The following is a 144179-nucleotide window of genomic DNA, read 5'->3' on the forward strand; positions in this document are numbered from 1 at the left end:
GCTGTGGCTCCGGTGCCTAGAACAGTGCCTAACACATGGTACATGCTCAATAAGTATGTGTTGAGTGAGTGAATGAAGAGTAGCTTCCCATAGGTATATAGGAGTCTTAGAAGCTCATTGAGGTGCTCCTTCACAACTTCTTGTGAGGGTAGATGAATGAAGATGGAAGAAGGGCAGTCAGAACCACATGGGGAAATTATTTCCAAAGTAGAAGTAGCTCCTCCAACCCACTCCGTTAAAATAGTTTATCCTTCCCGAAAGGCCTGAAACGTGTTCCTGAAAAATATGTTCCTTCCTTTTAGTTAAATGTTTCACTTGATAAAGTTAGTGTATTTTTGCATGAAAAGGAGGTCTTTGGTGTTCAGAATTCAGGCAAACCTGAAAACAGTGGTGATTGTGGCTACATTTAAAAAGAAACAGGCTTCTCATTAATCAGCAATTAAAGGTAGGCCTTTGAGGTGATTTTTCTTGGCAGTTTTTAAAAATGCTATTTATTAAGAGCTCTATACAAAATTTAAGCATATGTTCTCTCTGCCTGCCAATTTTTAATTTATTTTTTTAATTCCAGTGTAGTTAGCATACAGTGTTATATTCGTTTCAGGTGTACAATATAGTGATTCAACAGTTCTGTATATTCCTCAGTGCTCATCATGGTAAGTGTACTCTTAATCCCCATCACCTATTTCACCCATCCCCCACCCGCCTCCCCTCTGGTAACCATTTGTTCTCTGTAGTTGAGGGTCTGTTTTTTGATTTGTCTTTGTTTTACCCCCCACTTTGTTTTATTTTTTTAAATTCCACATATGAGTGAAATCATATGGTATTTGTCTTTCTCTGAGTGACTTATTTCACTTAGGATTATACTCTAGATCCATCCATGTTGTTGCAAATGGCAAGATTTCATTCTTTTTTATGGCTGAGTAGTATTCCACTCCATATATGTACCACATCTTTATCCACTGATCTATTGATGGACACTTGGGCTGCTTCCATAATTTGGCTATTGTAAATAATGCTGCAGTAAACTTTAGGGTGCATGTATCCCTTTGAATTAGTGTTTTTGTATTCTTTGGGCAAATACCAGTAGTGAGATTACTGGATCATAGGGCAGTTCTGTTCTCAGCTTTTTGAGGAACCTCCACACTGTCTTCCATGATGGCTGCACCAATTTGCATTCTCACCAACAGTGCATGAGAGTTCCTTTTTCTCCACATCTTCACCAACACATGTTGTTTCTTGTGGTTTTGATTTTAGTCATTCTGACTAAAGGTGTGAGGTGATGTCTCATTGTGATTTTGATTTGCATTTCCCTCACGGGGTGATGTTGAGCATCTTTTCATGTGCCTCTTGGTCATCTGTATGTCTTCTTTGGAAAAATGTCTGTTCAGGTCTTCTGCCCATTTTTTAATTGGATTATTTTTTTTTTGGTGTTCTTTATGTATTTTGGATGCAAACCCTTTGTCTGCCTCCCATTTTTTTATAGACAAACCAAACAATCTTATATACATGTAGTGACAATTCGCTGTACAATAAATCTAATATGAACCAAACTATTTTTTAAAAAGAAAAAGTAATACTTAAAGTTTTTATTAAAAAGGATTCTTTAATAAATATGTTACAGAAGAAATAAAAACCGTGGATTAACTTGCTTGTATATACAGTATTTTCTGTTCATAGACCATTTTTACATAACTTGTTGAGATATAATTCACATATTATAAAATTCACTCTGAAAGTATATAATGTAGTGACTTTACGAATAGTCTGGGTTGAATATATTAAATCACTACCCAATTTTAGAATATTTTTATCATCACAAAAAGAAACCCCACACTCACTAGGAGTCGCTCTTTGTTCTCCCTTCTCCCCAGCCCCTGGCAACTACTAATCTATTTTCTGTCTATGGATTTGCTTCTTCTGGACATTTTCTGTAAATGGAATCATATATGTGGCCTCTTGTGTCTGGCCTCTTTCACTTAGCATAATGTTTTCAAGGTTCATTCATGTTGTAATATGTATCAGGACTCCTTATGACTGAGTAATATTCTGTTGTGTGTATTGTATGCCATATTTTGTTTATTCATCATCCGATGAATACTTCTGTTTCCTCTTTTTGGCTATTGTGAATAAATGCTGCTTGGCTAGACCGTATCTCTAAAAGGTATAAAAGACCTGTTAACAGTGACCCCTGGGAAGTGTGAGAGGGAAACTTATCTTTACCTTTATGTACGAGGTGGTTTTTTTTTTTTTTAACCAAGTTCATATATTACTTTTTCCTAGTGTGTATATTACTTCTTAATACAAACAAGCGTAAAAACTTAATCATTAATAGCATGACATTGGGTAAGTAGTTATACTTCCTAGGTCTCAGTTTTTTCATTGTAAATAAAATTGGACTAAATATTTGTCATGGTCTTTTTCAGTTCTCAAATTTTATGTTTATATGATAAAATGAGTTACAGTATTATAGGACTTTTTTTTTCTTCATGAATGAGAGTTGTATTCTGTATAACTGCAGTGTAACTTTCAATTTGTTTTCATCATAGGACCTAGAGTGTTTATTACAATGGAAGAAATCAGTAATTTCAAGACACCAAGCAAATTATCTGAAAAAAAGAAATCTGGTAAGATATAAAATATTTTTTCATTGTTATTGCTATAAAAATGTCTTAGCATTATTAGAGTTTGATCCTTTAACTATTATTTATCATACACAAGCAATTTTAGCACAAGTCCTCTTTGTAATGTTGATTTTAACAAATAAGACTTATTTTGTAGGCCAGGTTTGGCCATCTGTTAGCTAATTTTATTGACATTCTAACAGATTTGGAGGTTCTCCCTGGTAAAGATTCAGTTTGAACCATGAGGTACTTTACCTTTCCCCTTCTGGTACATGCAGTGCTCTTGTGAGGGAAAGAGTTTCCCAGGCAATTCAGTGAATAAAGGATAATCTTTTCAACAAATAAAAGCATTTGGATATTTATATGCAGATTGCTCTCAGCTCACATCACATACAAAAATGATTAAAACTACTAAATTTCTGGAAGATAACATAGGAGAAAATCTTATCTTGTTCATTTCTAGTATATAGATATTTGTATATTGACCTTGTGTCCTGCAACCATGCTAAAGCCACTCATTCTATTAGCTTTTTATGGGTTCCTTAGGCTATTTCATACATAGTTGGTACTGTTGTAGATGAATATATGAAGATAGTGTTACTTGTTTTTACCTGTATTAGTTTATTTCTTTTTCCTTTCCCTGTGTCACTGTATTAGTTTATTTCTTTTTCCTTTCCCTATGTCACTGGCTCTAGTATATTTTTGAATAGAAGAGGTGTGATTGGACATACTGGCCTTGTTCTCAGTGAAGTTTTATGCTAGATGGAGGTTTTTTACAGTTATCCTTTATCAGGGTGAAGGATTTCCTTTTATTGTCCTTCATCAGGTTGAAGGTTATTACGAATGGATGTTGAACTTTGTCAAGAGCGTTTTCAGAATCTATCAAGATAGTTTGCTTTTTTAGTCTTTAAATGTGGTAATTTGTGTTAATTTTCAAATGTTAAACTAAACTTTCATTCCTGGGGTAAAGCCACTTTGGTCTTGATGTATTTTATATATTGCTTGATTGAGTTTGCTAATATTTTCTGTGTTCATAAGGGATATTGGACTGTAGTTGTCTTTTCTTTTTGGAATGTCTTTCTGGTTTCGATATCAGCATATTCTATATTCATAAAGTAAGAGGGGAAGTGTTTCCTTCTCTTCCCTTGGAAAGTATATGTAGAATTGATGGGTGTTTTTTTTTTCCTTAACTGGCTTTTCTTCCTTTACTGATAGGAAAGACATGTGGCCTGAAGTTTTCTTAGGAGGAAGATTTTAACTGTGACATCACAGTTAATAAGTATAGGGCTCTTCAAATTATCTGTTTCTTCTTGTGTAAACTTTGTTAGTGTTTTTCAGGGAAGTTTTTCACTTTCCAGTTATCAAATATAGTGGCAAAATGTTATTTGTGTTATACTCTTATTACCTTATTACCCTTCTAATGTCATTAGGATCTGTGGTGGTATCTCCTTTTTCATGTCTGACACTGGTATTTTACTTGTTCTTTCTTGACTTGAGGTTTATTTATTTTGGCGAATGTTTCAGGCACTTGAAAAGATCATACTTTCTGCTGTTTTGGGGTACGGTGTTCCATGAGTATCATTTAGGTCAAGCTGGTTGACTTATGTTGTTTTGTCCAGGTCTTTTGTATCTCTACGAATTTTATTTATTCTACTATTGAGAGAGGTGTCTCCAACTACAATTGTGGATTTATCTGTTTTTTTTCCTTTGAGTTCTACAGTGATTGCTTTATGTATTTTGAAGCTTGTTACTAGATACTTTTACATTTAGGATGGTTATTTCTTTTGATGATTTACCCCTTTACTATTATGAAATGTCTTCTTTATCCAGTCTTGAACTGTTTGAGGTTCACTTTATGTGATGTGTGTTTACTTTTATGTGATAAAACCAGTCCAGTTTTAATTTGATTACTGTTTGAATAGGATGTTTTCCAACATTTTACTTTTAACCCATCTGTGTTTTTGTATTTAAAATGAGTTTATTATAGAGTGCATGTAGTTATGTCTTATTTTGTTTTTATCCATTCTGACAATTTCTGCCTTTAATTGGACTGTTCATTCGTTAGCCACATCTAGTGATTTAAATTTAGGTTCAAATGAATTAAAATTAAATAAAATTACAAATTTAGTTCCTCAGTTGTATTAGCTACTTTTCTAGTGCTCAATAACCACATGTGGCTAGTGGCTACCATACTGGACAACACAGATATAGAACATTTCCATCATGACAGAAAGTTTTATTGGACAACACTGCTTAGACGACCTTTAATGTAATTCTCTGTGTGGTTGGATCAAATCTACTCTTTTGCTATTGTCCCAAAGCTCGCTGATGATTTCTTTGTATTTTTTCTAATCTTTTTTTTCTGTGCTTCATTTTTGGTAGTTTTTGTTGCTTTGTCTTAAAACTTAGTTACCTTCTTCTCTAGATGCTTCTCTAACAGCATCTCTAGATGATCTTATTCTTATCCATTGTCTTTTTTATTCCCTCAAGTTCCATTAGGAGTTTTTTTTACATCTTTTTTTTTTTTTGATTGTTATGCTCACATTTTCCTTTACATTATTGAGCATGTTTTTAAGATTTCTATTTTAAGGGTCTTACCTCCTAATTCTACATCACTGTCATTTTATGGTACATTTCTGTCGGTTTATTTTTCTCCTGGTGTGGGTCATATTTCTTCTTTCATACCTGGTAGTTCTTTTATTGGCTGCTGGACATTTTACATTGTCAAGTGCTAGATTTCATCATTCTTTGGAGGGCAGTGTGATTTTGTGATGGTCCAGTTACGTTACCTGCATGTTAGCTTATTTCTTTTGAGGTTTGCTTTTGAGCTTTACTGTAAACCTTTTCCTTGGGCTAAAATAGAGCCGTGACTGTTTAGAGGACTTTACTCAATGCCCTGTGTGTTACTAAGTTGCCGCGCCCTGGCTGATGGTAATTGAACCATTCCTAGACCGTTGTGCTCTCTGTGGGCTGTTTAGTCACGCCCGTGCATGGTGCTTTCCCTGACTTTGGGGAGTTCTGTCTGTTGGATGTGCAGATAACTCAACACTCGAAGGGAGACCTCTTTTCGGGTGTCTGGAGCTTTCTCTCTCATTTTGTGGCTCCCTGTGGTTCTCTGCTCCACAAATTCTAGCTAGCTACTTAGGTCTCTTGGACTTCTGATCTCTGTCTCCTGATTTTGACAAGACTTCTGGGCTGTGTTTCTTCGTGCTGCTGCCCAGAGACTGCCTTAAAGCAGTAAAGTTAGGGCAGTGATAGGGCTCCCATCATTTGTTTGTTTTCTCTCAGAGTTCACAACCCTGCTCTGCCTGTTGTCGAATGTCTGAAAACTTCTATTTTGTCAGGTGTTTTAGTTATTCACGGCAAGAAGGCTGTTCAATTGTTCATGAACAAAAGTAGGACTCCTCTATCTCATCTTTTTTAACGACTACATAATGCTCTGTAATACAGATATGGTATAATTATCACCCTAATGATGACTAGTTGGGTTTTTTGTTTGTTTGTTTGTTTGCAGTCACAAAAATCCCAATTTTCAAAGAGAAATGTGTGCATGTTGTCTGCACACGTGCTGTAGTACACAGTTGGCAAACAACATATAGTAATAGTTTACGCTTTGTGGGCCACATAGGGACTCTGTTGCATATTCTTCTTTATTTTTTAACAACACTTTTATAATCTAAGAACAAATCTTAGCTTGTGAGTCAAACAAAAATAGGCTGTTTGCTGACGCCTGCTTCGGTGTTCCTGTGAGATAGGGCTCCAGAAGTGGATTTGGTCAAAGGGTTTCCATGTACAGTTAGGGTAGATAGTATCAAATTGCTCTCCAGAAGACTATGCCAATTAATACTCAGATGTTGAAAATACTTGGATGCTTTTGTAGAGGTCTTTTCAAATACTAATTTTATATTTTTTATTTGTCTTTCTGACATTTAGCACTATGTTCAACTCCATGTATAAATATTCCTGCTTCTCCATTTATGCAGAAGCTTGGCTTTGGCACTGGGGTAAATGTCTACCTTATGAAAAGGTGAGTGTAACATTCCAAATTAACCTTTTCACATGGAACCATGGTTGCTGTGTACCTGAAGACAAAAAAGAATATGAAAATTCAAATATTTTGATGTCAGATATGTTCCTGATCTTATCCGACTGCTATATTCCAGTCCTAGAACTTTTTATAACTTTGCCAGAATTTTGCCTGGTATACTTTTCTCCTACCTTCCTACTGATGGATTATTAAAGGAGAAGGAATTTATCTTATAATTTTTCCTTGGCTTGTGTGGGAAGGGAAAGAGACAGAGGGAAGGTGGTTCCTGTGTGGTAACAACACAGGATTCTCAATAGGAAAACCTCCGAGAAGATGCTGATGTTGGGGGATGTCAGTGACTGTTAACCTCTTGTATCTGGAGAATGGCATCCTCAAGATACTCTCCTTTAAAAAAGGACATTTTTTTAATTTCTTATGTCATCACTGTTCAGTAAGAGGGGTATATACATGATATTAAAGTAGGAAAATTGTATTAAAAGAAAAATGAAATTATAGGTGTCAACAAGCATTTTTTTAAAAGTCGTTTCTCTGTACCTTTATTTATTAAGTGGCAAATAACTTAAGTCAATTTATATTCCTTAATGCATTGTTGGAATCAGCCTACCTACCAGTATATTGTTAGCTTTATCTAGGTTTATATTGTTTCCAAATAGAAATACTTTCTGTTACGTAGCATGGCAATTATATGTGGCTATTCTTGAAGAATTTTTGTGGTTTAAACACCCCCTTCGTGTGTTTCTGTGCTATTTTTTTTATAGACATTCATTTTTTAGGGTCTAAAAACTCTTAAGTTATTTTGAAAGAAAAAATTCTCACACGTTTATGGCTAGTCTCATTTTTTCCCCCTTTTAAAAAAATGTCCTTACCGGGCACCTGGGTGGCTCAGTCATTAAGCGTCTGCCTTTGGCTCAGGTCATGATCCCAGGGTCCTGGGATTGAGCCCCGCATCGGGCTCCCTGCTCAGCGGGAAGCGCTTCTCCCTCTCCCACTCCCCCTGCTTGTGTTCCCTCTCTTGCTGTCTCTCTCTCTGTCAAATAAATAAATAAAATCTTAAAAAAATAAAATAAAATAAAATAAAAAATGTCCTTACATGTAAAGTGTGTTACCAACAAAGTTCTCTCTGTGAGACTTAATTAGAAGGCTTCATATCGCTGTTACTGAAAAACAGTAGTCAGTGACTGACCATACCACTCCTCCTAATGTAGCCGTGTCAACCTGGGGTTTTCTTTTACTGGTAACCTGGAGATTTCCTTCATTTCTCTGGTGAATTGGATCCTCTGTTTTTCTGTATCTTACATCTTACTATTTCTTGGTTTACATTTCATTTTGACTGAGGGCATGTAGTAGCTCCCCATTGAAAGATGCACAGGAAATAACATTTTTGAAAATCTGCATTTATGAAATGTTTTCATTTTACTCTCATTCTCGAATGGCCCGTTTTGATTTTCTGAGTCAGAATCCTCGTTTGGAAATAATTTTCTTCTAGAATTTTGAGGTCATTGTTCCATTGTTTATTAGCCTGTAGTGTTGCTGTTGAGATTTCTGAAGCCTTTCTGATTGCTGCTGCTTTTTATGTAATCTGGTTTAGGTTATTTGTCCCTCCCACTCTCCTGGAACTTTGTATGATCTTCTGTTTGTCACCAGTGTTCTGGAATTTCACAATGACATACATGGGTGTGGGCCTTCTGGAATCTGAAAATTCCTACTCTTAAATCTTGGGAAATTATTTTTTAAATTACTTTGTTGATAATTTTCACCCCCATTATGCTCTTCTCTATCTGGAAATCCTATTGTTTACCGTTGGCGGGGCGTGGGGGGCTGGTTTTTTTTTTTTTGCTCTGTTTTCTGGGAGATTTCTCCAACTTCATCTTCTGATATTTCTATTTTTTCATTTTTGTCTCTCTTGTTTTTAATAATTATCTTAATGTTTTCCATGTTCAGATGGCATCCTAAGTCTTTTGAGGGTGCTATAAGGGCTCTGTATCCTGGTCTGGGTGTTAATAAACAGGAATATACACATGTGAAAACACATTCAGCATTTAGTACGCGTATGGTCATTTACTCTTCCCCTGTGCTTCACGGGTTCTCAACTATGCCAGTAAACCTCAGGCTAAAGACCCTCCGCTTTAACCCCTTCCAAAGCCAGTCTCCGGTCTGCAGAAGCTGGAGGAATAGGAGGTGGACAGAATTGGGGAGGGTGTCTAGAAATTCACCTGTTTTTTGTTTTTAAAGATTTTATTTATTTGAGAGAGAGAGAGCATGAGAGGGGTTTGGGTCAGAGGGAGAAGCAGATTCCCTGCTGAGCCGGGAGCCCGATGCGGGACTCGATCCCAGGACTCCAGGATCACGACCTGAGCCGAAGGTAGTTGCTTAACCAACTGAGCCACCCAGGCGCCCGAAATTCACCTGTTTTTTAAGTGACTTTCAGGAAGTTCACTAGGCTTGTTAAGTCTGTTACTTTCATCTGCTTTCCAAGCTTCCAAAAGTGTATTTTCTCCTTTTCATTATTTCCATCCTTCTCATTGGGTGTAGGTCTTAAAATACCCATTTGCTTTTATTTTAGTGGGGTTTGGAAGGGATCAAAATTATATGTGTATGTTCAAGCTAGAAGTCTATATTTTTTAACCTAGAAGTCTATATTTTTTTTCATGTTCAATCAAATTCTCATTCCCAGATTAACTTAGTTGTGATACATTATTATTTTTTTAATAAAACTGATGGATTCATTTTGCTATTTAGGGTTCTTATGTCTATGATTTAAGTGAAATTGGCTTGTGATTTGCCTTTTTCTGCTGTCCCTATTTGATTTGTCTATTAAGGTTATACTAGGCTCATAGTCCCTTTTCTTTCTAGTCCCTGGAACAGTTTGTGTAAGATGGAATGATAGGTTCCTTGAAAGTTTAGTAAACTCACCTGTAAAATTATTTAGCCTTCGTATTTTTTATGTGAATATTTTAAACTCTTGATTACATTTTCTCTTTTGTCAGGTTTCTTAGATTTTTCTAAGAATTTGTCCATTTTGTCTTTTAAATTTATTGGGATAAAAGTTTTATTTTTCTATTCACTTATATTTTTTATCTCTGATGAATCTGTGGTTATGTCTCTGTTTTTGTTGGCAATATTATTTGGGTCTCATTTTTTCCCTTGTGCAGTCTCATTAAAAAAATTTGCCTGTTTTATTTGTCTTTTCAATGAACCAACTTTTAGCTTGGTAAAATATTTTATTCAGATTTTGTAAGTATGTTCTTGGCATTCTGTAGATTGAGATATGAAAAAGGTGAAGATGGATTTGTTCACTGAATTCTAAATCCTTGGGAGCTGAGGGGTACCCTTTGAAACTTGAAAAATATATTTTCCATAATAAAATGACGTGGAAGAGGCATCCCCAACTGCTGTTGTGATCTAAAATTGGAGGTTTAAGAATACTTTGGATAAACTTATGTATGATAGATGTATCTGAATTAAGAAATCTAATGATCCTTCGAGTGCATGTTTTTTGATTTAAAAATGAGAAGGTCCTGCAAGCATAGAGCCATGTTCATGAGTTAGTAAAAAACTAAGTGGATTCTTGATTCTTGGTTCAGTCTATTTTATCTTCTTATGGTAAAATTTTTTATCTCTAACTTTCAAGGCTCTTTTCATTTGCTTTCTTGCCTATATGCTGCATGCACTTTGTCCTCCTTAATTTGCTGTACCCATGAATAACTACTTTATCGGGTAAACTTGTCCCTGACTTTGTTTTACCTGTTTATTTAGACCTCAGAATGTTTACACCTTAAATATTCTTAAAATGACTGACTCTTCCCAGAAAATAGACAGTTTACGTTTTTTCTCATTTGTACGTTTATTATCTCCTTACACGTGAGTCTTTGAGTATATGGTGAAAGGTATAGGATGGATTGGTTACTATAGAGGGACAATATTTGTTGGTGAAGAGCAGTGTTATTCTTTGCACAATCATATATGGGCCAAATGTTTTTTGTGCATCTGTTCTTTAAGCTTCTTGGACGTCAGTGTTTATTACTTAGCATTCTGTAACTTACCTCTGGTACATATAGTTAAATGTTTGATAAGTAGTTGGTAGTCTGACATGCTGAAATGGAAAAATTAGAAAATAGTAATTTTGAAGTTAAAATTTATAACGTCCCATCTTTTTCCTTTTAGTTGTCTCTTTTTTTCTCTCTTTTTTTTCTAGTTGTCTCTTTTTAACCCCTACCTTTCAGCAATAGATATCAGGCTTGTAATTAATAGCTATATCAGCTATATATCTTCCAATTAAAAAGGATATGTAGCAGAGGTGTTGATAGTCAAAAATACTTTATTTTTAAATTTTTTTAAGATTTATTTATTTATGAGAGAGAGAACATGCATGGAGTGGGGAGAGGGGCAGAGGGAGAGAGAGTCCTGAGTAGACGGTGCGCTGAGTGCAGAGCCCGATGCAGGGCTTGATCCCATGACCTGACCGAAACCAAGAGTTGGATGCTTAAGTGACTGAGCCACCCAGGTGCCCCAATAGTCGAAAATATTTGTAAAAAAATTTTAAATTATTACTGAACTCTTTTCAAAATTTGAAAGTTCTTGTTAGTCATTTGAAATGCATTATGGTTATTATTCTTTCTATACTTCGTTTGATTATTTTTTTAAGATCTCCAAGAGGTTTGTCTTATTCTCCTTGGGCTGTGAAAAAGATTAACCCAAGATGTAATGATCATTATCAAAGTATGTATCAAAAGAGACTAATAGATGAAGCTAAGATTTTGAAAAACCTCCATCATCCAAACATTGTAGGTAAGTTTAAATTTACCTTGTAGCAGTACATGTGTTTATTCAGAAACAGTTTATATAATCTCTCGACCAGTGTCACTAATAAAAATGAAGATGGTGGTGGAGTTTGGCAAGAACAAGATTATTGTGAATGTTCTCAAATAAGAATTATGTAATATTTTTAGATGCTTCTGTATTTTTAAAATTTAATGGGAATAGATATACTCATTATGATGCTGGTGCTGTAGAGAATTCAGGAATATAAAATGACCTTCATTTAGATAATTTCCTTATTTTCATTTTCAATGTAAATAAGACTAGTGAAACCATTATATTTAGGAAGGCATAGAGCATTTAAAAATATTTTAATTTGTGATCCTATTGGCAAACACAAGTCATTTTAACTTATATCTACTGAGTTAGCTTTATAAATAATTGTTTCATTGTATTTTGTCAGTTTCCAATCACATCACTGTAAAAAAACTTAAATACTGTTATTCTTCCCTATTCTAGTAAGAAAATGTCCTGTTTTCTTTAAGGTTATCGTGCTTTCACTGAAGCCAGTGATGGTAGTCTGTGTCTCGCTATGGAATATGGAGGGGAAAAGTCTCTAAATGACTTAATAGAAGAACGATATAAAGACAGACAAGCTCCTTTTCCAGCAGCCATAATTTTAAAAGTTGCTTTGAACATGGCGAGAGGGTTAAAGGTAACCGTGCCATTATATTTTAAATGATTTTTGTGGAACAAGAAAGAACTACTTTATATACCTAATTACAAGGTGGGATTTTTTTTTTCCTGCAGAAGAAGTAGTTGCCCCAAGTTAAAGTCTTTATAGACTCTCTCGTATTGCAGAATGCACTATTTCCTTATCTTGATCAGCAGAGTATTCTTTGAGGTCTTTACATAGCCTGAAATAATCCAAGTCAGGTAGTTTTGTTTATACAGATCATATGTTAGATTTAGTTAAAAGGATTAATCAATTTAACACAAATTTAGTAATTATTCCTGGGGGTGTAGCCTAATCCTCTGTTGATGTAAACAGACCTCTTGAAGATTGCTTTGTGAGATGTTAAGTTTTGGATGTCAATATACGTCTATAGGTCAAATGAAGAAAAAAGCTCTTTTAATATTGTCAAATAAATTGTTGTGCCTTTGAATAGGTACAGTGTAAGGAAGAAAAAGGATTCGTTATCCTAGGTAACCAAGCCGGAGAAATGGTGGCTCCGGAACACTGTTGGATGACTCAAGAGTGGATCATGTATTGATGCTGATATCAAAGTTGCATGTTAAGAGTTGATATAAAATTGACTTATGAAATATAAAACTACATAAAAGCAATATTCCTAAATATATATTTTAATATCTATGTAGAAAAACTGATTTTAAATGGATAGGATAAGCTAAATTAAAAATTTGAATTATTTAATAAATAATGACTTTAAATATATATGATAGTGGAATTAATAAATTTCACTATGAACATATTTGAGCATACTCAATTTATGATCAACATTTAAATGAAGCACAGTAAGTGTTCGAAAGTATATACCAAAAATCGTCTCTGCACTATTTTCAAGCAGCTCACAGAGTAGATGCTGATGAATGAAAAAATAACAGTTTTTCAGGATTGTTTTTGATTATGGATGAGTATCATTACTAAGAGTTAATGTATAAAATAAAGTATTAGTCTTAGATGACATTTCTGCTTCCTCTTCTTGTGTAACTTTTGCCCTTAATTATCTGTTGTTCTGCGTTATCTCAACAACTTGTTTGTGAAAAGTGTGCCTCACTGTGAAGGTTCCAGATTTATTTCTAAAACCTACTAGTCTCAAGTAAAATTGTGATATATTTTTAAAGCTGCAGTATCCTCTTTTGCTGTAAAAGTATGAGATGAGTTTGAAAAGTTAGCTTATCTATAAATAGACATTGATTTCCAAAGACTCTTTATGTCTGCTCAGTATGGCAGACTGGAGTAATATGGGATGTTCCCTTGTCTGACTTCAAATAATCTGAAATGATGGACAGATATCATCCTGCATGTAGTTCAGGAAGGGAGTTCAAGTTGTTTTTTCTGTGTTTGGAGGTTATCATATATTTTTATCAGTTTATGTATTTGCTCAGATGTGTTAAATTTTCCACTATTTTAGTATCTACACCAAGAAAAGAAACTGCTTCATGGAGACATAAAGTCTTCAAATGTTGTAATTAAAGGTGATTTTGAAACAGTTAAAATCTGTGATGTAGGAGTCTCTCTACCACTGGATGAAAATATGACTGGTAAGTAGTAGTCAAATTTTTATTATATTTTAAGATTGTATTTATTTGAGAGAGAGAGCACGAGGTGGGGAGAGGGAGAAGCAGACTCCCTGGGGGCTGGATCCCAGGACCCTGGGATCATGACCTGAGCTGAAGGCAGACGCTTAACTGACTGAGCCACCCAGGTGCCCCAGTAGTATTCGAATTTTTTAAAACTCTATTTTTATGCAATTTTTAAATTTCTAATTTTTATGTATTTAAATAGATAATAAGTTTATATACTTCAAAAATCAAAAACTGTATCAAAAGTATACAATAATATCCTTCCTTTCCTCTCTTTGACTCAGCCTCCAGCCCTCTCCTTTGCCATACCCACAATATAACTTATTGCATTTTTATTAATATCTGCTTTAATTGAAGATAATTTTAGGAACTATTTCTAACCTGGATTGGGATTTTTATGTGGTAAAAGATCTGGGACTAGAAAACAAAGTTTTAATAAGGTTTTATAAAGGAATTCATTTAGTGACGAGATTGGGGAAACTGGTAGAAGAAGAAACTGGGGTAGAAGTAGGAAAATAGGGTGCTAATAAAAGCCTTCTGCTTCTTGCCCCTTGGCCTGCCCCAACTCATTCTTTTCACTCTAATATAAATACTGACATCCTCAGGGAATTTAAGATCTTGGTGAGAACCCAGAGCCAGCCTTGTAAAGAAAGCCTCTGCTTTCAACATGTTATTTAATAACACTTAAATTTGCTTCTTTATACGAATAGAAGGTAAAAGAAAGATTAATGAATGCTGTTTAGAACTTTTTCGCACTGTAATTTCTAGCTAAGGTAAAGTCTATAAGTTAGGTCGAAGGCAAAAGCCAGGTTGAATAGAGGGACTACACAAAGATGTCTATAATCATTCATGAGCCTTTAGGCTACATAACTGCTACAAAGTTGAAACTTTGAAAAATGAAAGGAGAAATTGTGAGACAATAAGAATAAGATTTTTTAAGCAAAATTTTCTCAATCCTTAATAGATCAAATAGACAAAATTAAGATGTAGAAGGTCTGAGTAGTATAAGGTCAATCTCTGTATGTCCAAGTATTTATTAAAATTGGACATATATTAAGTTATATGAGAAAACCTCATTACAAAAAGTGAAAGTGATCTAATGGTTGACGTTCATCATCTAGATCATCATAAATCTAGAAATTAGTGACACAATTGGAAACAACAACACCCACATTTTTTAGGAATTCAAAATATTTGTAAATAATTCTTAGCTGAAATCAAATTTCACCTACACAAATATTTAGAAAATAATGAGAATGTAATAACAAATCAAAACCTATTTGATATGGTCAACACTACACAGAGGAAAACATTTTCATTATTTAACCTTTATGAAATTAAGTTTGCGTATTTAACTCTCATCAGAGAAAAAATGAAGCCCTTTTAAAAATAGAAAGCAGAAAGTGAATGAATTAAAAAATCCATGAATTGTGCATTATCCCAAAATGATCTACTTTATTTTAGACCGTGTCAAAGTTCATAGTTTATAAACCTGTAAAACAGTTCATAAACAGTTCATCCTTCTTATATGTTCAAACTTAGCCAGGAGAATTCTGTGAAAGAATGACGAGTAGGAATTTCCCTGAGGAGATGTTAAGAAGTATTACAAAGCCACAGTAATTAAAGCAGTGATACTCATGAGAAAATAGGCAGAAAAATATAAGGAAGTCAGGTATTCCCAAATATATCGAGTTTTTCTAATAAAAGTGACATGTTAGTATTAGTGAAAAAGAGGTAGTTGAGTCAATAAATGATGATGCCCTGGATATTTTAGAAAAAATAAAGCTGTTTTCCATCCTCACACTCATCCTTGTAGATTGAGGATGTAAAAAAAAAAAATGGAAAAAATTGTAGGTAAATATTTCCTTAATATTGGGCTTAAGAAGGACACCAAAGCCAGAAACGATTAAAAAAAAAAAAAAAAAAAGCCGTGACCATGAAAAATCCTTTGAAAAATTTCTCTATGCTACTGTGAGTAATAGGATAGCTTCTCATACGCGAAGTAAAGTTGCGATTGGTGTATCATTCAGGTTAGGCTAAGTTGTGCTGTGGTAGCATAGGCCCTCAAAAACTTCAGCGGCTTCAAACCTTAGCCAGGCTATAGGTCCATAATGGCTGTCCCATGCCATTCTCACTTTAGGACCTAAGCTGCTGGAACATCCACTATATGGAATATTGCTATTGTATGTATGGAGGGTAAAAAAGGCTCTAGAGCTGTGCACTACAGAGCTACTAGCTACATATGGCTATTTAAATTAGTTAATATTTTAACATTTTAAACTCTCATTTCCCCAGCCACTTTTCAAGCACTCAGTAGATACATATGCTTAGTGGCTACCATGTTGGACAGTGCAGATATGGAACATTTCTATTGTCACAGAAAGTTCTTTTGGAAGGTGCTGTCCTAGAAAGTCTTGCATTAACACATGCTCGAGATTAGAAATGACACAAGTCCCTTCTTTCACAACTCACTGGTCAGAACTAGGCAGATGGCTCCATCCAAGCTTGACAGGCCAGAAAGTGCAATCTTTCTATGTGTCCTGAAGGGAGAGAGTATGAACTACTTGATGAACAGCACTGATAACTACTACAGTGGGCAATTTGGAAATATGTATTTTTTAAAAAACCAAAAACCTTTCAAAACGCCCTTTGATCCTGTAATTCATTCCCAAGAACATATTCCAAAAACTAATTGGGCAGTGTGGGCATTTTTTATAATAACCTGATATATTAATTTCTACAAAACCAAAAGAGACGTAAGCTTATAGAAGAAATAGAGTTGAGACAGAAGAATCAAACCCCATGTAGCTTTGAAAACAAAGCAGTAACAAAAGCAATAATGATCCTGATAAAAATATGAACACATGGAATTTTGGCTGGCACCCAGCATCAGTTCATCCTGTGTGGCCATAAACCCTGGGTTTGCACTTCCTTGAGGGCATTTATTTTCAATAGGTACTTTTAATTAAAACTAAAAATTTGATCTGGCTTTCTTAATTAAAAAAATATTTGTAAGCATGGGGGCGGGGGAGTGCTTCCCCAGCCCCTTTGCTGACACTCTCAGCTTCACGAGACAATTTAAGGTTAATAGTCAGCATTAGCAGTTCTTTTTTTTTTTTTTTAAAGATTTTATTTATTTATTTGAGAGAGAGAGAATGAGAGAGAGCACGAGAGGGAAGAGGGTCAGAGGGAGAAGCAGACTCCCTGTTGAGCAGGAAGCCCGATGTGGGACTCGATCCCAGGACTCTAGGATCATGACCTGAGCTGAAGGCAGTCGCTTAACCAACTGAGCCACCCAGGCGCCCCAGCATTAGCAGTTCTTAAAGCTGCTAAACCAACCATGCATTAAGAGAAAGCATTTTTGTTCCCTTGGGATAAGGCTTTCTCTTTATGAGGACGTTTACTTCTGATCATTTAAAAATAACAGGTAATGGGAAAAAAAATGGATCTTTTTATACCTAATTGTGTCTGCACTAATTTGTGTTACAAAATATTTATTGTAGCAGAACAGACTGCAAAACTTTAGAGGAACCTCCATACTATTTTCCACAGTGGCTGCACCAGTTTGCATTCCCACCAGTAGTGCATGAGGGTTCCTTTTCTCTACATCCTCACCAGCACTTGCCATTTCTTGTTTTTTTGATACCAGCTATTCTGACTGGTGTGAGGTGATACCTTGTGATTTTGATTTGCAATTTCCCCATGATGAGTGATGAAGAGCATCTTTTCATGTGCCTGTTGGCCATCTCTGTGTCATTTTTGGAGAAATGTCTGTTCAGATTCTCTGGCCATTTTTTTAATCAATAGTTTGGTTTTTTTATGTTGAGTTTTATGAGTCTTTATGTATTTTGGATACTCACCCCTTATCAGATATATCATTTGCAAATATCGTCTCCCATTCAGTAGGTTGTCTTTCGTTTTGTTGATGGTTTCCATCACTGTACAAAAGTGTGTTGTTTTGGTGTAGTCCCAATAGTTTATTTTTGCTTTTATTTCCCTCGCCTGAGGAGACATATCTAGAAAAATGTTGCTAAGGCCACTGTCAAAGATACTACTGCCTATGTGTTCTTTTAGGAGTTTTACGATTTCAGGTCTCACATGTAGGTCTTTAAGCCATTTTGAGTTTATTTTTGTGTAACGTATAAGAAAGTGGTCCAGTTTCATTCTTCTGCATGTAGGTGTCCAGTTTTCCTAGCACCATTTATTGATTGCCTCCTTTGTCATAGATTAATTGACCATATAAGCATGGGTTTCTTTCTGGGCTCTCTTCTGTTCCTCTGTGTGTCTATTTTTGTGCCAGTACCATACTGTTTTGGTTACTAGAGCTTTGTAGTGTATCTTGAAGTCTGTAATTGTGATACCTTCAGCTTTTTTTCCCCTCAAGATTGCTTTGGCTATTTGAGGTCTTTTGTGGTATCTATATTCCTGCCTCTCTTTTTTCTTTTTTTTTTTTAAGAGAGGGAAAGAGAGGTGAGGGGAGGGGCAGAGGGAGAGGGAGAATCTGAAGCAGCCTCCCCGCTGAGCAGGGAGCCCAAACTCGGGGCTTGATCCCAGGGCCCTGAGATCATGACTTGAGCCGAAGTCAAGAATCAGACCCTTAACTGACCAAGGCGCCCAGGTGCCCTCATTCCTGCTACCTTCTTTTTTTTTTTTTTTTTTTTTTAAAGATTTTATTTATTTATTCATGAGACAGAGAGAGAGAGAGAGAGAGAGAGAGGCAGAGGGAGAAGCAGGCTCCCAAGGAGCAGGGAGCCCGATGCGGGACTCGATCCCAGGACCCTGGGATCATGACCCGAGCTGAAGGCAGACGCTTAACCATCTGAGCCACCCAGGCGCCCATTCCTGCTACCTTCTAAGAGAAGTGCTGTTTCTCTACACCCTTGCCAACTGGCCAGATTTTTGAATATTTTACAACCTGATAAGGAAAAAGTAATTCTTATTAATGAGATTGAGTATATTTTCATGTTTATTACCTACACGTATTAACCTTTAAACTACCTGTTAAATCACTTACCCAGTTTTCTTTGGGTTGCTTGCTTTTCTTAGTGATTTCTAGTGCTTGCCCTAAGGACCAGCTTCCTTGTATTTTGTTTCAGTGACTGACCCCGAGGCCTGTTACATTGGCACCGAGCCTTGGAAACCCAAGGAAGCTTTGGAAGAGAATGGTATTATTACTGACAAGGCTGACATATTTGCCTTTGGCCTGACTCTGTGGGAAATGATGACTTTGTCTATTCCACACATTAATCTTCCAGATGATGATGATGAAGGTATAACTAACTATTTTTAACATAAACCCCAATCTCCTCAGTTTGAACTAAAGATTAGCTGGTAAAATTTTATTTCATCTTTAAAATTTAAAAGAGGAAGTTGTTTGATCTAGTGCATGAGATATGGATTATATTAATACTAATTTGGTGCAATCTCAGTTTAATCTCCTACAAATGAGAGTAGGTTAATTGACAATAGGGAGATAAATTGAGAAGCAGAGCAGAAAGTTTCCTTGGAAACTCCCCTCGCCTGAGGAAAAGATTAGAGAGCTATCTTAGTAAGAGGGGCGGGGTTCATGACCTGTAAACCATGACAATAGCTGATCTCCACCATGGCAGACCGCAGTGTATCATGAAAAGCATCCCAGATGATGAGTTCTTGTTTCAGGAGGGTGAGTTCGAGCAGTTGCTAAACTTTTCCCTGACTTAGTGTTAATTCTGTTTGTGTCAACTCCTTCTTGAGCAGATAAAACTTTTGATGAAAGTGACTTTGACGATGAAGCATACTATGCAGCTCTGGGGACGAGGCCACCTGTTAATATGGAAGAACTGGATGAAACATACCAGAAAGTGATTGAACTCTTTTCTGTATGCACTAATGAAGATCCTAAAGATCGTCCTTCTGCCGCACACATCGTGGAAGCTTTGGAAATAGATGTCCAGTGACCCCCCTCATATTCATGACTACTGACCTTTACGTTGGCTCATGTATATAACTGTTCTGTTTACTGTCATACATTATATAGTTACTATGATAAGCTGTAATTATTGGGCTTTTTGAAGTGACCCGCTTTAGGACCATAGTACCTAGTTAACATTTAAACAATTATTTATAATATTTCTTAACATGTTTACAATGATAAGCATTTGAGATTGTAGAAGGTTTTCTATTAAGTTTAAGAAACTAGCTACTCAAGTATTTGAATTTGTTTATACAGATTTAAAACACTAGCATAATACAATGCTGTAAACTCTATGTCTAACAATTTGGATTGAGCAACCATCACTTTTATTAGTTTCTCAAAAATTCTTTATTTTAATGGATCTATTGAAATTAGCACTTTGTGCAATACAAAATAAGTCTCCGTTTGCTTATTTTTTAAACCATTAAACTTTTTCCTGGCCTTTTTTGGCTGATGTGCTTATTACTAAATATGGTCACCAGAAGCTGAGAGAACGTGGCTCAAAACACTAGCTCCTTGGGTACTCACAGGTTTTTTTTGGTTAAGGCTTGTCTTGCTCTCTTGGATCTCCCCAGGTCTTTGCTTTTGCTTTAATTTATATTTTATGCATTGAGATCCCTATTTTATTTTTTATTTAGTAATCTGTCTTAAGCATTTCATAGTTCTGGTGTAAAAATAATAAAATTCTAATAGGATGATCTAGAATAAAGGAGACTTCAGTTACCAGAAGGTGTCTTATTTTATACGTCATTAATTTGAGTGTCATCATTAAATGTATTGAATGAATGTGAGTGAATGTGTTTCTCGTGGCCTATAAAATGAGGGTGATTTGGATCAGCAGTTTCTCTGTGCCACAGCCACCTGGGCATTTTTCTTTTTTTGAGATTGATTGATTGATTGATTTGCGAGAGAGAGTAGTGGGGTGGGGAGAGGGAGAGAGAATCTCCAGCAGACTCCCTGCTGAGCATGGAGCCCGATGCAGACTCATGGGGCTCGATCCCAGAACTCTGAGATCATGACCAGAGACGAAATCAAGCATTGGACACTTAACCAACTGAGCCACCCAGGTGCCCCCTGCCTGGGCATTTTTAGTTAATGAGTTGTGGTTGTGACTCCATACAGCAAGACTTGACTATAGAAAGAGTTTTAAAAGTTACTGTCACTTCTGGGACAGATGAGGAACCATTACACGCTGAACTTTAAACAATTCTAGAATTCACTGGAGTTCCTTTTAGAATAAGATTATACCAAGCAATAGTACACAGATTATTAATGGGCATATCTTCTTTCAACACACCAGTAAAGTGACATTAAAGCAAACTGAAAGCTGTCATAGAAAAATCTTGTATACAATTTTGCACGCTGACATGTAGTTACCCTCACTTTGACTTTTATATGATCTCATTACGTTTGCCAAGTTGACAAGACAGTGTGTCTCTTGGTCCGTTCTCGTGAATTGCAGCTTTCTTTTTAATACATAATCCAATACTTTTTTTTCCTTGAGAAATTTGTTTCCAGTTGTTATAGTTGGGATATCTAAATGGGAACAAACTAATGCCCAAGAACTGGGTCAGCAAATTCACAGCACCTGTCAATGGCAGACACTGCAAAATGTTCCCGGCGTGCTTTCCAGTTTGTGTCTGGATGGGGCTCAACACAAAGTTGCAGACAATCTGCTGCCAATGCCAAGAAAGTTTTCTATCCTTGTTCCGGAACTTGCTCTTTTAAGTCTCAGATGTTATCCTGTTTTTGGCCATCTGCCTCATTCTCAGAAAGGTAATGTGACTGGGTGGATACAGCAGGGCTAATCTTTCTGCTGAATTAATTTTAATTGGCAAATCCAAACAGGATTCTCCCAAATCATTTTCTCACCTCCCAGAAAATCTCCCTTTGCTATCAGGGTAAGGCCGTCAAGAGCCTGTTTGCACCTCTAGAAAATAGAGATCAGTAGCTGCTCAAGAAACATTGTGGATTATTTATTGCCTCCTGGTTCCTACTTAATCCACAATTCGTTGATTAAAATAAAATTAGATTTTTATTTTTTTAAAATTTTATTTTAATTGAGAGAGAGAGAATGAGATAGAGCATGAGAGGGGCAAGGGTCAGAGGGAGAAGCAGACTGCCCACCGAGCAGGGGGCCGGATGCGGGACTGGATCCCAGGACTCCAGGATCATGACCTGAGCCGAAGGCAGTTGCTCAACCAACTGAGCCACCATTAAGATTTACTTATTTGAGAGAGAGACGGGGTAAGGACAGAGGGAAAGAAAGAATCCTCAAGCAGACTCCCTACTGAGCGCAGAGCCAGACTCGGGGCTTGATCCTACAACCCTGAGATCACGACTTGAGCTGAAACCAAGAGTCAGACACTTAACTGACCAAGCCACCCAGACGCCCCTAGCAAATTTTTCTTTTTAAAATTTTTCTTTTTTAAAGATTTTATTTATTTGACAGCACAAGCAGGGGGAGCAGCAGAAGGAGAGGGAGAGGGAGAAGCAGGCTCTCCGCTGAGCAGGGAGCTTGATGCGGGGCTCCATCCCAGGACCCTGGGATCAAGACCCGAGCGGAAGGGAGAGGCTTAACGACTGAGCCACCCAGGCGCCCCTAGAAGAGATTTTTAAATAATCATATACTATATATAAAAACTTGAGGGTGCAGCTAAAGTTGTGCTTTATAGAGATTTATAATCTTAAATGCTATTAAAACCCTGAAAAATTGGCAAGCTAAGTATATAGGAAAAACAAAACTCCCAATAAAAGGAAAGAAATGAGCATATATTTAAAAACAAAATCTACCATAGAAAACAGAAAACAAACCTATAATAGGATCAATGCCAAAAGTTGTCTTTGAAAATACAAATAAAATTCATAAGCTAATAAGCCTTAGCAAGAATCATTGAGTAAAAAAGGCATCATAAGTGAGAAAAGGAAACAGCACATATCCTGATACCCAATCTCGTTCATGAACAGCTGAAAACAATCCCAAGTATTAGTAAACCAAAACCAATAACCTAAAAACTTCAAGGCCAGGTTGAGATTATTTCGGCAACTAGGTTGACTTAACATTCAAAGAACAATGTAATCCTCATATTTGCCCAATGAAGAAAATTCAGTGATCTCCAGAGAAGAAAAATTTTGATAAAATCCAGTTAAAGACGTTTGAAAGCTTGGAAAATAAAAACAAAACCTCTTAGAAACCTAGGAACAGAGAGTAGGAGCTTCCTTAACATAAGTGTGTTCACATCTAAAGCTATAGTTAACATTTTATTGTTATAGAAAGTTTATGTCCCACTAAAATTCATGTTGAAGCCTAACCAATCCCTGATGTGATGGTATCTGGAAGTGATTAGGTCATGAAGGTGGAGCCCTCAGGAGTGGACTTAATTGTTCTTGACGGAGAGATGAACTCTGCCCCGAGAGGACGCAGCAAGGCTGCAAGGCAGGAAGTGGGCTCTCCCCAGGCCCTGGATCTGCCAGTGCCTTGATCTTGAACTTACCAGCCTTGGGAACTGTTGAGAAATAAATTGTTTAAGCCACCCAGGCTATAGTATTTTTGTTATAGCGGCCCAACTAAGACAATAGTGAAATGTTGAAAGCTTTTCCTATGAAAAATGGAATGAGACATTAATTCAAAACTGAAAATCCAAAAGAATCTACAGATGAACCTTTAGAATTAAATAAGTTTAGGAAGGCTGCTGAATGCAAGGTCAAATATAGAAAAGTCAGTCGTATTTTATCAGCAAACAAATGAAACTTTAACAACTTTACTTCCAGTGGCTTCAAAGTATCAAATGCTTAAGAATAAATCTAAATAAACTACATAAGACCTCCAACAGTGAAAACCCCAAATTACTGAGAAACTAAATAAATGGAGAAATATACCATGTGTACAGACAAGATAAAATAGCTTTTACATCAATCTTTCCCAAATTGGCCTATACATTTGATGCGATTCCAGTAAAATCCCAACAGTTGTTTTTTGAATTGGTGATGGCTTTTTGACGGTCTCAAACTGATTGTAAACTGTACATGCAAATGCAAAGGACCAAGAATAGACCCAATACTCTTGTAGGAAAAAAAGGTGGGAGCATTTAGAATACCAACATCAAGAATGTAGTAACACAATGTGGTACTAGAATAAGGAAAACCCACAAGGCTAGTGGGAATAAACAGGCAGAAATAGGCACATGTATTGGACACAATCTATGACAAAGGTAGCAAATCAATAATAAATAGATACGAGGGCAAGAGGCTCAAGTAGTCACAAAGATGCTTATCAACAGTAATATAAATTACAGTATATTCCTATAATAGATATACGGCAATGAAAATGGGTTTCAACTAGATGAAATAACATGGATGCATCTTGACAACATATTTGATTTATATAAAGTTAAAAAACAGACTAAAATTTTAGACATAATAGGTAGTTACGGGGCACCTGGGTGGCTCAGTTGGTTAAGCATCTGCCTTTGGCTCAGGTCATGATCCCGGGGTCTTGGGATCAAGCCCCAAGTCGGGCTCCCAATGGCAGGGAATCTGCTTCTCCCTCTCCCTGCCCCCCAGCCCAACCCCCCACTTGTGCTCTAATAAATAAAATCTTTTAAAAAAACGGTAGTAATCGTTTGAGGAAAATGATGATTGAAGAGAACATGAGGCAGTGTTTTATTTTTTTATCCTGGGTAGTAATTATGAAGGTGTTTGATAACTAAGGTGTACATTTTTAAAAATAAACTTTTAAAGAAGTTTATTTACAGAAAAATTGCAGAAAATTCCCATATACTCCACACCTAGCTTCCTCTACTCTCAACATTTTAAGTTAGTATATTTGTCACAATTAACAAACCAATGAACCAATATTGCTACATTACCTAAAGTATACTTAATTTAGATTTGGTTTTCACCTAATGTCCTCTTCTGTTCCAGGATCCCACATTACATTTAGTTGTCATGTCTCCTTGGCTATAATAATTTTTCAGGTTATCCTTTTCTTGTTTTTGTTAAATTTCATTTTTTAGAGCAATTTTAAGTTCATAGCAAAATTAGGAGGAAGCAGAGATTTCCATGTACTCCCTTCCCCCCCATGCACAGCCTCCCCCACTGTCAACATCCCCTATTAGAGTGGGATATTTGTTGCAGCTGATGAACATACACTGACAAATTAGGGGTTACTCTTGGTATTGTCCATTCTATGGGTTTGGACAAACGTTTAAAGTGTATCCACCCTTTTGTGTCATACAGACTAGTTTCACTGCCCTAAAAATCCTGTGTTCCACGTATTCATCCTTCCCTCCCCCCTGAACACCTGATCTTTTTACTGTCTCCATAGTTTTGCCTTTTCCAGACTATCATACAGCTGGAATCATATAGTATGTAACCTTTTCACATTGGGTTCTTTCATTCAGTAATATTAAGGTTTCTCTGCCTTTTTGGGGCTTGATAGTTCATTTCTTTTTAGCACTGAATAATATTCCATTGTCTGGATGTATATTCATCTACTGAAGGACATCTTGGTTGTTTCCAAGTTTTAGCAATTATGAATAAAGCTGCTATAAACGTCCAGTGGGCAGGTTTTCGTGTGGATATGTTTTCAATGATTGGTTTTTACAATCAATGAGCATGTACTGTTTCTATAATCACAAAAATAATCTGGAAAGAAAATCAATACATTTGGTTGTATAAGAGAACAGAGAACATTGAAAGGAATTTTAATTGATTCATCACAAAGCATTGAGCAAGCAAAATAATGTTAATAAAAATTTTTAAATAAAATATTTAAAACAAAAACAGCAGTGCAGAAAACAGCATTAAAATGTTCGCATATTACACACATTTTACACTTCCACATTCTTTTTGGAATCTAGGCTTTTAAATTTTGGAAACATGTTAACTTACAGGCAAATGCAAGAATGTAGATGAACTGATTCTACAGAGTTATAACCCGGAAAACTACTTCCCTAGAGTCCTACTGCCAGATAAGCAGTTACATGAATTTTAGAATCAAAACAATATTCTTTGCTCTCCAAAGTAAGTATCCAAGAATTATACCAGAAAAATGTGTGCATAATGAGGTGTGTTTACATAACGTCATCACATTCTCTGGCCCATCCACCTACATACATTGATTTACTGACCTCAGTTAAATATTACTATTCACTTTGTCAGCATTGCAGCCAGACTCCTCAGAACAAGTCAGATGTATTTTAAACATGCAAAAGTTTTAAAAATGTAACCATATGAATCATCTAATCCAACTAGGGGTCCATTCTGTTAATGCCGTCAATCCCCAGCAACGAGCAACAAGGGCACTGAAGGTAAGCAGCCCAAATTAGCATTTTCACACTCCCAAAGGTCATGGAATGACAATAGTGCAATTACTACGTTTAATTGTATTCGGATCCGATGACAGGTACATTTTGCTTAATATGATTTTCGAAAGGATTAAAACCTTAAGCTACAGAATTCTGTTCCACATAAAAGGATATGGAAATCTTACTCATTCTTTACCATAAAGAGGCAAAAGCCCTCTTGCAAATTAAAAATTCAAAATACTTACTAAATCTGTTCAAACTGAATTGCTCCAGCCAATACCTATAAAGTGAGAATTTTGTGTACAAAATTCAGGAATTACCTTTAAAGACCGGGCATGGAAATTATTTGCCCATCTTTAAATTTTGCTGTTTGCTTCTGATTGGGCATGAGGTAATCCTGGTGCAAAAGTGTGCTTTATAAAAGGTAAGTGGTCACATATCTGTGGAAACCACCTTGCTTTGTCAATGTTTTTATGTAGGAGGCATGTCATTTTCCAGTAATAGCTACAAAGTTTCATAATTAAGGATTCCAGTGCTAGTCAGTATATATTATCCAAAAAAAAATTTTTTTTGAATCCCCAGAAAATTTTCAACAAATTTATCCCTCACTTTTCAATTCATAAGGAACAAAACCAATACAGGTTTTTGTGTATGTGTGTGTCTTAGTATATTTATTTTGATATTTACTAAATGTTATATGATATGGGGCTGTCTGAACTCATCCACCCAGTAACTGTTCTATAGTAGACACTGGCTTCAACTATTAAAATTGTATACAAGGAAATTAGGGGTGTTGCAGTATTTGGTTGCAAATAACTTGCCATCTGGTGTTGGGTCAGAAAATGCTATTTCGTCAATCTTGAGAAAACAGCCAAACATGAAGCAATTCCTAAAGAAGAGGAAAAGACAATTTAACAATGGAACCAACTTAAAATTCCAACTAATAATTAGCATTATTTATTTTAAAGCAACCCAAACATACAATTTCAATCTCTTTAAATACTCTTGATTAAAATAAAAATTAAGTGATAAAGTGATTTAATGCCTTAGATTTTAGAAATGGAAGTCTTAATGATACCATTTCACAGATGAGCAAACTGAGGTCCAGAAAAAATTCTGCTGAGAGGCAAAAAGAGCTATAAAAACCATCTAGCTGACTCCAGGGGACCCATGGTGATGAGCAACGAATAGACGATAATATTGCTGACTAAAAGCCACAGTTCATTAAAACCAAAAAACCACCATCAACAATTTTAACCAACAACTATTCTCCTCAACCACACCACAAGCTCAGAGCTTTAAGGAGGCAAAAACTAACCTGCATTTTGACCACAACTCTCCTGACCCAGCTCAACTAGGATTAAAAGTAATAAAATGAAATGGTTAAAAGAATTCAACAAAATTGAAGGATATTCCAAAAATAACTGGCCAGTACTCTTCAAATTCTTCAATGCCATAAAAGACAAACACTAAGAAACTGTTCCAAGTGAAGGAAGACGAAGACGAAAGAGCTAGGACAACTACGTGCAGTGTGATCCTGGCAGGAAAAAAAAAAATGCTGGGAAGGACGTTTGAAGACAAATAACAAAACGGAAATTTGAACTATACGTCAGATAAAAGCATTACATTAACATTAAATACCCTGTGTTTGATGACTGAAGTATGCTTATGAAAGAGACTACCTTTGGTCTTAAGAAATACACACTGAATGAAGTACGAGGGGCTAAAGGGGCATAATGTATATAACTTCTAAATAATTCAGGAAGAAAGTGAATGTTAAAACTTGATGAATCTGGGCAAAGGTAAATAAGGGCTTCTTTTTACTATTTCTGCTACTCTTTTATAGGTTTGAAATTATTTCAAAAAATAAAAAATTAAAGACTGGATTCAATTAGAAGATATAAGCATATGGTATACTATGTAATTTCATACAAAGTTTATTGCTGAATTTACTAGAATCCAAAGCAAAATATTAAATAGGTCTTACTCTCTTCATAAGTGGTATCAGCTATGGAAAGAACATTAGATCTGTGGGTTTGAGTCCTAACTCTGTCCTTTTATTCACCTATCAGTATAGACGTGTACTAATAATCCCAGGTGAGCCTCAGTTGCTTCTTAGGTAAAACAACCATGAACAATATTCTACTCTTGCGAGGACTTAAATATATATTGCCCAATATATATATCCTGTGTATAATATATATACAGGATAGCTGCCAATTATGCTACCTGTATCTTTAATTCCCGGGCTTGAGAAGAGAAATGTGTTCTCAAATGAATATATTTTTATTTCTCCGTTAAAGGCAACTTAATTTTTATTCATTATTGCTTATAGATAACCTATTGCTTTGGTACTCAAAGTATGATCTACAGACCAGCAACATTCATCATTGCCTGAGAGTTTATCAGGAATGCAGAATCTCAGGCCCCACCCCAACCTACTGAATCACACCTGCATTTTAACAAGATCCCCAGGTGACTGATACATACTTGCACGTTTGAGAAGCACTGGACTACAGACTGGTGGAACTAGGCTAGATACTGGTATTCCCCATGCCAAATGTATGCATCTCTTAACATAAAATACAGAAAGTAGAGATATTTCATAATTAACTGTCAAATAAAAATCTTCACAGACACTAATTTTTCTCACTGTTCCCCTTTATAAGGAATGTGCAGGGGACCAGGATTATGGCCCAACACTGGATCCCACAGTGGTTTTGGGTGTTCTTTCTTAAAGTGTATAGGACTCAACAGGTTTGACTAGCGCTACTCAAACTGTGGTCCCTGGTCTGGTCAAAGTGTGGTCACTGGATTGTAACCTGTTATCTTAGGAACAGAAGTTGAGAGAATAAGTTTTGTGAAACTCATCCAGCCAACCTAGATCAGGTACATTAACAAGCAAGAAGTAAGTTCATTTGTCACAGAGGAAACTTCAATGAATTAAATGTTAGTTGCAAGTGTGAACCTGGGAGTTTAAAATGGCAAACCACTATTTTTTATTGATATACAATTCATACATCATAAAACTCACCCTTTAAAAGTGTGCAATTCAGTGGTTTTTCGTATATTCACATCACTGTGCAACTGCCACCAATATCCATTCCAGAACATTTTCATCACCCCAAAAAGCAACCCTGTACCGATCTGTAGTCACTCTCCATTCACCCTGGCCTTAGTCCCTGGAAACTACTAGTCTATTTTCTATCTGTGGATATGCCTGTTCTAGATATTTTCTGTAAATGGAATCATACAATACGGGGCCTTTTGTGACTGGCTTATTCCAATTAGCATATTGTTTCCAAGGTTCATCCATGTTGTAGTAGAGGTTAATACTTCGTTGCTTTCCGTGGCCAAATAAGATCCCATTGTATTATTGTATGGAAATGCCACATTGTATTTATCCATTAATCATGAATTTGGTTGTTTACACTTTTTTGGCTCTTACGAATAATGCTGTTATGAAGCTTCATGTATTAGTTTTTTTTTTTCTTTTTTTTTTCAAATTTTTTTATTGTTATGTTAATCACCATATATTACATCATTAGTTTTTGATGCAGTGTTCCATGATTGATTGTTTGTTCATAACACCCAGTGCTCCATGCAGAACGTGCCCTCTTTAATACCCATCACCAGGCTGACCCATCCCCCCACCCCCCATGTATTAGTTTTTATATGGACACATGCTTTCATTTCTTTTGAGTATATACCTAGGAGCAGAACTGCTGGGTCATATGGTTAATAGTTTAGTTTTCTGCAAACTACCAGACTATTCCACAGTAGCTGTACCATTCTACATTCCTACCAGCAAAATTCAAGGATCCCAATTTCCTCCACATCTTCACCAATATTTGTTATTTTCCCCCTTTAAAAAAAAATTTATAGGGATGCCTGGGTGGCTCAGGCGGTTAAGCGTCTGCCTTCGGCTCAGGTCATGATCCCAGGGTCCTGGAATCAAGTCCCGCATCGGGCTCTCTGCTCCGCGGGGAGCCTGCTTCTCCCTCTGCCTCTGTCTCTCATGAATAAATAAAATCTTTAAAAAAAAAATAAATAAATATAAATAAAAAAATTTATAGTCACGCTAGTGAGTGTGAAGTGGTATCTCATCGTGGTTTTGGTTTGCAAATCCTTTTTTTTTTTTAAAGATTTATTTATTTGACAGAAAGATAGACAGCACAAGTAGGCAGAGTGGCAGGCAGAGGGAGAGGGAGAAGCAGACTCCCCGCTGAGTGGGGAGCCCGATGCGGGGCTCGATCCCAGGACCCTGGGATCATGACCTGAGCTGAAGGTAGACGCTTAATTGACTGAGCCACCCAGACGCCCCTGGTTAGCAAATCCTTGATAGGAGCCTTATGTATTTCTTCTTTGGAGAACTGTGTATTGAAATCCTTTGCCCATCTTGAAATTGAGCTACCTGTCTTTTTATTATTGTGTAATAAGAGTTCTTTCATATATGCTGGATATATTAGATAAATGATTGGCAAATATTTTCTCCCATGTTGTGGCTTGCCTTGCTAACTCACTTTTCCATTTAGTTACCCTTGTGAATTATAGTAAGTCTTCATTAATTATACCTGGTCACACACTAGTCAATGAACATGTACAATTTCTGTAGTTCTTTTTTTAAACCTGTATTTTGTTTGTATAAATTATATTTATTGCAATGTTAACTTTTATTTACATCTGCTGAATCTAATAAAAATTTGGGCTTGTATTTTCTATTTTGCTTTTCTATTTCATTTTCTAGCAATTCATCTCATTTTATTAAAGTGTTGGTCTATAATTAAACTAGTTTTTTACCGCAGGTAGTTTGATGAACACTGGGCTATCATGTTTCATACTTGGAATGTTGTGCCCTAAATTGAGTACCTCTAGTGGGTTTTTTCCCCCAGTGCCAACACTTGCCTTAGCCTGACTTTGGTAGTATTTAAACAGAAGTGTCTTAACAACATCGTTCCCTTTGACTCATGAGCCAGCAAAGGTTCTGGGAAAGCTAATCTAATAATCCATTTTATTTTATTTCTTACCTGACAGTATCTACCAATCGTCGTGCAATGCGCTTTCTTCGTTTTAGTCTGAAGACCCAGATTCTACTTATTCCACAGACTGCAGGTTCTGGTACATCTGAACATTGCCAAGCCCGGTGACATTCTTTAGAGCTTGGGGATTCTGGACCAGTTGGTTCAGAAAGGACACGGAAGGCCTGCAATGATATACAGATGCATCTAGAGCTAACAGTACAGTTGAGTTCACATTTCTTTTTAAAAGCCATTCCTTAAATAAGACTTAAGTATCTAAAATTAATCTTGTTATGCCTTCACCAAAAATGTTAAAATTCTGATACTTTTTGAAGTCTTATCCATTTAGTCACACAATGTTTAAAAAAAAAAACACAAAAAACTACCGGTGTTGAGATATTCCTACATTCTAGTGTATTACATACCATTATGAAACTTCCTTCTTCGGATTAAAAAATTATAAAAATCAGACTCTTACTTTTAATCCAGTACATAAACTTCTCCCATTCTCTCCAGCCTAAACTATATTTATGATATCCTGAAAAACTGATAATACTAAAGAAGATTTTTTGTATATTAACTATGAAATTTGGTTGGTATTTAAGGATCTTTTTAAACTTTCTATTTTGAAATAATGTACCTTTCACCCGGTTTCCTCCAATAGTTATATTTTCCATAACTACAGTACAATACCAAAACCAAGGAATTAACGTTAAGTATAATGTATACATATAGTTCCCTATCATGGGACAATTCATCACACCTGTATACTCATTTAAGCACCACCACAGCTTAACCCGGACACAGAGCTACTGTACCATCTCAAAAGACCTTTCTCTTGCTCCCTTTGTAGAGTGACACCCACCTTTTCTCCTCCACCATCTCTAAGCCCTGGCTACTTCAATATGTTCTCTATCTCTATAATTGTTATTTTGAGGATGTCATATAAATGGAATCATACATCATGTGACCTTCTGAGATCGTCTTTTTTTCACTAGCACAATGTCCTTGACATCTAACCAAGTTGTTGCATATATTAACAGTTTGTTCCTTTTTATCGCTAAGTCATATTCCATTGTATGAATGTACCGGTTGTGTAATCATTCACCTACTGAAGAACACTTTCATTGTTTCCAGGCTTTGACTACTACAAATAAAGCTGCTATGAACATTCAAGTATGGGCTTTTGTGTAGAATAAGTTTTCATTTCTCTGGGATAAATGCCCAGGAATAGGATTGCTGGGTCATATGAAAAACGTATGATTAATTTTTTAAGAAACTGCCAGGGCATCAGGGCGGTGCAGTTGGTTGATCATCCAGAACTCTTGGCTTCAGCTTGGGTCATGATCTCAGGGTTGTGAGACTGAGCCCCGTGTTGGTGCCGGGCTCGGCATCGAGTCTGCTTGGGATTCTCTCCCTCTGCCCCTCCCTACTGTGTGCACATACACGCACTCTCTCTCTGAAATAAATATGTCTTAAAAAAAAGACAAAAAAAAAAAACTGCCAAATGTTTTGCAGTCTTAACATTTTATATTCCCTCCGACAATGTCTAAAAGATCTAGTTTCGGGACCCCTGGGTGGCTCAGTTGGTTAAGCGACTGCCTTCGGCTCAGGTCATGATCCTGGAGTCCCAGGGTCGAGTCCCGCATCGGGCTTCCTGCTCGGCGAGGAGCCTGCTTCTCCCTCTAACCCTCCCCCATCTCATGTACTCTCTCGCTCTCTCAAATAAATAAATACTTTAAAAAAAATAAAATAAAAGATCTAGTTTCCTTGCATTTTTGCCAGCATTTGGTACTGTCACTATTTTTAAATGTAGCTGTTCTGATAGGTGGGTACTTAAGTTTTAACTACCATCAAGAAAACTTTGCTTTTGAAATAAGAAACAAGAAAAAGTAGAAGAGAATATGTTTGGCTATATTTGTCTATCATCACTACATAAATAGTCTACTTCTTTAAAATGAAAGAAAAGGCCAAACTGATCACTAATACAAACCAGCTACTTTTCTCTCCATTTTCTGATAAACCCACAAGAGACACTATATTGTGTGTACACACACACACACACACACACATATATATCACATACAATGAAAAAGCAGATAAAAAGAGAAAATAAGGAAGAACAATAAAGATAGCAGAAATGAGGGGCGCCCGGGTGGCTCAGTCGGTCAAGCGTCTGACTTTGGCCCAGGTCATGATCCCACAGTCCTGGGATTGAGCCCCGCATCAGACTCTCCACTCAGCTAGGAGTCTGGTTCTTCCTCTCCCTCTGCCCCTCCCCCTGCTTGTGCGTGTGCTCTCTCTCAAATAAATACATATAATCTTTAAGAAAAAAAAAAGATAGTAGAAATGAGAGGAGAAAGGTATAGGATAAATTTATGCTAGTATCATTTTAAGACATATTGAAACTATTTTTAAAAGGAAGGAGACATAAGTGTGGGATACTAAAAAGTCAAGTAAAAAGAACACATCTGAACTATAATTCTCTCTAGCTAAAGATTATACTATAAGATCCTTGGAGGCAAAAACTATCTCTATTCTAGAACAAAAGTTGGCAGCCTTTTTCTGTGAAGGGCCAAGTTGTAAATATTTTAGGCTCTTTGAGCCAGGTGATCTCTGTTACAAAAGCAATCCCAGATAATATGGAAATAAATAAGCATAGCTGTGTTCCAATAAAATTTTATTTATAAAACAGGTGGTGGGCTACACTTGGTCCATGAGCTGAAGTTTGCCAACTCCTCTTCCAGAACATTGGTAATTAGCACCTAAAATAGATTCTAATTAAGGGACAATAATTATTTTGCCAGCTACATTAACCTGCACTAAACCACATGTTCAACATCTGGGCTCTATAGATTTGCTTATTTATTTTTTATTTTTTTTTAAAGATTTTATTTATTTATTTGAGAGAGAGAGATTGAGAGATAGAGAGCACGAGAGGGAAGAGGGTCAGAGGGAGAAGCAGACTCCCTGCTGAGCAGGGAGCCCGATGTGGGACTCGATCCTGGGACTCCAGGATCATGACCTGAGCCGAAGGCAGTCGCTTAACCAACTGAGCCACCCAGGCGCCCTAGATTTGCTTATTTAAAATCACTATATTTTATAGTCCAGGTATGGAAATGACTACATGAACATAAGACTGACTGACTTATTCTGCTTACATATGACAAAATACCAAATATAATAGAAATAAAAGATTTCAATTATCCATATGGTCAAGGATACTTTGGTAGGGAAAAAAGTCATCAATGATAGCATTCTTAAATGCTTATGGAGATTTCACCCAACTACTTTATTTTGCCCACACATTATGCCAATAATTTAAAAGACATATACCATACCTGTTTGATGGGCTCTGCAATTAAACACCCAACTACTCTCTTTTCATCAGATATGAAGAGAAAAGTCTTAGTTTTGTTTGGACATCTGGGAACAGCTTGGTGGAAGCCCAATTCATTATCAACAAGTTCTTTGACGTCCTCTACCTAATGATGTTAAAAACCAAAAGAGATTAATTTGATTACTATCATTTTAGCCTTTTTTACCTCTATTCCCTAAATTTATACAATCCCCAAATTATTTCACTATTGATGCATGTATCTGCCACTCTGGAAACAAGGTTTGAAAAACCTATTTTACAGATCACTTTCAGCAGAAAGAAATGCAGACTCCTGGGGGAGTAAGGAGTGGGAAGTGCCAGAAGAGATTTTGTTTCAGCTTTATTCACTGTTCGCTAGGGAGCTCAACATCCAGTCCAAGAAACAGACAAAACCAACACAGAAAAAGACTCTGGGGCAATTTCTCAATATTAAAAAGTTTAGTTTATCTTTCGCAAGTGAAAATGAAGGTAAAGGATAAAACAGATAACTGTTTTCTTTAATCTTTGACACTTTGTCTTATAATTCGAAATTTAGTTTTGTATAAACCACTATGAGAGTCATCCTTGCATATGTACATCAAAGTGGATTAGCTCACAGGAAAGGTGTTTTATACTTAGGTTGATTTCTCGGTAAGAGGAGAAAAAGGGAGGAGGAGGAGAACAAGGATTAAAAAACTTTTATGTTCCATACCTTTCTGAGAGCATAACTTGGATCATGTGGCAGGACCAACACAATTTTCCCATCCCAAAACTCTGCTACTACGCGTTCTTTTTTCCAGCCCTGATAAAAAGAAAAAAGTCAGTTTAATTTGAAAAAGAGAGAAAAAAAACATCAAATAGTCTGGAGAGAACAAAAAGATGAACAATGAATGATATGAAAAAAGACACAATCCATCTCAAGGGATGTGAGAAGGGAAATAAAAGATGGCCTAAAATACACTGCCTGTCCTCAGGAGGCTGACACCCTAGTGGGAGACATGTACATAATCTACTACAAAATAAGATGAAGTCAGTTAAAGAACCCTTCATAGGAATATAGAGAAAAAATGATGAGTTATTAGGAGTAGGAAGGTGGGGGAGGGCTAGGGTAAGCAGAGCTTTAATAAACCACACTAAAAATAGAGGAAAAAAGGAAATGCATTTGAGTAGCAGGAACAGTCACAAAGGCCAACAACAGGATGTACTGGGCTAGAAAGGTGCTTGACAAAAAGATGGAACCTCTCCTATCAGAAAAGAAAAAGCCTGGAGAAGTCATAGAAAAGTTGTTTTTCTAATCTACAAAGAAGAAAGTGAGGAGGTGCAGGGAAGTGAGGTCTCCTCAAGTCTTTGAGTTTTGTATCCTAATTGTTCAGCTCTGCTCAAAAGGCTAGAATTAAGAATGAAGGGTGTTCACTCAGCCTAGAACAATACTGATACTAGGATAGAAAGTTTGAACTGGCACTTTTATAAAAGGTAGCTTTCAAATACCATCAGCCTCAAATATTTTGAAAACAAAACTGCAGATGGTATTTATGGATATATATCTTTTCAATGTTTAAGCAAAAGAAATGTATCTTTTAAGGCAGTTTTACTTTTAGAACAAACTGAAAGACTACTTTTGACTTACTGTGTATTTGATGCCATCCAGAAATCTGTAGTGATGCTGAACATGCTGTAGTTCATCTTCAGGACTGGAGGCAGTATAGATCATACCGCAAGACTTACACATGGTTGCTCCAAAGTGTTTCTGACCTGCGTCCTGTAATTGGGAAAAGAAAAAGAAAAAGCCCATCTTAAACATATCACAAATAGCTCTGTATTTTAGTTCATGTAACCACTCACTCAAATTTCTCCCTATTTTTCTTTTATGCCGGCACAAGTAAAATACTAAATGAAAGTCTGGTTACTGTATGCTCTTCCCCCATCTCCTAAACAAAATGGAATGAGAAGAGACCTAAAAATGCAATAAATTGATGAAAGAAATCAAACTGTCTCTTTGATGGTATAAAATAATCAAGATCCCTTGGCTGGACCCATAATTCTAGAAGGAATCAGATTAAATCATAAAGATAATAGCTAAGATGAACAATAGTGCTTCTTTATTAAGCTCTTAAATGAGCCGTGAAAAGGCCTTGTTTAAAAGAGGCAGGGCAAAAATCTCAGGACTTGTATATTCATTATATAGTATTTTTTCCTTAAGTGATTAGGAATATTAAAATTCTTTGCCCCAAGAGTTGATAAAAAAATACATAATAAAAGTTCAGAAAAAGCACAGATAAATTCATGAATGTAGGCAAGTCAGGAATATTCAATTTTGTGACTTATTAACTTACATTCTATCTCATGAGGCAATATTTAATGCTACTGAAAATACCAAGTTCTGAATGAATACTGGGGTTGTAAAACTTTTTCTGCAAAAGGCCAGATAGAAAATATTTTAGGCTCTTTTTGTCTCATATTATTCTCTTTTTTCCAACCCTTTAAAAACACCAAAGCTATTCTTAATTTACAGGCCATGGTTCAGATTTGGTCCACGGCCATAATTTACCAAGCCCAGGTCTATTAGAGTGTAGCTATTCTTATTACATCTTTTGTGGATCAACAATAATTTTCCTTATCCGGAGACAACTGATTCATCAGCATTCTACTAAATTACTAGCATTGCCTAACATTATGAGTTTGAAAATCTACTTGACTAGCTTTAAATGTTATCACTACAAAAAGGCTGGCATTTACAAGACTCATAATGTCTCTAAACCATGTTAACTATGCTAAGACAACATGTCTGACTTCATGTTCTGTATGTGAGAGCCACAAAACAGGAGGAGTTTTGTTTTAAATTTACTCACAATGATGAGCTGCTCTTTTGTTTCTTTATTTGTATCTCTGGTATTAGTACTTTTCTGCGTATTGATCTGTTTCAAGAAGTTAGCAGATATGACGGATCCCACAGAAGACTGTTCTTCAACTAAAGATCTTTAGAAATGAAAGTTAATAAATTATTTAATATTTATTTAATAAATTAAAAATATCTGAGGAATTACAATGAAAACAGTTATGTACATAATACTTGCAGAGCACCTTGCAATTTTTATTGCTCTCTATTGACAGTAACTTGATGAAGTAATAGGGCTCAGAACTATGAGAAACCTGAGGCCCACTCAGAGAGGATCAGTAGTTTCCTCCAGGTAAAGTAACTAGTGAAGAGTGGCAGTAAGACACAAATTCTCATCTTCTAACTCCAAGTCCAAGGGACTCTAACATTTATAGTATCAGATGCACATATGCAGTCTTAAGTTGACGTCCTCCTTAAAAAGTGATTTTTTTTTTTGCTTTGCCAAATTTTAGGACAATTACCCATGTAGGCATAAAGAAATTCCTGTAACACCACAGCAAATAAGTGATTTTTTTTTTTAAAGACTTTATTTATTTATTTGACAGAGAAAGACACAGTGAGAGAGGGAACACAAGCTGGGGGAGTGGGGGAGGGAGAAGCAGGCTTCCCGCTGAGCAGGGAGCCCAATGTGGGGCTTGATCCCAGGACCCGAGCCGAAAGCAGCTGCCCAACGACTAAGCCACCCAGGTGCCCCAAATAAGTAGATTCTATTATTGAACCTCATAGTTCCACAGGAAGTTAGCCACCAGCATATTATGATCCAACAACTCTTTACTTGGGCAGTTGAATGAGGCTAATATATTCACTTGTCCTCATACCTAATACACCACCTCACTATTCTCAAATACTTAGGAAAAAAATATTTTGGCTGGATAGATGGTGTTGAGGCAACCTGTTCTCATTAGGAAAGAATGTTGGGATTGGCTTACAGAGGTTATAAACTGGAGGCTCTCAGGCCAAATCCATCTAGCATGTTTTGATGTTTTGATTGGCTTACACAGTGTTTAAAACTTTGGATTAGCTACCAATATTTCAAAATCTAGAGATTTCACTTAAAAATGTGTATTTCCAATATTGCAAGAGACACTATAAGATCACCAGACCACTATGTCTTCAAAGAATGTAACTAACACAGCGCATGCTCTTTTAGATGAGGTATGCATTCTTCAGTTGGCTCCAACCCCCACCCAATCTCTGTAGGCCCTGAGTTTGTAAATCTCATCTTATAATGAAAGGACCTTGGTTTTCCAAGGACGAAAGGAATAAAAATCTGTGGAGAGTAGAGGTAAAGAAAATCGGCAAGGAAAAAACCAAGGGCCCAAAGCAAGAGATTCAGAGAAAACTAACAAGCTAAAAAACAAAAACAAAAACAAAACACTAGAGAAAAACCTGTCCAATGCTTCAAGGCTAAACCAAGCTACCCTGTTATCATTTGACTAGAAGAATATCTTTCCAGCTGATTTGGCAATATCATGGTAAGAAATATATTTTACATTTTGACCAATACAGACACACATATAAAACTAAAAACAAAAGTTTCACTAAATAACTTACTGTTAATAAATGTGAGAGATGCATTATTCCACTTAAAAAACGCTAGATACGATGCTTTTAAACTGCTGACAAACCACTAATGGTACATGCCTGTTATATAAAACACACACTCTAGGTTGCTTGACCCCCTCTTGTTTATGCAACCTTTGCTAAGGAACTCAGCTCTTCCCATCCCTGCATGTATGACCACAATCTCTTTCTTTTTCTTTCTTTTCTTTTCTTTTTTTAAAGATTTTATTTATGACACAGAGAGAGAGAGAGAAAGCATGAGCGGGGTGGGAGGGAGGGCCAGAGGGGAAGCAGACTCCCCGCTGAGCAGGAAGCCCAACATAGGGCTCCATTCCAGGACCCTGATATCATGAGCTGAGCAGAAGGCAGACACCCAACTGACTGAGCCAGCCAGGCGCCCCTCTTTATTCCACCTTAGTAATTTTAACACTTTATTATATGTATTTGTTTAAATGCCTGTCCTCCTTCAACCATAACTTCCATGATAGAACTATGTGTTATTTATCTTCACAGCTCCAAAACTCAGTATAGTTCAGTACCGCATAGTACTCTCTAAATGCCAAATGAGTGACTAAACAAAAAATGAATGTGAGACAATGAGCCTGGAGAATCTGTAACCTACCTAAATTAAAAGTCATAGGTTAAACCATAAGGAATTGATGAGATCTGACCTTTTGGGTTCTACATAAAAAGAAATTTCGAACAATTCAACCAATAGTATCCTAGTATCTCTTTAGGCTAGATTAGATTAGTGTATACACTTTTATCAGCTAATTGTGGTAGGTTTCAATCCTCAATAAATAGTGATGAAAGAAGACAGATGAAAAAATGGAAACGTACAAAAATCTAGGAATATGGTTTTGGAAAAAGGAAAGTTGCCCACCCAACCCAATCTCTGAGATGACTTAAGGTGAGCTACTCTGAAAGTAGAACCAAGCTAGAATTTCCTTGCTCGATATCTCCAGTTATTTATCAAGTGGGGAGAAAAGGACCAAAACCACTTAGGAAGATGTTAAGACTATTAAGAAACTTCTTTTCCAGAGCTTTCCCACCGATTCTCCTCATACCCACCCATGCCTCCCCCATCCCAGTCTTAGCTTTGACTAGGATAGTGGTAGTTTCAGCTGGGATTTATAAGAGCACTGAACTGCTGCAAGTTACTCACTCTTCTGGCCAGTTTCTTAGTCGATAAAATGGGGTAAATAATGGTACCTACATCATAAGGTTGTAAATGCTCATTAAACATGAACTATTGTTAATACATTATCACCCAGGAAAGGCAATATAGCCGAATTCAGATATGGACTCTAGTCGTGGCTGCTAAGATTGTGGCACCTAAGAGCTGTGCGATTGTAACTGGATTACTATCAGTTTCCTCAGCTGAAAATGGAATTATTAGTAGTATCTACCTTCTAGGTTGTTGTAAGAATCAAGTGAGATAAAGGATATAAACTATTTATTATGGGTCAGGTACTGTATAAAAATGTTAGCAAAATGGAGCACCTGGGTGGCTCAGTCAATTAAGTGTCTTCTCTTAGGTTCTTATGAAGTTTTTATGAGAGGGCCTGATTTCATCTTATTCTCAATATCCCCTAAGTGGGGAAGAAAAAATATATTCTCCAAATTAAATAGTGCGAAAAAGAAAGATACCCAAAGGACTCAAAATTAAATAAACCTTAAACATTAAAACAAGAGCAATCCCTACCTTTTCGTATTGACCGAAGACACACTGAAGATGGGATAGACAATGGACTCAGGAGAAACTGGTAGGGGAAAAAAATGACAATAATTTATATTACAAAATAAACCCAAAGCTTTAAATCATAAATATTTAAAGGTTAATATGACCAAAATATTCAAGTCACTTCATTTCAAGGCTTAACAAGTAATCATCAAGACTGTCTGGTATTGGCAGAAGGACAAATAGATTAATGGAACAAAATAGCCCCAACCAGACCCACGCAAAAACAGCCAACTGATTTTTGACAGAGGCAAAGGTAATTAAATGGAGAAAGGATAGTCAACAAATGGTGCTCGAACAACTGGGCAGTCATATGCAAAAAAAAAAAACCTGACAATACTTTTCCATAAAAATTAACTTAAAATGGGGGGCACCTCGGTGGCTCAGTGGGTTAAAGTGTCTGGCTCTTGGTTTCAGCTCAAGTCATGATCTCAGGGCTGTGGGATCAAGCCCAGCGTCAGGCTCTGCACTCAGCTTGTCCCTCTCCCTCTGCTCCTTCTTTCTCAAATAAATAAATGAATCAAATCTTAAAAACAAAATTAACTCAAAACGGATCATGGATCTATATGTAAAATGTAAAACTATATAATTCTAGAAGAAAATGTAAGAGAAAAATCCACATGAACTTGGGTTTGGTATGTTTTTATATACAACACCAAAAGCATAATACATGGAAGAAAATATTAATTAAGTTGAACTTTATCAAATTTAAACATCAGCCGTGATGGTGGGGGATTTCAAGATGGGATGTAGACTGGGACAAATGCATGTAAGTATATCAGAACTGCACGGCATAACTGCAATGAAAGAGGTAGGGGAAGAATAGGCAGCTGATCTAAGGAACTTTACAAAACTGTTTTAACTAGAAATTATAAGGCTAAAGACAAAAGGACTGTAAATATCATATTCTAACTGGTAAGTATTTCTCACAGGAGTGTGAATTAACAATTCTGAAAATACTGTGCAGGTGTCCTGGGACTGAACAATTAAGTGGGTGGACAGTGAATAGTGGGAACCAGGTTTTTCACTGTCCATGGGAGGCTATGGGTAAACAAGAAAGGGATAAACCCTGAGGCACTGGATTAGAGTCAGAGACATCAGGTTCGAACTTGTGTTTATTTAGTATACGTGCAGATGGAGAGATACAGGAACAACTAGAGATATGTGTGCATACATGCATTAGCATACAGACATGTAGTTCCTAGCTGTCTGCTGACAGGGCCTAGAAGCAATGATACTCCAGGAGAAACCCAACAGAACCAGTTTCCTTGGAGAAATGGCTGATTCTAGGACTGGGGCAGGGAGATTCAAGAGGAGCCTGGAGCATCCTGTAGTGCCAGAAAATAAAGAAGTGCTCAAAAAAACAAAAGGACGGGACATTCCAAAGAGAATGACCTGAAAAGACCTCCCAATGGTCAAAGCTAGAACAATCTGAACAACAGGATGAATACTGTAGTGTTAGATTATAACCCAAAATATAAAATACTTATGAGTCCCTACTAATATGTGTCCATGAGTCCATTTAAAGATTGAATAATTAGGAAAGAAGAGACAACACTTTACAGAAGATTTCCAAATAAATATGTAAATATTTCCCCCTCCAGGTGATGGAGCTTAATCCCCCTCCCTGAAAGGATGGGCTAAACTTAGTGATTTACTTCCAAAGAACAGAGTATGGAAAAGGAATAGGAGTGATTTTACAGGGGAGAAACCTGCAAACCTGACCTTAACCAAATGACAGAGGTTAACATCATCTGTAATGTCACGTGGTGAGAAGAGTACTTCCCCTTAGTGGCATTCTTCCCCAAAACCTGTAAGTCCAGTCTATTAATGAGACAAGGATCAGACAAACCAAGATTCAAGGCCACTGTATAGGACAACTGGTTAGTACTCCTCAAGAACGTCAAAATCATGAAAAACATGGAATAAGTAAAAGACTGTAAATGTCATAGACCAGAGAAGACGAATGAGACATGATAACTAAATGCAGTGTGGTACCCTAGACCGGATCCTAGAACAGAAAGAAGGCATTAATAGAAAAGCTGGTGAACTCCAAATAAAGTCTAGAGATTAGTTAATAGTAACGTACTAATAACACCAGTCTCTTAGTTTTGACAAAAGTACCATGGAGATATAAGATGGTAACAATGGGGTGAGGGATATATAGGAACTCTCTGCACTGTCTTTATAACTCTTCTATAAATCTAAAATTATTGGGGTGCCTGGGTGGCTCAGTCAGTTAGCATCTGCCTTCGGCTTAGGTCACGATCCCAGGTTACTGGGATCGGGCCCCACATCGGGCTCTCTGCTCAGCGGGGAGTCTGCTTCTCCATCTGCCCCTCAACCCACTTGTGCTCTCTCTCACTTTCTCTGTTTCTCTCTCAAATAAATAAATAAAATGCTTAAAAAAATACATAAAAAATTAAAAAAATAAAATTATTGCACAATAAACAGCCTATTAAAAAAAAAAAAAAAGACCAGGGTGCCTGGGTGGCTCAGTCAGTTGAGCATCTGCCTTCAGCTCAAGTCATGATCCCAGGGTCCTGGGATCGAGACCCACATTGGGTTCCCTGCTCAGTGGGGGCCCTGCTTCTCCCTCTGCTGCTCCCCCTGCTTTCTCTGTCAAATAAATAAAATCTTAAAAAAAAAAAAAGTTTTAAAGACCAAAGTTAAAATAGTAGTTGCCTAGAGAAAAATATGTTGCAAGTGGGCTATATAGCAAAAAGCAAACTTTTAACTTTGCATTGAAAAATAGAGCTCATTCTCTAGAAACAAGGCCAAAACAGGTCTGACTGGCTGTGGCTAAGTTACTTAAGTCTCTTTTCCTCTTCTTTTTTTTTTTTTTTTTTTTTTTTAAATTTATTTATTTATTTGAGAGAGAGAGAGAGAGAGAGAGAATGAGAGATAGAGAGCACGAGAGGGAAGAGGGTCAGAGGGAGAAGCAGACTCCCCACTGAGCGGGGAGCCCGATGCGGGACTCGATCCCGGGACTCCAGGATCATGACCTGAGCCGAAGGCAGTCGCTTAACCAACTGAGCCACCCAGGCGCCCTCTTTTCCTCTTCTATAAAATGGGCATACACACCCATTTCCTAGGGTTGTTGTGAGAAATGATAAACTAATTATGAAGTAATCAACTTTTACCATTTGTATACCACCTTTATGAATTTTGCCATATTCTTATGCCATCTGTATTATTTTTTATTCATTAGTTTTCTTTAAATGAATTTAGTTTTCTGAAATAAATTTATTTTAAAAGAAAACTTTACAACTACTATAAAGAGAAAGCCATTATTGTTCTGTTACATGTTGCATTATATCAGTAATAGCACAACCCATGTGAAGCATAACACATACTAAACACTTAGTACTGCCTGGTACATATTCAGCACCTAGTAAATACTAGTTACTAACAGTGAATCTCAGAATTATCATTATGAACAATCCTTCTATATATATCATTTAGTCTGTTAAGCGCTATTGCTCCAGATTATGCTTTTAGTTTTATCTTTGTTTTCTTCCTATGAACTGCAGTTTTCTCACTATAGTCAACATATATATTCCTAGAATTTTAATTTATTTCCAAAATTACAGATATAACCAACAAGGTAAAGTTACCAAGAATCTGGTTGGTAAATAAAATGTTAATTAACCTCTATATATATTCATAGTTTAGTAAATACTGTTTATTTGAACAATGACACCACGAGTTAGCAATGGGATTTCAGAACTAAGAGAAAATTAAAAAATGAAGACTAACCCCTTAGAGATCTCCTCCCTAGATCACACAGTTAATTAGTGGCAGACCTAGACAAAATCCCAAGGTTCCTGATGCCCAATTCAGTGTCCTTTCTATGGCTTCGTAAATTATGCTTACTTACAATAGGACTTTGATCACGAATATATAACATAAGTTGTTTTTACTCCTTCCTATTATTTTGGGTAAAAGATAGGTAGAGCAGGTGTGATGAGAAGACTGAGTTCTAGGGAGCCTAAGTAACTTGGCCACATCGCATAGACCAACTATGCATCAGTATTTGTCTTAAATTCCAGCCCAAGGTCTCCTTGTCTTCAAAATGCACCGCATTGCCTACCATAGAAAACAGTGTCACTGAGACAAACACAAGCACACATACTGAATAAAAAAACCTCCAACATATTACTGTGTATAATTCCATATTGATACTAATGAATTATCATTACAAGTAAATAAACTCATTTTGAGAAGTTTTCTCTTACTTACCCGCCTTGTTTTCACTGAGAGAATCCTCTGAAGGAAAACACTTATTTTCATTAGGCATACATTCTCTTAAAGAAACTACTCCACCTAATGAATCCTGAAAAAAATGAGTAGGGAAAAATTAAAGGAAACTTGTAATTCTTAATTATTTCCTATCTCATGAATGAATCCCAATATTTATTCCTAAAGCAAAATATCTAGTTTATTATAAATTACACTTTTAAACTGATTTTAAATCATCAATTTTCAGACTACTTTAAGTAAAATTTCCTCTATATTTACTAAATATACATAATCTTTTAAAAGATAAGAGTGCACATATTTAATACTGTAATTTGTCATCCTGTCAAAAATGTATTACATTTCCTGATAAAGATGGTAGACTGAAGATTATAAAACATCCCTTCTATGGTAATGAATTAAAAAAAATTAGCAAAAATGGCAAAATTTTCCCCAGCAGCCACCAAACTGGAAGGGACAACCTTCTGTCATAAGCTTTAAAAACAGGCAGCCAAGGAAAAAAAAAAAGAACACTCTGGAGTAGCTGGAGAGGCTTCTAAATCCCACTTGTTGGGCAGTAGCAGGGAAGGGGGAAAAGCAAAGTAGAAACATTCTCAAGTATTTCATTAACAGTACTAATCTGGTAAGACTTAGAGAATATATAGCTTGGGAGGAAAGGAAAAAACCCCTTTTGATTAAAGTAGAACTCCTATTCAAGACCATTACATCTCAGTAGACATGGGACAATGCATCAGTTCACCATTTCTCAGAGCTCCATAATGAGTTGGGGAAAGGTGATGTACCCACTAATGAAAAGAGGATTCATCCTTGGCTAGGAGAGATGAATACTAGTAGTGGGTATTTAACAAAATCTTAAGAATCTTGAGCAGAGTTCAGTTCCACAAATTTAAGATGCGTAAAAGCCCAGCTTCTCAAAGATTACTGAAAACTAGACAGAACCCAATACCCAGCCCCACAAAATGAAGTTCAGAAAAGAAAATAAGGCAGAATAGTGTTGCAGAGAATTCATGTCATTGTATAAATGCTGTATCTTTATTACCAAATAGATAGGGAGAATACTAACCAGGAGATGGATGGATGGAAATGCAGACACCACCCCCCCCACTGCCACTTTGTTTTGCTAAACTGAGAATTCTAGCCTGAATTGTGCATTTTTAAAAACTGAGGTACATTTACATAAAGTCCACAGATATAAAGTATACAATTTGATCAGTTTTGATAAACTTACACACTTAGATCACCGAAACCCAAAACTCCAGTCAAGATATGGGGGTGTTTTTTGGCAGAAAAAATAGGAAGAATGAGTAAAATCAGAATGTCATGGCTTAGCCAGCAAGAACAAGGTATAAAAAAAAAATACTTTGTCTTCTCTAAATTTTCTAGAATCTAGCACTTTAATGAGCTGAAACAAATAAAAGCAATATGCTCATATACTTTAAAACTACTACCCTAGTTTTTTATTTTTACTTTCTAAAAATACTACCAAGTAAAAATTGCTAAGTTTCTCTGGACTTTAGTAATAAGGGGATTTAATGAAATGCATATCTTAATGCAAGAAAATGTTGTAGGCTTCCTTAAGCCAAAAAAGAGAGAAAAGTCCCATCATTCCACCCTGCCCCTAAATTCTTTATAATGACTAAAATATACTATTCAGCTTCATAAAACAGTCCTTTGGACTATAAAGAAAATAAAATTTTGTTCAACCATGTTGAACAACCATATATATATAAAATATATATATATATATAACGCATACTGAAGTTTTAGTTTTTAAAGTTACATATTTGGTTTTCTTTACCTTTATTGATTTCTCTTCATTTTTACTTCTTTCATGAAGCAGCTCGACGCTTGGTTCTTTTTCTAGTAACAAGCACTTTGGTACTTGCCTTGTCTGAAAAGTTTTTCTTTTACTGACAGTCTCTAAATCAGAATCTTCGATCACTTCTGATATATTCTTTTGTGTGACTCCCAGTAATGGCTTGTTTTCCAGAGTCGATTTTCTAAGACCGGGCTTTTTTCTACTAACAAAAAATGCCGCTCCACCCTGGAGTGTAACTTGTGGTTTGACTTTTTGGCTTAGAACCCGAGGAGCATTCAGATTATTTTGAGCTGAATAATAATTATTCTCTTTCTCTACAATGGGCTTATAGGCCACTCGATTTTGCTTGGAATTTTTAGAATTCTTTGATAGAGGTTTGATGCATTTATACTTTGGTTGATATTTAGAAGTTAAACTCTTTTGCGGTTTTTTATTCGACCTCTTGGAGCAGACTGGTTTTCCCTGCATTTTTTCTGTCACCACGGGAAAAGATTTGTCTTCATTATTAGTTTTTAGACAAATGGACCTATTCTCTTTTATCAGTTTTCTCTCTAATGGATTGAGGTACCACTTATTTTTGTTGTAAAAGGATACAGTGGACACAGCAGATTTAAATGGTGAACCTTGATTTGCAGGTGGAAGTCTGTTTTTTTTAGTTGTTTTGAGTGGACTTGAAAGGAAATGGCCCTGTTCAGAGCAATGTACATTTTCTTCATTTTTATCACTGCTTTGGCAAATGTAATTTTGATCAGGTGATGAAAATATATTTTCAGCAAAGTCCAAAATTAATTTCTTTGATGGAATGTCCGATAATAGGCTATGAAAAGAAACAAGGTCCAATTTTAAGTATCATTTTGCTTCAATTTTGTGCCAATCTACTGCTAAGTAATAAACAACCATACTTGTAGGTCATACTAAAAACAATACATCCTCTCTACCAAACACCCATCCATACACATTAGTTTAACAATAGATTCTCAAATTATGTCTTTACCAAAGCATTCAAATATTTTTCAAAAGTCCCAATAATGCTTGCAAAAACAAACACTGTGAACAAAAAAAGCTTTGATATTGTGTGTGTGCATGCGCTTTAAAATCTATTTCTAAGTTTTGGCCATATACTCAGAGCTCACCAGGCTTGACTGGTTACAAGTTCCCTAAAATTATTAATTCTATGTAATAAACTGACCCCCTCAAGCCTGTTCTGTGGGGAGTAATTTATCTCCTATTATGACATGGAGTAAGCACTGAGTCAACAGATTTTCTAGGATCGCTCACAGAAGAGTACTGTATGAAAAACACTATGTTAATTATTATATAAGAGAACAGAAAGGAGCAAGATAATAAAAGATTTGACATACATTTCCAAGTCACAGAAAACAGCTTTTTCTGATTCTCTCCAAAGGCACTGAATAATTAATTTTGAAAGCTTACAGTATTTCCAGATTAGAATTAGAATATAAAATGTTACTACAGCCACAAGGAGTAGACAAGTGGAATCACGGAAATTTTAAGAAACAGAAGAGAGGGGCGCCTGGGTGGCTCAGTTGGTTAAAGCGACTGCCTTCGGCTCAGGTCATGATCCTGGAGTCCCCGGATGGAGTCCCATATCGGGCTCCCTGCTCAGCAGGGAGTCTACTTCTCCCTCTGACCCTCTTCCCTCTCGTGCTCTCTATCTCTCTCATTCTCTGTCTCTCAAATAAATAAATAAAATCTTAAAAAAAAAAAAAAAGAAACAGAAGAGAGATTATAAGAAAGACAAGAAGGTGGATTTTTCTTTTTTTAAGAGCTTCTAACCACAGGATGAGACTCACTTGTTATAGTTCGAAGAATGCTGCTTCCTTTTTCTTGGAGTAAAAGCTGACATCTTCTTAACTGAACTCCTAAAAGCAATAGGAAAATTATAATAACCAAATTTATCCAATATGTACAAAAATCACTATATCAAAGTTATACTTTTAGAGTTTGAAAAAGTTTTTTGATGGATGAGGTATTTTAAAAAGCACATCACTTTGGGGCCCCTGGGTGGCTCAGTGTTAAGCCTCTGCCTTCAGCTCAGGTCATGATTCCAGGGTCCTGGGATGGAGCCCCGCATCAGCCTCCCTGCTCGGCGGGAAGCCTGCTTCTCCCTCTCCCACTCCCCCTGCTTGTGTTCCCGCTCTTGCTGTGTGTCTCTCTCTGTCAAATAAATAAAATCTTTAAATAAATAAATAAAAAATAAAAGCTTATTAAAAAAAGCAAATCACTTTAATGAACACTTAATAAACAATAAATTAAAAAAAGGAAAACACTGCATCACCGGAGCAATTAAGAAGAAGAAATAAAAGCAGAATTAGTACATCTGTTTCAAGCTGGAAAATGATCCTACCAAGGAGGAAATATTTTTTTTAAATTCCATTTCTTTTTCTTTCTTTCTTTCTTTTTTTTTATTTGACAGAGAGAGACACAGCCAGAGAGGGAACAGAAGCAGGGGGAGTGGGAGAGGTTGAAGCAGGCTTCCCGCCGAGCAGGGAGCCCGATGCGGGGCTCGATCCCAGGACCCTGGGATCATGAACTGAGCCGAAGGCAGACGCTTAACCGACTGAGCCACCCAGGCGCCCTTAAATTCCATTTCAGGACACATTTTCCCCTTTAGTTAGCCTGATTAATTAACACCAAGTTTAAATGCTCTACTGGGATATCTCCCTGCTGATTTTCCTCACCAGACCCCACACTTCCTTAATACGCCATTTAACACATTTTCTTGTTGGTTTAACTGTCTTCCTCAACAGCCTGAATGCTCAATGAAGCAGAGACGTTTCTAGCTTTTTCTTCAGAGTTCAGCAAGAAAACGGGTTTAGCATAATCCTCTCCCATCTTACTAAAGAGCCTAGAACAAGCCGCTTGTTTCTTGTTTATAAAAGACTTGGACGTCCTCCGGCTGCCGAAAATAAACACAATCATGCACGTTAATTCTCGAGCATGAGAGAGCCTGGTTATGTTGCTCAGTAGTTTCTTCTCCTTCCTTCGGATCAGGTACATTAAAAAAAATAATACACAAATATGATTTCAGGGTGAAACAGAAAACCAAGGTCCCTGGAACTCAATGTCGAGTAGCGGCTTAAGAGAAGACACTTCTGGGGCTGAATGAGGAGAGATATGACAGAAAAGCGCGCCTGTTCCCAAACCTTGTCAGGGCAAATAGACAAGGAAACCCTAAGTCAGAAAAATGGAAACCCCGTGACCTCAAAGTGCGGAAAACCCCCGGGTGGTTTCGGTCTTGAGCCGCCGTGGCGCCAAGCCCTGAGCTAAAAGATCTTTTTCCTTGACATTCACCCGCACGTTCCACAGAATCTCCGGTTCTCCTCAGTCTTCCGCCCCACGCCTCGGCCCCCGCAGCTCTTACCTGAGGTTCGAAGCCGGGAACCTCTCTTTGGAGGAGCCAGTTTCTCCTCCACTGTATTCAAATTACCGCGCGCCCGTGAAGGCTGAAGCTGCTGCGTTCTGATTCGCCGCTTTTCAGACCTTCCAAGGGCTGGCTCGGTGATTGGTCGCTCCTAGCCGTTGCCCCGCCTATCCGGGAGGTGGTCTCCAAGATTCTCCCGCCCTTAGCAGGTGAAATGCTCTCTTCAGGCAAGGAATCCACGCCTTCCATAATCCCTTGCGGCAGCTCCGGGCTCCGTTCTCGAGGTAGGGAGGTCTGGTTTAGATGCATTCTGGGAATTGTAGTTTTCGGCAAAATAAAGTCACTCTTGAGGTCGAGTTACCTTCTGGGGTTACTTGGTTTAGCATGTTTTTGTAAAGTAGCCTCCCCAAGATTCTCGAGGCAGTTATCTTTCACATTTGAAGCTTTGTCCATTAATTTAACTTTTTTTATTAGTAAAATGTTAGATTTCTAGTTCATTTTTTATTTTTCAACTTAAATTAAAAAAATTAAATCATGGCTCTAAGCATCTGTGATGTGCCAGGCAGTCTCACACCCTTTACGAGTTTTATTTCATTTACTTCTCGTCACAACCTGTGAGATATGTATTATCATTCCCATTTTACTGAGACTAAAACCGAGGGCCTGAAAACAAGTACTATTTATAGGATATAGCTAGGTTCTTGCTTTGGGAAGCCATACGATTCTTAAAGTACCCACGGGTTGTCAGCTACTGTTATTATCTTTGTGTCACCAGATCCTGGTAGTCTTTGGCACATTTTTAGTTCTAAATAAATTTAGTTAAAGGATGCACTTTACTTCATAGAATGTAGTCTGTCGGAGTGAAGAGAAATAATCAGGTCAAAACTAACTGCTGGGGAGCTTTATATAAGTAATATTATTCCCACTTGACAAAAGCAGTTAGATTTCTAAGTTTCATTTGTTTGGAATTTGCCCTATCACAGAGGTAATAGATGGCCGATCTTAGATTTAACGGTAGAACAGTCCCGAGTCCAAACCCCAAGAAGCATATGCCTCTGTGGAATATCATTAGCAAATCACTTTAGTTGAGAGCTCACTATGTTCTAAACCCTTTACGCCTGTTAACTTACTTAACCTTAGAAAAATAACCTGTGAATGAGTTGCTCTATTCCTCTTCATTTTGCAGATCAGGTAAGCGAAGCACAGAATGTGCCCAACAAACGCCTTACAAGTGGTGGAGCTAGAATATGAATAGTGGAAGAATTCGCGTTCATTTCAAAATAAAATGAGCTCTTACTACGTGCCAAGTACTGTGATTGGCACAGTGAACGCCTATCTGTGAAGAAGGCAAATGGTTTCAATGCTGTCAGGGAGCCCATCAGCGGGTGATGGGTAGCAAATACAACCAACAGGCCTCAAGATAGGACAGCCCATTCGATGGAGGTTCTAAAAATAAAGTCGGCCAAAGGTATTTATCTTTTTAAAGAAGATAGAATTTCCCCGCTGCGTTTCCCAACCACGAATTGTCCTAGCTCCATCTTCTTTCCTTCTTCAACCCCCCAACCAATGATTGCCATTAGCGCGCCTGCACCCTCCCCCGCCACCGGCACCCCTCCGTACCCCGCCCCCCCGCCAGGATTAAAGATGGCGCCAAAGGGCTGGCGTTATGACGCGACCCGACGTCCGCCGGAAGTGCGCGAGGAATTCCGGGAAACAGGCGGCCTCCGCTCTCTGGTATCCTGAGCTGTCGAGTTGAGTGCTTCTGTTTCGCGCTGGAGTATCTGCGCCGCCGCCGGGATCATGGTGTTCTACTTTACCAGCAACAGCGGTGAGTGGGCGCCGTAACCTCCTCCGTCCCTGCTTGACAGCGGGGCTCCGAAGCCGGGACCCCCAAGCTGCTGTTCAGCCTGAACTTCATCCTAAAACTGCTCCTCCTCGGTAGTGGGTGCTTCTTCCTGCGCCCTTTCGGTCCCCACTTTGTGTCCGTCCCTGTCGTCCCCGTGTGCCCCTTGTCAGGGCCTGGGGGAGCGTAGATGGACCATCACCCCTGCTGTCTTTGCATCCGGGAGTTGTTTTTCTCGGAAAGACCTCCCTTCGCTACCTGGAATTGGGCAGAGTTTGTGGGCTTCTTTATACCCCCGTCGCAGGTGTTACTCCCACCTCCTTGGCCTTTATTCTCACTGCGTCCTGGTAATTACCCACTTTGTAGGAGAAAGGAGACACCTGCCAACCACACTGCCTTCCAGGAAGTGCGCCCTACCCTTCTAGGATAGCGTTGTAGGTCTTGGAATGCAACAGAAAACAATAAAAAGACCGTGGAGTGGCGGTACAGCCACTCACTGGGCCGAGTTGACGTCCCAGATCTCAAAAATTGACATATGATAGTGTTTCTTATTTGTCTTTGGCAGCCAAGGAGAGCGTTCTTTAAGTTCCCAGGAAGTGCTATGTCTTGACCTCGTTTTTTCTGCGTATGTTGTTCCCTTTGCTTGATCAATCCCATTAACTCCCGTAAGACAGCTCTGGCTCATCTTTTACAAATGACTCTCCCAACCTAACTCCCACCCAGAGATTGCTTAGCTAAACCTCTTTAGGGGACTCTCTTAACACCCCGTGTGTATCTTTGGTATTGCTCTTATCATATGGTATTAAATGCTGTCTGCTTAATCTAGAGCGTAAGCTTCTTGAGGACAGGGTCAGGATCTCCTTGTTTCCCTAGTCTAGTGCCTGGCTCATAGTAGTTGATAAATGCTTGTTGAATAAAGGTATTTTTTGACTTAGTCATAGCACATACTATTCTATTGTTACTCTCTCTGCTTGCTTGTTAAACGTGAGATTGAAGGGAAACTAGCCCCATGTTGTTGAAAAGGGTGATGATACTTTCTCTGAAGATGAGAACATTAAGGCCCAAGGAATTTGCTCACGGACTGCCCCCCATTCCATGACACTGTCACATCTCATTATTTTTTTCAGTAGTCTAGACTTCCACAGTGTGCTATAAACCATTTCTCTGCCTTTATAGATTTGGTTTGTCTTACCCATATTATTAAAATTACCAGAAACAATTCACACTAGCCTGAAAAGCCATTATAGGCCCCTAATAGCATCCTCCCTCTTTTTTGTTTGCACACTTTGTCCTAACTCCAACATCTCTTTTTAGCTTCTCCACTCATGAGAGTTCCCAACAACATAGGTATCCAAAGAAGCCCAACAATGGAATAAAAAATACAGGCAGGGTATGTAGGTACTACATGTTTTTTATGTTAGCTGCCTTATTCTCCTTAAAGCCATTCTAATTCTTTGAGCTATGTTCATATTTACAAAGATGCCTGTAATAGAACAGTGTTTCAGAAGATTATGGGTCATATTTTTCTCATTGGCTTCCATTAAAAGGCTAGAACTGCTTCCTGTTGGAAAAATATTTGGACTTTAACAAAAACGTACCTGGGCAGCAAATCTTTAAAATTGCAAAAGGGGCGCCTGGTTGGCTCAGTCGGTTAAGCGTCTGCCTTCGGCTCAGGTCATGATCCCGGGGTCCTGGGATGGAGGCTCATATCGGGCTCCCTGCTCGGCGGGGATCCTGCTTCTCCCTCTCCGCCTGCCCCTCTCCCTCTCTCAAGCTCTCTCTTGTTCTCTCTCTCTCTCTCAAATAAATAAAATCTTTTAAAAATAAAATTGCAAAGTTAATGAAAAAATTATAACTGTCAGTAAAATAGTAATGAAACCTTAACATATTCCATTAGAGAAAACAACCTGAACATACAGAATCTTCAGGAAATGACTTCATCTAGCTAGCCAAGCTTTTCAACCAACTTAAGGTTTACTGTATAAAAACTGTTTTTAAATGGGGAGAAAATCTCAGTTACAAAGTTTTTGCCTTTCCTTTTAAAATTAGTGTCTAACTAAAATCTCTTAAACTTTATTCATGTTTTCATGCTCTGTCCTAAGGGAATAGTGAAACATTAGCCTTACTGTATTTCCACTGTCAAATTCAAGACCATCTGATTTATGGACCCACGAAGTATCTGCACTTGGCTCATTAAGTCCATCTGTACTTTTAGTACCTTTTAATTGCATCTACCTCAAGATAGATTGTTATGTAAATTACGAAATTATCACAGAGCCTCTAAAGTTGGATTGGTTGCTACACCTGAATCCGGTACCTTTAAGATGACTAGTTTCCATACTAATCAACCCTATTCTTTGGGCAAGAGTAACAAAAGTACTAGAATAATTCAATTTACTTTTCCCTTTATCCCTATTAACATACACAGGAACTTCATTCAGACTTCTTGCTCAGCAGTTTTGCTCCTTTTTATTTTGAATTTTCTATTTTGACTAATTTCGGTCTTTCAGGAAAGTTACAAAATAGATTTCCTTTCTAACCTCTCAGATCCCCCAAATTCTAACATTAGAACTTATTTCTTTCTTTTCCTCTTTCTTTTTCTTCATCTCCCTCTCTCCACACACGCGTGCACATGTGCACACACACACACATTTTTTCTTGAGCCATTTGTCTGTCACATTTTACCCCTAAATACTTCAGGGTTCCCCCCCCCAAATCAAAGATGTTCTGTTATCAAAAAGCATTCCTCATTATCAAAATTAGGAAATTAACATTGCAGCAATACTATTAACTCATCAGCTTTTATTTGGTTTTCATTGGTGTCCTAATAATGCATTTATAACAAAGGAACATTACAAATCGTTGTTGCATTCAGTTGTCATTCATTACTCTTCGGCCTATTCTAATCTGGAGCAGTTGCTCAGTCTTTGTCTTTCATGACACTGTTGTTGAAGAATTATTTTGTAGAATACCCCTCAGTTTGCATTTGAGTTATGTTCTTAATCACCTCATTTTATAGTCAACCATCCAAACAATTGTCTGTCACTCTCTTGGCTATAATTTAGATGGCTTAGCCTGCACAAACAGCTTTATTTTATTTTAATCATTTGAAAAATTACTTTCGTTCTGATTATAAAAACCATCTATATGTTTGGTAAGCCAGCTAGCCAAGGTAAGTATTGTTAACAGTTATATGTATATCTTCCCATACATATAAAGAAAATAGGTACATATGTTAAGCATCTAGTTGTAAACATGCATATACAACTGTATATTCATTTTTTACAAATTGAATCTTGCTGTATGTATAGAAAAATACTGTTATTTAATTTCTACCTTTTGTTTTCGGTGGGTAGGTGGTATTTTGTTTATGGATGTGCTACCAAGTGTTTAACCAGTCTTAATGAGTGTTTAGGTTGTAAAAAGAACATCATTGCTTGATAGAGTAATTATAGCATATACTTAGTGGTGACATTACAGGATCAAAGAGTGTACACATAGGATAAAGCTGGGGTTGTGCAGAGACCATCTGAAATGGCTTTATTTCTGCACTTCTGCCATTTGTTATAATGGCTGTTCTGGCTATGCTAAGGCCTTACCAAGCTAATGGAATGCTCAATTATAGACTAGTATTTCTGTCAACTAGTCAGTGCAAATATTCTCTCCTTTTCAGATAGTTCTCTCAACTACTTCCAGGTAATTTTGAGTTGTGGTCATTATAACTGTTGACTGAAGGAAATGGGATTTTCCTTCCCCAAGAGAGGCAACTATGATAATTTAAAGAGCTTCTCATTGCTGAAAGTACAGGCAATTTATTTAAGAATTTAAGAATTTATACATGAGCGTGCTACCCCCTGGCCTTCAGAGCTCCACTCACATGTACTAGTTCTGTGCTCTGGAGTGACAGCCAACAAGCTGCCCAGACGGGGGGCCCAGTGACAATATATTAACTCAGGAGTTTAGATCCAGATGGGGTCAAACAAGTTTTGGTAGACTAGCTTGGAAACCCAGTGCCCAGATAGAATTTCAATTTCAGAAACTTAACTTTTTGTTTGACTCCAGATGGAGTATGCCTGCAGTAAAAGACACTAGCTCGGTAAAGCAAATGTCATTTCCAAGGTAAGCCATACCTAGAATATTCAGTTTGGTTTAAGGCATTGGTTCCTAACACTCACTTCACATTGGAAATAGTTGAAGAGCCTTTGAAAAAACACACCATTGCTTATCCACCAGAAATTTGGATTTGGTTAGTCTTAGTGGAGCTGGGACATAATTAGGTGATTCTAATGTGTGATCGGGGTTCAGAGTCACTGATTTAGAAGATGCTTGACCATCTTTCCCCAGAATGGGATAGTCCATTATAATATGCAACATACCTGGAAGGTAACTAATATTGCCTAAATAAAATTATGAAAAAACTCATCAAAGTATAGGAGCCTATTTTTAAATGGTTGAGGTGAAGGTTGGGTTGTTGTTTGTTTTTTTACTCTTTTGAAGAAGGCAGAAGTATAGGACTGAACTGGAATTGTATTGAACTGTATCCCTGATGAAAGTAGGGAAGTGGCTATTCTATAATAAGGGTCAATAAACTTGTCCTATTTGGGCCAGGTATTAAATATTTTAGACTTTGTGAGCCACATACAGTCTCTGTAGCTTTATTCTTCTTCATTTTGTGTTTTCAACTCTTTAAAAATGTAAAAGTCATTTCTTAGCATGGGGGCTGTCCAAAAACAGGGCTGGATCTGGCATCTGGGCCATGTGTTGCCAACCTCTAATCGAAGCATTTGTCATGTTTTTTTCCATGAAGCAGTTTTGTTGGGGATGAAGTTCTCTAACTGTTTTTTATATTTTTGTTTTGTCTTAGTTAACTCATCTGCTTACACTATTTACATGGGAAAGGATAAATATGAAAGTAAGTTTTCAAAAGCATTTGATTTTGAAATTTCCATCAGGTAAGTGTTAACTGCCTTCTCCCCAACCCCCCACAGTTGGTCAGATTTGAGTTTCCAGCTAACTACTACTAGTTAAGCCCATTATAAGGAACTTCAGTGTGTTAACTTTCCTAGAATTTAGTTATATCAAATAATATTGGGGCCTATTGGACCACTTGTTGCTGATTAGAAACTTAACTTTTACTAAGAGTTTTGTGGTATCGTTTGATTTAGGGTGATATGAATCAGAGGTTAACCTGTGCTAACTTATGTCAAGTAAAAATCATCTGTGACTTGGTTGAAAAGATCATTTTCTGTACATTTTACCCCATTTAAGAATAGAGGAAACATACTTTTAGGGTTTTTGAGGCTGAAGATGGCTCTTTTTGAGTTATGAAATGTTAACATTATTTTTTCAAACTTTGTTGATCACTCTCATCAGAATGAAATCAATTCCATACTGTACACATTGATGTAACTAAAACAAAAATTTACAAAAAAATACCCAAACTCTTTGCTATGCCCTCTTTTCTGTTTTGTTTTATTTTTACAAAGCTAAACTCAACCAGCTGAATTAATTTCTTGACCCACTAATCAATGTGAACTAAAGTTTAAAAGGGAAAACTGCTTGCTCTGGAGCAGTGAGTTGACAGCACTGAGCTGAGGGAGAAAAGATCTGCAGCAGGGGAGCTTGGAGACCTGACAGAAGCATTCTTCTTCAAGCTTGGAGAAGACACAGTGGCTCTTCTCACAGGGATAGTGTTATGTTTTGGAAAAGAGCTCTCTGAAGTCAGGCCCATCTGCGTTAAAACCCCAGCTCTTAGCAGACTAGCTGTAGTCACTTCACCTCTCTGAACCTCACATTGCTGAGATATAAGGAGAGCATCATGGGCCAGTATCTGCCTTGCAGGGGTGTGAGGGTTAAATGGAAGAGCCTGAGTAAAGCACCTGGCCCAGGGTGGGCGCTCAGTAAACTGATGGAGTTTTTTTAGCTTTCCAGAGCTGGCTCCTCCCTCTCCTGGGACCACTCCAGGGCCGGGTGACCGTTTCAGTAATCTGAGAGCTGGCCAATTCCCTCCAATTACTTTTCTTGAACCTCCGGGTATTGCTTCCCCGCCCCAACCCCCGGCCCTAAAACCATCAGTCTGTTCTAGGTGCAGTTTGAAACTGACAACAGTTTAAGCTTGATTCTCTAAAAGAGGCAAGTATAACATTCTTCAGTATGAGACATTTGACATGAATGAAATAAATAAAGCCAGAAAGGAAAAAATGTCAAAGAACAGTAATGTTATATATTACTGTAGTATATATAGATTTATAACTATAGTTAACATATATACATATCTAATATAACACATACAGTGTAGCATATATAAAATATGTAATGTGATATGTGTAATAGCTGTGTAAATATATATAGTTATTATTCAGATCTATATAAATGGTTTAGAACTTTGCAATGATACTGGTTGCCATAAAGCAGAATCAGAATAAGCAAGACTATTACATCCTATCCAAGAAAAAAAAAACAAAAACGACCATAAAATAATTTTTAAACAGTGTTTTCTTATAATGAATTTATGCCATTGTCTCTGGTGTGACTTATGGAGAAGCAGCTGTATATTAATACTTGAGTTTTCTATTTCTCCTAGTAACTCATACATCATCATAGGTAATTTGTATTTTTTTCTTTGTATCCTCCTGATGAATGTGCCTGAGAAGGGGATGCTATCTCCTTGTATGAGATTGAGCAAGGAGGCACTGTTAGAACCAGTCCTGCTTATCTACAGTAGATATGGATCCACACCTGATTAAATCTACTTTTCTTTCTACCACATCAAGGATGCAAGCCCAAGACTTAGGTTACTGAGAAGCACCTAAAGGAGAGCTGCTACATACGGTTGTGTGGGTTTTGCACTGTGTGACTCTGGGCAGGGAATTTTCTTACAGTGAAGGACAGCATTGATACTGCTTCCCACTGATGGGCTCCTGGTGGTACTGACCTAAGGCAGCTTTGCCAGTGACATTCCCACCATGTCTCTTTTTTCCTTCCATTTTAGTTTATGATTTGCTGGGGCTGATCTTCTTGGGGCCATATGCCAACCTGTCTGAGTAGCCAAAGAGGAAGATGTGGTCTGTGCTATTATAGCATTAAAGGTGGAGAGGTGCACACAAAAATAATGGGTCATTTTGCTGTGAACCTAAAATTCTCTAAAAAATGAAGCCTATTTTAAAGAGTATGGGTGAAATGAAGCAATATGAATAAGTGCTGTAGCAGTAGAGGGGGCAGAGAGTAAATGTGATTGCGAGAGAACCAAGAAGGCTTCGTGGAGAAGGGTTAGGATGGGCTTGATTGCAGCCCATTTAAAGGAATGTCAGTTGTAGAAACTTGTTATCTACAGATATAAATCTAGATACACAATTTATGCCTACAGATGTAAATTTAGATTCTTTCCAGAGCCCACTGGAGTAGTATTTTGCTGTCATTAAAATGTATGTAGAAAAAAATCTATGTGTAGAACATTTTTTCCCCATGACCACTTGGAGTCATTTGGAGGTGTCAGCTTTCCTAGTCTGCTTTGTAAGAAAGGTATTACATTTTTAAAGTACCCCATTTTCTAGTGCTCCTAGCACTTCATACTTATGTCTAATAGCCTTGATGACTTCAGACAAATGACTAGATGGAACATAAATGAATTTTTAATTGAATAATTTACTTTCACTAAAAAGCTTTCAGATGTTTTCTTTTTATTAGCCAGCAGGTGTCACCAGGGAGCCAAACATTGCCTGACTGAGGAAAAGAGGTTTTTATATTTCCCTTTACTTTTTTTGATTACTTGTTGGCTATTGGCTCGGCTTCCCATTTAAGCTAGTAGAAAGCCCTTCAGAAAATTTATGGTGTCTGCCGTTTCTGAGAGTACCCTCATCCAAGATTTATCATCCTTTTGTTTTTCTGGAAAATGAATACCTTTCAAGTTAGATAGATTATACTCTCTTGGGTACATTTTAAACCATCATTTCAATCATTGTCTAATACTTTAAATAATGCTTTTGTATTAAACACAATTAGTTTCTAATTATTAATGTGGCTATTGGAAATGTATATTGATATTACCTTTCTGTAGTGATATATATTATTAGCCTTAAAAATGTAAAAGTATACATTTTGAATGAATAACTCACCTTTTATAAATATGCTTTGAAAGAAATAATCAGGAATATGGACATACTTATTTTAAAAATATTTACTGAAGCATTTATAATTAAAAACAATCCAAATCTGAACAGTAGAAAAGTTTATTCACATGATAGAATTAAGTAGTCATTGTTTCCAAAGAACGTTTTCATTTTTTATTTTACTTTGATCTAATAAATACATAGCTTAAAAATTGAAATAGTAACAGAATGCGTGTCATAAAAACATCAGTTTTTCACCCTATTCTTTCCAATACCCGTGTTCCATCCCACAGAGACCGTTTTAACTTGTAGCTATTTCTTCTATTCTGTTTTTCTTTTTGTATGTGACAGAATTTTAGGTGATTTTTACTTCCTTTTTTATACTTCTGGTGGTTATTTTATCTTCCAATGTTCTACAATTTTATAATTGAGAGGTCTTTTTTAAAAAGTAAAATGCAGTCCACTGATTAGCAAAGCCATTTTAACAAATAAGTTTCTTACAGTGAATCAATTTTCTTGGACCTCACCTAACTTCTTAGCTGCTCTAATTTGAAGTTTTACTGTCTTTTAATGGAAATATTTTTGAAGTTTCTTATAAGTATTATTATAAAAATAATAACAATTATGATGGCCCAAATGTAAAAACCATTTTTACGAATTTTTTTTCCTGTATTATTCAAGCATCATAGCCTCTGAATTACTCTTTCCTCCATTAAGGGAGAGAAACACTTGTGGAAAGGCTTGGGATTTCTCCACTCCCCCGCTTACTATAAACTCTGGCATATTTTCATTTGACAGGTTTTTTTTAACCTTTTCTTTGTTTTCTTGTTCCTCACTATAGATGAAGATCTAATAAAGCATGGCTGGCCTGAAGATATTTGGTAAGTAACAACTCTGGTTCTCCTTTCTATGCCTTATTTACTTTCTTAGATTTGGCCAACCACCTGACTTTTATGATGAAACCTAGAACTCTTGCTTTGCATTTTGTTTATGAATGGTCAGTGGTAAGTAGCTGCCTGCCAGCCCCCTTCATTTATAATTGCCGTGTAAACTGGGGTTGACCATAGAGGCTTCTGGAACCTAGACATTCTTTAACCTCATATGTGGTCTTCTCAGAGTGGACTAGTGAGACCACCTCACTCAAACACTCAGACCACTCTTCTTGAAAGGACGAAGGATGGATGAGGGCTTCACAAGTAGCAGTGAGGAAAATAGAAACTTCCGTGTAGATGAAATAGATAGAGCATCTGACCAGGTCCAGCTTTAAAGAAAACACAGGCTGGGTTCCCTTTGTCTTCTCAACTCCCTCATGACGTTAGCCCTGTCTTGATCCGCCTCTACTCCCTCTTTCTAAAATATTTTCTGGAAATTTAAAGAATAATAATTGTACTTTCTTTCTCTCCTTCCAAGATAATTTATTCTTGCTGTTCACAAAACCCAGCCCAAAAAACAATGACCAATGAACAAAAAACTCCTTCATTTTAGTTGAATTCTTTTCCTTTTCTAACTGCCTTAGAATGTCATATGGGCATTTCTACCACTCGGACCTCAAACCTTTTAGGAGGACATGGGCTCCCATGACTTTCATGTAACACTGTCGAGCTCAGTTTGCTTTCCTTTTCTGTCTTCAGCTTCTACTCTTGTGATGTGTCTCTCCTGGAGCCTAATTCTATATATAGAGCTGGGTGTGGTCTCCACAACTCCAAACACCCCCGGCCAAATGCTATCCCTAAAGATAAGCACACAGATCCTCTTTGTTTTAATGATAATAATAATGAACACTTACTGAATACCTAGCTATATGCCAAGTACTGGTAGGTGTTTACTTTATTAATACATTTAATTTCACAGTAGCCCTGTAAAAGAGTTACTGGTATTAAGCCCATTTTCAGATGAGGAAGCTAAGGCTGAAGGAAACTGAACAGATGTGCTCAGGTTGTTGCTGGCCACCCCCCCAGCCGGCTTTAGTTCTGAATTACCAGTTTCTTTCTTCCCTTCGGCTGCTGCTCTTTGGCTAAGGATGCCTTCCTTCCTCAGGCCATTGCTGCAGCTCTCTCTGGACCTCTTTTCTCCAAGTGTGGGCCTGGATCCTTCACTCAATTCCCTAGAGACACAGAGGTTAGGCACTTTTTAAAAAGAGCTGCTTGATTTTCAGTAGAGTGGACAGCATTGGACATTTAATAGGAAAACTGTTGCACAGAGACTAACTTAAGCTCCCCCCAGATGTGGCCATCCTCAGAACCCCCCGGGCCCAGCTGCAGACACCCACCAAAGGGCTCCTCCTCTGTTGCTCCAGCCTACCCCATTATGGAGGGGCTAATTCATGATGCAGAGGAAATGCTTTCCTGTTTGTCCTCACTAAAGGAACCAAGAGGCACTATAAACCTGAGGAATTTTAAAGTCTTTTTTTTTTTTTTTTTTTTAATTTCCCCCCTGTTCCAGCACAGTGGCCCATCTTCTGAACTCAAATACCAGGTGTCATCAGGTAGACACTGCTTTGTACCCCCTTACCTCAGGTCGGGGGTTTGCAATGCCCAGGGCTTCTAGATTGAGTGCTGCTTACCTTCCTGGAACTTTATAAGTCTAAAGTTGTCCTCCTATGAGGACAACGATTACTTTGTTTACTACCACATCCCATTCCCTACCATAGGACCTGGCCCATGGTACACGTTCAGGAAAAATTGACTCTCTGCCTCTCTAGCGATGATCTCTCCTGGACATTTCTTCATAATAACTGCATTCTGGTATCTCCATTTTGAGCACCTGTCACCGAGCTGCATTATTTCAGTTGTCCTTAAAGCCCAAAGATCTCCAGATCCTGTCAAGGGATATTAGAATGGCCACACCTGTTATGTAGTTATCTGCTGTGAATTTTTAAACATGTCAGCTTTGAGGCATAAGTACCTGCATAGTAAAGGTTACATATTCAGATGCATCACGAAAGTCAATTTACCACAGCCTTTTACCTGACTTTTTTTTTTTTAATTAAATAAGTGGAAGAGAAATTTCTAATTTATAACATACACTCTCTGTGTTCTGAGTTGGGTTTTTTATTTCATTATGGTTGATTATCTCCTGGAATGCTATTTAACCAAATTGGTGTCTACAGATACCTTGATAGCCATCTTGACACCCTTGAGACTAATGACTGTTGTTGGAAGTGATTGACTTTCACTTTTAGAACCTATTCGAGGCCTAATGTGAGGTAGAATAGCCAGCCCTAAATTTCAAGACTGTTCTGTCAGTCCTGGAAACATTCCTGGGCATACTAGGAATGATTCAGTTGATCGACATTCCGGGGTAGTTTTTCAACATGGTTCACTCTGAGATAAATTATGGAACTCTACCTGTGTGAACATCAGCATCTGATTATACCAGAAAACCTTCTGAGGCACCTTTAAGCAAAGGATTTTCCCAGGACTAAATGAGAATGGAACTGAATTTATCTTTAAACAAAAGAAAATAGAAATAGTGTGTGTTTACTGCCTCCAAACTCCCTAATGAACAGTATTTCCAGGGACTCCACTTTCAGGAGTTAAATGACTCAGCTTCTGAGGGCCTTCATCTCTGCATCCCCCGGTCACTGATGCTCATTTATTGAGCTTTCTAGTCTCTGCGTTCAGTAAAGAAAACAGTGATGAAGTAGAGAGAGAGGAAGATAACTAGGGAACTACTGGGCATGGTTTACACTTTTTGGAGTGAACATTTTAGAAGGTTTGGAAAGGTTTTTTTAAGGAAACTTGCTCACGATAGTTTGTTTGTAGAGGTATACCTACCAGCCTGGAGTTGGTCTGTGTATCAGCAGTGATATATTCTCTGTGTGTTTTGGCATTTCAACTACTTATGTATCACTCCATTCGATGTATATTGAATTATTTGTGTGTTTCTTTTGACAAAATTCCATATCAGAGACTTTTTCTTAAGGAAAATCAGAATACAATTGAGCTACTGTGGGTATGTAGGAAAGAGTTGTAAATGGAGAACTGGCTTAAAACAAGTTGGAATGGGAGAAGTTACTTCTCAGCTGAACTTGCTTCTTCATGGGTTCTAATCCTAGGATCCTGCAAGAGGGTAATGAGCTATGTAATTTCAGATTTGCAAAAACACATTTTTTTCAGTGGAAAAGGCCGAGCTGAAGACACTAATCAGTAGGAATCTCTTATATGGGAATGCAAATGAGTAAATGAACCAGTTGGGGAAAAATAAATCAATGTCCACTTCTGGCTAGCAGTAAAGGTTAATAATAGAACCTAGAGTCATCATAGACTGTCAAAAAAGTGTAATATTTTTCTGGATCCAAAGTGACTAACAAGATGCTTAACTTGTTGAAGAGAGAACACCGTAATCTTAACATTTATATAGAACCACGCTGTCTGCATCTTGTACTAGGTGTGAGTGTGTGACCATTTTCACCTCTGAAAGATACATTATTGCTAAGAAAATGTCTAGAGAAATATATACCTCCTTAGGTTTTTACTGAAAACTCTTTAGCCTGGAAAGTTAGGAACTAAGGAAGAGACGATTAAAGTTAACAGAATCCCAAAGTGACCATCATGTGTTACTGTTGTTTGGTGCTAGAGTCCTGGGGGTGTCTCTGGAAGTTGAGGAGAGAGAAAATCAACTTTATTTGGTGAATTATAAATATGAAAAACTTAGTATCTCAAAACGTTAAGATTAGGTGAGAAAAGAATTAAGTTTAGAAAGATTTCATTAAATTGGCAGATGATAGAGCCTTAATAAAAGGTAAATTTGGGACATTGGGATGGTAGGGCGTTCCAGATGTTTTTAGGACAATATCATAAAGGGCAACCCCCATGCTTTCCCAGAAGCCCTGTATTAGGGCCATTGTCAGATGTGAGGCAGGATGAATTGTTGGTCTGACCCATTTTATGACTCTTCCAACTCTGTGCTTCTCTTTGGATTGTTTTGCCATCGCTTGAAACTTAGGATGTCCCAAACCAAACCTCTCATCTTTTTTTCCCCAAACTGGTGTCACTTCCCCAAGCTGTAAAGTATTTCTCTCCGTGGTCCTGCCAGTCTCCCAGGCTTACAACACCGCAGTCTTGATGACTTCTTCCATTCCTTTCTCTCCTCACCTGAAATTCCTTTCTCTGTGTTTTCTCTAAGTCCCATGCTTCAGTCAGGGACCCTCTAAACCTCAGTCCATCAGTGAAGCCTTTGGTCATGGATAGCTCTTTCTCACTGGAAAAATCACCCTTTCCAGGGCATTTCCATTTATCGTCTCTAGTATTCATCTTGGCACTTAGTCTCACACAGCTGCAGAACCTTCCATGTTTATCTTACCTCTCCCAGTTGATAGTGCCTTTGGAGGCGGTGACTGTGTTTTATACTCCCTATGGTGCTTGGCATGTGGTGAGCACTGAGTTAATACTTTCTGGACTAGAATGCTTTAAAGGCAAGGGGTCTGAGGAGGTGGTTGTCTTGTACCTCTTGCTAAAAGTGGTTTTCATTCTTTGTAGGTTTCATGTGGACAAACTCTCTTCGGCTCATGTATACCTTCGATTACATAAGGTAACTGGATTTAAACATGGACTCGTGACTTTTTCTCTAGCTATGAGCATCCTATCTTGTCCTCTGTCCTTTTTTTGCAGTTTAAATTGCTTAAAGTAATAAATATGTACAAAAGTTGGAAAATCAGCAAATGAAGAGATGTCTTACCCCTGACCTGGAAAATCACTAAGGGAAAGTCTGGTGATTTTTGGATACTTGGAAGGGGGCATAGTCCATATACCCCAGCTAGAACCACTGTCCCCACTGCGTAATTATCCTGCCAGTTCAGCTGTGTGGTTTGTCACCTCTGCTCTCTCTCCCTTTCATTTCAGTGGACAATTCTGGACCTTCTGTCTTTTCCCATGGAGATCATGTGTGGTTCCTTTTCACACTCCCTCACTGAGGGTGGATGTTCCCAGTTATCAGGGGCTTCTTTGGGACATTTAAAACAGCATTAGAATAGTAAGGGGAAAAGATGCAACGTTTCCTAGTAACATAAAAGCACTGGTTTTCTTTTTCTTTTTTTTTTTTTTTTTTTGAGGTAGTGGAGGTGTTTTCTGGAGCAGAAGACTTTACTTATTTTTTATTTGTTTTAAAGATTTTATTTATTTATTTTGTCAGAGAGAGAGAGTGAGTAAGCACAAGCAGGGGGAGTGGCAGGCAGAGGGAGAAGCAGGCTTCCCGCTGAGCAAGGAGCCCAATGTGGGACTCCATCCCAGGACCCTGGGATCATGATCTGAGCCAAAGGCAGATGCCCAACTGACTGAGCCACCCAGGCGTCCCAAAAGCACTGGTTTTCTAATGCCTTTACTTTCATATATTATATTATATTTTATTTTATTTTTTTATTTTTTTAAAGATTTTATTTATTTATGTGACAGAGAGAGATATAGCGAGAGAGGGAACACAAGCAGGGGGAGTGGGAGAGGGAGAAGCAGGCTTCCTGCAGAGCAGGGAGCCCGATGTGGGGCTTGATCCCAGGACCCTGGGACCATGACCTGAGCCGAAGGCAGGCACTTGACGACTGAGCCACCCAGGTGCCCCTCATATATTATATTTTACACAGTTGAATCATAGGGTATATATACTTGCTATATGTAGTACTTTTTTTTTTAACGTCTTACTTTGGAATGATTTTAGATTTAGAGAGAAGTTGCAGAGATAGTACAGAGTTCCCATATACCTCGTGCCTATTTCCCCCGCCATTGTGAACATCTTATCTTATTACGGCAGATTTGTCAGAACCAAGAAACCAACATTGGTACGTTACCATTAACTAAACTCTGGACTCTATTTTGATTTCACCAGTTTTTCCATTAATGTCCTCCTCCAGCCCAGTGTCCCACATTGTGTTTAATTGTCATGTCTGCCTAGGCTCTGGTCTGTGGCAGTTTCACACTATGAAAGTGTGAGACTCTCCCTCTTTCTCATGACCGTGACAATTTGAGAAGTACGGGTCAGGTTCTTGACAGAATATCACTCAGTTTGAGTTTATCTGATGTTTTTCTCATGACTAATGTTCTGGGTTTTGGAGGAAGAATAGCACAAAGGTGGAGTGCCCTCCGCATCACATCATGTCAAGGCTACCTGCATTAATAGAACTTAGCACTGATGTTGCTAACCTTCATCTCCTGGCCAGCTCAGTGTTTGCCGGGTTTGTCCACTGGAGTCTTGTTTTTCTCCCCCCTTCCGTACTCTGTTATTTGGAGACAAGTTACCAAGTCCAGCCCATACTCAAGGGGATGGGGATGGAATTAAACTCTACTTCTTGCAGTGGGGGGAGTATCTACATATATAAGGAAGATTCATCTCTTCTCCCCTATATATTTATTTATTTATTTTTTTTAAAGATTTTATTTATTTATTTGACAGAGAGACAGTGTGAGAGGAAACACAAGCAGGAGGAGCGGGAGAGGGAGAAGCAGGCTTCCTGCTGAGCAGGGAGCCCGATGCGGGGCTCGATCCCAGGACCCCGGGATCATGACCTGAGCCGAAGGCAGACGCTCAACGACTGAGCCACCCAGGCGCCCCTCCCCTATATATTTAATACAGTAGTTTATTTGTATCACTATGGACTCATATGTTTATTTTATACTCGGGGTTATAATCCAGTTCTTTGTTATTTGGTTGCTGAAATTGTCCCAGATTTAGTTGGAGCTCTTTCAGCTTGGCTCTTGTGTTCCTTTGATATGCTCCCATCCTTTGGTTTTTGAGCACTTCCTTGCTCTCTGGCTCTCTAAGATGCTGTGGGCTCATCTTGTATTTTCTCTGCCCCAGTCCTTGAATCAGCCCTTTCTCCAAGGAACCCTGATTCCTTTTATTGGGGAATGGTATTTAGAAGCCAAGATCTGGATGTGGTGTGCTCACTGCCCCTGGAGTGTCGTTGCTTCTAGGCCCTGTCAGAGGGCTAGGAACTACATGTATGTATACATGAGCTACAGAGCTAGGAACTACATGTAGGTAGACTAACGCATGTTAGTAATTCCTGTGAATCTTTGTTTCTGTGTCTCCATTTGTATCTATGTTAAGCTAAACACAAGCTCATACTGATGTCTTTGACAACTCTATTATTACAGAGGCCATTCTAGCCTTTTCTCCTTGCTTCTCTCTGTTACTTCTTCTCAGAGCGAGAAGCCTGGTTCCCACCATCCACCATCTATTTGCTTATTTGATTGCACTATTTGTGTAAGTGGTTTCAGATTTGTTAAGCTGTCTCCCCATTCAAAACAACTTTATCAACTAAAGTACAGTGTTTATGTGCAATTATTTTTGTCTTTTTGCCGTTAGTTTCCAGTCAAAATGCTGTTTTCCAGAGTTACTTGTAAGCTGCTCTATTTTTTACCACACGCCTTTGAGTGATGTCATGCCATGCACTTAGATTTTTTTTGTTTACATTCCATCCTGTTGTATTATTACAGTTGTTAATTCCCCTAGTTGATTGTATGACTCTTTAAAGTGACAGTGTGATAAACTTTTTCATCTTACCATATTATTTTCATATTTATTGTTTTGACTAGCTGCTTTGAGTTGGTGGATAATATGCCACAATTAATACAAAACCTCCCTTTCAGAATATAAGTTGTTTACAGTTTTCAGCATTATGAATCCCCAACAAGAAATGTTCTTTATGAACCATATTCTGTTTTTCTTTCAAAGTAAGTTTTTTACAATAATTCTCAGAAATGGAATCACTGAGCCAAAAGATAGAAACATTTGGTAAATCTTTCAGAGGCCGATTGCCCTCTAAAAATAATTGCACTAGTTTAAAATGCTACCTGATATATACAGGTTTTCCAAACCCTTCCTGGGATTTTACAACTTAAAAAAAATAGCAACCTTTTGACAATTTTTAAGTAAGTCTAAGATGCTATTTCATTATGATTATAATATTCACTTCTTAATCTATTAGCAAGGTTATGCACTGTGCCCCATCTTTATTTATACTGTTTATGTTTTTGAGAACTGTATTGTAAAGCACATCATGAGCTATGTCAAAAAGAGGAAGATTGTGAACTCTGCTGGAACAACAGTCTGAATTCTCCTTGGCAACTTCTTGCCATTTTGGAACTCTTTTAAGTTTGGAGAAAATAGAGTATGGTGTTACCAAGTTTCCTTTCGGTTCAGATTAAGTTTTTCTTTTCCTTTAGACTCTGCTGTGTCAGAAAATGGAAATAATAGTGGTAGTCCCAAGTTCACTTACTACCAGTTACTCCTTGTTTGAAAAGAAGTTTAATTTCATTTTCTTTTGGAAGCAACATCATGTGCTCAATAAAAATATGTGCTGTTTAGGGAACGTTGACCTGGTTGATCTGCAGTAAGTGGCGTAGCCTTTTGTACTCAGTAGGTACCAAGTGAGTGTTGGAGATGGAGTAAAACCAGTGGTTGGGGACCCAGACTGCTGGAGGGGAGCCCTGGCTCTCCTGCGTACTAGCTGTGTGACTTTGAGCAAGTCACCTAGCTGTGCCCATTTCCTCATCTGTAAAAGGGAGCTAACAGTACCTGTCTTCTTGGGCCATTGTGACGATTAAATGAGCTAGTATGACTGAAGCAGTTAGAATAATGCCTGGCACATGTTAGGCATCGTATGTGTTAACTTTTGGTTGTTGAATTCAGTTGAATTCAACCCAGACCTTGAAGATCAGAGATATTCAGCAGTGTTCTTTCCTAGGCTTCTTTGATTTTTGAAAACCCATAGAAAACCCTCAGCTATCTAGAGGTCTCTTACCTCATTGACAGAGATGGCACAAAGCCCACAGTCACAATTCTGACATTTACATATTGAGAGCACCTCAGACTCTCCAGTCAGAGTTCACTCTGACTTTATGCATAACGCTAAGCTGAAGGATTGTTTTTTTTTTTTTTTTTTTTTAAGTCCGCTCGTATTATATTAGAAGTAGCCAACAGGAAGATGAGATTGCTTCAGGAATACTGACAGACACAGGTAGTAAGAAGGGATATGAGGATGTTGGCTAATATCCAGGACCAAGAAACTACATTTCCATAAGAATTCCAAAGGCACTGTACTCTGGGGTCAGTTGCTACAACCCTTGGGCCTGGGTTCATCTCTCAGCTCTGTCACTTACTAGATTTAGGGGATCCTGGCCCAGTTACTTAACCCTGCTAAGCTTCATTTTCATCGTTGCTAAAGTGAAGATAATACTATCTATTTCATATGGCTGTTTACTTAGTGCCTGGCACATGGTGGGTACTTGAAAGTGGTAGCTGTTTTGTTCTATAATAGCAACCTTTTGACAATTTTTAAGTAAGTATAAGATGCTATTTCATTATGATTATAATATTCACTTCTTAATCTGAGCTGTGGTAGCTGTTTTGTTCTATAATTACTCATGTTGATTTATTTAGAATAGGGTCAGTCTGCCTCTGTGTATTTTTGAACCTCTATCACCATATTATGGCCTAGTGTAATGGTTGATATTCTTAGTAATGACATTGTGTTATCAAGATGTTAAATTCAGAATCCTTTCTTAAAGTGGTCAGGGAATTGCACATTATGAGCTATGTCATTAAAGTAGTGGCAAACTTAAATCACGTATTTTTTTGGTCAATGTTATGTATTTGAGACATCCTCATTTTAAAAAGAAACAAAAAAAGTTCTGAAACGTAATGGAATAAACTTAATTTATCTCCAGTTATTTAGGTAGGTCGCACATTTCATTCCCGTACGGAAGTGCTGCTTTAATCCCATGCCTAGTTGGAGCCAGTACTGAGGTGATTCCCACTTGCTCTGCCTTTGAAATATTTTTGTTCTTTTGGAATGGCTTTGCTTTTTCAGCTTTGACTTTGTTACAGTATCTGTACAGAAAATGAGTCAATATTATTTTTCCCTTAGGGTGGGTGGTTATATCGAACACACCAAGAGCGGGGTTCCTAATTAAGGCTGATGGATGACCTACCTCAAATGATGTTTGAGACTCAAGACCATAAGATATCTCTTTGAAAGGAAGGTCATAGGGACCTCAGCAAAGAAGACTTCCAATTATCAGAAATAGGCACCATTTCCCCACAAGGTTTCCAGAAGTAAGAATGAAGAGAAGAAAGTGACAAGAAAGAGGAGAAAGTTCCTGAGACATAATTACAGTTAGTACTTCGGTGGTTTTCTTTTATACCCTTTTCACTCACTTATTAAGTATTAATATTTTCCATATTACTTGTACGGCCTTCTCTCAAACATTCCCATAATAGACTTCATTTTTCAGTGTTCTGAAATACAGTGAAGAGCCTCTGCTTTTAATAAAGTTGTGCCTAGTAAGGCAGTAAAGCCCTATAAGTGCTCCAGTATTGATCAGTGACAAGGTAGTGGACCATCTCTTTTATTTTTATGTTCCAGGGAGAGAAGATAGAAGACATACCAAAGGAAGTCCTGATGGACTGTGCCCATCTTGTGAAGGCCAATAGCATTCAAGGTCAGTTCTCTTAGATTTTCAGAATTAACGCCAAAATCTGTATCTGAAATTGAATACATTTTAGAGAACATGTCAGTGACTTGGGCTTGAGTCAAATGAATAATATGTAATATACCTTTCCCCTGTTTTCTTCTGCTACCTATCCGAGAACTGAAAGCTAATCTCTGGACCCCTCTCATGTTCGTGGTCCTTTCTCAGCTCTTTCTACCGTGTTCCCCTTACCTTGACTAGAAGCTTATCTAAACCTGCCTACCCTTGATGTTATTCGTAGAAAGACTTTTGGGGGTGCCTGGGTGGCTTAGTCAGTTAAGCATCTGATTCTTGCTTTCGGTTCAGGCCCTGATCTCATGGCTCGTGAGATCGAGCCCCTCGTGGGGCTCCACACAGTGGGAGTCTGCTTGGATATTCTCTCCCTCTGCCCTTCCCCCAATGCGTGTGCATGCGCTCTCTCTCTCAAAGAAATCTTTAAAAAAGGTGGAGGGCTTTTGGAAATGAGGTTAGGTTAATAGCTAAGCAAGAGATGTATGTCATGGCTTTATTTTTAATGCTGTGTGATGTCTTTCTTTCCATCATTTGTCCTTAAATTCTAGAACTCAAGTCTCTGTATCCCTGTTTCTTACTTTTTCTTTCTCTCCTTCTCCTCTTTCATACTTTATTCTCCCTGTATATTGTGAAGGTATCGAGTCTCTTGATCTTTTTATTTCCCAGAGAATCTCATTTAGTTGGTCTGGGGTGATCCATGAGTATCTGTATTTTTCCAGTGTTCTCCGGGAGATTGTAATATGTACAGAGGGTTGGTTGAGAACAATTGCCCTGTTTTAGGGGAGGCCTGTAATTCTGGGTTTGGTGCTTGTTTAGTTCTGTCAGTAGTAGATTTTTTTTTTTTTTTTAAGAATTTTATTTATTTGACAGAGACAGAGCAGGAGAACACAAGCAGGGGGAGCAGCAGAGGGAGAGGGAGAAGCAGGCTTCCCACTGAGCAAGGAGCCCAATGTGGGGCTTGATCCCATGACCCTGGAATCACGACCTAAGCCGAAGGCAGTCGTTTAAACAACTGAGCTACCCAGGCGCCCCTGTCAGTAGTAGATTTAATTGGTCAGTAGTCGGTACAGGTCAAGAAGGACAGTTTTGGGGGAGGAAGTGGGAGTTAAAAAGCGGAGCCAGGAGATGGTGTTCTGCTAATAATGGTTGAGCTAGTAGGTTGGATTTTGGGGTGTAGGACACAGAGCTAGATAGAGCGGAGGTAAGTTTGGTTTGATGTGAGGTTGAGAGATTATCCAGAGGGTCGGAAAGAAATATGGTTTGGATAGAGGGCAGACACTTAGCTGATAGTAAGTACCAGGGTTGGAGATTACAGGGTAAGAGCTGGCCAGTATACTTCCCATCACTTAGACTAAGTTGGGCAGCTTTACCGAGTCATATACCTAGCCAAAGAAAGAAGTCTGGTCTTGCAGAGCCACTGGTTTTCAACGCCATAAATCATTAAATTGCAGTTAGTCTTAGGACATTCCATTTTTATGAGCAGAACAGAGTTTTTAAGGTTTCCAGTCACGAGCTTCAGTTATTAAAGTAAAAATAAAATTAAAACAATCATTATCCTCTTGTGTGTTGCAACCTCTTTCACATGATCTTGTCCCCTTTCCATGCCCCTGGCTAGCAGATGTGACTTTATTAAAGGGTCTTTGGACTCTTTATTCTGGGCCTGGCCTCTTTATTCTTAATCTCTTTATAGTTTACTAGTTCTAGAGAAAACAGAAAAGGCAGAAGAGTCATGACACTGCCCTCCTCTGTTCTCCACTTCATCCTTCCACAGTGAGAGCTCAATTAGCAGAATAAGAGCTAAGCCCAGGAGCCTCACTCATGAGTTGACAGCAGAGGATGCTGAGGATGCTCCATTTGCGTTGCTGTGCAGTTAAAATATTTTCCCCCCCTCCTAGACTGCCTTTGGCTCTCAGAACCAAGGAAATTGGGTTAAACTTGTTTGTCATCGTAGAATCTGGTCAGTCAGTTTATTCATAGAATCTTTTGCCAGATTAAGCCTTCTAAAGTCTTAGATACTTTCTATGACACACCTCATCTTAATTATACAAATAAGTCCAGACTTCTTAAGCTAGAAGTTAAGCATCTCTGCTCTGACTACAGGCTTTTTTCCCTTCACATATTTCACCCTCCAGCCAAAGCATGTTTTGGCTGTTTTCCTACCGTATATTTCTGCTTATGTTGTCTCCTCTGTCCTCAGTTTTGTCTGCCTTGTCAGTCGTCCTGTGTCTAGATGCAAGCTAAGGTTCAGGGTCCACCCAGTAGTTGTAGTAATGGTAGTAATAGCTAACCTTAAACGTTAATTGCATGCCTGGCACTACATGCTAAAACTTCACAGATTATTTCACTTATCAACCCTACTGAGATATGCGTTATTATTTTCATTCTAGAGATGAGGGAGCTGAGCTTAAGGGAGTTAAGGAACCTGCCCAAGGTCTCAGAGCTCTGAAGTGTGGTGGTGGGTGCATTTGAAGTCAGTCTGATCTGAAAGTCTTCTGTCTTAACCACTAAACTGTATTAACCTCTCTGATGGAGCCTTTCCCTTCTTCCAGCGTGGGTGACCACTGCCCTCTCAGAGCAGCATTAGTACTTTACCTGTACCTTTCCAATAGCATTTGATGAGTTCTGCTTTTCTTCCTTTTTTTTTTTCCTAAAGATTATATTTATTTATTTGAGAGAGAGCGAGAGCTGGGCGGGGGAGCGGGGAGGGCAGAGAGAAAGAAGCATACTCCCTGCTGAGCAAGAAGTCTGATGCAGGGCTCAATCCCAGGACCCTGAGATCATGACCTGAGCCGAAGGCAGACGTTTAACCAACTGAGCCACCTGGGCGTCCTGAAGAGGTCTGCTTTTAATTGAGGTTATTTATGTACTTACCTGCTTTCCTTTAGTCTTGGAAGACAAGACCCATTCTCTGATCCATGTTTGGATCTCCCGTAGCACCACACACATGGAGATTTTTTTTAAAATCTTGATTTTGAAAAAAAAAACAAAACTTCAAACCTACAGCAATGTTGCAAGAAAAATACAACTCCTGTATGCCCTTCACTTAGATTCAGTAATTTTTCCATATGTATTTGCTTTCTCTCTTTAATGTTCTAATTATTCATTTTTTTAGCTGAATCATTTGAAGGAAAATTATAGACTTCATAACTCTTTAGCATGTCCTAAGAACAAGGACATTGTCTAAGTAACTGCATTACTGTGACCAGATTCAGGAAGTTTCACATGGCTAGAATACTGTCATTTGATATACAGTCCATATGTAAGTTTTTCCAGTTGTCCCACTACTACCCCTTTATAGCATTTCTTTTTCTCTCTCTTTTTTAGAGATTTTATTTATTTATTTGAGAAAGAGAGAGAGAATGCACAAGCAAGGGGAGCTGCAGGCAGAAGGAAAAGCAGGCTCCCTGCAGAGCATGGGGAGCCCAGTGTAGGACTTGATCCCAGGACCCCGGGATCATGACCTGAGCTAAAGGCAGAAGCTTAACTGACTGAGCCACCCAGGCTCCCTAGCATTTCTTTTTCTGATCCAAGATCATATGTTATAGTTACTCATCATGTCTCTAATCTTTTTTAATCTAAAGATACTTCTTTGTCTTTCAAGACAATGACACTTTGAATGGAGACCAGTTGTAGGATATCCTGTGATTTGGGTTGGTCTGATGCTTCCACTTGAGTAGGATCACATGCATTTTCAGTCAGGAATAACATATAAGTGAAATCTTGTGCATTACAATCAAGAGTCACATGGTGCCATTTTGCTCCATTTTTGATGATGTTAATTTTGATCACTTAAGTAAGCAGTTATTCACCAGTTTTCTCCAATGTATGTGGTGATTTATTTTTTTATTTATTTTTTTTAAAGATTTTATTTATTTATTTGAGAGAGAGAGAATGAGAGAGAGAGAGAGAGAGCAAGAGAGGGGAAGGGTCAGAGGGAGAAGCAGGCTCCCCGCTGAGCGGGGAGCCCGATGTGGGACTCGATCCTGGGATTCCAGGATCATGACCTGAGCCGAAGGAAGTCGCTCAACCAGCTGAGCCACCCAGGCGCCCCTGTATGTGGTGATTTAATAAACTATGTAATATACTGAAAAGGGCCGTAAAGAGTGTTGGGCCAGTGATTAAACTGGGATTCTTCAAGCTGCCTGACAAGCGGTCTGGGGCAGAGGGGAAATGTGAGGTGGAGGTGGTAGGAAGAATGAATGGGGTATGGGGTACCCGTCACCCCTTTCATCCAGAGCATCTCTGCTTTTATTACTTTGATATGTTTTCTTTGGTAAAAGAGGTACTACCACTGTGAAAAGAAGCAAACAAACAAAAAATTCTAGTCCAATCTCTTCCTGTTTCAGATGAGATTCCGGGAGCCCTGGGCCCGTTCCCTAAGTGACACAGCTGGTTTGTGTTGGTGCCAGGGTCGCGTGCTGGTCTCTTGAATCCCAGACCATGGCTTTTTGCTTTATCTTGATGTTTAGCCTTTACTGAATCAAGGACTCCATTGGGAATCTGAGGGAAACCTGTTTGGTCCATTTCTCTTTTTTAAAAATGTGTATCATAAATTTTGTTTTCAGTATTTGGGAGTCTCAGAAGTCCCTGAAGCTAATCCACAGACCCCTGCTTTCCTTCATAACACTATTGCTTGAATTGTGTTGGTCACCTTTACCATTTGCCTTTCGTGGGTGGGTTCAAAAAAAAAAAGTATTTGGTGGTTTGAATCCCTCAATGGCTGTCTGCGCTAAGCCTTTCCCTTTGTTGGATTTTGGTAATTGGCCAGTGGGTGAGGGAACGCAGTATCCTCCGGCCCTCATGTTGAAGACAGTCTCTCTTGGCAGGCTGCAAGATGAACAACGTTAATGTGGTATATACACCGTGGTCTAACCTGAAGAAAACAGCCGACATGGATGTGGGACAGATAGGCTTTCACAGGCAGAAGGATGTAAGTGTTGTGCACTGCCAGAGGAGGCGGAGTGGAGCCCCGGGCTTTTCCGGCTCCTGCCTTCATTGTTGAAGGCTCAGCATGATGTATGCCTTCTAAATCCCTTCTCAGCTGGGTTGTTTGGCCCCTAGAAAGTGTTGTCTCTGTTCTGGGGGGGAAAACCTACAATAAAGATTCAATAATGTTCCCTCCCATCTCCCTCAAAGGTGAAAATTGTGACCGTGGAGAAGAAAGTGAATGAGATCCTGAACCGATTAGAAAAGACCAAAATGGAGCGGTTCCCAGACCTCGCGGCAGAGAAGGAATGCAGAGACCGAGAAGAGAGGAATGAGAAAAAAGCCCAAATTCAGGAAATGAAAAGGAGAGAGAAGGAAGAGATGAAGAAGAAGCGGGAAATGGATGAACTTAGGTATGTCAGAGCTGTGGCATTGGTGTTGACCTTGGAGATTCCTTGCTGCTGATTTTCATCAGGGACCAGCCCGTAGGAAGGATATACTGGTGGAGGGCAGGACAGAGAACAGACTCAGGGCCTGAGACGGTCTAGGAAAAGGCAGTTATGCTCATGCGTTGGTCAAATGACGCCCTTTTATAGGGACGGGATATGAGTATGTGTGAAATAAAAGAGCTAATTTTATTCTTAGATAAACCATCTTTAGAGTTCGGTTTGTAAACATCTTCAGGAAAAGACAAGATGTTATATTAAGGATTTAACATTGACTTGCTGTGGTACTTGAATAAGGTGGTCTTAGCTCTGAAGCCCTATGCTAGTAATTTTTTTTTTTAATTTTATTTGTTTATTTGCGAGAGAGAGGGCACGAGCAGGGGTGGGGGTAGGGGGAGTTGAGAGCCAGAGGGGAGAGGGAGAAGCAGACCCCCAGCTGAGCAGGAAACCTGACGTAGGGCTCAATCACTGGGCCCTGGGATCTATGACGTGTGCCGAAGGCAAACACTTAACCAACTGAGCCAGCCAGGTGCCCCAATGCTAGTAATTCTTAAAATCTGCTTTTTAAAATAAAAATTTTTTTTCATAAGTTAGAAGTGATTAATGTAATGAGGCCTACCCCACAGCACTACATTTTAAAATGATAAATAGTAGGGGGTGCCTAGCTGGCTCAGTCGGTGGAGCATGTGACTCTTGATCTTGGGGTTGTGAGTTCAATCCCCATGTTGCGTGTGAAGCCTACTTAATAAAATAAGATATAAAATCTTTAAAAAATAAACAAAAATAAGTAAGTCAAATGATAAATAGTAGTTAAAATACAACTAGAGTCCTGAATTTCTGATGTATGAGAATCCAGACTGTATTAGTTTTCTGTGGCTCCTATAACAAATTATCACAAATTTAGTGGCTTCAAACAACATAGATTTCTTATCTTACAGTTCCATCCATTCCTATGTTAGAAGTCCAGCGTGGTTCTCTGGGCTAATATCAAGGTGTCAGCCAGGCTGTGTTCCTTTCTGGAGCTCTAGGGGAGAATCTGTTTCCTTTTCCAGCTCCTAGAGGCCACCCACATTCCTTGGCTTGTGGCCCCTTCCTCCATCTTCAGAGCTGGCCACATGGCACCTCTGAGACCATCCCTCCAGAGTCACAGCCCCATCTCTGACCACAGCCTTCTCTACTGTTGAGGACCAGTGCCGTGACTTTGGGCGCACCCAGACAATCCATAACCTCTCCATCTAAGATCCTTAACCCAACCACATCTGCAAAGCCTCTTGTGCCAGATGAAGTGACATATTTGCAGGTTCTGGGGATTGGGATGTGGATATCTATGGGATCATTAGTCTGCCCACCACACAGAATCTGTAGTAGATGTATATTTATACCTAAAGAGACTCCTGGGTTTTCTTTGTCAAAGAGGGAATTTAATCCTGCAACTTCTACTCACAGGATTTCTAGATTTTCCCACAGTTCTCCGTAGATATCATTTGTGTTAAGTATACCAAAAAGAAATGGGGGGAAGAAAAGGTATTGCTGTGCCTTTGGGAGTGCCATAGGATCAAAATGAGCTGTCTTGCCATGTCCTGACTCGGTTTCCTTGGAATACACTGGATGATTAGAAAGGTTGTTGGGTCAGAACGTAGGTATAATGATCAAGTACTGGTATTTCTTAGTTATCTGCATGCATGTGCTCCTTTGGGGGTTCTGCTGAAACGGGATAAGTGGCTTCATTTAAAATATATTCAGATGGAGAACTCCGGAAGTGTTATCCTGAGTTATAATCTGCTGACGCAAGACAAACGAATGCCCAGATTTGGTTTGAGCTAGTGTGAGTCTGCTTTGTGTTGTGAGTGAAGGAAAAATTATCAGCTCAATCAGCGCAGTAAAATGTGTGGAATTTTGAGCAATGTAGGATTGAGAGTAGTTTATTCATTTTTGGTTTTTGTGTAGAGTGGGGAAAAGCTTGAAAACATACCTTCTTGTGCCCTTTACAGATCTAACAATTTTGTTCAGAAACATAATATGTTAGGAATATAATGTCACTTAATTTACTTAAAAACTTAACAAGAAAGAATAGCTAACGTTTTTGGGCACTTGTCATCTGCCAAACCCTGTACTATATTTAGCTCCATTATTTCATTTAATCCTAACAATAGCCAATATGAGGCGAATACTGTTATTACCTGCATTTTCTAGAAGAGGAAACTGAGCCTGACAAGCAGTTAAGTAACTTGCCGAAAGTCACAGAGCTAGTCTGTCTGATTCTCAAGCTCGCAACACGCTATTACCACTCTTTTCTGCCTCTGTTCAGTCTATTCAGCGTTAAAGTAAAATTTATTCCATATGAATCAAGTAATTTATAGATACGGGAATTCATTTTAAAATGCATTTCATTTTTGCTTCAAATCAAGCTGTGTACTAGTAAAATTTAGGGGATTTTGTATATTTGATTTTATTAGTTTAAACTAAAACACCATGTGCATATTGCCCAGATTTTCTTTTATAGTATCAACAACACGTGAAATACTTAAATAAGTTGGGGGGGAGAAATTCTCATTGTTATTGAATGAGATTTTTGCCTCAAAAGCAAATTTATCTAAATCAGTCCCATTTTCTAAGCTGTCCCTCGTCACTTGTAATTTTTCCATTTGTTTTCTCAGACACAAATTTTTATCCTATATCACTCTGGCCCATATATATCAAAAGGAAAATGTAAGTGGAATAAATGGGAAAAATCACTTTTCTAGTTCATGTTTTTCTACACAGTTTGTCCTTGATGCTTTCTTTTTAATAAATGATCGTGGCTCTCAGAAAACCAGAAACAGCTGATGCGTTCATTTCTGTGAAACCTGTGCCACAGCAATGATTTGCTTTCCCAAGCTGCTGAAGCTGGGAGGGTGAGAGGCAAGGCTGCAGCGCGGGGAAGCCACGCAGCGACAGACCAGGGACCTGCCTGTTTGCGTGCCGGGTCCTGCAGCTTCTGTGAAGTTCCAGCCACAAGCTCTAAGCTTCTGACCTGTTTTAAAATCTGTTTTTATACCTTGGTAGTGCTTTATACATCACCTTAGTTTCTGTCTTTGACTCTTCCACCCAAGAGATCAAATGCTGGGCCTACAGAATCTTCTCATTCTCAAGTCTTTCACTTGGCTTTCTGACAATGACAATTTCATTAGCTTTCACCAGCAGCTGGTTCTTTTATTTGGACCATCTGGTAGGGGATGTCCACTTTAGTTGCTTTGACTGCCTAAGAAACCGACTTTTGAGTCTGAAGGGGATTCTGCAGAGAAACCAAGAGATATTCTTATCCTGGAAGTGATCCCCAATGCCTCCAGATGATTTCAGCAAAGAAATACTCAACAGCCTCATATCCGGAGATATCCAACTTCCCTCCAATTCTAAAACCATTATTTAGATTCTTGTCCCCTTTCTCTTCTCAACTTGTTGAACAAGAATGGCAGTAAGCCTCTCATTTCTAATGTCTACTGGGAGAAGAAATGGATGGAATTGCCATTATACAGCTCCAAGTTCTCCGAGCTCTAGTCAGGATCCTCTCTCGGCCCTCAGCTCAGCAGTGAACAAAGCCCAGCCCGCCCTGTGGAAGGCACGACTTCCTGCTCCGAGGCGAGGAATGATAACCCCTGGAGACAGAACTCCATCTTGTTCTTGCCGATGAGCCTTTACTCATTTACTCCTCAGCATGCAGAAACTGTAACGATCTGATAATGTAAATAGGTCTACATAAGGAACATCCTCTTAGACAGGTTTTAGAAATATTTGGGGTTGTTGAGAGGGCAGTATATTAACACCATCTGTTCACCATTTTCATCTAAACCATTGTGAAAATTTTCCCCTTCCTTAGACTTTGCATATTCTCACTTACCCATCTTACTCGTTAGTTCCTTAGACACATGCCCTATGAGCCTAGGAGTTCATGGGGTTTGGGGTGTAGGGAAGAAGCCTCCTTCCTTTCTGTGACTGCTACACTGCAAGCCATACATTAAGATGAGGTAATAGCAAAGATTCAACACAGGTTTTTAGAGTAGTTGGTGTCTTAGATGTGACCTTGAGAGTGAGAGAAGCAGAACAGCTTCTACTCAGTCTACATTTGGTTTGAGAGAGCAGGCATTTGGAGAAATCCTTTAGACAGGTTACCTGTGAGTCTCCCAGTGGACACCATCATTTATTAGCAGGTGCTAGGGAAGAGCATCCCTGGCTCTCTTCAGTGTGTCCTGGCTGCGTCGTTTCATCTCTGTAGTGGAATGTGTGGTTGCATCCAAATGAAAGCTCACCTGCTCTGTTTCGTCTTGTATTCACTTATTTGGGCTTTGTGGTATTGTAACAAACATCAACATCAAAATCAAGCTCCACCATGTGGATATTGAAACCAGAAGAAACAATAGAAAAAGCAAAAAGGTAGTTAATAGAGGATAAGTGAGTAACAGATCAGAAAAGAAAAAGGTAGGGACTGTGGCTACCTGAGATAGAGATATTTAAAAATTGGGAGTCTGGGAGGTCGAAATATGAACCCAAGGCTTGGGTGATTGAAGTCAGTCAAGTACCAGGCCCAGGTAAAATGGCAACTCACAGGTGAATGGATCATCAGTTTGGACAAGTAACCTGAGCTGGATTTGGGGACAAAGATGACTTTAGCAAGATGGTTAATGTGGGGGGGGGCGCCTGGGTGGCTCAGTCGTTAAGCATCTGCCTTCAGCTTAGGTCATGATCCCAGGGTCCTGGGATCGAGCACTGCATCGGGCTCCCCGCTCGGCAGGGAGCCTGCTTCTCCCTCTCCCCCTCCCCCTGCTTGTGTTCCCTCTCTCGCTGTGTCTCTCTCTGTCAAATAAATAAAATCTTTAAAAATAATAATAATAAAATAAAATCTTTAAAAAATAAAAGATGGTTAATGTGTGGAAAGTTATAGCTGATAAGTGGCAAAGCAGAAATTCTAACGCAAGTCTGGAGTCCTGAGGTCCACAGGACCGTACTGCCTGTAAGGCAAGAAAGGAATGGGTTGGCAAGGCCAGAGTCAAGGTCATATATAGGCAAATAAAAGAATAAAAGATTAGGCACATCGGAGAGTGATTTTAAAAGGTTTTGCATAGTACAGAGTTTCAGGTTGTAAGTGATAAGGAGCCATCATAGGTGTCCTAGGATGTTAGGAAGAAGTAGACCCGTAGGAGGAGTTTAGTGGCAACATGTAGAAAAGGTAAAAGACCAATGATTAAAAAGAGGATGTAGTCCAGTGTAGAAATGACTGCTTTAATTGGATCTTCTTTGGTTTCTCCCTCACGCACGAACACTGCTGCCTTCTATAACTAATGCTCTTTGTGCTCTAGCTCTCCGTTTTAATGGCACACTCCTTCAAAGAGGCACTTATATGCATCTTTGCATCCCTTTATGTGTGATCCGGTGCTTTGCATATGCAGTGAGTGATTGGTTAATATATTTACGGATGTATATAACGGAGATTGGCTTCTCTGATACAGTGATGTCCGAGCTAAGATCAGGACTGTGTTTGCTGGTTAAAAGCGGGATGGGTGGCAAGAGGGCTCCAAGCAGAGGGAACTGGGTGTGCAAAGAAAGACTCTGTGCGAGAGGCAGCAAGGCAGAGCCCAGGACTAGAAAGGTGGGCCCAAATGTATGGAACCCAGGAGCGAGCGAATGCATGGATCAAAGTGCCCGGGCACACGGGGCCTGTTGGTGTCATGTTTGTCTTCATCCTTCATCTGACTTTTGTGAGATCATCAAAGACTTTTAAGCAGGGGGTTGCATGATCAGGTTTGTGCTTCGGAAAGCTCACTTTGCTGACCTGAGTGGAAGGGGAACCTGGTGGGGGGTGGCCAGGCCAGTTAGAAAACTATTAGTTGTCCACAAGACAGGTGATAGTAGCTTGGAATATGGGCGTGTTGTGGAGGGGTAGAGAGAAGTGGACCAGGGAGGTAAAATCACAAGATTTGAAGCTAGATCGAATGGAGGGGACGGGCAGGGGAAAAGAGTGACTCCTAGGTTTCTGGTGTGTGCGATGAAATGGATGGCGGTGCTGTTCTCTGGGCCCAGGGGATGCTGGGAAAGAACCAAACGGGCGTGGGACCATGAGTTGCGAAGGGACCTATGAATCTGACAATACCTCGAGGTATCCAAAAAAATGTCAGATAGGCAGATGGGTGAATGGGACAGAGCTCAGAGGACAGGCATGGCCTAACAAAGGGTAACTCTGTATGTGGCTTTCATCGGAGTGGGCTCTCAGACCCAGTGGTTCTTGAACGCAGCTCGGGGATGCCCATCTTCATTAGGCGATTTTGAAATGCAGCCAGGATTGAGATTCCCTGTTGTAACCACTGTGTGCTCAGCATGCCTCTCTCTTTCTGCTCGTGCAGCTTCTCCAGCTCACCTGGCTATTTCTTAGAGATACCACTTCCTCCGACAAGCTTCGCCTAATCTTTCTCTCCAAACGTCTCCCAGATGGTTGTCTCACACTGGGGCTGTTCTCCTTCCCTCTCGTTCTCAGTTTTCCGTTTCTACAGTTCGTATTCTCTACTTGGATGTCTCACCATTCCTTCACATGCAACCTGCCCCACACCGAGCACACCTTCCTTGCAGCATTTGCCCATTTCTCTCAACTGTAGCATTATTTTCTTCAAATCACCCAAGGTAGAAACCTTGATGTCATCGTTGATTCCTCTCAGATTTATGCCGTCTTACCAGGACAGCTGTTAACAGCCTGGATTCATGCCCTCAGTAGAGGAACATTGCAACAGACTGGATGGAGCATGATGGCAGGAGTGTGAGCTCAGGAGTCCGACGCGGATTCAGAGGCTCGCTCCTCCACTAGTTAGCTGGGAGAGCTTGCACGACTTCCTTAACGTCCCCCGCTCTGCCTCCTGTGTCTTGAGTAGGCATGAGACTCTCCCTTGCCTTATAAAGTGGTTGGGGGGATTGGCAGTAATCTATGAAGCATAGAACACAGGTCCTAGCAAAAAAAGGATACTTGGTAAATGGTAAATGTAAATACTGTTACTCTTAACTCATCTCCTTGCCTTAATTTGCCTTCTCCCTCTCTTCTGTCTGCTACAGATTAAACACTGGTGTTCTATGGTCTCACTTTCCTTTGTCTCTTTGCGTATTTTTAATTGAACTTTTTGCAGACTTATGGCTGAATAGGTCGTATCTCCTCTCCTGGTAAGCTCTTTGGGGCTAGGCTTTGTCTTGTTCATCATGTTCTGTTTTCTTCCCATCTCATCCTCCACCCAGGCTTAGCACAGGGCTTTACACCTCATGGATATTTAATAAATGCTTGTTGAATCTCATATGTCTCTCCTCTGCTCCCATCTTATGTTGTGGCTTCTTGCCGATCATGTTGTGTTAGCTCACGCAGTTAGGACAACATAATCCGGCCCCACACGTCCAGCCTAATTTCCCGCTACTTTGTCTTCGGACTTCACTTGAATTGACTTGAGATGTCATTATAAATACCATCTCTTTGCCTTTGTTCCTACCATTCTCCGGATCTGCCGCTGTGCTGGTGCATCTCCTCGTGAGTTCCTATAGCCTCTGCAGTCTGGGCAGTCCGTCCCCAGCAGGGAGTCCTGTCTGCTCTTGGCCATAGATGGGTTTCCTCATCTGAAAACGCCACTTACCTCACAGTTAGTGTGGAAGTGACATGAAATGAGTATGAGCAAGCACTTTGTAAGCTGTAAAGTGCTGTGCACATCTTATTCACTGTTCAAAGATATTTGTTGCAATCTCCTTGAGGGCAGGGATCATACTTTCCTTCGAAAGACCCTCAGCAGTGCTGGATACATGGTAAATGTTCATGAAATACTTGCTGGCTGGATAGCCTTATTTTGTTTTGTTTTGTTTATTTTTAGAGAAGGGGGGACTTAAGCAGGCTCCACATCCAATGCGGAGCCTGCCGTGGGGCTCGATCTCACCACCCTGAGATCATGACCTGACCCAAAATCAAGAGTTGGACACTTAACTGACTGAGCCAACCAGGCGCCCCTGGATAACCTTATTTTAAATGTGTTGTTTTCTTTTAGGAGCTATTCATCACTAATGAAAGTTGAGAATATGTCTTCAAATCAGGTATGTTCAAGTTATTTGTTTTAATGTTGTACCTTAAAATAATCAAGAGTTTTTAATAATCGAGTGACTAGCCAGTACTGATTCACATGTTGCTGATGGCTTGACATGATTTGGCAACCATCATATGCTCAAGTGCATTCTGTTGGGCATTGCCCCCTTTCCCTGGGGCGAGAGGGAAAGAGGGGCAATGTGTTTTTAAGCCGGTCACCTCACGGAAAGAGATCATCGGGCTCTGTTATGACGTGCAGGTCTGTTAACAGAACTTTCCTGCTCCTTATTTCCCCTTCCCTAGTTGTGGCATGCAGAAGGGCCCTCATTAAAATTCTACATTAGTGTTACTGTAGAGCCTATATTACAACTGAAAACAAAATTCTCACCTTCAATTAAAAAACAAAATGAAAGTATTAGCCCTGAGATCTTACCTGCAGTCTGAGTGACAACATTGGTTGATTTCATGTTCCTTAGGACCTCAAAGAGAAATGGAGATCAGATTATAGTACTGAAAGAATTTTCTTAGTATCAGCATCTAATTATTTTATTGGAACTACGTCAGGGACTTACTGTCCATGAATACTCTCTTCCCAAAATTTATTTTGAAGTGGCTGGATCTAGATAGCTCAATTTAGCTGTTATGTAACAGGCTGCAGAAATCGAAACTGGGTGGATATATTTGCTATGTTGCACGTTTTATAGTACAGTTTACAAATACAGTTGACCCTTGAACAGTAAGGGGGTTGGGGGTGCCAAACCCCCTACACAGTTGAAAAATCTCCATATAACTTTTGACTCCCCCAGCACTTAACTGCTGGTAGCCTACTGTTGACCAGAAGCCTTACCCATAATATAAACAGTCGATTGACACATATTTTATACATCATATGTATTATGTACCATGTTCACACGATAAAGTAAGTTAGAGAAAAGACCATAAAGTCATAGGGAGAAGAAAATACTTTTACAGTCCCAAACTATATTTGTTGAAAAAGGGTCTGTAGAAGTAGACCCGTGTGGTTCAGACCCGTGTTGTTCAGGGGGCAACTATGTATGCTTTAGATCTTGTTGTTGAGGATACTAGGCACTAATTACATGTGACCATTTAAATTTAATTAAAATTTAATTTACTTTAAAGACCCTTCTCAGTCATACTAGCCACATGTGGCTAGTGGTCACCATATTGGACAGCGCGGAAATAGAACATTGCCACCATCACAGAAAATAATATTACACACTACTGCTCTAGATGCTTAGAAATAATTAACAGAATTTAAGATCCCGTAAAGGTCATCTAGTCAAACCCCATATTTAGTTCATCAGTGGGGGTTGTTAGTAGGATTTTACACCTTGTTCATATCTCGATGTCCTTCTAAAAATGAATAAGGACAATATTCTTATTTCTGTCTCTGGGAAGAACTAAATTTATGAGGCTCCTTTGTGAGTCAGAGATGTAGCTTTGTAATTTATTCCTGAAAAATTCAAGAGTAGCATTATGTAATAAATACACCTTGAATTTGAAGGTTAGAGCCCTAAGCTATCATTTACTACATGGATAAGCCTAATAAAGTTATTTAACCTCTCTGAAGGAGTATTCATCAGCAGTGGAAGGGAGACTTAATTACTTCCTGGGTCTGCACTAGAATTTAAACAAGGGCATATATGTGAAAGTTGTTCCTTAGTCTCTGAATATAAATGGTCATTGTTACTTCTTGTCGATACAGCCCTTAACTGCTCTTTTCCCACAGAGTTTCAGTATTAATGGTGATATGTATTTAATCTCTTCTGGAATCTACTATTAGATTTCTTGGAACTCTTAAAACATCTTAACAGTTAAACAGAAGTCTTTAACATACCCTCAGTCTAATGTCTTTGTTGTGGTTTTGTTGCTTAAAAATCTTCTGTGATTTAGAGGCTACTTTCTAGCAGAAATTGGGCACCTGGATTATGTTAATCTTAGGCATTTTCATTTCCGTCATTGTGGATTATTAAGTTTTGGACATTCTTCTGGAATTAATACACACACACACACACACACACACACACACACAAATATACAGACATGATCTGAGTAGCGACAGGTGTTAAAAGCTCCAGGATTAGCCCGGCGCCTAGGTGGCTCAGTCGTTAGGCATCTGCCTTTGGCTCGTGTCCTGGGATCGAGCCCCACATCGGGCTTCCTGCTTGGCGGGAAGCCTGCTTCTCCCTCTCCCACTCCCCCTGCTTGTGGTCCCTCTCTCACTGTGTCTCTCTCTGTCAAATAAATAAATAAAATCTTAAGAAAAAAAAAAAGCTCCAGGGTTAACAAGTCAGATTTATAGACCAAAGGACTCCTAACTCTTCTGCCGTTCCTCTCTGTCTGTTGTTTGCTCCCCTGTCCCTGAGCTCCAGGTTTCAATCAGATTCATGTTTCCAGGGAAGTTTTGCACTGGGAGTTTTTACTCTGTCTTGCAGTGGAAGGACTCTTACAGCTTTCCCCCCATACTGCCAAAGAATAGGTTTTCATTCTCCTTGTAACCCTCTTCTCTTAAGGGGATACAGACCTTTTATGATCCAGTTTGGCTGCATGATCAGTTGATCTTCAGTTAAAGCTGTGTTTATATATGATAGGACTTGAGTTTTCATGTGGCTTACATAAATTCATCAGGAAAAATATTAGTCTTCCACTCTGAAGTTGGTTTTAATTTTGAGCTCTTGTTCTCCTATTTAATCGTCTTCAATCTGTAGTTTCTTCCTAATCATTTAAATTTGTTATCAGTAAACAGTTCCTTTCAATACAATTTTATTTGTTTATCACTTTATAGGTGGATGACAGGAAACTTATTTTGCTATATTGAAAAACATATTGACTCTTAAAGGGAATCTTAAATATAAAAATTGGCCAAATAGGGGCACCTGGGTTGTTCAGTCGTTCGAGCGTCCGACTCTTGATTTTAGCTCAGGTCATGATCTCAGGGTGGTGGGATCAAACCTCACGTTGGGCTCCACGCTGGAGCCTGCTTGGGATTCTCTCTCCCCCTCTCCCTTTGCCCCTCCCCCCCCCCTGCCCCACTCATACACTCTCTTTCTCTCTAAAAAAAAATAAAAAATAAAATAAATTATCCAAATAAAGTCTTGGATCTTGGATGTCTATTTAAAAGTTGCTGTAATCCCCAAATACAGATCTGCAGACACTCTGCAAATCTGACTCACAGCCTTTATCGGGAGTGACACACTTTCATTGTCACCAATCCAAATTGTCTTAGAGCATTTTTCCACCTCGGTGTTTGGGTTCTAATACTGACCTTCCAAGATAGATGGTGACTCTTTGAACATCTCTGATGCTATGATTTCAGCATAGGACTCTAAGGCAGTCACAGTTCTGGTTTGTGCATAGAATACCAACATGAGCTTGCTCTTCATACAATTATCTAAGGCATATTTGCCGTGGCCTTGGTTCGTTGTGCTCCTTGACGAGAAGCACAGAGAACTACTGAGTGAAACCGGCGATCAAAGCAGACCTCAGAAACCAGCGTTTCCTGCTGGGATCTCCTGTTTCCTGGCCCATCTTTTATAAGAGCTATTAAGGAGGAGCAGAGCATACATACCTGGAAGCCTGAGCCCTCCCCTTCTCTCTCAGCTCCGGTATCAGGCCATGGGAAAGAGAAGCTACAGCAAGTGCTTTGTTCAGGTTATGACGTTTTCAAGCTGATGTCCCAAACTTAGACACTTAGTGAATGTTGGCATCCAGGGCCGTTTTCTCAGGGTATGCAATAGATCAAAAAGAAGTCTGGGGCTCTACTTTTGTCCTTGGTCTTTAGGACGTGTCTATAAGCCACACAATAAAATCAGGGCCTTTCTACTGTATACCATCGTATAAGGTTTTTTAATCAACAACTTGGCAGGCCACTGAACTTGTTACCTAGCCTATGGCTTCCTAATCACTTTTCCTATTTAAAAAAAAAAAAATCCATCTTGTGACAACCTTGAGGCTCAAAATAATGGAATCTAGGCCAAAAATGTGTTTGCCTAATTACCTATTGGCAGCATCCTTGGCATAAGGATTTGAGGCAGGATCTGTTTGGATTCATATTTTGCTGCATTTGTTGGAGTGATCACATTTTGTTCTCATCACACTTGTTACATCCTGTCCTAGGGCAGGGGGGCCTTTACTTCATCATTTGGAAACCATTGGTCACTTGTTACTGTGTGAGTCAGGCCATAATTTAATGACACCATAGAAATCCAGCTAGTCTAAACAACTCCTACTTTAAGATAGAGAAGCGGTGAGTGAATTTAATGATGTTACTTTTTACTTTTACTTTCTGAACTTTGCAGTTACGCATCAGGAAGCTTGTTACTTAAGACTCATTGTGTACATTTTTAAAAATTTGAGTTATTTATTTTGAAGGCTTTTATAGTTTCACTTTTTTGTTTCCTACAGGATGGCAATGATTCAGATGAATTCATGTGAATGGAGGAAAGGACCTTTGAAAGATGTGAATTTTGGGACAGTTGCAGACGGTTTGATTTCATCTGTGTTTGGAGTTATAAAAAAAAAAAACTAAAATTCTACCTTCATTCTACACAAATATTACCAACGTTGGAGTCTAAAAAACAAAAAAAGTGTTCCCTTTTTTGCCGACGGAAAAGGATCAGATATTTATAATATATTTGGACTTGAAAAACAGCATATAACTTTAGGAAAGTGAAAATATTTTTGCTGAAAGATGTCCTGGTACCTCATGACAGTTGGCTGCCCTTGTTCTTGGGATAGACTTCAGAACAGACCAGCTCTGAGAAGTATTTGTTACTGTGGTCTGTCCCTGAGAACAGATGTCTTGAGAAGCTTTTTCATATTCCTAAAATAGCTTCACTTCTGTTAAGAAGAATGTATCAGTGAGCAACGTATGCGAACGTTGCCCTTGGCCCCGATTTCCTGACTAGAACAAGAAAGCTTACGGGTTTTGACGGTGATAGTGATATTTTCAGAAGATTGCCGGCTTCAGTAGTCCCGTCCCATGGTATCGTGTGAATCTGTTAGGAGGATTGTCCTCAGCTCTCCCCTTGTCCTGGCTTCCACCTTCCGCATCCTTTCTCTGAGCGAGGGCCTTCCCTCTAGTTACCATTGTGCTTAGAGAAGTAGTCCGTGTTAGTCAAGGTCAGGCACGTGGCAGTGTTTACCTGAGTGCCGAGTAACCCAAGCCACATACGTGACAACTTCGAGGCTCTGGAGCTGTTGCTCAGCGCTGAGGGGAGAAATAGGAAGGCATGATCTGAATCATTTTGAGGATGTCAGGTTACCTGATTTTCGTCTAGGGATGCACATGGAGAAAGCAAACGTCCCATGTTGGGGTTATGATCTGAGAAGGAAGCATTTCACCAGCCAGCCAAGTAATTTGTTTATTTACCTTGAGACAATATTTACTTTGAGTTGTATCCCCAGAGTTCAGATTTCTCAGTTGTAGGCCCAGTAACTTAATATGTAACAGGACTACTCATCTGAACCACCTACTCTCCAGTGGGATTCTGAATAGAAGGTGTGTTTTTGTTGCAATCCCGGTAGGAAGCAACAAAACAAAACAAATGAAAGAAGAAGAGAACAAAGCCTGCAGGTCAGGAGGCGCTCACATTCACATTTTAACCACACCCAGAACTCTACACGCAGCTTTATTCTTCCTAACTGTATTCTAACCCGGTGACAGTTATCCTGTCAGAGCACTTTGGAACTGTGGGTAAAACTAAACGACCTCAGTGTTTCTATTTATCCCAAGTTGGTGTGTGGGGTGGAACTGGAAAATTTCCCTGAAGCATAACTCGGCCAGATTTTGAAGAGGTAGATATGGGAGATTTTTCCCATATGATGACTCTAGAAATTAGTGATTGTGTGTGTGTGTGTGTGAGAGCGAGAACATTCAGCCTGGAGTTCTGTGATTTTAGAAATGTAAAAATAAAGAATCATTTTTTTATTTGGAAGGACATTAATATATGAACTCTTAGAATTTGCTCATTATCCCCATCCCCACGCTGGTTTTGGAGTGATCTGGTTATAAAAAACCTCGTCCATCCAAGGCTCAACGTGGCAGCTTCTGGAACTTCTTCCTCCCTCGTGGCCACGTGTGTCTCCCCTCCAGATGCCCAGGGGGCCGAAGTGGATGACCTTTCCCAAGCCCTCTGTGGATTGAGTGGAAGCTGGTAGGGCTCCTGCCAGGCACCACAGGCACTTCTTTCACGCTGCGGCCAACATCTAGAATGGGGAGAGCTTGTCTCTGGCCTCACCCGTGTTAACTCAGCCTGCCACCGCTTCTGAAGGACTCCTCTGTACCCCCCGTTACGGCAGGTAGAGTTAACACTTCTGGAGCAGACGTCTATGTTCAGGGTAGTGTGAGAGATCCTGGGGTCCAAATTTTAAACCTCTCCCAATTCGCACCTCACGTTAGTTTCAAGTGTCAAAGCCTCTCCTCTGAATTGCCCAAGTTGAATTCCTAGCTCTCGAACTTCTTGAGCTGCTCTGTGCTGATTTCCTCTGCCTGTGTGTGTGGGGGGGGGGGGGGGGGGGGGGGGGGGGCAGTCTTCTCCCCAGCGCCCGTGGTCCCAGAAAAAAACAAGGACCTTTTCTCTTGACGTTGGTTCCGTGCCCACAGGTCACACTGTTGCCGCCGAAACCATCTCATTTCTTGCTAGTGACATGTTTCCTAAACTACCTGTAGGAGAATTGCAAATCGTTCTTTTTAGGAACTGTGCCTGTGATCAAATCCGTGCATTGTGAGGGTGTGTCTTTTCAACTGTGTCTCATTTCCCTGCTCCGATCTGCATGCCAGTGAGGGTCGCATTATTTAATCTGCTTCACAAGCTCAGCTCTTTTACAGCTTTAGAATTCATTTCTTACCGGCCTTTGTCGATCTGGGGTCACGATCTTTGGGCGAGGGCGCTCCGTCACAGTGCTGGTGCTAGAACGCGTGTTGGGGAGCTTACCGAAGTCTGTGAGGTGTGGACTTTAGCAGAATAGGCAACAAGCTTTAGTTGAACCCTGTCAGTAGCCCTTGTTTATTTTGTTGTTTTATTTTTAACTTTCTTGAAGCCTGGCTTATGGTGAGCCTTTAAACTGTTCAGTGCCAATGATATCCCCACTCAGGAAGGAAGGTGTCGGGTGTACACAGAGCAGGAGGAGAAAGAATTCAGCTCTGGCCTCCAGCTGGGGACCAGCTCTCCCTGCCACCTTTGCATCTGAGAGGCAAAGCCCTTGTTCTCTGGGCTAGAACAGGTTCTGGGGAAAACCGCTCAGGACACAGAAATAGAACACCTTTCCTTTCCAGTTTTTCCTGAGCTGTGATATTGAAGCCTGCTTTGTCTCTGTTTGATTTCAAATACAGCATTGTGAATAACAAATCCCAGTGAGTGGGCAACCTTTTGATCTTAAAGTAGACTATAAAACAATCCAACTGCCCTATAATCAGAAGTGTAAAATTAGAAACTGAAATTCCAAGCTAAGTGTCAGTCGCAGCCCATCTCACTCCATCCAGTAAGTGTGACAGCTCAGAAATGAGGCCACTGCCAGCGCCCAGGCAGCCTCCCATTCCAGCTTCAGTTGGAGCTCTTCTCTGCTCGCCTGGGCCTGGCATGCGGCAGGAGGCCTTAGGCGCACTACACAAACGAGAAGATGCCAACTGCATATTCATCAAGTCCTGGAGGAATGATATGTACAATACAATAAAAGCTTATAGTTTGAGTAGAATCGTGTGTGTGTGTGTGTGTGTGTGTGTGTGTGTGTGTGTGTGTGTGTGTGAGATTTTACTTTTCACTTTGCTTCCCCAAGCCTCTCTCACTGATGGGATGTGCATACCTCTTTTAGGCAAGTAGGAAGAAGGAGGTTCTTGGCTGCCTGAAATGATGCCCTTCAAATGGTCAGTTTTGCTCCTTACCAGGAGGAAAAGAGCAAGTTAGGGTGAAGGGAAGATTGCCTGAGAATTCAGGAAGAGAAGCAAAAAGCCTGGATCTCAAGGACCATGATGTTTGAGCACTAGCATTCGAAGTTTACAACTTGATACCCCGCCTTCCAGAATTCTTAGGGGTCTGCTCAGATTTTGACCAGGATGAGGCTACACTTCTGAAGACTTGCTGGAATGGTATCCTTTTTTTTTTTTTTAAAGATTTTATTTATTTGAGAGAAAGAGAACATGAGTGGGGGAGGGGCAGAGGGAGGGAGAAGCAGACTCCCTGCCAAGTAAGAAGCGCGACACAGGGCTCATCACTTGATCCCATGACCCCGAGATCATAACCTGAACTGAAGTCAGACGTTGAACCAACTGAGTCACCCAGGCGCCCTGGAATGGTAGCCTTGATGAATGTAGGAGCTTTGGACCAGCGTTAGTTACAGATTCACCCCTTCTGTGGTGGTGCTTTTTCTGTAACTGGGTATGTTTGCAGGGGGAGGTCTTGGGGTAGAGGGAGCCACAGAAACATTCAAGTGTCTCTCCCAGCCGCAAAAGCATATTTGAATTCTTCAATGATTATTAGAAGACATTCTTGAGTCCTATTTCTCACTAGTCAGGGCAATACCTACATCCTTTTGGTTTTAACTGCCTTAGCTACGAGAATTCTTGGATTTCGGTGTTTGAGTAAACTCAAATATGGAGAATATAAGTTGAAACCAGAATTTTCATACCAAAAATGTAGAGGTCCATGCATTTACTTGGTGGCTTCAGGAATACACTGCAAATACAAATACCTATCTCACACCACGTGTTATGCATGGTTTGTCATTAGAATAGATTTTTACCTCTTTTTCTGGCTCACGTTGATGGCCTCCTTCTGCTTTTCTGATCTCACAGTATCAGTTACTTGAGGAACTTCCCACCTTAGTCGTTGTGACTGTAGTTCTGCCCCGGAGCCAGATGAAATAAACTTCTCTGCTGTTGGCATGCACCGATTGGCACTGACCTGGCATTTTCTGCCCGTGTTGATAGCCAAGGAATGGAGGCCAGGGGAAATGAAGGTTCACCCTTAATATCTTCTGTAGCGTTTACTCGTTCCCGAACCTGGTGAGTGGGTGTCGATATTTAAGACTGGGGAAAAAAAAACCCCAAAAAACTCTCCTAAGTCAGCATGCGTTTTCATTCCTACATCAACCCCATCCTGTAACCACTGCAGTAAAAATACAAGACTAATGGCCTGACATTTCACATCCTGCCTGGCTGAGGCCTAGGCGCCCGCACTCCTGCTGGTATTTTGGGTTCTGCTTCAGCAGTTTGCCTCGCAAAGACCAGGCTAACATTTGCTTCTGATTCCTGGGATCTGCTTCTGAGAATAGGATCTGTCAGCTGTCAAAGGCTGGTCCGTTAGTCTTGAACCTTTTTGGCTCCTCGGCCAAATCCAGGTTCAATGGGTCAAAATTACAGACTGAAGAAGGTCAAGAGACAAATACTATTAGAGGCAGTGCCCTTTACCCAGCTCAGCCTTGCCAGACTTCTCTTCAGCTGTGAAGCCCTTAGCTCTGTTCTGTCACTTCAGGACTCTAACTTTTTCATTTTATCATTAACGTCCTCAGTATCAACGAGGCTTATGTAACTTATTTCAAAACTAGAATTGCTAATCTTTGAAACTCTTCTAGTCCATTCTCCCTTCATTCCTAAAGCCAGTTCAAACCTCCCCTCCTCGGGGCAACTCCCTGCTTGGCTTCACCTGCTGGCATTCACTCGGATGTGGCTCTGGAGTGCTCAGCCTTACTCTCTGTTTGCTCTGGTAACTCAGATTGCCCTGGAGCTGCTCCTGGGGGATGCTTTGACCCTGCTTCCCCCGGCCTGGAAGGCAGCCCAGCCTGGGAGCTGGGCCTGGACTTGTATCCTCACTGCCTCCAATGTCCTGTGCGACCTTGGGTGGCTTAGTCAACCACTCTGAACTCCCATTTCCTCTGGAGGGGTTTCCAAGCTCCAGTGTTCCTTCATCCCTGCCCTATGGCCCATGGGAAGATCATATAGAGTAATGGAACTTGGGCCTGAACAGCATGTTCAAGGTGTATCTGGTAGGGAACGATTCCCAGCACTCCCATTATCTCCCTACCTCTGTCCAAGGGAAAGCGGACATTCACATCCAGGTGGCCATCCCCCTGGACTGTGAGACCATGGACCGCTATGACTTTGACCTCTTTGCCAGAGAGTGTGTCTGACCATGTGGGCTACACTAAGGTGAAGATCACCCTCATCAGTGAGAATGACAACCTGCCGATCTTCAGCCAGCCACTACACGTTGGCTTGTATGAGAATGTCACCATGGGGACCTCTGTGCTGACAGTCCTGCTCCAGACCTCTTGTGAAAGTGTGGGCCTGCTCTCCTTGCCTCTGCTGTTTGCTGAGACCTCACCTCTGAGAGCCTTCATTTCCTCATCTGCAAAATGGGCATGAGATCTCCTAAAGCCGCTGTCAAGATGTGTGAATGTTGGATGTGCAAGCATCCCCTGGACAATCCCTACCCACCACCATGCCCCAGTCTCCCCCAGGTGCTTCCAGAGCTCCTAGCAGGTAGGAAGTTTGTGGCCTCTCCCACCACCCTGCCAGGCCCCGTCTCCCCTGCCCCTGCTTTTGCCCAGGGTCAGCCCAGTCTTCCCACCGCCTTTGCTGCAGGAGAAGCTGAAGTTAGAGCCGTCTGCCCAGGGACTGTGAAATTCCTTCTCCCTGGCCTTTTCTGGGATGTTATTAACATTTTTCATGGGAGGAAAAAAAAAGTCTTTGGAAAGGGGTGGAAGGTCTCAAAGAGACAAAACTTAAATTTGGTCACAAAGAAAGCTTTATGGATGCCTGTGGTTAGAAAATGTTTCCTTTTTCCCCAAGAAGGGAGAAGGTCATCTATGTTCCTGCCCCTCACCCCCAATGTGAGGCCCTGCCTGGTCCCTCTTCTGCCATGGTGAAAGGTGTTATCCGCCATGTTTAAAACCAGATAATGATTGAAGATTTGTAACATAGTAAAACCTTGTGGAATAGAACAATACATTGATTAGCTGGACTTTTTCTTTCTCCCTTGTATTCAGACAACTGCTCATATAGCAGGGATTAAAGAGTACAGGAAACACAAACCCTCCCTCACTTGGGCTTGTCCACAGCTGCCTCCAGGCGCTGTGAATGAGCTCCACTCGAGGACTACCCCCCAACCCCAGGATCTCCTGGCATTCTGAGTTGGGAAGAATATTTAAACCGTTTTCCCTTATATGAATTAGATATACATGGTTCAGAATTCAAAAGGTATAAAAGGGCAGAGTGCAGAGTTTTAGGGCAATGAAAATGCTCTGTAGGATACTGTAATGGTGGATACATGTCAGTATACATTTGTGCAAACCCATAGAATGTACACCAAGAATGGACCCTAAGGTAAACTGGGCTCTGGGTGACGATGACGTGTCAGTGGATGTTCATCAATGGTAACAAATGTACCCCTCTGGTGGGAAGTTGATAGTGGGGGAGGCTGTGTGTACGTGCGGGGGTAGGTGGTAAGTGGGAACGCTCTGTAGCTTCTCAATTATGCAGCAAACATAAAACTGCTCTAAAAAATAAAGTCTCCTTAAGAAAAAGGTACAGAGTGATGTGTTCCCAGTTCCCCTTCTTGGAGGCAACCAGTGTTACCGGTTTTTATCAAAGGTAGAATTTCTCTTTCTGGACTCAGCTGACCTGGGCCTGGATGTAGCAGCGCCTCGGCTAAGGAGGGAGGGGAGAGGGGCTTCTCTCTGCCTTTGCCTCCTGGGGCATCTAATCCAAAAGAAAATGCCCAGCCACTTCCCAGATGTCACACCTGGTTTCTGGGGCTCAGGGGCAGGTAATGAGTTCTGAAATGGAGAGGATCAAGAGAGGAGTGCCTTGGTGTCCCCACCCACAAAACAATGTACGCTTGGACAGGCTGTCTCTCGATGAACTCCCATGTTCCAGGTCAGTCTGCGCTCAGTGGAGAAGGAACACAAGGAAGAGAGCTGCTTGCTTTCATCTCAGTTTGGTGCTTGGGGGTGGGAGAGGAGGTGATGGCGACAGAACTGGCCTCAAGCAACTCAAGATGTCCTCACCCCAACCCCCCTGCGACCTTCGCTACCTGTGTCCCAGCGCCTCTTCCTCCTGTGACGTAAGGGATGGGAGGAAAGATCTAGTATGGGTGAGGAGAGGCACAGGAACATGAAGGAAAGGGAGCCATACACCGTACACCATTTCCATGGATTTTACCTTTAGGAGTGTGGATTTTAGGATGAAACTCAGCTCCTTTTCTATGTGGCCTAGCACAAGCCAGTTGTCCCCTCTGGGCTTCCTTTTGCCCACTGGAAAAGGAGTACGAGAACGAGAGCAAGGTTAATTCCAGGCTGTGGGCTCAGGCAGGTGATGGGAAGGAGGGCTGGCGAGGCGGGCGAGTGCGTACACACACCACGCATGAGTTTCCTAAGGGGGGCAGTTGCTTCTCAGCGTGGGCCAACAACCGCCGTGGGGAAACAAGCTTTTATTAACCGAGTCATCTGAGGGGCTGAACCTCATAGGACCGGAAAAAAGAAGTGGTGGTTTCCTTCCAGGCCTTTCTTCAGCAGAACTCTGGATTCCCTTGTCCACCCGTTGATGATGTCTTGGGCCAATAGATCAGATTCCGTGACTTTCTGGTCCAGTGCCCCCAAATAGGAACAGATTCACTTTAAAATTACAACTTCCTTTTAGGTATTAAAAATGTTGTCATTTAAATCAAAACTTTAATCCCAAAAATAATTCTAAACTTCAACCCACCTGCTAGTTCAGGTCTGACTGGTCACTGCTTCTTCCAGCTCTCCTCCGATGCTTCGCTCTTCCCCAGCGGCCAGCTCTTCTAGAAGTGGGGCGGGGGCTAGAAAGGTAGACAAGGCAGGTGCGGGCCTTTTGTGACTGGTACTATTGTACTCTCATCACTGACGTGTCTTGCGACTGAAATGTGGATGTACTCACCTACAGGCTGCTCTCAGCTTTACCACTTTGTGACTATCCAATAGCAAATTACATCACGAATCTGATTTTTAAGTCAAATTTGTATATGTTAGCTCAAGATTATTCAACACTGCTGGGCCAAACCAGGGCTGCCCGTGAGCTATCAATCGAGGGCTGGCTTAGAACAGGTTTGAAGGTCTCTTCCAGTCATTGTTATCTGCAAAGTTACGATTTTCTTAGACTGAGTAAGAACCACTGGAAGTCATCCAAGCTTTCCCCTTACAGACAGGGAAACTCCCCCCACTTCCCCTCTAAGAGGCCTTCTGGGTGGCAGAGGCCTCCTGGAAATGAATTCTCTTGTCCTGCTGAAACAAGACCTGATGGGAAGGGCCAGCAGGTGGCAGGAGAGAATAGTACGGGCCTCAGCTTCTGTCCAGTTGTGGTTCCAGCTGTCAGATTGTGAGTCTGTACTGTGGTCTTGCATTTGGATTGGGGAAGGAACACAGGACCTCAGGTATCCCTCCAGCACCAAGAATCTGGAAGCACATCTGGAAAAGCTATGCTTTGGTGTCTGGGTGGATGGCAGGGAGGGGTCTCAAAGTTCTTTGCCATTGAAATCTTAGAAATGTGGGGTAGAAAGTGCCTGAATCTTCTAAACTAATACCATGTATTGATTTAAAAAGAAAATGGCTGTCAAAACATGATGCCTATATTTATTTATTTATTTATTTATTTATTTATTTTAAAGATTTTATTTATTTGACAGAGAGAGACATAGCGAGAGAGGGAACACAAGCAGGGGGAGTGGGAGAGGGAGAAGCAGGCTTCCCGCTGAGCGGGGAGCCCAATGCGGGGTTCCATCTCAGGACCCTGGCAGACGCTTAACGACTGAGCCACCCAGACACCCCCATAATGCCTATACTTAAAAACAGGTTTCTTTCTGATTCAGCCTCTAGCTTTCCCTCATGGGCATTCATGCACAGGTTTCGTAGAATCATGAATTTTCATAGAAACGTATCCCATGGAGTTTGGAAGGGACCTTGAAGGTCACCTAAGCCGACTGAGCTCTTCTGTGCCCTTTACGACATCCTATAACAGAACTCCTCCAATGTCAGCATGAATGCATTCAGAGACAGGAAGCTCAGTACTTTCTAAAGCCATTTATCTAGGGGCTCCCGGGTGGCTCAGTCGGTTAGACGTCCGACTCTTGGTTTCTGCTCAGGTCATGATCTCAGGGGCGTGAGATCGAGCCCTGCGTTGAGTCCTGAGTCAGGCTCCATGCCCAATGTGGAATCTGCTGAAGATTCTTTCCCTCTCCTTCTGCCCCTCCCGCTTGTGCTCTCTCTCTCTCTCAAATAAATAAGTAAATCTTAAAGAAAAAAAATCTGAAGCCACAGGTCTATTAGAAAGTTACTTATGGAGCCACACAGGTCCCACAGTGACTTCTACCCATCATTTTGTCTTTTGCTACCTGGGACTGCTCCTAAATGTCTCCTTAGCAGAAAAACAGGCATCTGAGGACAGAGACCCCTCACATCACATGGGGCAAGTGCCCCTCACTTGGTCATTTGCCTGACTCCCAGGGAAAGAGCAGCTCCCCGAGGGTTCACAGTCCCTGGCCCTAACCCCTGACGCTTGCACGGAGGAGGGAGAAACCATTCTTCTCCACGTGTAGCCTCGATCAGCTGACTCCGACCGACACTGTCAACTCAGTCCCCAAACTCTTTTCCACATATCCTGGTGGTTAGAGTGTTGGGACTTTGGGGAGTTTTTTTTGGATTAGAGGCATTTTGACTGATGGATAGATAGATTGATTTTTTTGTTTTGTTTTAAAATGTAACAAACACCCAAAGGAGTGCATAGAAAGATACATTCACTTGGAATCTTATTGAATTTTTTTTCTATGATTTGCTTCTTTCACTGAGTATTATGTGTTTAATGAATTTTCCCTATTAAAGATATCTTTTTAGAGTCCATTGACTTAATTCTGACTTTAAATATTCACTCAAAAATAACCCCTTTTACAAATATTACCTACATATTTGTAAATATTCCTTCCATATTATAATTCAAAAATTTAGGTAAGCATTGAATGGGGAAGGTCTCAGGGTAGGACCTTCAGCAAACCTCTAGAACCATCCTTTCTGATCGAGATTAATCAATTATTCAACACCTTTGGGGCACACTCTCCCAGTAACTAATCCTCTTAATTTTACTTTAATGCAGACCATATTTTTCTACTTGCTCCCATAAGTATCAGAAAACACCTTGTTTGAAATCCAGATCAAATAGATTTATGGCATTTTCCTGATTTACCCGTTGAGCAACCTTGTCAAAATGAGACTTAAGAGAATTTGTACTGGCTCCTAATAACTGCTGTAAATCACCTAAAGCAGCCCTTCAGTAATTCTGCCTGAGATGATCGCAAGCTCACCAAGCCTATGGTTATAGAAAATCACTTTTGACCCTCAGAAAATCAGAACTCCACTTTCTAATCTATTGCCTTCCATGAGCTCTGAGTTCACAAATAACGCTTGCATGACCTCCCTTCACGAGTTTTCAGTACCTGGAATGTCCTTCGCCTGGACCAGGGAGTTATGACTTGGAGGGGACGAGATTAATCTGCCGGGACGAGGACGGCATTTTTAGCACAGAGAGGAGGGGACACAGCTCTTAATGACTGGCTTCCAGAAAGTGGCAGATGAAGTAATTTTCAGAAATTGGCAAGAGGAGTGGGAATAAATTTGAGGGTGAAGGAGCCAGGTTGAGATAGTGACTGGAGTCATGAAAGCGTGCTTTTATGAGAAATGCATCAGATTGCCAAAAGAAAAGAGTAGAGAGGATGATTTTGCAGTCGGTCCATTTAGCATGGAATGATAACTCTTTCCACCGGCCAACTCCCGGCCAAGGAGCAGGAGAGGAGAAAGAAGACAGGATAAGCCGGGGTAAATTTGGGTGAGTTTAGGCCATTTGTGGGGGCCACACCAAAGGGGTTGAGGGGTTGAAGGGCTCCAGGCCCTAGAGGCAGGAAATCGGAGCAAAAGGAGGTGTAGACTGGGGCAAATGGATAGGTTATGTGACTGGGCATTTAAGGAGAGGTAAGTGAGTTTGGGTATGGTAGGAAAGGGAAGGTCCTGAGTAGGAGACACATGGAGTAGGGTGACATGTGGCCTGGAAAGTGGTGCTGCCTGTTGCTGAAGACATCAGGAGGGTGGGGACAGGCTCAGGTGGGACATCCCCATGCAGGTGAGCACTGCTGATGGTCAGGGTACCAGGCCCACACCTTAGGTGCCAGAGTCACTGGAGTTGAAAGGGTACGTACCAGAGTCAGATGGCACGATCTTCCAAGGAGGAGCAGGGGGGCAGCAACGGGCTAGTGGTCTGGACGCTGGAGCAGGGGAACAAGGCGGTTTCCTACAGGGCCCTAGAACGTGATGGCAGTGGGTTCCCCAAATGTCCCCAAAGGACAGGGAATAGACACTTTGACTAAGGAGAAGGGCCAAAGAGAGAAAGGCATGAGAGGGAGTGGAAGTTCACACTGATGAAGCTGGAACTGCTGGGCTCAGGGACAGCAGCTCTGGGAGTCAGACTTTCGGGAACGGGGCTGAGGCCGAAGGGAGAGTTGCAGGACCTAGCAGGGAAGCCGGGGGTGGGTTTCAAGGACAGATGCTGGGGATAATAGAGAGGAAGGAGCAAAGAGTCGGGGGCTCTGTGTGAGGACCAGGAATGATCTTGTTGCAGCCTCACACTGCCCTGTGCGGTAGAGATGATCTCCCTTTCATAAATGCAGAGTAGATATGAACATAAATGATGAGTACCCTGCAAGCAGGGCCTGCCTGGCTCTTTACTCACATCCGTGCCCAATGTGGGGAGCTCATTAACAGGACGATTTACTCGGCACAATACCCGTGAGCTTTCCAGGGCATAGGAAATAGGTGACACCTTTAAAAACACGTGTTGGCTTCCAAACTGAAAGAGGAAGCAGCACAATCTAATATATATATATATATATATATATATATATATATATATATATATACTGAACTATGTATACAAATGTAATACTAGGATGCCATCCTAAGAATGCTTAGATTTAGCGTTCATAAACATTCCATTTTAAACTTGTGACTTAGCAATACACTTTGACGACTGAGAAATCATAATCATCTATAAAGTGATTGAGTTCATCCAAGCCAAACAACATCTGAATCATCTCTGAATCAAGGCTGAGCTCCAGGATCCTGATTTTCCTGGCAAGACCTTCAGTCTCACCGACTTTATCTCCCTCGGGCTAATTTCAGGGATCCTTTATTAATCATGGCCTCAGGCCAGAACTAACCACTGAAACCCAGGGAACTTCATGGGCAATAAACCAACCTTGCCCCCATTCTGGCTTCATTTTTTAAATTTAATTTTTGTTTTTTTCCCTCTTGCTTTATTTTTCTCCCTAGCATTTATCACCATCTGCCGTAATATATATATATTTTTGTAATCTATTTGTTGGGCTGAATCCCACAATAGGCCCCATAAAGGCAGGGATTTTGTTAACTCTGTACCCCAACATCTAGAATAGTGCTTGGCTCATACTAGGTGCTCAATAAAATATTTGTTGAACAAATGAAATTTTCAAAAGCGAAGTTGAAAAACTTCAACTTGTAAGTTTAAAAAAAGTTTAAAAACACCAGATTTTACAGAACATATGAGTATACATTTAATGGGTGATATGAATGCATTTTCTTGCATTTAATGTGAGGCAAGATGGGGCTTCTAAAAAAAGTAATAGGGGGCTTGGGTGACTTTTAAATGGCTTTGCTCATGAAATGAAGGAGGGAAGGAAGGAAGGAAGGAGGAATGGAAGGAAGGAAGGAAGGAAGGAAGGAAGGAAGGAAGGAAGGTAGGAAGGAAGGGAGAGAGGAAGGAAGATGAAAAGGACCTTACAAATGAGCCAGAGATGTGCTCTGATTTCATCATCCAGGGAATGGCAGAGGCAGGACTGGAACCAGGGTCTTGACTCCCTGGCCGCTACTGTCTTTGTAGCCTCCATTCCGTGTCCTTCTTCCCCCCCTCCCCCAGCCCCACGCACAGTGGGTGGAGGGTGTGGTGAGCATCTTAGCAGGGATGGGCTTACCCTGAGGTCAATGATGCTTAAGTTGCAGAGTCAACTCACTTGCACAGACCTATACCCAAGGTCTATATTTTTGCATTTATAATGTTCTGTTCCTCTTCTTAAAAAGCACCTCCTTTCAAACTGTATCAGCTTCAGGCTCCCCGAAACTGGGATCCATCCAGTCTTGGGCACAGACAAATGGCCTACCTTACTCCCCACTCCTACCCCATACACATATCCCTAAATGATTGACCCACCTACCTCCCAGGCCCGCCAGGCCCCAAACTTGGAGAAGAGACAAGATTAACAAAAAGGTGCCTTTTCTCTGCCGTGGCTTAGTAAGGGCCTGCAACAGCCTCATTGGAGAGGTTGGAAATGGGGCCATTTGGGGGAGAAACCCCTCCTCTTCCTGGATGAGCTCTGGCCTTGCTGGATAGAAGGGAAGGGGCAGGCCTTGGCAAGCCAGCCATCCTGTGGGCTGGGCTGGTAGTCAGGGAGAAAACAGAGTCCTGCCCAGGGTGTCTATTCCCTCTGCACCTGCTACCCCCAAATATGGTGCTGAGAAGACCGGACCCTCAAACTCACATGAAGAACAAAGGAGGAAGTCTGGGTCTGAGGCAGTGATCATGGCTCCATCCCACTTCTGCTGCCTCTGAACCATCAGCCTCCCTTGGATCTTCTGCCACCTTGAGAAAGGCTGGAGACCCAGCCTCCGTTACTGGGGCTGCTCAGCACCTCTTGATTTGAGTTTGCTGGAGTTAGGTGCACTTTCTCACCCAGCCGATACCCAGCCGTGCAGCACCCCTCATCTTCTATAATCTCCATAACCCCAATTGTAGGTCTCTCCTGGGGAGGAGGCCTGGTCCCCTCCCATCTTTGACCCAGCCAAGTCCTGCTCAGCCTTGAAGGTTTTACTCTCCCTGATCCGCTGCAGGCTGAGTTACCCGCTCTTTCTCTGTGTTTCTTGGTTTTCTGGGATGATCTCTATTTAGCACTTCTCAAAGTAAATGGTAATCCATTATTTGTCCTCAGGGAGCAAGGACTGGGCCTTTTATCACTTAAACCCAAAGACATTTTGGTGACAGAAGCTCAAACAAGTGAGGAGGGTAAGCTATATAAAGGCAGTTGCGAATGGAGACAACTCGTTTGCCGAGGACCACGCTTGCTTCTCTCACTGCAAAAACATGAAAAGCACAGGGGGAAAAAAGGCAACCAATAGGAATTTACCAAGTGCCTCCTCTATGCCAGGTACAGTGTTGTTCGATCCTGAAGACTCCTTTGCTAGTGTGCACATTAAACAGATGGGAACGCCGACCCTGAGAAGCCCAGCGGCTTGCTCAGCATCACACAGCCTGGGCCTTACCACTCCAGGAAGTAATCATCACTATCCCTGGTGGACAGGGTCACGCGTGCTGCTGTTTCCTTGTCTTCAAAACCTCCCCGTCCTCACAATCTCCCAGAGTAGAACAACTTGCCTTTCTTCTTGCAGGGGAAGTAACTTCTCTTTGTGTTAAAATACTATGACATTCCAAACATAATGACCTTCTACTTGTCTCTTGAGACTGTTGGGTATCTGAGCCTAGCTGATTTAAGAGGGAGGGAAAGTCATTATTCTTTCCATCCCAGAAAAACATAAGAATTATTTTCTGGGGCGCCTCGGTGGCTCAGGTCGTTAAGCATCCAACTTTTGGTTTCAGCTTAGGGTGTGATCTCAAGGTCATGGGATCGAGCCCTGCCTCTCCACGTTCAGTATGGAGTCTGCTTGAGATTCTCTCTCTCTCCCTCTCCCTCTGTCCCTCCCTGCACCACTCTCTCTCTCTCTCAAATAAAACAAATAAATAAAATCTTAAAAAAAAAAAAGAATCATTTTCTGTGTTTTGGAAGTTAGTTATAAGGGTACAGACACCTTACTTCAAAGAAGGGGAGAGAATATAATGTAAAAGCCTGAGATTTTTGCTTTTATACAGTCATCTGGGCGCTGTGACATTCTGAGTAGTCCTAATGGAGACTAGGGAGACAGGGGGCATCTCCCCCTTCTTCCCAAAGTCATTCTGTCCTCAGCTGGTGAAAAGCTGCACTTACACTTATGTATTGCATCTTTTGTGGCCTAAATGAATTACTCTACTGTTCTATATGCTTTTCCCAAGAAATACTCCCCCATTGCCCAAGGGACCTACAGTTATGCCAATGGTCCGACTGAAACAACGGAGCTGGTGAGTGTTCCTCAACCTTCTGAGCTCTCTGGGGTTCTGTTCAGGTAGAAGAGCCATAGGACCCCCAAATTTGTTTGAAATCCATTCTTTGCCAAGAAAAGGTCTTAGCTGCTGATCTAACATTTGGGGGAACATTTTTCTCCATCCAAATGACATAGGCAAATGTTCATTAGACATCTGACCCTTTCAGGTCTTGCTTGAGGATCTGCAGAAGTAGAAAACTTTTCCTGAAGACACACCTAAAGTTGCTAGAGGTAAACACATCCACAGTGGACAAGTGATTAGATGACAAAGTGCCCTGAGAGCCCAGGGGAGGGGGCAATTAACCAGCATGGGCCAAGGAAGATTCCACAGAGAAGGCTGGGTTTGAGCTGGGTTTCAAAGGATCGGTAAGAACCTACCGGGTTGTGGAAAAGCATTCTCGGTAGAGGGTCTTCCATGGAACCAGGGCCGTAGTGGGGGAAGCACATACAATTAGATAAGGTATGTGCCAAGTGCTCGGCACAACCTGAGTACCTAGGAGTGCCCATAAGTATTCATGGTGGTAATAGAACCCGAGGGAGGGTCTGGGGGAGAGGCAGGGTTGAAGGGGTGTGAATGGAGATGAGAACAGCAAGGAAACTTGCTTGAGACAGAAGGACGGACAGAACTAAATGCCACGATAGGGTTTAGGCAGAATAGGGACATGGTCAGAGTTGTTTTGCACTTCTCAAGATCAGTTTGTTTTTTTGAGTAAATCAATACTTGCATGGTTTGAAATACAAAATATATTAAAAGATATACATTGAGAAGTCTTGTCCTCATACCTGACTCCAACCATCCATTCTCCCACACCCTGGTGCCTTAGCTTATCACTTTTTATTAGTTTCTTTTTTGTATCATTCTAATGTTTATATCTACATCTGCATCTCTATTTTATTTTGGAGCCATTTCGATTTTATGGAAAAGTTGCAAAAACACTATGAAGAACTTCACTCAGAGCCCCGACTTACGTTACACCCATTGCCCTGGTGATATTCGAGCACTGGCCCCAGTGCAGTCCTGGGGTACACTTCACACCCAGCTGTCATGCCTGTCTAGTCTCCTTCAATCTGGAACAGGTCCTCCTTGAATTTCAGACCCTGGGCATATATTTTTAGGATTATAAGGCAGCCTTTGTAGAAGATCCTGCAGTTTGGGTTCATGCAATATTTCCTTGGGATTAGGCCCAAATTATGCATTGGGAGGGGGGCAGAAATAGCACAGAAGTGATGCTATGTTCTTGTTATGCCCTATTAGATTTCACATGATGTTGACTTGTTCCATTCCTGGTGGTGTTAGCTTTAATCAGGTAATTAAAATGGTGTCTGCCAGGTTTCTCCACTGGAAATCTACGTATTTCCTACTTTGTACCAAAAAGATACTTGGTGTGGCAATTCTTTGAGACTATGTGATTATTCTATTTCTTATTCCACTCTCACCTACTAGTTTTAACATCCATCAATTTTGTTTTGGTCTGATTTAATTATTCCTATGGTGGCTGTAAAGTGGGTTTTTTTTTAAACTTCATCATTCCTTTGTATGTATTATGAGCCATTTTGTTATATGAAACATCTTTCTCTTCTTCCCATCTATTTATTAGCTTGTGTACATATATCAGTGTAGATTTCCTATTTTAAGTAATAGATTAAAATCTATTAATATCATTGTTTTGATGCTTGAAGTATTCCAGATTTGACACTCAGGAGCCCCTGCAAGCTAGTTTCCATGTCCTTTTACATATTCCTATCATTCTTTGAGAATTTCCTTAATTTCTAGTACTACCAAAAAAAAAAAAAGAAAGAAAGAAAAGAAAAGTTCCAGGCTCATCTTGTACTTCCCCAGCCCTGGAATCAGTCATTTTTTCATGAATTCCTGGTTCCTTTTAGTAGAGAGTGGTATTTAAGGGTCAGGGCCTTTGAGATGTCAGAGCCAGACGTGATCATTTCTGCTGGGGAGCATTGCTCTCAAGCTCTCTCAGCAGAGATATATGCACAGACCCCTTTACATGTCCATTTATCTTCTATCTATCATTTATCTATCATCTATCATCTATCTATCTATCTATCTATCTATCTATCTATCTATCTATCTATCATCTATCAAACCATGAATTCACACTGATACTTTCAGTTTCATACTGCAGGGTTCATTCTTCTTTTCCCCCTTTTCATATTTACACCGATTGTCTCTGTCAATGAGAAACCTGACTCCCATTGTCCTCAATTTATTTACTTGTTCAATCTCATGCATGTAGCCTACCACCAGGTTTCCCCTACCACCTGCTCTAATGCCATGTTTGTGTGGCTCCCCATTACTGGCCATCTCAGCCAGCATGCATGTGCGCGCACACACGTAAACACACACACACACACACACACACACACACTTTTCTTTCTTTCTTTCTTTCTTTTTTTTTTTTTAAGGAGTTAGCTCATGCAATTGTGGGGCTTGGCTGGCAAGCCTGAAATCTGCAGGGCAGACTGGCAGACTAGAAATCCAGACAAGAATTGATATTGCAATTTTGAGTTAGTAAGCTGGGAACTCAGGCAAATGTTTATGTTGCAGTCTAGAGGCAAAAGCCTTCCCTTTTTGGGGGGACTTCAGTCTTTGCTCTTAAGGCCTTCAACTGATTGGATGAGGCCTAGCTGAGTTATGGAGGGTCACCTACTTTTCTCAAAGTCTACTGATTTAAATGTTAATCAATCTAAAAAATACCTGCACAACAATATCTAGACGGATATGTGATCAGATAACCGAGGACCATGGCCTACCCAAGTTGATGCATAGACTGAACTACTTTGGTAGCATAATGCCATCATAATCAATGTGTGCTGCCTGGTGTAACAAAGAGCCCCTACATCTCAAAATAGATTTATTTTTTGCTCACAACAGTCTGGTATTGGTTGGCAGATCACATAGGCCTTCAAGAACTTTGCTTCTTCTAAATAGCTTTACCATCCACTAAAGCTTTGGAAAGCTCTATAGGATACTATGCGTCTAGCCAGTAGTATAATAAGAGAAAGAATGGCAAATGGCCCATGGAACAGTTTAATGGGCCAGGCCTCCAACTGACATTAAATCACTTTTGCTTACATTTTTTGGCCAGAATTTAGTCAATAGGCAGCCCCATTGCGATGGAGGTGAGAATTGTTGCCTAGCGGTACCAGGAGAAAAGGGGAAACATTTTGGAAAACAACTAGCCAGTGTCTGCCACGTATATGTGTACATGGGCCTGCATTTTGATTTTTCACTGATATGTCTAGGAGATCTTTCTTATTAGTATGTTTCTTTTAAAAAAAAATCTGCATAGCATTCCATTTTGTAGATGTACCACAGTTTATTTAATCAGTCCCATTTAGAAAGGCACTTGGATTGATTCCAGTCTGTTGGAATGGTGAAATGAATTAACCAATAATGCTGTTTAGCATTATTTTGTACATGCGCAGATGAATCTGCAGGATAAATTCTCATGAGAGGGTTACTGGTTTAAAGATGCAAGTGCACTTTAATGTGGATAAATTTGCCAAATTGCCCCCTTTGAGAACATTTATTAAGAGTTAACTTCATCATTCTCTTACAGGCCATTTATATTTCATTTTCTGTCTCTTTGTTCCCAACCTTCTTAACTTTTTGATTTGTCAGACGTCCGCTACTAGGGAGATTAGCTCTTTGTCTGCAGTGTAAGCTGCAAACCATTTTCCCACTTCTCTATTTCCCTTTGGATTTTGCATAAAGAATATTTTCCATGCAGAAAATTTTTTATTTTTATATAATTGAGTTTATTAATACTTTCTTTTATGGTTTCTAGATTTTGAGTCATCATTAGAAAGCCTTCCCCATCATGAAAGACTGTGAAGAATGGTTTAGAGCAAAGCCAGCCTGGAGGCAGAGAAACCAGTTAGTTAAGATGTTGTTACAACTGTGAGGACTGAGAGAAGCGTGTATTTGTCACCAACTAGGTGACAAGGTGTATAGTGGGTGGGGCAAGAAAGGAGCAAGAGAGGAGGTGAGAGTAACTGAGATTTCTGGCCGGAGGCTGTTGCTAAGAATGTAATAAGGTTTCCTATTGTTTCTGAGGTTTGAGCTGATTTGAGGAGTGTGGAGTGGGAGTGAGGTCAGGGGGTGGGCCTAGAATGGAATTTGTTAGGAAGTTGTTTTACTTATACCTTGTATTCACCTTCTTGTGTCTGGCTGCTATTAACTTTTGTGCAATTAAAAAACAGTCTATGTCATGAAGTAATTAAGACAGGCTTATCATGTTCCCAAAGGCAATACAGAGGTCTCCCAACTCAGGAAGTCAAAAAGGACATTAAGGGAGGGGCCAAAAAGGAAAAGTACAAATGGCTATTAAACATGGGAAGAGGGGCACATTGACTGGCTCAGTCAGTAAAACTCAGAACTCACAGTTAATCTCAGGGCTGTGAGTTCAAGCTCCACTTTGGGAGTAGAAACTACTTTAAAAAAATTATATATATATATATATGTATATATATATATACACATATGGTCAACTTTACTCATAATAAAAGAAATGCAAATTTAAACTACACAGAGGTATCACTTCTTATCTATTCAACAGGAAAAAGCTAAAAGTTTGACCACATATTTTTATTTTGATAATTCCAGAATACAGGGGGTAGAATTTATAAGAGGGCAAATTTTATCTTGACCCCTGAGTTAGATCTTTGGATCCCAGGATGCTTTGAATCAAGTATGCTAAGAACGTGGTAGACTAGGGAAGAAAAACTTGCTTTCTTTGCCTCCTTTTTGTGGCTTACATAGTTGTTTTTTATTTGTTTGTTTTTGGGGTTTTTTTGGTCACCACGTCTCTCTGTCAGATTCATTCTTTCTTCCTATCTTGCTAGCTTATTATTTATCAGTAAGTATTTATTGAGCACCCATTATGTGCCAAGCACCATTTTAGGTATTTGAGATACTATAGTGACTTAAACAGAAAGGTTCCTGACTGGCTTCACAGAGCTTCCAATTGAATCAATTCTTCTCTTCTCTCCCTATATTTCTCCCTCATAATTCTGTTTCCCCACAGTTTCTGCTTCCTCAAACTTTGGTTTATCATGATGCCTCACGGTCCTATGTTCTCATGATTGTCTCAACATCTTTTTTTTTTTTTTTAAGGTTTATTTATTTTAGAGAAAGAGTGAACGGGGGAAGGGCCGGGAGAGAGAGAGAATCCTTAAGCAGACTCCCTGCTCAGTGTGGAGCCCAGCATGGGGCTCAATCCCAGGACCCTGAGATCGTGACCTGAGCTGAAATCAAGAGCTAGACGCTTAACCGACTGAGCCACCCAGGTGCCCCTGTCTCAACATCTTGATGGACATTTGTGTTATCCCTAATCTTTTACTATTACAAACAGTGCCACAATGAATAGCCTTGAACACATATCTTTTCATATTTATGCTGGTGTTGTGTCTTTGGGATAGATTCCTAGAAGTGGGGTTTGTGGGTCAAAGGTAATTCTATATGTAAGCAGACTTACGTGGAGATTTACGTAGTAAGTCTATAGTGAGTAATAGAATATTACATGGTAGCAAAGTATCAAGTATGTGTTGATGGATACTGCTAAGTTCCTCTTAAAAGAGGTTATATGGTTTCTGTGGCTTTTCAATCCTTTTTTCTGACCATCTAACCTTTTGGACCTCTCCACTCTGTCCTGCACCCATCCCAAACGATAGCCTCCTTCAGACAGTTCTTCTCACCAAAATTTCTTTTCACTCTCAGTTCTCTTTTTGCCCTCCAATTATCCCTAAAATACAAAGGCAAATGAAACTAACAAACATAACCACATTTTGAGTTGGAGGCTTAATCACACAGAGAGTAATACTTTAATTGACCTAAAAAGCACAGTAACTTGGCTGTATACTCTTAATCAGAAATACCCTAAGGATAAAAAGAACTCTTAAAGATCTTAAACTTGTTTCACCAAGTTATTCGTAATGTTATTGGTTTTGTTATTCTGAAACTATTAAATATATTATAGTAAGGTGAAGTAAATAAGTAATAATCTTGATGTCAGGAATCAAGATTTTTAGCTTAAGAGAAAAAAGATAAAAATATAGAATCAAAGAAGTTAAGTAAAATTGTGTACTCCTCCTAAATCTAAATTAGAAATGTTATATATACTCAAGAAGTATTTTCTCTTTATTTAAAGAAAAAAAACGTAGCTATTCCTTCTTCTCCTTGTCCTCTTGTGCTTTCCTTTCATTTCCCTTCTTTTTTTTTTTTTCCTTGAAAAAACTCCTAAAGCCATAATGTGCAGCTGAGGAGTAAAATAGGTGTCCATGCTGGGATTTGGGGACAGAGGAGCCCAGGGGGTGTGGAGGATGTCCCTGTGGACAGGTGGGCTGCCAGTGTGGGGGCTCAGAGTTGAGTGAGACAAAGAGTGTGCCTGTGTTAGAGGAGCAGCCTGACACTGAATATTGGAGTGAGGGCAGGATGAAGAGGGTGTCCATGTAGTCAAGGCAGTAGCTGAAGTGGGAATCACTGCCCCAGGAGGGTGGGCAGAAGGATCCCCAGAGGAGAGGAAGTGGCAGCTGCTATGGGAGATTGTGGGGGATTGACTCAATGAGTAAATACATTATGGTTAATGGGAGCAATTGTCTAACCACTGGAAAAATGTATTACAAATACAGAAAGGGAAAAAGCAGAATGGACCCTGTGGTGTTAGGTTGGAATTGAACTCTATGGAAATAGAAATAAATACAGATGTGTGTGTGTGTGTGTGTGTGTGTGTGTGCGCGCGCGCGCGCGCGCGCATTTATATCTCCCCTAGCTATGTCCATTGAGAGAAGTCCTGAGAACGCAAACACCTCAGAAAGCAATAAGCCCATCTAGCCCATCTTGCTTTCTAAATACCACGCTACACTAAAAGAAACTGGATTCTTTGAAGAAATGGTTTATTTCACAGCTGGGATGGGCAAAGGACAAGATGAACCTAGAACATAATGGGTACAAGTCAGAGAAACACAGAACTATATGACCACCATATCTGAGACAATTTGAGCACCAAACTAAATAACGTTTGCAATGGATTATAACCCATTTAATAAAATAGGAAACTTGAGTCTATACAATATAAATGTATAAATGCTTAAATTAAAAGTTTGACAGAGTTTTTAGAATACCTCTCCATAAAATATGTATTACTTACAAAGAGGAAAAGAATTACTTTACAATGGAAAAGCCTAGTAGACACCATTGTTAATCAAGTGATCAAAACAAACATCATTTGTAATTCACCAAATTGAAATCATGTGTCACCTAATAAGATGCAGTGATGTCACTTCTGTGCTATTTTTGCCCTAGTTGCACAACCTGAATCTAATTATGAGGAAACATCAGACTAACATGAACTGTAGGACGTTCCACAAAACGGCTGCTTTATAATCCTCAAAAATGTCAAGGGCATGAATTTCAAGGAAAGATGGAGAACTGTTCTAGACTGGAAGAGACTAAGGAAATATGACAGCAGATTGCAATGTGTGATCTTATATTGGATCTCTTGTTATAGAAGACAATGAGACCATGACAAAACAACCTCATTTTGATACTTATACTGTGCTTATGGGGAAAAATGTTTTTGTTTGTTGGAAATACAACTAAAGTGTTTGGGAGTGATAGGACATTCATGCCAGAAATTTACTCTTAATTTTTTGGGGGAGGGGAGGTGGAGTTCTTCATACTTTACTTGCAACTTTTTCATAAGTTTGAATTTTTTCAAAACTAAAAGAAATAGCACCAAAATATATGCATTTTCTGGCTCTAACCATTAAAAATAACTAGGGCCGCATGGGTGGCTCGGTCGGTTAAACATCCAACTTTGGATTTCGGCTCAGGTCATGATTTCAGAGTCCTCGGATCAAGCCCCGTGTCAGGCTCCACACTCAGCAGGAAGTCTACTTGAGGATTCTCTCCTTCTCCCTCTGCCTCTCCTTCCTGCTGTCTCTCTCTAAAATAAAAAAAAAAAAATCTTTAAAAATATTCAGAAACAGTGATCAACCAGGAGCAATGAGTGCCTCCTGTGCCCAGATTATGAATTCTAAATACAATTTTCCACCAAATGGAATCAAAATTCCTTAAAGAGTATTGGAAGATAGGTCCAAGACTGGAAATATACAAGATAAGCCAAGAACATTTTATCATTCCTGAAAGCAAGAAAACTACCAATAATTACTAAGTTTGGGTCAGAAGAATTCAGGAACAAACTTGAAGAGGCCAAAGATGGGCTATTTGACCACAAATAAGAATAGTAAGTGCAATAGGTTGAAACACATCCAAATTGTTAAAACCCATGAGTTCATAATAATAATAATAATAATAATAAAAACAATATTGGACAGCCACATGTAGAAGAATGAAACTGGACCATTTCCTTATACCACACACAAAAATAGACTCAAAATGGATGAAAGACCTAAATGTGAGACAGGAATCCATCAAAATCCTTAAGGAGAACACAGGCAGCAACCTCTTCGATCTCAGCCGCATCAACTCCTTCCTAGACACATCGCCAAAGACAAGGGAAGCAAGGGCAAAAATGAACTGTTGGGACTTCATCAAGATAAAAAGCTTTTGCACAGCAAAGGAAATAGTCAATAAAACCAAAAGACAACCAGCAGAATGGGAGAAGGTATTTGCAAATGACGTATCAGATAAAGGGCTAGTACCCAAAATCTATAAAGAACTTATCAAACTCAACATCCAAAGAACAAATAATCCAATCAAGAAATGGGCAGAAGACATGAACAGACATTTCTGCAAAGAAGACATCCAAATGGCCAACAGACACATGAAAAAGTGCTCAACATCGCTCAGCATCAGGGAAATCCAAATCACAACCTCAATGAGATACCACCTCACACCAGTCAGAATGGCTAAAATTAACAAGTCAGGAAATGACAGATGTTGGCAAGGATGTGGAGAAAGGAGAACCTCCTACACTGTTGGCGGGAATGCAAGCTGGTGCAGCCACTCTGGAAAACAATATGGAGGTTCCTCAAAAAGTTGAAAATAGAGTTACCCTACGACCCAGCAATTGCACTACTGGGTATTTACCCCAAAGATACAAATGTAGTGATCTGAAGGGGCATGTGCACCCCAGTGTTTATAGCAGCAATGTCCACAATAGCCAAACTATGGAAAGAGCCTAGATGTCCATCGACCTATGAATGGATAAAGAAGATGTGAGATATATATATATATATATATATATATATACACACACACACACACATACATATATATATATATATATATATATATACAATGAAATGTTATGCAGCCATCAAAAAATTGAAATCTTGCCATTTGCAACAAAGTGGATGGAACTAGAGGGTATTATGCTAAGTGAAATAAGTCAATCAGAGAAAGACAAGTATCATATGATCTCACTGATATGAGGAGTTTGAGGAACAAGACAGAGGATCATAGGGGAAGGGAGGGAAAAATGAAACAAGATGAAACCAGAGAGGGAGACAAACCGTAAGAGACTCTTAATGTCAGGAAACAAACTGAGGGTGGCTGGAGTGGAGGGGGTGGGAGGGACGGGGTGGCTGGGTGATGGACACGGGGGAGGTTATGTGCTACGGTGAGCGCTGTGAATTGTGTAAGACTGATGAATCACAGACCTGTACCCTTGAAGCAAATAATACATTGTATGTTAATAAAAAAATGATCAATAAAAAAATAAAAAGAACTCATAGGTCATCCTTGAATGATATAGTGATGGGACCAACATATTCTGAACACTAGAAAACAGCAACAACAACAACAACAAAAAGGAAGAGGAAAAAGAATTCAGTCTGCCTTTCCCATAGGAATTTTATACCATTATTGGAGATAATCATTATTTGAGGATAAAGTCTTCTCTCTGTAAGGATTCCAGCTGGTAAGTGAAGATGCAATACTAGAATCATCACTCTGCAAAGCCCGTATGAGCTAGTGGACCTACGTAATGAGCAATGTTCACTAACATCACAAAAAGATCAGTAGATATAATGTGCCTCTTAATGGTACGAGATCACCCATGAAGTATTTTTGTTCATGCGTATACATCTGTCAGTTTACAGGAAATATCTGGGAGAGAGGGACAGGTTTTTAAAAATGTGACCAGCATAACTGAGAACACGGGAAAATCTTTGTAGGAAAAATGACCCGGTTTCTTAAAAAAATCAGGATCAGAAGGGAAAAGAGGGGACGGGAACTACGTGTAGTTTCAAAGAGACTTAAGAGACATATTAACCAAATGCGATGTGAACATTTGGGGGAAATTGGAACACCGACTAAATAGCTTATGATAATGTGGATTTGTTTCAAAACAATCCATTTGTGGAGATGAGGAGTGGAGTGGGCAATGACACAGTTTAAAGAAGTGGGGCCATGAGTTGATTTCTTTTTTTAAAATCTGAGTGATCAGTTCGTGGTAGTTCATTGCTCTCCAATTTTTTACTTATATTTTTAATATTTTATTTTTATCATTTTTTTTGAGAGAGAGAGAGAGAGAGTGCAAGTGTGGGGAGGGGGAGGGGCACAGGGAGCAGGAGAGAATGTTAAGCAGATTCTGTGCTGAGCATGGAGCCTTATGAGTGGCTTGATCTGACAACCCTGACATAATGACCTGGGTTGAAATCAAGAGATGGATACTTAAAAGTTAAAAAAAAAAAAAGAGAAAGAAAGGAAGAAACAAATAATACATTATATGTTAATAAAAAAGAAAAGAGTTGGATACTTAAATGATTGAGCCACCCAGGAGCCCCTGCTCTCTACTTTTGTTATGCTTTAAATTTCCATAATAGGGGTGCCTGGGTGGCTCAGCCAGTTAAGGGTCTGCTCAGGTCAAGGTCTCAGGGTCCTGGGATGGAGCCACACATCAGGCTCCCTGCTCAGTGGGGAGCCTGCTTCTCCCTCTCCCTCTGCTGCTCCGTATGCTTGTGCTCTCTCGCTCTCTCGGTCAAATAAATAATCTTAAAAAACAAATACATAAATTTCCGTCATAAACCTGTCTAAATGTAACTAAGTCCAACGTACCTATAGATTTCTGCCTAGGTTATTCTGGCTTTGGTGCCTCTTAAAGCCCGCCTCACACTTCTGAAGGGAGCAGGAGATCCTCTGTCATGTTGTGTTAATTGTATCCCCTTGAACAGAAAACCTTTCTTCTTTCTTCACCCAACAGTAAGGGAGCCAAAACAAGAGAAGAGGCTGATAAGGTAAGGTCTTGGACTTAGGGTCTCCAATAACAAATATAAAAATTGCTTGCGAGGCTCAAATATCTGAGATAATATATATGAAAGAGCCTGTATGTAGAAAATGATATGCAAATGTAAAGCAAGATTGTTTTTTATTTTCAATTCCTTCTCCTAAAAAGAATTTTTCCTGGCCCCAAGCTATAAGAATATAGGAAAAATGAGTATAAGGGAATTATTCAAGCCTAATCTCTCTTGATTTTCTGCAATCACATACTACTGAATTTGCTGACCTGGGGTTCCTAACATCCTGGGGTAGAGCTATCTGGGCCAGCCCATCAACCAGTTGCTGGGAGGGAAATCTAGAGAGAGGGAAGAAAGGAGAAACAGTGGGTGGGATCTTGCCCAAGTGATTAAGTATATGAATCAGAGTTGGCTGGAACCATGCATTAGCATTAGGTTGGCCATGCAAATGGTACAGCTGGATTTTCTGGCTCCAGCCCTGGGCCAGCATCCCATGCTTCAGGGTAGAGAAGGTCATTTTGGGAAGTCAAGCAGCTGTCCACTAGGCAAGGGAGCTCCACTGCTCCTCCGGGTTTGGGGGGAATCCAAGGGCAGGCAGGTGAATCTGAGCTAAAGTCCATGGGACTTGAAGCACCATTCCCCCAAACCTTACCCTTGTCTTAGCACTGAATGTCAGTAACACTATCCAAAGAGGTGCATGGTTGGAGCTTTCTGGACCCAGTGGGATCCATTAAAGAGAAAACCGGGGTGGCGTAGAAACCCAGATGGGTGTGGCAGAGGCCATGGCACTGTGGGCAACAAGCTGGGACTTAGTGCTGCCTCTTCCTGGCCTGGTCACTTACTCCTCCTCCCTGGGTCCAAGTTACCCCAGGTCTTCAGAAGGGAAATCTTTTCTTGCAAAATCTCCTTAAATGATTCTGATGATCACACAGGTTAGAAACTATGTGCTAAACCACACGATCACTAAGTCTCCTTCTGCTTTTTGGAGTCTGTTCCCGCCTGATCCTTTGCCTTTCTCTGAACTGTGTTCATTTAATTAAATAATCAAATACATGGGAAGTGCTCATTCAAGGAGTGGGGAGAAAGGAAAACTGACATTTCTTGAGGAGATTTTTGTGTTGGGTACTTTGCTAACTTCATCTCTGTGCCCCCTGACCAGAAGACAATCATAGATTGTAGATATACTTTCAGCAACTTGCCTTTCTCCCCTTTCCTGACTCTGAAAGGCAAGGGGACTCTGCTGGGGTTCTCCTCACAGTCTAAGGGTGTGTGTCGGGGGGGGTGGGTGGTGAGGAGGGATGGGAATGAGAGCTCACATTTCTCTTTTGCTATTTCATTTACATTTAATTTTTTAAACTAGAATGTTGTATAAAAGAAACATCTGTATGTGGTTTGAAAAGTCTAATGAAAAACAGTAACCATCTGTTTCACTTCTCCCTACATTCCAAAACCTTTTCCTCACCAACCACCTAGACAACCACTTCCACCCATTTCTATTGGTAGTTAACTCTACAATATAAAAAAATGATATAATACTTTTTTCTTGATATGTCAGTTTTAGACCTAATATAATTTCTGTTATGATGGTATATGAGATCTCTTATTACCTCTCCCAACTGTTGTCTCCCCATCTTCTCAATAGAGTTAAGTTACTATTTTTTATTTTATATCAGTAATCAGGTTTACCTCATTAAGATCTTGTAAATACTGTTTGTGGCAGAGTCAAGTAGCACACGATGATTGCATTCTCTGTCCTGCATAGTTTTTTGTTTTTCCTGGAGTTACTAATTGCTCTTTTCTTACTTGCATAATTTTCCAGACTTCTTTCTGGAAGCTCTGTTGTATAATCCACCATATCATTTACATCGTCAGGTCTCTGTCTTGTTTTGTTTGTTTTGTTTTTTCTCCAGAGAACTCCCTTTCAGAAAACTCAGTATTTCTCCAGCCTGGACAGGTCATATCCTTGTTCTGCTTTTTTTCACTACTCCTCTAGGTTGCAATCCCATTTCCTGAAGTCTATGACTTCTATCTGGGTTTACTTTTTTGTTTTGCTGGCACCTCTTCTCCCATAGTTTCCTAAGGCAGTTTGGATGGGAACTAAATTTTCTGAATCTTGGTATGTTCAGAAAACATTTCTCTTCTCCTCTCACACTGGGCTAATAGATTAACTGGATATAGAAAACAATTTTCTGTCATAATTTTAAGATACATTTAAGAATCCAATGGCATTCTTGTCTTTTGTGTGTATTTTTTCTTTCTTTCTTCTGTCTCTGGAAGCTTTAAGTTCTTTGCTTTATGCTTGGTGTCCTGAAATTTTAGGATCAGACTTTTAGGTTCAGATCTTTTCAAATTCTTTGTTCTGGGCTCTTGGCAAGTTCTTTTAATCCTGTGACATGTACTCGTTAGTTCTGCAAACATTTCTTATATTGTTTATTTGATAATTTCTTCTTTTCCATTTTCTCTTTCTCTGGAATTTCTGTTAGTCAGTTGTTGAACCCTTTGCATTGATCCCTTAATTTTCTTATCTTTCCTCTCTTATTTCTTATTTCTATATTCAACTTCCTCAGAAATGTCCTCAATCTTATCTTCTAACACTTGTATTGAGAGTTTTCTTTTATCTATTAATTTCTAAGAACTCTTGCTTGTCAAATGATTATTCCTTTTGCATAGCACCTTGTTCTTGTTTTATGGCCTCTTCTATTTCTGTGAATATGTGAGATCAGTTGTTCATGTTTAAGAAAGAGAAACCACAAAAGTTGACTGTAAGCTCTGTGTTGCTTATCTCTTTAGGGTGAATGCGATGAGACCCGGCCATTTCTTTGGAAGACACCACCCCAGAATATTAGTATCTAAGTTTTATCCAGAGGCACCATGCAGTTCTTTTAAAGAATCCTATTTTCCGACCTGGGGAAAAGATGCCCATTAACAGGTAGGGTAAGACAAAGGGCCTAAAGGTCTTCCTGCTCTACAATCAGACTTTCAACTAAATTCCAACTCTGAATTTCACCCTCATTATTTGGTGCCCAGATCCCTAAGTACATAACCTCTTCTGTTCTCTTTCTTCCAACACTATCTCCTGCTTAAGAAATAAGTATCTGGAGCTAGAATACTGAAGATAGACAGGTTTCCAACCTATGTCCTCATTTTTCTCCCATGGCTTGTCCTCCCAGCCTCCCTAGCTGGGGCCTTCCCATTCTGAGTTTCTCCAGGCACCTGTGGCAAGGTCTATGGCTCTTTCCACATCAGCATCATTCTCCACTAGCACATTTCTTCTTTCACTGCTAAAAATAGTTACTACTCCTCCCAACACCAAAGCCTCCTCTACTCCTGCAACATCCAGCCGGTCTTCAAGCTCCATTGATTTTTCCTCTCAATCACCTCTCACACTTCTCCGTTTTCCCCTCTTCTGCCTTCGCTTCGCCTCCACGGTCAGATCTCTTGTTGTCTCTTGCCTGGCTCGCTCCAACAGCCTTCTTCTAACAATCTTTTCACCTTCTTGTGTATTTCTCTCCTTCGGTCAGGTCTCCATCCTGTAGCTGCATCTCATTTCCTTGCTGAAAGCCTCTATTAAAGTGTAGACTTAGGATAGTATCTGAACTCAAGCATGGATAACCAACCTCTACAGTCCTCTCCAGCCTCTCTCCTTCCTGATCTCCTTCCTACCACACATGCTCCATTTCTGGCCATTCTGAACTATTTCTGTTCCTCTGATAAGCCATGCTTTCTTTTACTGCCACGCCCATGCACATGTTGCTCTTTGCTTTCTTTTTTCTTTTCAAAAACTCTTTCCTATATCGCCAAACTCAGCTTAGATACCATATCCCTGGGAAAGATTTTCCTCACCCCCCAAACTACTTTGTGCTCCTATATACAGGCCTAGAGTAACACGATTCATCCTCGCTAAGCTACAAGCTCCTTTGGAACAGGGACAGTAGTTTGGTTACTATTGCATCCCCAGTGCCTAACGCCGCACTTGGCACATAGTAGGCACTCGATAAATAGCTGTTGAACAAATAAACATATAAGTAAATGATTGGATTCCCATATTCATAGGCAGAAAGTGAGGTTTGGAGAAGCCAAGCAAATCGTTCAAGTTCACCCAGCTGGGATCTGCGTTGAGGTCTCTCTAGTTCCAAGGCCTGGGAGGCCCTGTTTGATAGGCACCTAGTCTTTCAAGCTGCACTTGCTTTCCAAGGCTCTGGCCTCTGGCTCAGATATGTTAACCTTGGCCCTTCAGAGATTAAATTTCCAGTGTCCTCTGGGGTGGCTTTACCGTCAGCATTGATTTTCAGCTGCTCCTGCCTGGGTCTGCCAACATCCTGCAGTGGGGTTCCAGCTAGCCAAGTGCCCGTAATAAAAGACATCAGCCACAGAGAGAGAGAGGCAGATGGCGGTCACTCCCCATTCTGTACCAGGCTCTTTGGATCTGTGCTTCCTTTCCCCCTCCCCTCCTAACCCCCCTTGCACTCATTTTTCCAGCCCTTGGCACAGACAGAAATTCAGACTATGAGGATTTTTATGGGCGAAGTGGGTGGGAAGTGTGAGAGAGGCAGCTTGTTGGTGCCCTTACTAATTACTCCCTTAATGAGAGGAGGTATGAGTTCTATTTTGGCCCAATTCAGAGGACACTGCCCTCTGGGGAGAAGTTGGGGCTGAAAGTTCAGATTATTTTGCAGCTTTTGAAGCAAACATCCACTCAGAAAACATGATGTCACCAAGGATGGTTTGATTACCCTGTGGGGTGCTGGCAGCAAAGACACCCCTCCTTCATCTCCAGCTCATGCTCCTTTGGGAGAGAAACAAGAAGAACACTCATTTCAAACCAGGAATGATGCTTTGAAGGAAGTTGACCCAGTGTCTTCCTGGTGTATGAGTGTGTGCATGTGTTTGTGGGTGTGCGTGAGAGAGAGAGACAGAGAGACAGGCTGAGACAGTTCCAGAAACCAGAGATATATAACAAACCAGGATCTCTGTAAATGCTTTTATTAACCGTCTCCCCCGCTGGAACCACAGCTTGTTTCGGGAAGCTTCCCTCTAGTCCAGCCCAGGCCAGGGTGTTTAATATTGGCCGTAAGAAAAGAAAAAGGAGCATGGGCTAAAATTTCTTTTGCTCTCCCTAGTGCCTTACTCTCTGAGAGGCCAGCACAGAGCCCCAGGAACCTGGCAGGAGAACATTAACTCTTTACGTCCTTCCTCCTTCCCCCTTCCCTCTTTCACTCCTTTTCTTTCTGCTTCGATTCCTTCCTCATTTTGGATGTTCCTCTCTCTTCTTTTTTCTTTCCTTCTGCTTCCTCTTCTTATCCCCTTCTCATCTTATGCTAATAATATCCATTAAGAGATGCCAGCCCCTCATTTTGCTAAACATCTTATTTGTAGCGTATCATCTAGTGGGAATTATTTTTTCCCCTTTAAATGTTTTCCACAAGTAACCCTTGCTTTTTGTTTAAAAAAAAAAAAATAGAAAGTAGAGGTGAGCAAAAACCAAAGAGAAAAACAACAACAATAATTAAAGTTCACCCCGTAGTCATATTGTTGACATCTTGGTGTATGTTCTCCCAGATTTCTCTGTAAGGATAAACACTTCAAAATCTAGCAGGAGATTCTTTAGGAGTCTGGAGCCCTGGGTCTGTAGTTGAATCTCCATCTTGAGCAAATCACAACTCCTCCTACTCCCATCTGCCTCACTGTTTCCTCAGGCTACACCTGTATCGCAGGGTAAGGCCTGGCTGTGCCACCCGGTAACCACACCCAGGTTGAGAGACCAGATTCTTCTCTCAAGGAAGCCCCAGCCACTTGCCTTTTGCCACCATTTTGAGAATCAGACCTAGATTCTTAGCCCGGCTACACACCCCCTCACATCCCTCTGGGCCTCACCCTTGACTTCTCAGCTTTCGCTTTTTCTGCGAACGTGTTGGAAATTGCAGCAGGCTGCTGTTTTCCCTCCACCTGCACTAACAAACTCTAAGTGCTGCCCCAAGCACTAGTACCCGAATGTCCTCCGCCAGGCGCAGGTGCTGCAGAATAGCATGCTAAGGGTTCCTTGGCACGGATCCTTTCTCCCTTGATGTACCCCCTAGCTGGCAGGACACGGGAGGCTCCTCTCCTGTGCGGCTCAGGGCTGTTTTTTCCGTGGAAGCACTGTGGCCAAGTTTCCACAGCCCTGTGTTCAGGGACCCTGGGCCAGGGCTGTGGGTGTGGGCAGCTTTCAGTTCCATGTGGGTTCTCAACAGGAAGGGCTTTCATGTGGGTGCCAGGGGACTCCTTGGGCCCAGCTTCGCCCTGGCAGGGTCTGAGGAGGGAGGCAGCAAGTGTGAAAAACACTCTGTTTGGGAGCTAGTTGGTGGGAAGGAAAGACAAAAGGGAGGGAGGACAGGCAAGTCAAAGCTTTTGTCCCGGCTGAGAGGAGAAAGGCCATGATGACTTTGTGGAAAGGAGATGATACAGCGCTCCCCCCCCCCCCGCCCCCGAAGAAGAGGCCCTGGTGGAGACACAGGGAAGAATAGTCTGTTGGGGGCTGAATGGAAAAAATTTCTCAAGACTGCCTTTGCTCCTTCCCTCTCCCCAGGCTCAAGGAGCCTAATCAGGTCAAGCATCCCGCTCCGCTGCCAGACACAGTGGCGTTGTTGAAATCCCCAGGCTCCCCAGGCTCCCCAGCCCCCATCCCCTCTCCCCACTGAGAACTGAGTTCTGGCAAAGGAGGCCCTGAGGGACAGGCCTGAGAGGACAGAGGCCCACGGTCTGGGAGGCAGGGTCACTCCCTCAGTCACCCTCTCCTCCCTCCCACTGGGTATTTTTCGACCCGCGACCTGAAGAAGAAAACAAGCCTGCTTCTGGAAAACCTGAAGGCTGTTTTTGTTTATCTAAGGTCACCTTCCAACCAAACTGCTCCCTGAAAGGTCAGCACTAAGCCCAGGTAGTACTGGCACTTGACCGCGGGCTTGGGAGGCGTGGGGAGAAAGGAAACTGTTGACTCTCCCTGGGGTCAGATGACTTTCAGGAGTGGGGAAATGGCAGGCCAGATGGTGGGGAGTGCGGCTTCCTGGAGATGGGGCTCTGGAAGGTGCCTGCTCTCCATAAAACTTCAACAGGGCTTGTTTATCTTCCTTCCAGAACACCTAACGTCATGGTAGAGAGGCCAGAGCCATGGGCAGGACACAGTGAACTTGGCATCTGGGCCTGGATCTACCACCGCCCCTGGCTTCACCTCTGGGGGCCTGTTTGCATGAGAGCATCAGAGCAAAACCTTGGAATCCCTATATACCTGTATTTGTCTGGGATTCTCCCTGTTTTAGTAATGAAAATGTGGATGGGTGGTCACATCAGTCCCAGACCTCAAGCAGCTCATGATCCGCAAAGCGTAGCAGACACATAATAGCATGTGATGAGTGATCTGATATAGGGTACACAAAGGCATGGGACTTAGTGAAGGTAGAGACTAGCTCTTAGTAGGGGGGCTGGGAAATTTCACCATAGCAACACCCGTGGGCAATGGGAAGGTAGGGGTAGATTTTTTTTAAAAATCTACTGTATTGAGGTATAATTAATAAAGAATACAATGTACATACTTCAATGTACAGTTCAATGATTTTTGACAAATGCACATATCCACGTGACAATGGCACCAACCAGAATATTTGCCTTACCCCAGAAACTCCCCTAGTGCTCTTTTGCAGCCAGTCCCATTCTAACCATCACATACCAGGTAACTACTTAGCTGGTTTCTATAACTATAGATTAGTTTTACCTGGTCTGGACCTTCATATAAATGGAATCATATAGTCTGTGCTCTTTAGAGGTCTGACTTCCTTTGCTTATTTGTTTTTGGGATTCACCAGAGATGTTGTATGTATCAGTAGTCTGTTTCTTTTTTTACTCTGGAGTATGGGTATGTGACAATTTGTTTATTCTTTTATCTGTTGATGAACATGTGAGTTGTTTCCAGGTTTTTTGTTTTTGTTTTTGTTTTTGCTATTCTGAATAATGCGATTATGAATATTATATACAAGTCTTTGTGTCTCTTGAGTAAATACCTAGAAGTGGAATTACTGGATCATCTGTTAAGTATATGCTCAAATTTATAGGAAACTGCCTAACTTTTCTAAAGTGGTTGTATCATTTTACAATCTCACTATCAGTGTAGGAGAGTTCCTGCTCCACATCTTCATCTACACTTGGTAGTGTCAGTTTTTAAAATATAAGCCATTGTAGTGAAATCTCATTGGAGTTTAATTTTCATTTCCCTGATGATTAATGAAGTTGAACACTTTTCATGTACTTCCATGTCATTCATATATCTTCTTTCACAAAACGTCTGTTAAAGTCTTTTACCTATTTTTAAATTGGGCTGTAAGTCTTTTTAAAATTAAATTGCTAGAGTTCTTTATGTGTCCTAAATGAAAGTCCTTTGTCTAATATATGTATTGCAAATATTTTCTCCCAGCCTGTGGTTTGCCTTTTTATTTTCTTAAATGTGTATTTTGAAGAACAGAGGGTTTTAATTTAGATCAAGTATAATTTATCAAGATTTTTCTTTTGTGGCTTCTGATTTTTGTGTACTCAGAAATCTTTGCCTCTCACAAGGTCATGAAAATTATCTCTTAAGTTTCCTTTTAGAAGTTTTATAGATTTAGTGCTTACATTTAGGTCTATGGTCCATAAAAGATAAATTTTTGTGTATGGTATGAGGTAACGTCGAGCTTAATTTTTTCAATAAGGAAAAAAATCATTTGTTGAAAAGACTTTTCTTTCCTTATTGAAATTCTTTGGTGCCTTTGAGGAAAATCAATTGATAGTATATGCATGGGTCTATCTGCATTTTCTATTTGGTTTAATTGACCTATATGTTTATCTTTACACTATTATCACACTGTCTTGATTACTGTTACTTTAGAGTAACTCTTGATATCCCATAGTAAAAGCTCCCTAAATTTAACTCCTCTTCAAAATTCTGTTAGCTTTTTCTAGGTCCTTTGCATTTTCACATATATATTTTAGGATCAGTTTGTCAATTAAAAAAAATCTGCTGGGATTATATTGGGAATGCATAGAATCTGTGGATGATTATAGAGAGAGTGGACGTCTTAGTAACACTGAACCTTCTTATACGTAAACATGATATATATTTCCATTTGTAAAGATATTTTAAAAACTTCTCTCAGCAATTTTTTATAGTTTTTAGTATAGAGATCATGCACATCTTTCATAAGCTTTTTCCTATGTATCTTATGTTTTTATTCCTATTGCTAGATAATTTTTTAAAATTTAATTTTCCAATTATTTTGCTCCTGTTATGTAGAAATGCAATGAGTTTTAGTGTATCAGTCATCTATATGGGGAAATTGATAAATCACTTATTAATAATTGTTTTCTTGTAGATTCCTTAGGATTTTCTACATAAACAACTCTGCTATCTATGAACAAAGACAGCTTTACATTTTTCTTTCCAATGTTTATTTCTTTATTTGCCTTATTTCACTGGGGAGAACCTCCAGCAAAATATTGAATAGAGGGGTAAGAGATGAGATCCTTGCCTTGTTTCTAATATGAGAGAAAGCCTTTAGTCTTTCATCATCAAATATAGGATTAGCTGTAGGGTATTTTTTATAGATGTTCTTTATCAAGTAGAAGAATTTTCTTTCTATTTATAATTTGCTGGGAGTTACTTTTTAAAATCACAAAAGCCTGTTGAATTTTTTTAAAGATTTTTATTTACTTATTTGAGAGAGAGAGAGTGTGAGAGATCACAAGCAGGCGGAGGGGCAGAGGGAGAAGCAGACTCCCCACTGACGGGGAGCCCAACGCGGGACTGGATCCCAGAACCCTGGGATCACGACCCAAGCCGAAGACACACACCCAACCGACTGAGCCACCCAGGCACACGAAACCTGTTGAATTTTGTTAAATTACTCTTCTTCATCTTTTGAAAAGGTTAAGTAAGTTTCCTCCTTTGCTCTGTTAATGTGCTAAATTACCTTGATCAGTTTTCAAATGTTAAAATAATCTCTCATTTCCAGGATAAACCCCACTTGGTCATGGTGCATTATTTTTTTATTTTTTTTATTTTTTTATTTTTTTATTTTTTTTAAAGATTTTTATTTATTTATTGAGAGAGAGAGAGAATGGTAGAGAGAGAGCATGAGAGGGAAGAAGGTCAGAGGGAGAAGCAGACTCCCCGCTGAGCAGGGAGCCCGATGCGGGACTCGATCCTGGGACTCCAGGATCGTGACCTGAGCCGAAGGCAGTCGCTTAACCAACTGAGCCACCCAGGCGCCCTATTTTTTTAAATCTGTTATTGAATTTTATTTGTTAATAGTACTTTTGAAGAATTTGTTAATATTACTAATTGTGCTTGTTAAGAATTTCATGAAGTTAAGAATTTCATGTATCTATAATTCTCTTCATTGTAATTCCCTTTTCTGGTTTTGTTACCAGATTTATACTGGCCGTCTCAGTCCATTTAGGCTGCTATAACAAAATACCACAGACTAAGTGGCTTATAAACAACAGACATTTATTTCTCACAGTTCTGGAGTCTAGGAAGTCCGAGATCAAGGCACTAGAAGATTTGGTGTCTGGTGAGGGTCCATTTCCTGGTTCATAGTCTTCTTTTTTGCTGTGTCCCTCCTGTGGTAAAAGGGGCAAGGGATCTCTCTTAGGTCTTTCTTACAAAGGCACTAAATCCCATTTATGATGGCTATTTCCTTATGAACAAATTGCCCCCCCGAAGGCTCCACCTCCCAATACCATTACCTTGAAGATTAGGATTTCAACATATGAATTTGAGGGGTGGGGTGGGAGACACAATTATTCAGCCCATGGTACTGGCCTCACAAGTTGGATTGAAAAGATTCTCCTTTTCCTCTATTTTCTGAAACAGTTTGCATAAGAATGATACTCTTTCTTAAGTATTTTATAGAATTCATCTGTGAAACCATCAGAGACTGGAGCTCACTTTATGGGAAATTTTCTTCAATTAAAAATTCAATTTCTGGGACACCTGGGTGGCTCAGTTGGTTGTGTGTCTGACTCTCAATCTCAGCTCGGGTCTTGATCTCAGGGTCCTGAGTTCGAGTCCAGCATTGGGCTCCATGCTGGGTGTGGAACCTACTTAAAACAAAAAATTCAATTTCTGTAACACATACAGCACTATTCAGATTTTGAATTTCTTCTTGAGTTAGTTTTTATAAGTTGTGCTATTTAAGGAATAAGTGCATTTTATCTAAGTAATCAAATGCATTGGCATAAAATTGTTCATAATATTCCCTTATTTTTTTAATTTAAAAAAAATTTTTTTTAAAGATTTTATTTATTTGACAGAGAGAGACACAGCAAGATAGGGAACACAAGCAGAGGGAGTGGGAGAGGGAAAAGCAGGCTTCCCACTGAGCAGGGAGCCCAATGTGACTCTCGATCCCAGGACCCTGGGATCATGACCTGAGCTGAAGGCAGATGCTTAACGACTGAGCCACCCAGGCACCCCTGCTTATTTTTTTTCTTGACAATTGTCATATTTTTCTTTTTTTCTTTTTTTTTTTTAAGAGAAGGAAGGAGAGCAAGAGAGAAAGAGAGAGGCAGAGGGAGAGAGAGAGGAGAATCTTAAGCAGGCTCCACGCCCAGTGCAGAGCCCAACATGGGGCATAATCTCATAACCCAGAGATTGTGACTTGAGCTGAAATCAAGTCAGATGCGCAACCGAGACACCCACACACCCCAATGGTCACATTTTTCTGGTTTTTGTTCTTCACGGGGGACACATCTAGTAATTTTTGGATATTATTGATGACACGTTTTAAAAACTGTGGAATATATTATTTTCCTCAGTAGAGCATTGATTTTTGTTCTAGTAATCAGTTCAGTCACTGGTTGATCCCTTTGAACTTGACTTGATTTTATGCTTTTTTACACCGTTTGTTTTTGTTTTTTTTTAAGGGTAAGTCTAAGATAAGACTTATTCTAGGGTGTAGTTCTTACTCTTAAAGCACAATTTTCTGATGTCTCAGCCTGATGCCCAAGATGTTAACAAAGTATTAGTAACATCTCTCTACTCTGCTGTTATGGATCTCCAATATCCCCAGGACTTCTTGATCTCATATCTCTGTTCCATTCTCAAGCCCATGTTAGCCTCACAGGTAATCCTCTGTAGTCTTTACCTATGTGTGCAGCCCTCATCCAAGGCCTCATGTGTAACCCGAACACAACTTTTGGGCCTTTTATATGCATGTTTCCTTCTTTCTTTCTTTCTTTTTTTTTTTTTAAAGATTTTATTTATTTATTTGACAGAGAGAGACACAGCGAGAGAGGGAACACAAACAGGGGGAGTGGGAGAGGGAGAAGCAGGCTTCCCGCAGAGCAGGGAGCCCGATGCGGGGCTTGATCCCATGACCCTGGGATCATGACCTGAGCCGAAGGCAGACGCTTAATGACTGAGCCACCCAGGCGCCCCTGCATGTCTCTTTCTTATTCTTTGCCTTGCCCTGCAGTGTCCAGTTGCTTCAGCTACCCCAAACCCGTGAATGCTGACTCCTCAGCTCAGTAAGACTACCATGCTTAGATTAGACCTTAACCCTCTGCTTAGATTAGACTATAACCCTCTGCCATCTATTGCAAAATTGTTCCCCGGGTGATCATGAGTTCACCTTGCAGGTTTTCTTTCTCTTGGGTACTGGAGTCTTATACTGCTTGTTATACACTGTCTGAAAACAGTTGTGTTATATATTTTGTCCAGTTTTATGGTTGCTTATGGTGGGAGGGCTGATATGGTGCCAGTTACTCTGTTATATCCAAAAGTGGAAATCACCCAGTGGATTTCCGATAAGGAAGTCTCAACATCACTTCAGTCTGTATCATGGGGAGGCGTTGAAGGAGACTACTTAGAGAACCCTTGATCTACCCTGATAAGGATGGATTACTTTACCCAACTCTACCACATTTTTCCATTCCATTTACATGTATTCCTTTATCTGTATTCCTTTTTCCATTTATAGCGCTGCCCTCTGGTGATTTGATCTTGCTGGAACCTGAGGTGACACACGGATGTACTTAACTACTTTAGCTCACCTTTCAGCAGGCAATAAATAGGCACGTGTCTCTCTTCCTATGGCAACCTTCCATTTCTCTTCCTGTTTCCTGTTATTCTGAATGGGTTAAGTTTACAAATTAGGTCATAAATAACTTGTTAACAAACTATCGATGGAGGTGAGCTTCTTATTGATCAGAACTTTCTTTGCTTCTCATTCCCACACGTTCCCTCACCTTCTTCTCAGCTGTCCTTTCCCCCAACTATCTGCTCATTCCTTTCTTCTTCCAAACATGCTTTTCCTCTACTTGCTTTCCTATTTTTTTAAAAGGTTATTGTCTCTTGGGTCGTATGTATATGATCTATATATCTTTGTGTAAATCGGTTTATATATGTAAATCAATTGACATCATATCATTTATGTAATTATTACATATTATTTATGTTATGTTATTATAAAATTTATATTATATTATTTTATAAATTGTTTTACACATATTAATTGATTTACATATGTATGTCTGACAAAGGGTATTCCTACATCTGTTCATGAGAGTTTATGTGACACAGTTTCTATGAAACGAAGCTGGAAAACATCCAGGGGGAGAGAACTATGTTCACTAAGCATTGGTTCTGAGCCAAGACACTGAAATATACCCTTTACATACAAAATTCATATAATCTTCTTTATCACTCTGTGAAGTAAGAATTCGTGCATTTATTTTTTCGAAAGAAAGCTGGGGTTCAATGAAGTAAAAGTAATTTGCCTAAAACCTAGCTGGCACAGGACAGAACAAAGATTCAAACAACAGCTCTCTGGGTCAGATCTGGACTTTTTTCACTATGCAATACTTTCTACCCAGAAAGATGTCTGTTAAGAAATTTGGTCAAAAAGCATGTAGTTCCTGGAGTCATGAGTTGGAATGGTCCAGCATTGCCCTGTTGGAAATAGTCAGATCTCAAGGGTCTTCTGTTATAATCTCCATGTGAAACCTGTACACTCTGGGAGGCTTTGTGATCAGGCACAGGAGAACGAGAAGGGTAGGAGAAATGAGCTGAGGAGATCAGAGATTAAAGTAATTGAAAACTGCAGAAAGGGAATCATACAAGGGAATGGGTCCAAGGTCTCAGAGGAGAAGGGATTGAGGATGAGGTCAGCAGGAAGAATGGAACCCTCAGGGGGCAAAAGGGCCATTTAGCCCTGAAATTTACAGGAATCCACAGGGGGCAGGATTAATGCAGCAGACAGAGTGTTCCCAGAAGCCACTCATATGTGGAGTGACAGGAACCAGGTGAGTGTGGCACTGAAATTTACAGGAATCCACAGGGGGCAGGATTAATGCAGCAGAGAGCCTTCCCAGAAGCCACTAGCATGTGGAGTGACAGGAACCAGGTGAGGGCAATCAGCCTCCCCTCATCTCAGCAGGGGGTGCCAGCATCATTTATAATCAGAACGAATGAATGGTCTGGTTGGAAATGTTAGCATGGTATGAAAGTATATTGAAATGAATCATGATGTCATGGCAAGTGCAAGAAGAAGGGAAGGGGTTGAGAGTTTGAAAAAGAAAAAACAGTGAAAGGAAGTAGGAATCTCAGAGATTCTGCTGTGCTGGCCAAGGGAGAGAAACTGAACCGGGGGATTCAAATATGTGGTCCCTAGTGAGCGCTGTACTCTCACATGCGTACTGATGATTTGCTAAACTCCCCCCAGTCTGGATTAAATGTAAATATACCTTGCTTTGGAAAGATAGCCTGGCTTCTTTACTTTTTTGTATTTTAAAATAAAAACAATGCTTAATACATTCCCAAAATCCAAATGGTGCAAAAGAATATAAAGGGAAAGGCAGATGTCCTTCCTACCTCTGTGGCCCATTTCCTGAGCTCCCCTTTCCAGAGGCTTCTATTATCAGGCTTTTATGGATCAGAATTTAAAAACAGCTATGTTTTTATATTTATATTTTTCACACGAATGATAGGATAATGTGCATGTTCTTTTGCACATTGCGTTTTACAAATTTTAACTTTTTAAATGTATTTCAGAAATTATTCTTTATCAGTTTAGAGGACTGCCTGATTAACAGCCTACATTATTAAAAGCCTGTGCCTTTTTAACAGCCTCATAATTCTATGTTGTAGATGTCTCATAATTGAACTAGTCTTATATGAATGGGAATTCAGGTTAATTTGTAGTCTTTTGCCATTACACACTGGACAATAAACATCCTTGAACATACATGGAGTCAAGCTCAGCAAGGTGCTGGCCAATCCAAAGTAACTGGGCAACTTCTGATGAGTCTCTCATGTGCCCTAATATTGGGAAAGGTTGCATCTCGCTGGATAAAGGATAAAGATATCAGGTCGCTAGAAGTATGTGTCCTTTGTGATAAATAACCTAAATCAGCTTTCTGGTCCAAATTGGTCTTGGGGGTTGCCTGGGATCCCTTAGGGTCCACCCAGGGTCTGGCTCACCTTGAGAAGAGCTGAGAGAGCACCCCTGGGCCTGCTCTCCTCCCACCAGGTTCTGCAATGCACGGGGGCCCTGAGAGGACTGTCAAGGTCACCCCTTAACATAGGGTTCCCCAGATTCTAGAGCAATTTAGTGTCTTCTCAGTGCCTAAACACCCATATCCAAACATAATAGGGCTTTTGTTTCCAAAGTCAGGGCCTTGGGAAGCCTGCTCGACCCACCTGAATCCCTCCTCTGTGATGTGGGAAGATCATGAGAGCTAAACGAGACACGGCTCAGTGCATTATCAACTTCACCTTGGTTTAGCTTGGAACTGCCACAGAATAATCACACTTGTGACCAGCAGCAACTTTTTCACTTCCTCATTCCTCAGGAGCCTCCATCCTAAGCCTGGCTCAAAGCCCTTTCCCTCTTAGCTTTCTAGAGTCTGAGAAAACAAAAGCTCCAACTCTTCCCCCAAGTCAACCCCTTGAATAGAACTGTGGGGCCTATAGACCCCACACCTAGACAGTGGCTCCCCTGGACACTTCCAGAACCGGTTTGTCAAATTTCTCTCCCAGGATCCTTTCAGGCTGCCTGGACACCCTCCTTTCAGGCACTGCCTCTGATTTTCAGACCTTTTCTGATTGACTGGTTTGGTCACTGACCGGCGGACTGGTGGGTATGGAGTCAGGTGGCAGGCAGGCCATTAAGTTCATGGTAAAGGGCCAATGGCAAAGTGAAGGATGTGGACTCAATTAGCATATCATTAGACGGTAAAAGGCTAAAAATATTTCAGACACCATATGCCTTATACCATTTGTTTCTTTTTCTTCCTTAAATGAAATTTATAGGACCTCCAGCTCAATGTGAGTACAAGTGGTGATAGCACTTGTTCTTGTTCCTAAAGAGAATGAATTTTCTTTCTCAAGTATGCATGCACATGCACACACGCACACACACAAGGGCATTTTATTAATGAATGTACTGGAAGATTGAGGGAAGGAGGTGTGGCCATGTTCAGGGATTATAGTTGTATGGCTCCGAGTCTCTGCTTTTGGAGAATGGCTTCTTTCTTAGGCAGGATCTTCTCTCATTTTTAGGAAGATGGCCACAACCACTGCAAGCTTTCAGTCTTCTGACCTAGCTACCTTGTAAAGAGAAAGTACCTCTTTTCTAATATTTCCAGTGAAAGTGTGAAGGCTGACACTCTTTGGTTAATTGGTCCTGCCTGGGTAACTTGTCCACTCCTGCACTGAGTGTGGACAGAGCTGTGGTATTCCCACTGGTCAGACCTGAGTCATTGGTCTGCTTCTGAGGGAATGTGGGTACCGGGGTCAACCCTATTTGAACCACATGAAGTGATTAGAGGTGTTTATCCAAAGGCATGGACAGATGGGTGTTGTTACTTGAAGAGGGAGTGGGGGTTCCCTCACTCCAACAGCTGCCTGCTATAGTGGCATGTGAGCTGGCTGTGCGGGATAGGCAGGACTTAGATCTGGAAAGACAAGCACAAAGGGGATTCTTCTGGGAGGAAGAAATGGTATAAGCAAAAGCCATGGGGGTGTGCTGGAGACCAGCAGCCTGGTCTCCCCGGGAGGCTCTGTGATGGCAAAGGAGGAGCAGGGCCTCTTGCCTTTTCTGTTTTCTTTTTAAAATAACATTTGTTGTTGTTACCATCATCAACGTTATTTGTCTTTTAAGTTGTTATTATAGAGGGTTTCCAACAAAGGCAAAGAGACTAGATAAGGTACCCCCATGTACCCATGTACCTCCCATCACCCAATTTTATAATTATCAATGTTCTGCCAACTGTTTTATTTGTCTTATCTCATGGCACATTTTAAAGCAAATCCCAGACATCCAATCATTTCAGCTCTAAATATTTCAAGGTATGTATCTTTAACATATAGAGGTTTTTTTGGTTTTGTTTTTTTAAAGATTTTATTTATTTATTTGACAGAAAGAGAGAGCACACAAGCAGGCAGAATGGCAAGCGGAGGGAGGGGGAGGCTCCCCGCTGAGCAGGGAGCCCGATGTGGGGTTTGATCCCCGGACCCTGGGATCGTGACCTGAGCCTAAGGCAGACGCTTAACTGACTGAGCCACCCAGGCGCCCCCATATAGAGGTTTAAAAAAAAAAAGTAATCACAATACATTATTACACTTAATAATGCCTTAATATGGCCTAATAACAAATCTGTGTTCAAATTTCCATGATTTTCTCAAAAAAGTCTTTATAAATTGATTTGTTTGAATTAAAATCCAAAGTCCAAACATTGCACTTGGTTGATACATTTAAGTCTCTTTAATAAACTTTTACTTGAAGATTAATTCTAAGCCTCTTTTAATCTATAACATCCCCTCCACTTTACTTTTCCCATGCCATTTATTTGTGGAAAAAATGAGTCATTCTGGGTTGCCAACTCAAGATCATGAAGATGGCAGGTGTTTGTCTCTTTGGAGCTGCCTTAGGTTGACTGGAAGACAGATCTAGAGGCTTGATTACAATTAGGGGCAATTTTCTTTTCTTTCTTTATTTTGGCAAGTCAGCTTAATAGGTGGTGCTGTGTACAGTCTATTATATCATATCAGGAAGTATGTGATGTCTGGTTCTCTTAAAGGGAACAGCTTCCATTTTTCACTTTTATGAAAGGTGTTTGCTGTGAACTTTTTTGATAGATACTACATTTTTGGTTTAAAAGTTCCCAGTTTGGGGAGCCTGAGGGCTCAGTCAGTTAAGCATCTCAGGATCATGATCTCAGGGTCTTGGGATGAAGCCCCCTGTCGGGCTGCCTGCTCAGCGGGGAGCCTGCTTCTCCCTCTCCCTCCCCCTCTCCCCTTCCCCCTGCTTGTGCTGTCTCTCTCTCTCTCTCAAATAAATAAGTGTAAAATCTTAAAAAAAAAAGTTCCATAGTTTGATTTCTTAGAAGTCATGAGTGGGTGCCTTATTTATGAAATACTTTCTCTGTATCTATTCATGTATTTCCTTTTCTGATTCCGGTGACAAGCTTTTCTACCCTCATGGAATAGGATAAAATTTCCCTATTTTATCTGTTCTCTGGAAGGGTTTGTGTTGGATTAGAATTATCTTTGAATGTTTTGGTAGAATTTGCCTGTAAGTCTTTCCCCATGGGCCTGGTGTTTTCTTTGTGGGGATATTTTAAACCATTAATTCAATGTCTCTAATGACTTCAGAATATTCAGGTTTTCTACTTCTTGAGTCAGTTTTGATGAGTTACATTTTCCTATGAATTTGTTTGGGCCATCTAAGTTTCCAAAGGGACTGGCACTAAATGTTCCTAACGTTTCCGTTTAATGTCATCTTTTTTATTCCTAGTATCTTTTATTGATGCTTTCTCGCATTTGTCTTGATAAATATTGCCTACAGTTTATCAGTTCTATTAGTCTTTTAAAAGAACCAACTTTTGGGGCGCCTGGGTGGCTCAATTGGTTGAACATCCGACTCTTGATCTTGGCTCAGGTCATGATCTCTGGGTGGCGAGATCGAGTCTTGGCGTGGGGCTCATGCTCAGCACAGAGTCTGCTTGTCCTTCTCCCTCCCGCTCTGCCCCACTGTGCTCCCGCTCTCTATCTAAAATAAATAAATAAAATCTTTAAAAAGAAGAATCAACTTTTGGCTTTGTCAGTCCTCTCCATTCAAAACTTCTTTTCCCATTTCATTAATTTCGGTCTTTTATTATTTCCTTCTTTCCACTTGATGTGTGTTCTGGCGTACCTCAAACTTTTCAAGTGGGACATGAAGCTCATTTATTTTAGCCCTTCTTCTTTTTCTAATATAAGTATTTAAGACCATCAATTTTCTCTTCATGTACTGCCTTGGCTACATACCTACCTCAACTTCGGAGATTTAGACATTTCATTGTAAAATAGCTTTGAAATATTTTCTATGTCTATTTCAACCTAAATTTTACTATAATTTCTTTTTTTCTTGTTTTTTCTCTTTTTTCAAGTAAGCTCCACACCCAAAGTGAGGCTTGAACTCACGACCCCAAGATCAAGAGCTGCGTACTCTACTAATAAAGCCCCTATAATTTCTCTTTTGACTCATGAGCTTTTGGAAGTGAATTTCTATTTTTTTGAACAATTTTTAAAAATTCAGTGTTAATTTACATGCCTTCAGTTGAAATGCACAGGTCACGTGTCTAGTTTGATGAGTGTTTCCAAGTGCGTCCATCTGTGTAAGTCACACAACTGTCATGACCCAGAGCATTTCCATGACAGTGAACCTTGTCTTACAGTCTCTCCATCAATCCCTGCTCTTCCGCTGCACACCTTGGGGCTGCAACTATTCTGATCTCTAGCATCATAGAGTAGCTTTGCCTCTCCTAAAATTTAATAGAAATGAAACCATACTGTATGTACTCTTTTGTGTGTAGCTTTTCTTCAATATAGTATTTTTGAGTGTTTTTTTTTAATGTGGCGGGTATCTTTTGATTGTTGCTTTCTTTCTTCTTCTTCAGCCTCATTCCCCTCCCCTTCTTCTGTTTCTTCTTTTGAACAGCTCATAGTCCACCGCATGAAAACACAACAATTTATTCATTCCTCTGTTGATGGATATTTGGGCTCTTTCCAGTTTGGGGCAATTATAATGAAAGCTGCTGTGAATGTTTTTGTACAAGTCTTTTTGTGGAATATGTTCTTATCTCTCTTGGGTAAATATCTAGGGGTGGAAGGGTTGACTCATAGGGTAAGTGCATGTTTACCTTTACAAGACACTGCCAGACTAGTTTTCCAAAGAGGCTCTACCCCTCACACTCCACTATTGCTGGATAGTTACGTCTTTTCAACTTTAATTATTCTAGTGAATAAAATATGGTATCGTAGTTGTTTTTTAAAATCAATTTTATCGATGTATAATTTACATGCAATAAAATGCACACATTTTAAGTGTGTGATTTCTTGAGTCTTGACAGATGTACGCACCTCTGTAATCACCATCCCTAATCAAGATATAGAACAATTCCATCACCTCGGAAAACTCTCATGCCCCTTTCTAGTCAATTATACTCCACTTCTGCCCCAGTAACCATTAATCTTATTTCTATCATTTTTTATTTGTTTTGCCTATTCTGGAATTTTGTGTAAATGGAATTATACACTATGTACTCTTTTTTGTGTGGCTTCTTTTACTTAACATAATTACTTTAAGATTCAGATTTTTGTGTCCAACATTAACATTTCCCTTTTCATTGCTGACTAAATTCCATTGTATGGCTCTACCACAACTTACTTACCCATTGTTCTGATGATGGACATTTGGATTGTTTTTACTTTTTGGCTATTGTGAATAAATGCATATTTTACACATGTTTTTATTTCTTTTGGATAAATTCCTAAGAGTGGAATGGCTGAACCATATGATGAGTGTATGTCTAACTTTTTAAGAAACTACCAAACTATTTTCCAAAGTGGTGTATTATTTTATATTCCTGCCAGCAGTGTATGAGAGTTTCATCCTCACCGCAACCTCACCAACACTTGGCATGGTCAATCTTTTTAATTTTAGCTATTCTAATAGGTTTGTGGGGGTATCTCATTGTGGTTTTAATTTCTATTTCCCTGATCACTTATGATGTTGACCATCTTTTCATGCACAAATGTCTTTTGTGAAGTCTGCTGAAACATTTCACCCATTTTTATGGGTTATTTATCTTCTTATTACTGAGTTGCAAGAGATATTTATATATTCTATTTGTAAATTATTTGTCAAATATTTTCTCCCAATGTGTAACATGTCTGATCATTTACTTGCCTGGATCTCTTAACGGGCAGATTTTAATTTCATGAAATTTAATTTATCAATGTTTTCTTTTATGGTTAATGTTTTTCTTGTTCTAGCTGAGAAATCTTTGCCACCCAAATACCATGAAGGTATTTTTCTGTGTTTTATTCTAGAAGTGCTATAATTTTGAACATTTATATTTAGGTCTTCATCTATCTTGAATTAATTTTTATGTTTAGTATGAGTTAGAGGTCAAGATATGTCTCCCCCCATGAATATCCAATTGTCCCAGTACCATTTTTGAAGAAACTTTCTTTTTTTTCATTGATTTCTTTTGGCTCCTTTGTCAAAAAAAATCAATTGACTATTTAATATTGAGCTAATTTCTGACTTTGTTCTGTTCCATTTGTCTGTTCGTCTTTGTGCCAATACCATACTGTCTTAAATACTAAATCTTCATAGTAATCACTGAAATCAGACTATGTATGTCCTCCAAATTGGTTCTTTTGTCAAGAATTTTTTTCTTTTTTGCTATTTTGTGTCATTTATATTGCTATATACATTTTATTGAGATTTTATTTATTTATTTATTTGAGGTGGGGGACAGCATGTGCAAGTAAGGGAAGGGGCGGGGGGAAGGAGAGAGAAAGGGAGAGAATCCCAAGTAGACTCCACACTGAGCCTGGAGCCTGATGCTGGGCTCGATCTCACCACCGTGAGATCATGACCTGAGATGAGACCAAGAGTCTGATGCTTAGCCAACTGAGCCACCCAAGTATCCCACCATATACATTTTAGCATCCGCTTCTCAATTTCTACAAAAAGACATGCAGCAACTTTGTTTGGGATTTCACTGATTATAGATCAATTGGGGAGAATGTCCAACATTAAGGCTTCCAGTGTGTGAACATGTATATCTCTCCATTTATTTTGGTCTTTTAAGTTTTCTCTTAGCAACATTTTATAATATTATATGTAGAGATTTCACACAAATTTTGTTAAAGTTATTCCTAATTATTTTATGTTCTTTGATGTATTGTGATATTTTTTTTAACTTCATTTTTTTTTTAATTCTTTGTAGTTAGTATATAGAGACATGACTGATTTTTATATTTTGCTCTTTGAACTTGATAAGTTGTGTTTTGGTAAAAGCAAGGTTTTTTTTTTTAATAGATTCATTAGGAATTTCTATGTATACAATCATTTTGTTTGTAAATAGAGACAATTTTACTTCTTTCCCGTTCTTTATATTTTTCTCTGCTTGCCTTATTTCACGGGCTAAGACCTCCAGTATAATGCTGAATGCAAATGGTGAGTCAACACCCTTGCCTTGTTCTTGATTTTAGAGAGAAAGCATTTGGTCTTTCATGTTTAAGTATGATGTTAATTGAAAGATTTTCATTAGAAAACTTTATCAAACTTTGATTCATAGTCTGTTGAGAGTTTTGATTAGAAAACGTTGAATTTTGGGGCGCCTGGGTGGCTCAGTCGGTTAAGCATCTGCCTTCAGTTCAGGTCATGATCCCCGGGTCCCAGGATCAAGTTCTGCACCGGTGGGGAGCGGGGGGGGGCCCTGCTCAGCAGGGAGTCTGCATCTCCCTCTGCCCTTCACCCCGCTCGTGCTCTCTCTCTCTCTTTCGCTGTCTCTGTCCCTCAAAAAAATAAAATCTTAAAAAAAAGAAAATGTTGAATTTTAACAGTTGATTTTTTGCGTCTGTTGAGATGATCAAATGGTTTTTCTCCTTTATTCTGCATATATGATGAACTATATTAACTGATTTTCAAAGTGGTAAACTAAACTAGCATTACTGTGATAAACCCCACTCAGTCACAGTGAATTGTCTTTTTTTATATATGGCTAGATTTGATTAGCTAATACTTTAATTCAATTTGTTAAGAATTTTTGTATTCATATTCATGAAGATTATTGGTCTATGATTTTATTTTTCTTGTACTTTACTGGTTCCCTCCTTATCTTTTGAAAGAGTTTATGTAAGATTGGTATTTATTTTTTAAATGTTTAAAATAAACTGTCTTTAGGAAAAAGTTTTTGATTATTAGTTCAATTTTTTAAATGTATATATGGGGTTATGGAGATTTTTGATTATTTTACATTAGTTTCTATAATTTTTGTCTTTCAAGAAATTTTTCCATTTCACCTAGATTGTTGAATTTGGTGGTATAACCTTGTTCACAATATTACTTTATTATCCTTCACGGTCTATAGGATTCATAGTGATGTCTTCTCTTTCATTTCTGATACTGGTAATTTCTTTCTTCTTCCTTTGTTTTTCCTGATCAATTTAGTTAAGAGCATATCAATTTTATTCATATTTTCAAAGAACTAACTTTTGGCCATGTTAATTTTCCTTATTGTTTGTCTGTTTTTATTGATTTTGGCTTTAATATTTATTGTTGTCTTTCTTCATCTTATTTTGTGTTTACATTTGTTTTCTTTTTCCAGCTTCTCAAGGTAGAAACATAAATCAATGATTTAAAAATTGTTTTTCGGGCGCCTGGGTGGATCAGTCTTTAAGTGTCTGCCTTCAGCTCAGGTCATGATCCCAGGGTCCTGGGATCGAGCCCCGCATCGGGCTCCCTGCTCAGCCAGAAGCCTGCTTCTCCCTCTCCCACTCCCCCTGCTTGTGTTTCCTTTCTCGCTGTCTCTCTCTCTCTGTCAAATAAATAAATAAAATCTTTAAAAAATAATAATAATACATAAAAATTGTTTTTCTTTTCTTATATAGTCATTTAAAGCTCTAAATTTTTTTTTTCTAAGCACTACTTTATCTGCATCCAACAAATTTTGGTATGTTGTATTTACTATATCAGTTAAAAATATTTTCTAATTGTCTTTGTGATTTTTTTTCTCTGGCCTATAGTTATTTAGAAGTGTGGGGTTAGAAGCATCTTTCTTTCAAACAGCATATCATTAAGTCTTACTTTCTAAAAAATCTAGCCTGACATTCTCTGCCTTTTGAGCATTTAGTTCATGTACATCTAATGTAATTATTATATAATTTGTTTAAGCCCATACCTTCTTTTTGTTTTTTTATTTGTCCTATTTGTTGTTCATTAACTCCTCTTTCCCATCTAGTTTTAGATCAATTAAGTATTTTTAGTATTTCATTTTACTTCTTCTATTTGCTTTTCTGCTATACCTCGGTTTTATTTTTTAGTGGTTGCTATAAAAGTTACAATATACATCTTTACTCATCACGGCCTACCTTGAATTAATTTTTTTCACTCACATATAATGTAAGAACTTTCCACTTATCTACCTCCCTTTCATTGTTCCACTAATATCACTCATTTTGCTCTTCTGTTTGTAATAACTTCACAATGCATTGTGATGATTTTCCCTTTAACAATACACTTTCTTTTAAAGAAATCAAGAAATAAAAAGAAAAAGTATTTTATATACATAAACTTAGCACTTATGGTATCCTTCATTGGGTAAGGGAGTGTTATGTGTGGAACTTAGGTTTCTAACTGGTTTCAGCCCAAAGATCTTCCCTCAATATTTCTTTTTTGTGCAGGTCTACTGGTTATGAAATTGCTCCGCTTCATTTATATGAAAATGTCTTTTACAGTCCATCTTTGTGTGCTTTTTACATGTTGACATCGTTTTAATATCGTATTTAAGAAATTGTTGCTTAACTTACTAAGATTTTTCTATGCCTTTTTTGATACGTTATATTTTAACTTTTACATTTAGGTCTATAATCCATTTTGAGTTAATTTTTTTGTATGTTATGAGACAAGGGTCAAGATTCATATTTTGTATATTACTATAATACTATTGTTCCAGTACCATTTGTTGTAAAGATTATCCTTTCTCCATTGAATTGCTTTGGCATTCTTGTTGAAAAGCAATAGCCAATATATAAGTAGATCTATTTCTGAACTCTCTATTCTGTCCCATTGATCTATGAGCCTATCTCTATGCAAATACTACATTATCTTGATTATTATAGCTTTGTAAGTCTTGACATCAGGCAGTATGAGTCTTTCAACTTTGTTCTTATTTTTAAAAATAATTTTGGCTCTTCTAGGTCCTTTGCATTTTCAAACAAATCTTAGAATAAGTTTATCAACTTCCTTAAAAATTCCTCATGGGATTTTTGTTAGGATTACATTGAAGCTGTATAGCAATATGGAGTAAATTCATAGTGTAACAATATTGAGTCTTCTGATCCATGAACATTGTATATGTATACATTTCTTTAGGTCTTTAAGTTCTCACAGTAATGTTATGTGATTTTCCATTTTCTAAATTTTAGGTATTACATGTATTTTGCCAAATTTATTACTGAATATTTCACATTTTGATACTATTGTGTTATTATTTTTTATTTCAACTTCTAATTCTGTCTTGCTAGTATATAGAAATACAATTGATTTTGTATATTGACCTTGTGTTCTGCAATTTTATTTACTCATAATTATTATGAATCACTTTTTTTGGTAAATCCTTAGTATTCTTTACATAGACAATCAAACTGTCCTCAAATAAAGACAGTTTTCCTTTTTCCTTTTTAACCTGGATATCTTCTCTTTTCTTGTACTTCCTTTATTGCATTGGATAGGATTACCAATACATGGTTAACTCAAAGTGGTAAAAGTATGCATCCTTGACTCTTCTCAGATCTTAGGGGAAAGCATTAAGTCTTTAATCATGAAGTATGATGTTAACTGCAGGTTGTTTGTTTATTTGTTTCTTTGTCTTAGGATATTTTTTGTCAGATTGAGAGAGGTCCATTCAATTCCTCGTGTGATGTGAGGTTTTTCTTAATTAATGAATTTTGGATTTTTTTCAAATGCTTTTTCTGCATCTACAGAGATGATCATATTGGCTTATTTTCCCTTAATGTGGTGAATTATCTGGATTTTGAGAGTTAAAACAACTTTGTATTCCTGGGATAAAACATTCATGATATATCATCCTTCTTATATAATGTTGGATTCAATTTGCTAAAATTTTGTTAAGAAATTTTGCTTCTATATTCTAAGGATATTGATCTGCAGTTTTCTTTTTGTATAATGGTTTTCTTTTCCTGTAATATGTATTAGGTTTTGTTATCAAGGTAATACTGGAGTCATAGAATGAGTTAGCAAGTGTTTCCTCCTCTTCTGTTTTCTTAAAGAGTTTATGAGTTTATTTTTTTCTTTAAATGTTTGGCAGAATTCATCGGTGAGCCCAGCTGAGTCTTGAGTTTTCTTTGTGGGAAGGTTTTTTTTAACTAAAATTGTATTTAGTTAATAGTAACAGAGTTATTCACATTTATTATTATTGATTTCTTCTTGAATGAGCTGTAGTAGTTTATGTTTTTCAAGACATTTGTTTATTTCATCTAAGTTTTGACATTATTGGCTTAAATTGGCTTAAAATTTTTCATAATATGTCATTATTATTGTAATGTCTTTATGATCTGTAGTGATGGCCCCACTACTGTTGCTGATGTTAGTAATTTGTGTCTTATTTCTGATCCGTATGATTAGAGGCTTATCCATTTCTTGATCTTCTCAAAGAACCAGTTTTTTTGTTTTATGAACTTTTCTCTGTATTTTTTTCTTTCATTTTTTATCTTTATTATCTCTTTTCTTCTGTTTACTTAATTTTCTTTTCTTTTCCTAGTTTCTTAAGGTCAAAGTTTAGGTCATTGAATTGAGAACTTTCTTCTTTTCTTTTCTTTCTTTCTTTCTTTCTTCCTTTTTTTTTTTTTTTTTTAAGTAGGCTCCATGCTCAGCGTGGAGCCCAACACAGGGCTTGAACTCATGACCCTGAGATCAAGACCTAAGCTGAGATCAAGAGTTGAACACTTAACCGACTGAGCCACCTAGGCACTCCGAGAGCTTTCTTCTTTTCTTATATAAGTATTTAATGTTACAGATTTCCCTCCAAGCACTGCTTTAGTTATGTCACATGAATTCTGTTATGTTATGTTTTCATTTTTATGAAGTTCAAAATATTTTCTAATTTCTCTCGCAATATTTTTCTTTGACTCCTGGGCAGTTAAAAGTGTGGTGTTCAGTTTCCATTTATTTGGAGACTTAGCTATCTTTCTGTGTTCATTTCTAATTTAATCCCATGTGATCAGAGGATATACTCTGAGTGGTTTCAATTCTTTTGAGTTTGTTGATACTTGTTTTATGGCCTAGAGTATGCTCTGTCTTGGTAAATGATTTATCTGCCTTTGAAAAGAACAAATATTCACTGTTGTTGGGTGCAGTGTTCTTGTCTTATCATTAGCTCAAATTAGTTGATAGTATTGTTCAAATTTTCTATATCCTATTGCTTTCCTGTTTACTTATTCCATCAATCATTGAGAAAGGCTTTGTTACTGTGTGTCTAAAATCAGTTCACAATCAGCTCACAAACCCTGTGATTTTTGCCCTACACATTCAAGGGAACTCTGTGCACAGCTTCTTCCTGCCCAGTACCCTGTCTCGTACCCAATTCCAACTGCCTTGGCAGCCCCAAATTCTGACCTCTACTACTTCCAGCTGGTGAGACCACTACTCTCTCTTTGGGCCCCACCTCTCTGTGAGGTGCTTTGAAAAGTGTTCCTGGGCAGGAAGCTAAAA

At 39.6% G+C, this 144179-nt stretch overlaps 3 protein-coding genes across 10 annotated transcripts in view; 2 read left to right on the forward strand and 1 right to left on the reverse strand.

Annotated features, from left to right (window-relative positions):
* The window catches only part of PBK (PDZ binding kinase), a 26474-nt gene extending 6037 nt beyond the window's left edge, over nt 1-20437 (forward strand). For 3 of the 4 annotated variants that reach the window (XM_073892549.1, XM_025873782.2, XM_073892551.1), the window contains 7 exons: nt 2547-2624; nt 6555-6648; nt 11315-11457; nt 11973-12142; nt 13584-13713; nt 18852-19025; nt 19492-20437. In XM_073892549.1, coding sequence (XP_073748650.1) covers nt 2547-2624; nt 6555-6648; nt 11315-11457; nt 11973-12142; nt 13584-13713; nt 18852-19025; nt 19492-19691 — 989 coding nt within the window. In that variant the 3' untranslated portion in view covers nt 19692-20437. Of the gene's footprint in view, nt 1-634; nt 654-2546; nt 2625-6554; nt 6649-11314; nt 11458-11972; nt 12143-13583; nt 13714-18851; nt 19026-19491 lie in introns of those variants that run through there. The other variant, XM_073892552.1, reaches the window with a different exon arrangement.
* Nucleotides 20438-25405: 4968 nt separating this feature from the next.
* ESCO2 (establishment of sister chromatid cohesion N-acetyltransferase 2) lies at nt 25406-50246 on the reverse strand. Its single transcript, XM_025873960.2, has 11 exons — nt 50057-50246; nt 48486-48554; nt 46651-47488; nt 44835-44928; nt 40557-40614; nt 37242-37368; nt 36020-36151; nt 35105-35194; nt 34376-34519; nt 31044-31219; nt 25406-26905 (listed from the first exon to the last, which is right to left on the reverse strand). Exons 2-11 carry the CDS (start codon nt 48536-48538, stop codon nt 26773-26775), a joined length of 1845 nt encoding a protein of 614 aa, XP_025729745.1. The 5' UTR covers nt 48539-48554; nt 50057-50246; the 3' UTR covers nt 25406-26772.
* A 1488-nt stretch (nt 50247-51734) lies between these two features.
* CCDC25 (coiled-coil domain containing 25) lies at nt 51735-90893 on the forward strand. Of its 5 annotated transcripts, XM_025873783.2 has the most exons (9): nt 51735-51884; nt 56764-56811; nt 60849-60888; nt 65488-65539; nt 71367-71442; nt 76311-76414; nt 76621-76823; nt 84893-84938; nt 89353-90893. In XM_025873783.2, exons 1-9 carry the CDS (start codon nt 51857-51859, stop codon nt 89380-89382), a joined length of 627 nt encoding a protein of 208 aa, XP_025729568.1. In that variant the 5' UTR covers nt 51735-51856; the 3' UTR covers nt 89383-90893. The 5 variants fall into 5 exon arrangements, with proteins under 5 accessions (XP_025729568.1, XP_073748656.1, XP_073748654.1 ...); XM_073892553.1 differs by lacking the exon at nt 56764-56811 and having other exon boundaries at nt 51758-51884; XM_025873784.2 differs by lacking the exon at nt 65488-65539 and having other exon boundaries at nt 51818-51884.
* Nucleotides 90894-144179: the final 53286 nt, after the last annotated feature.

This window comes from Callorhinus ursinus, unplaced genomic scaffold (assembly GCF_003265705.2).
Source record: "Callorhinus ursinus isolate GAN/ISIS: 27379988/994484 unplaced genomic scaffold, GSC_fseal_2.0 scaffold4, whole genome shotgun sequence".
In the NCBI taxonomy this organism is placed as follows: Eukaryota; Metazoa; Chordata; class Mammalia; order Carnivora; family Otariidae; genus Callorhinus; species Callorhinus ursinus.

Bases quoted from the DNA above. Each gene is read 5' to 3' on its own strand.
- ESCO2 (XM_025873960.2), bottom strand. From the start codon at position 48,538: ATGTCAGCTTTTACTCCAAGAAAAAGGAAGCAGCATTCTTCGAACTAT. The intron at 47,489-48,485 runs GTGAGTCTCATC...TTCTTTTCATAG, and splicing joins CATTCTTCGAACTATAACAA to CCTATTATCGGACATTCCAT. The intron at 35,195-36,019 runs GTAAGTCAAAAG...TCTTTTTATCAG, and splicing joins TGGATGGCATCAAATACACA to GGCTGGAAAAAAGAACGCGT.
- CCDC25 (XM_025873783.2), top strand. From the start codon at position 51,857: ATGGTGTTCTACTTTACCAGCAACAGCG. The intron at 56,812-60,848 runs GTAAGTTTTCAA...TCCTCACTATAG, and splicing joins GGGAAAGGATAAATATGAAA to ATGAAGATCTAATAAAGCAT. The intron at 60,889-65,487 runs GTAAGTAACAAC...CATTCTTTGTAG, and splicing joins GGCTGGCCTGAAGATATTTG to GTTTCATGTGGACAAACTCT.